Source organism: Condylostylus longicornis, unplaced genomic scaffold, assembly GCF_029603195.1.
Source record: "Condylostylus longicornis isolate FDR11 unplaced genomic scaffold, ASM2960319v2 ptg000027l, whole genome shotgun sequence".
NCBI lineage: Eukaryota > Metazoa > Arthropoda > Insecta > Diptera > Dolichopodidae > Condylostylus > Condylostylus longicornis.
In genome coordinates, this window is record NW_026577996.1 from 8,209,003 (window position 1) to 8,353,181 (window position 144,179).

At 25.0% G+C, this 144,179-nt stretch overlaps 4 protein-coding genes across 17 annotated transcripts in view; 2 read left to right on the top strand and 2 right to left on the bottom strand.

Annotated features, from left to right (window-relative positions):
* Positions 1-34,434: 34,434 nt before the first annotated feature.
* Positions 34,435-35,387, top strand: LOC129607545 (LHFPL tetraspan subfamily member 2a protein). The gene is made up of 3 exons (XM_055518593.1): positions 34,435-34,873; positions 34,950-35,063; positions 35,124-35,387. The coding sequence occupies exons 1-3, from the start codon at positions 34,456-34,458 to the stop codon at positions 35,264-35,266; spliced, it is 675 nt and encodes a 224-aa protein (XP_055374568.1). The 5' UTR covers positions 34,435-34,455; the 3' UTR covers positions 35,267-35,387.
* A 994-nt stretch (positions 35,388-36,381) lies between these two features.
* On the bottom strand, positions 36,382-38,462 carry LOC129607379 (dnaJ homolog subfamily C member 21). Its single transcript, XM_055518349.1, has 3 exons — positions 38,210-38,462; positions 37,602-38,107; positions 36,382-37,544 (listed from the first exon to the last, which is right to left on the bottom strand). Exons 1-3 carry the CDS (start codon positions 38,304-38,306, stop codon positions 36,444-36,446), a joined length of 1,704 nt encoding a protein of 567 aa, XP_055374324.1. The 5' UTR covers positions 38,307-38,462; the 3' UTR covers positions 36,382-36,443.
* Positions 38,463-39,555: 1,093 nt separating this feature from the next.
* LOC129607261 (FK506-binding protein 2) lies at positions 39,556-88,445 on the bottom strand. 2 transcript variants are annotated; one of them, XM_055518129.1, is made up of 5 exons: positions 88,289-88,445; positions 72,797-72,975; positions 43,056-43,144; positions 42,597-42,796; positions 39,556-40,253 (listed from the first exon to the last, which is right to left on the bottom strand). In XM_055518129.1, the coding sequence occupies exons 2-5, from the start codon at positions 72,973-72,975 to the stop codon at positions 40,080-40,082; spliced, it is 642 nt and encodes a 213-aa protein (XP_055374104.1). In that variant the 5' UTR covers positions 88,289-88,445; the 3' UTR covers positions 39,556-40,079. The 2 variants fall into 2 exon arrangements, with proteins under 2 accessions (XP_055374104.1, XP_055374105.1); XM_055518130.1 differs by lacking the exon at positions 88,289-88,445 and having other exon boundaries at positions 39,558-40,253; positions 42,609-42,796.
* Positions 88,446-131,463: 43,018 nt separating this feature from the next.
* The window catches only part of LOC129607239 (protein NDRG3), a 172,204-nt gene continuing 159,488 nt past the window's right edge, over positions 131,464-144,179 (top strand). For 3 of the 13 annotated variants that reach the window (XM_055518090.1, XM_055518093.1, XM_055518092.1), the window contains exons 1-2: positions 131,468-131,638; positions 132,077-132,808. The gene's annotated coding sequence lies outside the window, so the exon portion shown is untranslated. Of the gene's footprint in view, positions 131,639-132,076; positions 132,809-144,179 lie in introns of all 13 variants that reach the window. The other 10 variants (XM_055518089.1, XM_055518080.1, XM_055518081.1 and 7 more) reach the window with 10 other exon arrangements.

Genomic DNA, 144,179 nt, shown 5'->3' on the forward strand with positions numbered 1-144,179 from the left:
TTCTATAACAATACAACAATGTTGTTGAACTTGAATTTTCTATAATTAATATAAGAAAATGAGCAGTAACAGAAAATGCACAAAATTTATGTAATTAAATTAGTTACCAAATCAACATTATAATTTTTAAATGAGTACAAGTATGATTTCAAAAGTCTTTAGAACAAGTTTTTTGCGTAATTCCTAGATTTGAAGCTACAAATAAAAAACAATTTCAAATATCAATGTCAAAAAAAAAAAAATAAATAAAATTTGTCATGTAATTGTGATGATCGTATAATTAACTATCGTTAATTTGTTATTTTAAAAATTTATTGTGCTTATTTACAGTGAATTGTCCGTATTATTGTCAAATTATTGTCAACTAAAAATTGCTTTGTAATTCTGATATGTTTGATTATGTAATCAATTAATTTGGTAAATATTGAAATATAAAATTGAATTGTAATTTTAAATTTATATAAAATTGTAGCTATACGTCTATGGTAGTAGGTTATATTAGCCTTTGACTTAATAATATTGCAATGACATTTTATAAAGTTTGACAAATTTATCACATTTTAGTGATTTTCTTTAGAGGTCGTTTATGTTATGGTTTGACTGTCGTCACAATTTATCATAAAGTCTTGAGTTGTTTTTTAACAGTTTTAATGAGTTTTTTTTTTTATATTTTTGTTTCATTTGAATTCATTTTATGTTCATGTACACAATTTAAAATATGACATAAAATTAAGAGTTGTTTACACATTGGTTAAAATACACATTCAGAATTTTAATTTAAACCATACATGGATATTGTTTATTGTGGAATTTAGAACGAATACTATATAATATTGCATGTATATCATAAATAATAGAGATTTACAATATATTTGGTTAAGAAGATCATTATTATTATTTTGTTAACCACAATATTGCTTAAAGATTTTTTCATAACGAGAAAATTATTAAAATATCGAAATTTTTTTTAAATATAACAATTTGCATAGGTACATAAATGTACATACAATACTCAATTAAAAAAATACTAACTTTTAAATAATTTTGTAATGTATAAATTTCAGAAATCAATTAAATACTAATTTTTGATTCTCATTGAGTTAAGATAACGTTAATATTGCATATAATAGGATTGGATCATTTACTTTTGTAAATGTTGTATGTTTTAAAATCTTTGTACAAGTAAATCATAAAATCATTGAATTAAGCGTTTTTTTTAATATAGCTGTTTAGAATATTATAAATTTTAAAACATTTTAAGTTTTATTTTTAATATTAGTTTCTAAAAATTATGGAAATATGAAAGTAAATATTAGTAAAAAAATTAATTTAAATAAACAATATAGGGTGCTATCTGGTATGAAGTAGGTTTACTACTTTTATATTTAAAAAGAAAGAAAAATTTAGTTTTTTCTATTACTTCTAATTGTTACTAGATGGCAGTGTATTTATTAAAAATATTATTTTATTAAAAAAATAATAATGCAAAATTTTTGTTTATTCAGGGGATCGTAGCAGGTATTTAAGATTTAGGATTGAATATGAATGAAGATGGACACAATATTTAATTTATAATTTGGCATACTTTGATTTATAATTTGGCATACTTTAATGCATGCTTAACGCGAAATATTATACATATATACCTCAGTTATCTTACATAATAGATATATTTAATGATTCAGTTGTAAGTTTTAGTTCAGTTGTTAAGGATCTAATTTGCATAGAATAATATTTAATTATGTTAAATTCTAATCACCGATAGTTCCAAATCTATTTTGAGAATTTCGAAGGAGAGAAAAAAAACATTAAAAGAGGAATCTTAAAAATTGCAAATTGATTATTGAAAATGTTATTTTTTTTTTCGTAAACACTATATGCTTCTATAACTTTACTAGGCTTTAAATTGTTGATGTCCAATTACGTATAGCGATATTTATAGAACATTAGAGAATTTAAAAGTTTTGTGTTTCATGCATTTTACACGTGAATAATTATAACGGATAAACTAGTCGTATATTACACTTTATGATGAACTTCATGGATAACTTCAATATCAGAATTTTCATATCCTATTCAAAGGTGTAATTCAGTTCTTTAACTGGTTGGCCAATATCGCAACATTGTGGGTACACATTCCAAGAATCCTAATTTCAAAAAATTTTATTCTTATTTTCGTTTCTTAAGCATTTCTTAAATGTTTACCTTAAAAAGCCTTAAAGCACAGGAATACATATATGGAATATGCATGTATACATATATGTGTACATATATATATTTAGTTTTATATATGCTCGTATACAACTATAGTAAAAAATGTCTGTATAGAACAAAGAGCATCTCCCGTAAAACAATTGCCGATGATGTCATTCGCGCGTTTAGAATTTTTTCTTTTTAAATCTTTTTTTTTTTTATTCGGTATTCAATTTCAATACGAAATTCTGTCTTTCTGTCTGATTTTTTATTTTTTCAACTAAATAACTACCTAATCGCCGAGTATTCAATATTGAAAAAGGAATGTTAAAAATATTATTCATTCTATTGGAAACAAAATTTGTAAAGAAAAGAAACTCGTAAATAGAATTTTTTGATCGTATTGTCTTGAAAAAATGAAGAGTAAAAGAATAATAATTGTGGAGAAAAAAAATTTGAAAAATATTTGCCTCTTCAAGAGAATTAAGAGCAACAAGCTAATTTCTTGTAATTATATTTAAATTAGATAAAGGGATTAGATTAAACTCAGACATTTTTGACAACAAATTTTCATAGTTTAATGATTTTTCGAGAAAATTTATTTCCAGGCAGATATTTCCAGGTATTTTTGATTCCAGACGGATGTGCAATCAGCTCTCTTGTTGATATTTGGAGCAGTTTGCATTCCAGACAGACAAACTTTCAGTAATTATGTATATATTGCATTCCTGACAGGCAAATACTCTGGTCTTTTCGATTTTTTGAATATATGGCGTTCCAGACAGACATATTTTCAAATTTTGACGATTTTTTCGAATGAATTGCTTTCCAGACAGACATCTAGTTGGAAGTTTTGCGAATTTTAAAGGAAATTGATCAATAATTTATTAGTAAGTGCAAATGTTATTGTAAATTTTAGTTATAAAGCTTCTTTACAAAACAAATTTACAAACAAAGAAGAATTACAGACAAAAATTTATCAAAACAAAATCATTACTTTGCAATTACGTCCTTGAAATGAAGGAAAAAATACTCATCATTGCTATAGTCAAGCCAATCCCTCCCCCTATATAGTTTATAAACTCAGTATAATCTTAAAGAACTCGATTCATATTTTTCTTGAATAGCAAAATTTTTGGTTGGTTTCACAACATCTGTAATTTTTTTATTTAATTTCAATTTATTATTATTGTTATTGTTATTTTATTACATTTAATATTTGTTTTTGTTTTTCATAAAATTTTATTTTTATTTCTTGCATAATTTCTTAAATCTAATTTTCTATAGTCGTCATAAAATAAACTTCACCTATATTTTGTTATTAAATGCATTAAGCATAGCCGAGTTTTATAATTGCATATAACATGCATTGTATGCATTGTGACGAAACAATCTATAAGTACTATAGATATATTATAAAAGTATATAAAAATACCGTGACCCTATAATAGAATAAATGAGCCTCTGTACATTAAAATACCAATAATATCAAAAAAACACTAAAAAAAATCAGAATATATGTACTATAGTATAGCTGTTACTTGAGAACAAATCTGTTGAAGGAGCACAATACTATATAAGATCCAAAACTCAATAAATCCGGCTATTCAATACCTATAGATGTTCACCATTACCAGAAGAAAAAAATACCAAAGTATAAAAGCTATTGCATACCATAATTTTGGTTATTTGTTCTCTTCTACCAAATGTTTTTGTTCATTTAAAACAAATTCGAGGCCATCCAGATCATCAGCAATTTATACACCAACTATAAAGAAAAACAAAATGGGGAAAAAAGGAAGGAAAACGAATTGAAAATTTTTTTTTTCCATTCATTCAGATGTTTTTTATCTTACCAATTTTTAATGAAATATTTTTCTTATAACGCAATACCATGAATGTATGCGCTTTATTAAAAAACTGCATTTCTGCCAACAATCGAACATAAAGAACATAATCCATGGAAACATAGATTATAAAGCAAATAACATTTAACAGCCCAGTTCAGCACATTTTAAAATCATAGCTAAAAAACAAAATCTAGTTTTTGTTTTGGTATTTTTGTAAAGTTTTTTTGGTTTTATACACTGTTAATCAGCCATGCCAGCTACTTACAATAATTTTTTTTTATATTTTAGTTTCTTGTTGTTTTTGTGTTTCTGTAAATATTTTGGATAGTTGACGATTAGCTCCTTTTTTTTTTGAAATTATTTTTTAAAATAATGTTAGTGTAATATTATGTATAGAGGTTATACGCCTTTGCGGAGGCAATTTATAAAATAGCTATTTCTTCGACAGTGTATGTCTTTCAAAATTTTTTATTGCAAATATCTAACGATAAAATAATGATAACGATTTCTTATTCAAAAATGTAATGTATATCCTAATTAATTTAATTATAGCCCTCTAATTCGGCCATTTTTATAATAATTCTTTGAATTACCCTATAAGTATGTTTGTGTTACCCTATAAGTATGCAATCAGTAGATATACATAAGATTAGGAGAAGGGAAATACATTCATACATAAAATACAATGGGAAAAAAGAAAATATTTCAGTTTGTATATTCAATTTGTAGATAAGTGTCATTCGTCCGTCAGTCTGAAATTTTAGCAGCTTTTGGATACTAATAAGTAATTCATTTCGTTTGACGAAAATTTATTTCCAACTCCACCTCCAATAAAGTGATTACCTCTCGAAATTTTTAAAATTTGAATTTCCGGCTTCTTATGTTTTCGAAACTACAAATTTCTCCCCATTTCTATAAGCTACAAGAAGCTGACGGTAAATGTCATTCCATCAAAAAATATAATTACATTTCTTGATCACACAATTAATCGCTGAATATGAACATTATGCTTGTTTTTGTTGATGTTTCTGTTGTCTCTTCATGTTTCGTTCCACGAGCAGCTAGGAAAAAGGTATTCCCCTACGCCATGACATAGTAAGATCAAAATACTCTCTAAGGTGACTTGGTATTAGAGAAACTCCGTTCGCGGTAATCAGTATAATCACTCCCGCCTACTAACTAATCCGTATAGCACCAAATAGCGTTGGGTTACACACCAACCTGTTACTTAAAGTCCTTCTAAAATTCTCTTAGTTTCTGATTACCCTCTCGACCTCTTCGACATGGTTGGACCTTCTGCCAATACAGTTGCAGTGCCCGCCGATACAACTCTTGAGTTAATCGGCGAGACAGTAACATTATGTTAACTTCTTCTTAAATTTTTTTATTTGATTCATCCTAAGTATATGCAATTATTTAAAATATTTTGTTATATGAATGAAAGTAATTCATTCATAAAACAGTAGATTGTTTTTAAAAGGAGTATATTTTCACTTACAGCAGGAAAAAGTGCTATTTTACAAACCATTGGTTCGGCTCAACTTCTATTTTTTTTTTTTAAATTTATTTGTTTTAATTTTTTTTTTATATATTTTGAATTGTACATTTTTTTTTTCTTATTTTAATTTTTGACTTTATTTCAGCTATACAACATTTGTGCATAAGCTAGGAATTTTTTTCCATTCTGTTTTTTTTTTAGATATTAGCTATTATCGACATGAATTTTTTTATTGTTTTTTATTTTTTTTATATAATATGCATGTAAAATTTATATAAGCAAATAAAATATACATATATATATATATAGATACGTATATAACAATAATAAAGAAAGCATATGAAAAAGTAAGCAAAAAAAGCATTGTAAACTATGTATAGAGAGCGATAGCAGCAGCAGCAGCAGTAACAGCAGACCCTTAGACTTAAAAATTAATAAAAAAAAAGGAAAATAAAAAAGTCTTTTTTTATGTTTTTTTTCTCTTGATCAGTTGTTGGTTGTTATTCAGAAATGTTAATTCTGTTAGTCTTCAATTCCATTTCGATCGAAGCAGATGGGAGAGAAAAATGAATTTTAGTGCACAATAGTGTTGTTAGTGTTGCACATTTTTAATTTCGATTATTCGGTGAAAAAAAAATTATGTGAAATTTTTTTTTTTTGAATTTTAAAAAAATAAATTAAAATTTTTAATAAAACTGCATTTGCATGATTTTAATTAGTGAAAAAGAGAAAAAAACAGTGGCGGTGAAGGAAAAGTCCCGCGTTTGAATTTTTATTAAAAAAAATTTTTATTATAAAAAGTTGCATTTTTTTTTAATTTTTTATAATTCTAAAACTTAAATACATATACATACATATTTACACATGTTTTATAAATATATATAATACAGTTATATATAGTGTGGTCGTGCGTGAATTTTAAATAAAAATATTACGTCATTAAATAAACATTGTGTTGTGCGATTCGATACTATTGTGAACCTTTCAAATATTACACCTCTCTATCCTTCATTTTCCTTTTGTTCCGAACTTTTCCGAAAAATAAAATATTTAAAAAACAGAAAACTTAAATGTTTGCAATTCTAAAATAAAAACAATTCCAACGTTTTACAACTTTTCAATTAAAAAACATTTTTTTTTATTAAATCATTGCATTTCTGTTATACATAAGAAAGCAAGAGACAGAGAGAGATAGAGATAGAAAATATTAAAGTAGAAATAAATCAGAAGGAAAGAGATAGTGTAAAAGATAGTACAATAGCAGACGAGTAAGGAAAGCAAAGGCAAAGAAGGAGTCAATGTACATGGTATGGTATGGTTTGCTCATGTGTTCGATTGATCACATGCACGCTATTTTGTTTGTATATTTTTTTTTATGATTTCATATTATGTTGTTGTTATTATTTTGAATCAAAATAAATATACCTAAGAAGTAAGAAGAAGAGGAAGAAACAGAAGAATAAGAAAAAATAAGAAATGAATGTGTTCTTTCTTCTTCTTATTTTTTTGTTTTTTTTGAATAGCGAGTGTAAATGTGCGATTTGTTCAAAAGTTGATTCATTAATTTCAAATTAAAATGTATAAGTATGTATATATATTAACGTATATGTATATATTATCAAACTCACAAATTTTTGATTCCGGCAAAAAAAAATGTACTAAAATTTATTTACTTTTTTTTTTTTATTTATTTATTTACAATTTTTTATTTTGTTATTTTTGATTGTGTTTGTGTACATTAAATATTATGTTTATGTTCTGTGTTGATTGTGAATGTGATAACTATGATAGTTTAAGGATTTAATAATAATAAATAAATATTTAAAAGGGCAAGGAAATATTTGCTTATAATTTAATCCAGTAAGGAGAAGATTATATAATTTTGTATATATATAAGTATGTACATACATACATAAATAAATAAATTCATTTACAAATATTTTATTTAAATTAATATTATTGTACAAGGTGTAGACACTTATAATTCTAGGTATATATATGTACACCTATAGGTATTCGAGGTATAGGTATACGATATACTTCTATTAATACCGTATACACCTTAATAATTAATACTGATATTTCTGAAGGCACACATATGGTATTCTTATAAACACATGATTAAGTACGAATTCTTGATATGTTGTTATTATGATGGTTATACTTGAAGTATATGTCGTTTTCTACGTCATAATTGTATAAAAGAATAAAATATTCATAGTTTGCGAGGGTTTAAGGCAGTAATGAATGAAGGTAAAAGTTTTATAATTGACACTTTTAAAAATTTTTTTATTATTAATTATGCACATTACTTATATAGCATATAAATTTTATGTATATTCTACGTAGGCATATTTACATGAACACCTTGTACAGGTGCATAATGATAATACATGTAGAAGAAAACTGTTAAAGGCCATATGTGTATAGAGTTGGTTAAACGAGTTATATAATTCCATTTGATACATCCTATTATATACTACATGTAAGAGAGAATCATTTCATCAATTGCCTTCAGAAGAAAAACTTTTAGATATTGATTATTTCTCTGAGAATCTGATTTAAGCGAATCAGATAGTTAAATCTTAGTCATATGGATATCTTATTAATTGCCTCCTCAGAAAGCTAATAATTATTAATGGACCTCTACAGTTATTTAATTCTGATTAAAAATCTTTTGTTTTTGTTGTTATGCCTAGCATATAATATATAATGTCGTCCGAATTCTAATATTATTTTAAATATTATTTAATTATTTTTATCGGCTAGATCTTATTGATTAATTATTAAAAATTAAGTATGTTCATATGACATTAATTGTGTAGATTTCTTACTTCTAGGGACGTCGGAAGTAATTAAGGAATTTTTTTTATATAATTAAGGAAATTTTTTATATAATTCAATTTTCCAATTCGAAATTTAACTTTAAATATGTATATAAAAAAAAAATAGGAACCATAATAAATTTACCACGCCCTCTAATAAAATAAATTACATGCGTACATACCCTTTCGTATATATATAATAGAAAAATGAAATTTACCTTGTATTTAGGAATGAGAATCAAAGGTATAAGTATAAGAATTTAACGACAAAAATATAACAATTTGTTATTGTTGACATTATTTAGAAACTTTTTTTAATTCATAAATTAAACCTTGTAATCACTCTCGATATCAATCCAATCATCTTTTCAGTTATCAACTTCTAATTCTGCATTATTTTCTTCTTCACTTTTGTATAGCAATAACTTTCCTTTTTTTAGGAAATAAATAACAGCCTCTGCTAGAGTCAACATTAGAATTGACATCGCTTTCTGAACTATACCACTATTGAAATTTATAAAATTTTCTTTATTAATTTTTTGAATAAAAAATATAAATTAAAACAACAAAAATAGCACTGAAATTTCACTGTATAAGGTAAAAAATGCTCTATTGGTAATGATAAACTGAAAAAACAATCTCGTATGCACATTTAATAGGCGCAGTATGTTTTAACATGATCCAAATTATCACTTTACACATGCCATACGACTGCTGCAGAAAAGTACTATTCTCACGTCAGAGGTGACGTTCGACCGATAAGAGTTAAAATTTCAATTTAATTCTAACTAAAAATACAAATTATACTCTCTAGTTTCGGACAATATAAAAAATCAGAGCAAGAAATCCAATTTTTTTTTTTTAAATCAAAAATTTCAACTTATAAATTTCAATTACACTTCTAGAGTAATTAGAAAATGCAATTAAGAATAATATAAATAGTCTTAAATTTCAGAAAAAAAAAGAAAAATCTAAAATTGGCTTCCATATATTTAAAGAATATTAGTGTGTAATTGTGTAAACGCATTTCATCATCAATAATTAATGATTCTAAAAAATAAAAATAAAAACAAAACAAACGGAATGCGATGGCTACTAAAAATTTGAAATCCTTAATTATTTTTTAATGCATTTATTTTTCTAAAAATATTTTACGATATGGGAGTTCTAAACACACACGTACATTGTAAATATAATTACAATTTAAAATCTATTTAAAATAAAAGAAAAAAACATAGAGGAAGAAAATTTTAAATAATATTTACACATTAAGACACTAGCGAACTAGAAAAAAAATATACAATGGAAAACTTTCAACTGTAATGAAATTTGGAGCAAATTGTGGGTGAGTTTTCATTCACTTCACTTCATATTTTCCATTTCCTATTTATATTTTTTTAATATTTTTAAAAATTTTCCCTTATATGCTCTATAATATACGAGTATATAGATAAAAAGAATGAAGGTGCAAATGAAGAAATTTCTTAATGAAAAATTTCACTAAAATTTCCGATTACATAACAAATTTTCAGATTGTTTTTTTTTTCTAGATCGTATAATACTTATTACTCTATTGTATTTTAAGAATTGGTAATAAATTTCCGTTTTTTGTTTTTTTATTCACCGGAATAACTTAAAAAAGATTCTTAGGAAAAAAACTCTATATAGCGCCATTATTCAATTCATTTATCATACCGTTATATTTATTTCAAATGTTCCCGTTTATTTTTTTCTCCCTGTTTTTTTTCTTTGTTTTCTTTTCTTTTTATTTATTTATTTATTTCGGATATTAAATTACATATATGGGGCTCTTTCTATAAGAATTAAATTTCTCTCATTCTCTATGTTTATAGTTATGGGAATGTTTCCCCCTTTTTTTTTAGAATGCCTTACATATATACGCTTATATTAATGTTATACAGTTTTAAATATTATGTGTATATATATACAAATATGGTATATTTATTGATAATAAGGTAAATTTAAGGAATGCCATCTATATTGTATACAGTTTGTCAAAAAAGAACACCGTGAACATTATTCAACATTTTATACATATCTTATACATATATACGCACATTTACATGTACGTAATTATGGTATAACAAAAAAAAAATGTGTTATATTTATTTATCTCTTTAAAAATTTCAAATAATATTATCTATATATAAGTATGTTTGAGTTTGACAAACATGTGCATTCTAACATGCTTACGTAACATATGTATATCGTACATGTTCGATGCAGAAAGAAATTTTTTATACAAAAGAGAAAAAAAAAAGAAATTAGGGGGCGCATATAATTACTTCATATATAATTTAAAAAAAAAAAATAATATTAATTAAGTTTAATATTAGTATAATAGATATAAATTTGACAGCATAAATTGAAGTGACTTTTTAATAATGAATTTATATAATAATTGTGATTAGCTTGAACAAAATCAGAACAGAATAATTTATGGTAATTCGTTTACAGTCAAAGACCGGCAAAATAAATTCTTATGTTCTTATGTTCAATTTAGTACAAATTTTATTTTGTTATATAGAAGCTCCAATTACAAAATTTGGAAAATAAACATAATATTTCGATTTCTTTTCTTCTTGCAAATGTTGGCATGTCAATGAGCCTAAGTCTACATCCATAAGGGGGCTAAATTATGGCATTTTTCATGGAAGGTTAAATAGCGTCAATCTTAAAAAATTTTTTTTAGTAGCCTTCATTCGATTTTCCTGTGAATGTCATACATTGAAAACCAAACCTGCAATGCATATTTAAAAAGTGAGCGAACAAGACAAGAGAAAAAATGTCAATGTGTGTAGAGATCATTAAGTACAATAAATTTATTTACGTTATAATACACCAAGGGGAATTTACTTTATATCGACAAAACTACTCGATAATCTTTTTCAAACCGCTACCATTATCTCGCATTATTTTCCTTTCGCTTCTCGTCAGTGAATCAAGACCTTATAAAATTAAATAATTTGGCTTTATTCATAAACACAGAATTTTTAAGTATTGTTTAAAATTTTTTCTTATAACTTCACTATATTTATCCAATTATCGCATGAACACTCAATAACCGTTTTATTACACCATCATATATTGAAACCAACCTGTATTTTATGAACGCTTATACTAAACTCCTATAAAACGAAAGGAAGACAAAAGCAAACATCAATAAAAAAATGTGAAAAAAAAAAAATAAAAAAAAATTTTTTCCTTTTATAAAAAACTTCCTTTTTGTTTTTAGTTTATAACACGACTTCCAAGTGAAAAGTCTCAAGCAGCGAAAAAAGAAAATCTCAAATAATAACAAAATAAATAAATGTTTAGCAACATTGTTGCTCAATAGTTCAAGTATAATATAAAATATCCCCCCCCCCCCCACTCCTCGATTAAAAGAATTGCAAAATAACGAAAATAAAAGAGAAAAAATGTGAAAAACAAAACAAAAAAAAAAATTGCATTGTATTTTAATTTATAAAAATAAAAAATAATAAAATTAAAAAAATATTTAAATAATAAAAAAAAAAAATTAAAAAAAAAAATAAAAAAAAAAAACCATTGGAGTAAAAAATTTTTGTGAAAAAAATAAAGCCCAGAGGTGCTCCTAAATTTGCTACTATTTTTCATGATCAGCCAGTTTTCTTTCATTTTTTAATTTTGTTTTTTATTTTTTATTTCATTGCAAAAAAAAAAAAAAACAAGAATCCTGCTGCTGTAAAGTAGAACTTGCATAGCATTGTTGGTCGGAATAGTTTGAACTTTTTGTATAATATTATGAATAGCATATAAAAGGAGCATAAAGAAAAAAAGAAAATAATAATTTTTAATTTAGTTGTTCAAGTCAACATTAGGATGAAAATTTAATTGTATATAATGAGATTTTAATTGTAAGTACTTATGTATGTATTTATACACTTTATTATGAATTCCATTTTAATTCTGTGACTGCAATTTGAGGACTGCAACTTGAGAACTAGAATTTGAAGAAGGAATTTGATTTTGCCGAAATTGACGAATAGAAAATTTAATGAGTTAATTCGTATTGTGTCACCGATCCGCAAAAACTATATTATGTAATATTTGTTAGAACCCGTGCTTACTGGTTATATTTATATTTTGTATTCATTGGTACGTATAGGATCATTTAGAAATATTTTAGATGATACAATGGAGCTCAACTTAAATTTTATTTATATTCTTTTTTCTATATACTCGTATGATTTGATAAATATGAGGTTTAAAATGTTGAATAATGCGGTTTGAAATAATTTTAATCATATTAAAGTTATCTGTCTTGAAAAAATTTTTTAAATATCTACACTCTTCTCTTTTAACCTCATATAATTTTGGGTGTAAAAGAGAGTTTATACATGTAAAGAGATGACAGTAATCTTTTGAATTTAAAAACCACATCATTAGTACAATATATTGAAGAATTCCAGGTTATTATATATATACACGTTCTAATAACACTTACAGACTTTGAATTGTTGCATATTGGCGAACCATGCATTGTAACCGATGATATGGAGTTATTGTGCCTTATATCCATTAGTTTCACTTGGAGCGTCTCCTTATACTGATAAATTTTATAGGGGCTGAGCAACAATACGTTTAATTAAGCGTATTTCAATTGAAGTGTTTTATTGGGAAGAAACATTTTATAACATTTTTTATTCAAGAATTCCATTTGTTTCCAGTTTAAATCTTAACGATGGTGATTTTTATAGTATTTTGATGGTAAATTTTGTTGATTTTCCAAATTTATGAAATCCTTCCTCCTTATACATTATGAACGAATAGTCATATTTATATTCCTATATTAATAAATTAACAAAAAATATTACAAAATATAGTAATAAACCCAAGGTTAATAAAATATCTTCATAGGAAGCAAAAATGTAAACTTGAATAATCTTGATTTTAATAAGAGTTTTATATACTTATATAAGATTCTTACATCAGGAGGGAAAAAAATAAAGGAATAATATGTTAATATAAGTATAAAGATAAAAATCTGATTGTTTAGAGTTTTCTTTTTTATTTTTCCTGTTTTTTTTTTTAAAAATATATTTACTTATATTAAAATAAAATAAAAAAGAAAACTGGGGTATTAACAAATTTTTAATGATAATTTTTTTTGTATATTGTTATTAATATTATATAAAACTACTTTTTTTTAAAATTTCCCAAATACAGGGAAATTAAAAATTGAAGGAGTATGAAGAGAAGGTACTGTATATACATTTTGAAATAAATGTTCGTTCCTCAAATCAAACTTGTTTTATGTTTACACAATACAATATCATATTTGGAGGAAGAAATTGATTATTTGACTGGACCTTAGTTTAGAGTATCGATTGAATCACTTTTAAAAACTCTCTTTCCAAGTTTTATGTATATATATAATATATACACTGCTCATGAATTTATTTTGGTTTGTAATTAATTAGTTTGATATGTAACATGTTCGTTGGTTATGTTTGATGTTGAAAATTAAGTGACATCAATTACGATTTCGAATAAAATTTATGAACCATGTTCGATTTAAACTTTGCTAATATTATTAAGTGAACAAGGCAAGATATGAGTGTATTATCGAACTTACTCTTATTAATATTTCCAAACATTTTCTCTTAACGCTATCCAGTTAACATTTTACTGTTGGTTCGTCATATTTCGCCTCTATAATTATTGTCTTTGATCGATGACGTGCGTGTATACAATAATTAGTTAATCTATATAAATTTTATCGTATAGGATAATTGATGATATTTAAATGTACTATTAATCATAATATTACTGGTTTTAACATTATTCTAAAAGAAAATTCAGTATTTAACAGTTAATGAAAGATTTTTTTACGTGTTTATAGTAGTAAATAACATGTTTTCCATTAAATAACAGATATACAATATAAAGATAACCCTCTAATTTTTAACGAGAAAAGAACAAAAATCTGTATACATAAAACTTGAATTTTACTAAAAAAAAAAAATATGAACAAAATATGTAGAAATTTCTTAGAATATAACAGAAATTTTAGCATAAAAATTATTTTTCCTTCACTTAGAATTCTTTTTCGCCCGGAAATTCAAAATTGTTTATAATATTTTGATTACGTATATAAAAATTTTTCTATCACGATCAGTAAGTTTTTGATTTGCATAATTTTCTATATTATAGTGATTATACATTTAAAGTGTTATACTAAACTATATATATAACAGTTAATATAGAATAAATTGGTGTTGTAAAAACTATTTTTAATAATAATTGTGTTCCGGGTATATTGAAAATTTTTTTACATATAAAACAATATTCTTGGGCAAACATTTGTAAAACCTGTCAGATATAAGGTACCTTTGATTTGGTTGCATATATTAATAATAGACCCGGAACGTTTTAATATTTGATTTCTCTAGTATTTACTAGCAAACCATTCTAAAACATTTTATTGTAAACTCGTTCTTAACAAAAATCTCATGGAAGAAGACTCTTCTTAAATATATTCTTCAACTTTTTTTTTAAAATTGTCAATCCTATTTTTATTATTATTATTTTTATTTTTGTGATTGAAGATCGAATTTTGCAAGGACAAATTTACAGGATGATTAATTCGATCATTGTACTTTCCATTAATATTTACATGTACGTATATTTCTTAGTCATATTATACCTAAATGACCACAACGTATAATAAATATAAGCTGCCTTAATATATAATGTACATATATCTGCAATATAGAGGTGTGCTTATGTAACGTATATTCCGATGAACTCCCATTAAAAATCATAAGAATATAGAATGAATGTAATAATAAAAATATTGTTAAATAAATAAAATATATACAAAACTAAATATGGTATGAGTTAAAGGAAAAACAAAAAATAAAAAGAATTCAAAAAGAGAAACTTAGAATGTCGGTATTTTTGACCGAAAGGAAAACATGATCGGAATTTAAAATTATCATTATTATTGAGCAGCTTTAAAATTTATAATAATCGGGCTTATACTTATACCTATATATACATTATTGTTTGTCTGAATTCCTTTAAATTATGTTCCTCACAGTCCTCTCCGTATAAAAATTAGGTATACAATCATAATATAATCGTCTTTATATGTATACGAATATTTACTCAAATATAAGTTTACAATTAATATTTTGTAAATACAACAGTTTTATAAAAATAAACTTCAACACAAGATCAACACCGGATCACATTATTATTCTTTACACATGTTCTTTTATAATATCTTATAAATATAAAAGTTATATACAAATATTATAAAAACGCGTACCATACATAATTATTCTCATATCTTTAAATATACTTACATTATGTACATATCGGTCTTACATGGCGCAGACATAGTCCAGAGGGGTTGCACTAAAATTATATTATGATTTTTAAGTTTTGTTCTGTTTTTTTTTCATATTTTCTTTAAGAAAAATGTTAATGGATAATTTTAAATGCACATAAAATTGCTTTGGTTAAAATTCATAAAAAAAAAAAAAAAATTTTTTTGCGGTTTTTGTGATATAAAAGAATATTAGTATTGAGATATGCATTTTATTTACATGGTATCATGTATGTGTATGCAATATGCATTCTGTTATACACCGACATCATCTATGAGATGTTAACCATTGTTAAGTAGCATTTTAATTTATATATTTAATTATATGTATATCAAAGACACTCACATATTTTAAATATAGTTTCTTCGCGGATTATCAACATTAAAATACTGATAAGACTTACATACTTTATTTATATAACAGTTACGTATGTACATATGTGCATGTATATGGATAAAGTTTAATTAGATTCTAGTTATATATACGTAAGAAATACGAGTACTTATATAACATGAAAATCATAAAATTTTGTTTAATGGTTCATGCAAATTAAATATTTTTATTTGGAAATTTGGTAATAAAAATTTTATTTTTGTAAAATATTCTAGAGTGTTAGAATGTTCCAATTGGAAAACAAATAATTTTTTTTAAAAAAATAATTATTATTTAAATTGTACGAATTTTAAATCTACATGTTTATTCCAGTTATATATTAGTGTTTAGTAAGGGAAGAGGGCCATTCTCCCAAGAGGCTCCAAGAACCGCTCCATACTATTCTACATAGTTCATTCATAAACTTCGACCAATCCTCTGCCGTTCCCTTACCAACCGCAAGCAATTCTGCCACCCTATATGTATTGCAAGAATCTCCACATGGAAAAACTTCAGAGCTATTAATTGTGTTTATAATTTACAGAATTAAATGACAGGAATTTATTAATTTTATAGAATCGTTTAATGCAAACGGTTGATTTGAGTGACTTCCAAACAATTTCAAAATAATTCGGCTGCATTTCTCAAAGGCGTTAACGTTTCTTTAACCTCGCATTGACAAATATAAAATATTTACGATAAAAATTATTTTGGTCCATACAGTATTGGTGCTGTCATACAACTCAGAAAATATTTAAATTAAGAACAGACTTAAAGTTTCAACAGCAGAATTGATTTTTAGAATATAATCAAGTTTAACTTTTAGAATATAGAATATTTTTCGAAAAAATATTTTTAAAAAATTTCTTTGTAAATACTTATAAGAAGTTTTTATACAATATTGTAAGCAAATTTAGTATAACCCCGTGTATTAGAAAATTCATAAATGCAGCATATAGGTATATATAATATTTTGTAAGTATACTTGTATATATAATACACAATAAGTATATATGTATGTATTGAAAAGAATTGCATAAAAACCAGCTCAGTGCGGTTAAAAAACTCATTAAAATTATTTTAATTCTTTAAAAAAGTACGAAATGGTAATGTTATACGTTATAAGTGTGCGCCTATATATACAAACTACAAACTACACCAAGTGTACAATAGAAGTAGAGTGAATATTAAAAATGCGGAAAAGTGTAATAAAATCGTAATAGGTTTTTAAATAGGGAAAATAAATAGTGAAAAAAAAAATATTTTTTTACGATAATTTTGAAGAAAAATTAATGGCTTTTCTATACTTATATAGTTAATAAAGAAAAAAAATTTTTTTTTTTATTTAATAAATTTTTATTACCTATTATAATAGCTATAATATTTGAGTTCGTGACCAGAACAAGAAATTTATATTAAAATTAATTTATAGTATGTAAAATGTATAAGAAATCGAATTATTGATTGACGAAGAAAATATAGTTTATTCTAAGTATAAAATATTTTAATCAGATTTAATATACTGGTATATATAACGTAAGTATAACAAATTAAGCGTATTAATAAATTATATACAAATAATGTAGATTAAGAATTTTGACAAAAAAATTTTTTTTTAAAAATTAATTTTAATTTATTATATGATTTATGCAGTAAAAACTCGTGTACATTTGACTTAACGTGACATATGACATTTTTATTGAGATAATATTTATTATTTCACCAAAGCGACAAATATACCGCCATTTGTAAATTGACTATACTGCATTTAAATATTGAACGACTGGTAAAACTATCGCTCAACTATAATAAATTTCACTCGATCAAGGAAACAAACCTGATTGAAGCATATTTATCATTGATGCAAAATTACCAGCGATAAAATTACCCAGTCTCCTGTCGAAAGAAATTGATGATCGACGAACTGTCGAGATTGGAGGCGGTGGCCATAATTGCTGCAATTGATTGGTCGATATATTTACCCGTTGAGGAATTAAAGAACATTATATAGATAAGAACATTATATAGAAGAAAGAGGAATTTGCTTTAGAGCAAGTAACCTAAACCGAAAAGGAATGGTGTAAGGACGAAAAATCTGCTGGCATTGAGCAGGGCAGATCTCAGTTTTGCAGTTGGCTATTTGACGGGACATTGTTTATTGGAAAAGATGCGAAGGAGACTGTGTTTTGTCAACAGACTTGAATATATTTAGCAATTAGAAATATATTGTGGAGGAACGCCGATGAACCTTCTTGTTTTTCAATTATAAACATAGAATTGAGGCTTAGAAATCACTGCTCTTTGGAATAAAAATTATTACAAAAGACCGAAATTTAAAAATTTGATTCGAATGACATTTTTCATAAAATAATTAATTAGAATTATTAAATTTCATTTTTACACGGAAAAGTCTGATGAACAATGCAACTTTGTAGTAAAAATAAAATTTTAAATTTTCACCTTTATTTTTTATATTGTCACAATTTACATACACACATTTACATACACAACGAAAAATCAAATATTTTCAATATTCCAATATTTTTTTTTTCAAACTTCCAATAATCTCGATATTATTTATTACCTTTCGAGCACCCATATGAAATTTAAGATTAAAACAAAAAAAAAAAAAAGAGTTGAAATTTTTTCTTTCGACTCCACTGTTCCACTCGCACTTTTCCATCCATCTTATCTGAATATCGAAAATTTTTAACACCGTTTCTCAATTTCATTACGTAGCGGAATTTTGAAATTATTCTGAAATACAAAAAAAAAATATTTTTTTTTTTTGAATAAATTTTTTTTTTTAATCTACATTTTGTGTCATTTTAAAGAAAAAAAAAAATAATAATAAATTTATTCATGTCATCACCGATAACCCACTGTAGTTATTGACACATACACATTTTGTACAAACTTATACTGTTTTTTTTTTTTGGTTATGTAATAATAACTGATATAATAGATTTCGGAATATTTTTTGGTTGTAATAATATTTAAATTTTTTTTTTGTATTTTCGAGATCCCTCATAATTCAAATTTTTTCCATGTAAAATATTACAAGATAAGCATATTTCAAATAAATAAAATTAAGTATATGTGAAAGTACTTTGACACTTTAAAAGTATTTTGTTTAAGATTTTGAGATTAGGTACAACCTATATAAGAAAAAAAACGTAGTAAATATTCTAAGAATATAGCGCTGCAACAATATACAAGCATTTTTTTTTAAATTCAGTGGTAAAATTTCAATAAAAGGTATTCCATTAGGAAAACTCAATATGCATTATAATTTCTATGGTAATAAGGCTTATGTCTATAACCTGTCTATAAATCAAATTTAGTGATTTGGAGTGAATTATGCCTTAGTTGGTTTAACCACAGAGCTCTTAATTTTGTCTCTGACTGAGCCTCTAGCTGCGGATTGGGAATAAAGCCCCGTATAAGACGAAGCTGGTCATCTTCAGCAGAAAAACTGGTTGAAATAAGGCTTCCTTTTTCTGGAATTAATTTGGACTCTTTTACTTTGAGCTAAACTAGGGTTTCGACATCAGAGAGCCAGTGATAAAAGCAACTACTGCGCTTTACTTGTGTAAAAAAGTCATCGGAAAAGGTGAGCTACACATGGCACATGGTTCATTGGCTTTACACTGCACTTTGTGAGGCTCGTGTGGTGGCCTCCGCTAAACGAAATCCCATCAATCTAAAACTACCAAGCAAAATCCAAAAGGATGACATTCATGTACATTAGGGGAGCATTGCGTTCAACCTCTACACTACTTCAAATGCTTTTCCATCTTCTTCCATTTGTTATTCTGGGGATTTTAGATTGCGCAAAATCGGCTGGGCATCACAATGATCAGGCAAACCTGGGAAGATAAAGGTAACATATATAGAATGGTTCTATTCGCTTTTATACGGGGTTGAATCATTTATCCCTTTAGGTAGTTTTGTCTTATTGCCACAGACATATTGTGGTAGAATGATATAGTTAGAAATTGTGTGTGTTTTTGTTTTTAAAGAAATTTTGTTCAAAAAGAAATGATCGAAAAAGATAAATGATTCCAATAACCATAATTTTGAAATTCTTGTTATTTTACGGTGTTAAATTATTAAAATAATTTTAAAACCACATCAAATATATTGTGTATTTACAGAAAAATGATTATATCTCTATTTAAAATATAAAATATGTAGGTACTTTTGAAATAAACGTAGTCATGGATGTGTATCTGCTACATTCTGCTTTAAAATAATATTGTGAGTCATGAATGCCGCAAATACAATGAAAAATTTAGTTCTAAAAGAAAATTTTGGGAATCAAAAATATTTGGATACTTTTACTTATTAATTACAGAAATATTTTTTGATGTGATTTCTTGTTATGAATGAAGAATGATAATGAATTCTCGCGGTTTGATAATTAATTCTCCCGGTTTGTGAATTGTGAAAACATGTAGTTCTATAGAATTTTATAATTAAATTTTTAATTAATAAATATTTGAAGAAATCCCACAACAACGTCGTCAAAGAAATTTACTTTAATTCCACATATTGTAAAAAAATTGCATATATTCAGGCTTCAAAGAAAAAATTGCTACTTAATTGTGTGAATTCCAAATTAAAATTCTTACTTCTCGCAATTTAATTAGTCTTCAAATTGAGTCAAGCTTTTATTCACTTACTTATATTTAGAGGAATTTACTTGAAATTTTCAGTATAAGTACGAACGCATATATACGAGTACTTATTATCTAATACCGCACTGGATTGAAAAAGTGAGATACAGAATAGGAGTATGAGTTGAAATTTTTCAGTCAAAGACCTTTTTCAAACTATTTATTTTAATTATTTTATTATTTGCATACATAATTGAGCACATATCAAACAGATAGAATACGCGCATTTGTATAGCATTATAGAAATGTCATTGTAACTATACTTAGCCCAATTGTCCATTACATTTTCATAGTTGTGAACATTAGTACGCCACAAAACATTGAATATCAACTAAAATGGGAATGAAAGAAAAAAAATTGTAATAATGGTAATGGAAAAAATAATTTTTTCAATTTTCAATTTCGATTTGTATTGCTTTCTTCGGGAAACCAAAAATAAAAGGAAAAAATGAAAATAAAATTATTTTATCATTTTAATTGCAGTATCCTTAATTTAATGTTGTGCGGTAATGCATGTATGAGCACATACATTTGAAAAATATTCTTAGAATGAATAAAAATAAAGAAAGGCAATAAAAAATTAGTAACTCCGCAATCATAGTTATTTTCGTAGTTAGTTTCATTCTATTTTTATTATTATAATCTATGTGGGTGGGCACTTGATCCTTTTTGAAAAATTAAATACGTCACATATAGAATAATAATGCAGAATAATCAGGTCTTCAATTTATAAAAATAGAAATATAACAAAAAAATTAGAATTTATTTTCTATATTTAGAAAAACTTGAGTTGAAGAATTAATAATTACCTCATGTATTCACTGGACGTGCAATAAATCATCTTCCGGCTCCGGAATGTATTTAAAGAAATTCTGCAAAGAGTAAAATGCGGGTTCTTCAATATTGATGAAACTCTGTTCAAAATATTTGTAACTCTTGGCAATTAACGCCGGAAATTCATAAAGAATGCCCAATTCGTTGTACAGTGTGCAGTAAGACTCTGGATGAAAATTTTTGATAGTGTGATAGGAAATCGTCATCTGAAAAATTGCAAAATAGTTGGATAAATCTTATTAAAAACTTGTGTTCTCAAATGTGCAATAGATTTCCAAAAAAATTCACAATAATACTCAGAGAATTCTCAATGATACTCAGTTTTGAGCGTATTTTCTGTTGATTTTTAAGAGAATCAAATGTTAATCAAGAATAGTATCGTATGTTCCTATGGAAAATGTTTATGTTAGATGAAATACCTTGCTTAGATATACCCGGTTTTTTAAAAAAACATTAATTAAATTTTTAAATAATTAATTTTGATTGATTTCTACATAGAGCATATCTTTATCAAATTACGTACCTATTTTTTATAGCTATACATAAAGATGGCCAACATATTTTAATTTTTTCTTTTGTTTTTTTTTTTCTATAAAAAATTGACCGTCCAATAAATTTATGATCAGTCTAATTTTTCATAGGTATATAAAGAATGCATTAATGTCCGCTTAAAATATAAATAGAAGAATTAATAATGATTGTATACAGAGAGCAATGTAATAGGAAGAGCGAGAGAGTGGGGAAGAGGCGGAGGGTTATGATCAATAGGCACGTAATTTTATAATAAACAAAAATTAAAAAAAAAATATATGAGAAATGTAAAAGAAGAAAATTAAATTTGATGGCGCTGACGTCGTTTTGTAATTCCAATTTTGGTTAAAATTTAATTTCTTTTTTATTTTCTTCCCATTTCTTTCGGGTTGTTCCCTTTTTAATTTCTATTTTTTTTTTTTTTTTGGTTGATTTTCCCTTCATTCAAAATCTGTACATATACACACATTTTATATTTATATAAAAATATTTATACTATCATTTATTCGAGTATGATGTTGAAATTTATAACCTTAAGCGCTAGCATAGATCAAGATATACGAGAAGTATACACGTTTGTTTGTATGTATATACAATAAACATTAACAACAATGTGCATATTATAATATTTTGTATGTACGTATAATGATAATGCATATTATATTATATATATGATGTTATTCAATAGCGCAAATGGTTGATGTTGTGCTGCTCTCTATCAACTAGTGAGGCCAATCAGTTTAATTTTTTTTTTGTTTTTTTTTAGTTATTTAAATGTTGTTTTTGTTATTGTTCTTATTATTTTGTGAGAGTATATCGACTTGGGTAGGACATTAACCTTTATATAAAAAATAATAATGACTCAAGTCTCGCTTATTTTTATTATTATTATTATTGTACGTACTAAAATAATTAATATATTTATATTTATACATACATATATAAATTACATCGATAAATGTGTGTATGTATATATTGTAAAAAATTTTATATACGAGTAGCATAAAAATAAATGTGCGCTGATATAGATTTTATTAGATATAAACAAAAAGTGCATGGTACTTTTAAACTTACATACATTTATGTATAAATAAATATATTCGGTATTCATTTATGGGTTACCATTTTTTGGAAAATGCGGAATAGTGAATAGTTAACAGAGTTAATCATTTTTACTGAACGCTTTCCATACAATGAGGAAGATATTGTGATTGATAGCACAAAATTTCTTATGTTAAATTTTTACAAAATATCGGCCCAGAATTGATTTGCAGAATATAAGCACACAAAAAAACCGAGACGAGCCGAGGAAAGAAATTGAAAAAGGAAGGTGAGAACTATGAAGGAAATATTCTGAACAATGGCAGTGCAAAGAGCTTCTGGGTAAAAATTTGTTACGGAAAAGTTATGGAAATCGTCAAGCCCAAAGTAAGGATTCTGAAATGTCTCCGCTAAGTTGGCATTTTATACTAAGAGACACTTATGCGATTTGAAGTTGGATGTAAGGCCGGAACTATAAAGAAACTATCCAGGATTGTTGCAATACAAAGAGCTTTTGAGTGACTTTGACTAGAAGCATTAAAAGGCTCTCAAAGGACTCCTTAATGGGTATTCTTTTGGATTATCGGGCTTTGATTCACAAGAGAATTTGGTTTCTGAGGGGAGTTCTTCTTGGTAACAGTAGCATGCAACATTTTTTTTTAAATGTAACCGACTGGTAGCTCTGCATTACTCCTATATCCGATCCGAGTATACAAAATTATGCACATAATAAAAAAAATCATTTTGTTTTTGGTTTTTTTTTTCAGACAGGGTAAATTATAGAGATAGATAAAATAGTTATGTAGTTGATAGATAAACGTGGATAGGGAAAAATTGTTTTTTTCTTTAATTTTTCAATGTTTTTTTTTTTTTTTGCTTTTCCTTCAAACTTATTAATATTATGTCTGGTGTGTCTCCTACAAAAAGTCTCCTACACTATAATTGTTTAAAAATTATATTTTCTCATTGTATATTATATCTGCGTATATATATGTACATGTGTGTGTGTATATTGGAATTATTATAGTGGTTTGTAATTCATGCATTATTTTTGTTTATTGTTTCGATAATAGTTTAAATGTTGTACTTTTTTATGGGAATTTCTTAAAGTATAATAATAGAGAGAAAAAAAATACACTTTAGTTTTTTGCCATTGATTCTGTCGCCATATCGTTAAATCCAATTTTAACAGTTTTCAAATATACAATTACCTTCAAATACAATTTCTTTACCTAGGCATGTAGTTTTATATCTATTGGGTATACTTTAGTCTATAACTGTATATGCAGGTCCTATATAATAAAAAAGATTAAGATCAGATCAACGTGCCCATACATTTCAAAATCGAAATATAACAAAAGGCAAAAAATATTAAAGTAATTTCTGTGTTGTTGATCGTTGTTAACTTCATTTAATTTGGTGTACCCATAACAATTTACAATTTTGCCGTCATTATTCAACGAAAAATTTCGTGAACATTTCAATTTCAAAAAAAATTTTCTTATTAAGCGAAAATTTGTTGAAAGTTTTCAATATAGCCATTATTATTAAAAGACACTTAATGTTTGATAGTTTTACTAAAATTATTATTTTTTAGTCGAATTTATCCCAATATAATTAACTTGTATTACAGATGTGCTAAAATTGGGGATGTAAGAGCAATTTGTTTTTGAATAAATTTTTTTTTTTTGAAAATACAATTTTTACATATTGAATAGATTTCACTTAAAATGTGTAGGATTTTGGTTTGAAATAATTTCGAGAATAAAGTAGTTTTCTTAAATTTTTTTGCCTTATCATTCGTTATATAATATCTACGTCATACGCACTCCTATTGTTGTGTGATGAAATACTCTCTACTCCTGATATAAGGAAATTGTAAAAATGCGAATTGTTATTATTTAGCACGATAGAAGCTTATTTGTATAGAAGGGTTTGAATATAGTCGATTGATAATGATGTGATAATGCACAAATTTCATAGACATAGCCGAGTTCCGGGAAACTTTGAGGATTACCAGTCTGCGAAACATAGAACAACCCTTGGAATTCTTTCTGGTAAAGGCTGCTGGTGTAACCTCAGATTGGCAAATGAAACAACATGTACATTTCAGGAGAATGGGCCACCCCGCAAACGGGGCATCTCTGTAAGAGATGCTGTGACAAAGAAAAGTAAAAAACGGTGACACAGCGGCTGTGTTCATGTCCGACGTCGGCGAACTATAAACAAAGGTCTTGACATCTTGTTTCTTTCAGCGGACTATTCAACTTATCGAATGTAAATGATAGGTTCTTATAAGGGGAAAGGGAAAGATCTGCAACGGGCTTAAATAATATAAGTATACTATTCGGTGAGCCGCGTCAATCGAATCTAAACTATGGCTTTGATAATGTTGTAATCTTAAGGTTGTTTTAATAATGGTGCTATATCTTGCATGCTTCGGAAAAATTCTTTATTAGATTTTACTATCATACTTTAAAAATATTGACTAAACTCCATTAGTAAGATTATTCTACAAACAACACACATCATTTTTAAAAATTCGATATTATTTCTGAACATCGGAGTTGTATAATTAGACATCTTTTAACATGATCTTCTTTCTCTCAACGTTAAAGAATTTCTACAATTTACGTATAAGAATTGTTAGGAATTACTAGATACATAACATAGCTTTTAGAAAAATAAAATGATTAATTTCTAATGAAGCAATTAGTTGCAGATTCTCTTGATATTAAAGACTAAAAATAAATTTTGATTTTGAATATTGCAAACATTTGCCCTCTAATAAATCAAAAAGTGATCTACTCGATGACTAATTGAGTAGCGATGCCGAAACAGATGTACAAAAATAAACAATAATCCGCAATTCTAGGAAATAATTATGATTTAAATTTTTAGACAATTCTCTGGTACCAATTCAAATATAAAAAAAATAGATCAAAAGCCAATAATAATTAGGTGAGAAGAGAATATTTTGTTACTCTATCCTCGCTTACGTTCGCGTATCTTCTACACTAATTATATTCATTGAAAATCAAGTTTCACTAATTTTGCATATCTTAAATTAAAAAGATTACCATAAAAAGGGAAATATTCGGCTTACTTTCCTAAGTGTTGTAGTTACTATACTACTCTTACAATTCATTTTTAAGATTTTTTGTTCCCGAATCCTGTACGTACAACAATGATAATTAATGTTTTTTAATTTCTCTCTCATATATTATTTAACCGCCCCTCCCCCCCTATGTATATAAATTTCATAAATGGATTTTGATAAACAGTTGAAAGTTCATATAGAGAAAATTGTGAATTTATAACATTAACCGTATTTTTTTTATAATTAAAACATGGAAAATGACCACAAACTTAAATTATAAAACAAAAAAAACGAAAAATTGTTGATTGGGTGCCTTTCTTTTTATAGCATCCGCCGCATGCAACTCTTCTTAGTCGTACAGAAAACATAAACGAATATATGCGATACATAGGAATATGTGATGTTATTGTCACTTTATTATACCATCGATAAGTGCCTGCCTATACTTGCTTACATAATTTATAAAAGAAAAAAAATTCTTATACTTGGAAAATTTTTAATAAGCGCTACATGTGACTAACGAAACATGAAATTTAGAATTTTAATTAATCATTTTTTTTTTATTTTTTTCTTATATATACAAATTTAGATTTTAATCGAAAAGAATTCATTAAAAAAATCAGTAGGGGTGCATAATAAATATAAGATTATATACGAGAAGTTTTTGTGTCTGTTATACAACCATGCGAGAAATGAAAAATGGTTTTCTATGGAAAGTCAATTTTTCCATGTTAAGTTCATCATCAGCTCTGTTATTGTTGCTTGTTCCAATTTTATTTTTTTTTTATTATTTTTTAGAATTTTATTAATGTTTCGACTTTTTTTTTTAATATACTAACTATATAGAATACATGGTGCAACTGATTATAACTGAACATTAAACATGAGTTCGTATATAGTCGTATACAGAGCGCTGATTGCAACTGAGCTAATTCATTTGTCATTATGAACATATATGTACACATAGGTATATAAACTAAAACTAGTGCATTTAGATCAATTTTATATATACTAAATTATGTATGAATTTAGAGTAGTTTTATTATGGGTATACGAAATCTTCATATACTTGTATAATGAAAATTATTACTCAAATTTGGAATTTCCTTAATGTTCTAAATTTTATATCGTTGATAGTAATTTTATATATATATGTAGGTACTTCTGATTGTATTTTACAAATAATATAAAAAACACAGCATGTCTATAATTTTATATTACCAACTATAAAAATACGAAATTAAATTACAATAAAAAAAATTAGTACATAATGTATGTATGTATGTATGGCTTGTACTATCTTATACAAATTTCCGCATTTCAACAGTAAACTCTACTTAAATTTAACTTTTCCTATTTTTAAATAAAGAGAAATGAGTTTACAATCTCCTCTCTCTGTCAAGCTCCCTCTTCGATAAAAATGTGATTAATGCATACAGCTCTAAAAAAATCGAACAGTCAATATGTTAAAACTGAAGCAAGCGTTATGGTATATAGTTGGAATTCGGTTACCAGACTCATAACCAAATTTTAATTGGTTTAAAAATCTGGATTACAATTATCAAGACGAGACGATGACATGTAATTTCCACGCTATGTTCATAATATACATACTTTTGCAAAAATTTACCAAACTTGTTTAAAAATGGTGAATATGACGTGGAAGACTGATGCTGTGTATCTGGTGGGAACAGCTCGGCGTAGTGTACTATCAACTCTTGAAACCAGGCGAAACCATCACCGGAGCCCTCTTCCGGACGCAACTAATGCGTTTGAATCGAGTGTTGAAAGAAAAACGCCCGCAATACTCGGAAAGACGCGACAAGGTGATACTTCTACATGACAACGCTCGGCCACATGTTGCCAAGGTAGTGAAAACATACCTGGAAACTTTGAAATGGGACATCCTACCCCACCCGCCGTACTCTCCTGACATCGCCCCTTCCGATTTTTACTTATTCCAATCGATGACGCATGATCTGGCCGGATACCGCTTTTGTTCTTTCGAAGAAGCCAAATTATGGATAGATTCGCGGATCGCGTCAAAAGACGAAGAACTTTTCCGGCGAGGAATTCAGAACCTGCCAGAAAGATAGACAAAATTTGTAGCTAGCGATGGAAATTATTTTGAACAATGAGTATGTAACGATTTTTTTACAATAAAGCCTCAAATCATCAGAAAAAACGACGGTTTTCAATTTGTACGCCTGATATTTTTAACATAAATAAGTATAAAAGTTCTACATTGTAAATAAACTATAGGAAGTGCAGTTACATACATACCATAATATATAATTTTAATAGTAATAATTATATTTCATTACATATTTTCATTTAGTATAGACTCAAACCATGTTATCACAATATCGTCTTGTATACTCATAATATTCAAATATAACTTAACTAAAGTGAATATTTAGCAATTTTATATTCTACACTTGTTCTAGTTTCATTTTTTAAGTGTAATAAGCAAAATATGACAGATTTTTGACATTAATTGATGTATGCTAATGCTAAACTTTTTTTACTTTACTGTAAAAGCAATGTGTTCTTAACTATATAAAGATGTGTTCTATATACATCTCTGTATCTCAATATCCGAGAAAAGTTAAAAAAGAAAATATACAATCAGAATTCACAATAATAAATATTTAGTGACACAAAGAACACACATGTATGTACATACGAATTACGATTAAGGTTTTTGTTTTCCTCAATGTTTTCTTAATACGATATATTTTTCTCTTGCATTCTCATTTTAATGTTGTTGATATTGTTGCAGTTAACACCTACATACTCTATAAATGCGATGCAATATTTTCGGTTCTTTTTCTTCTTCTTATTTTTTATATACGGAACGGAAGGAGATTTTTGTTGGTTAGTTTATGATGCATTATAAAGTAGTGTGTTCCATATCCAAATTAAAGAAAAATACTAAAAAAAAAAAAAATTTGAAAAAGTTGATAATAAATTGCGATTTCGTAAAGGCGTTCTTTTAAATTATTAGAAGTATTTTTTATTTTTACTACTGAATATAATTAATGATAAATTGTAAAATTTTGTTAACAAATAAAGAAACGAAAGAGAAAAATATAATTTTCTCTTGTCGGACCTAATTTTTCTTTTGATTGTATATATACTCTTTTCGGCTAAATAATATATAAGAAATATACAATAATAATAAATTACAATTTAAATAGAATATTGTTGTCCATTAGGGGCACAATTCGTGTCACCTGTTATCGTAAAAAATATATACATATATATAAATTTAGAATTAATTTGCCTCGAATTTCGTTGTGATTTTCTTTATTAAAATTTTGACTTGATATTATCAAAATATTAAGAGATTTCTTGCTTTTCTGAATATTTCAACAAAATAAATTAAAATTTATTTAGAATTTTAAGTGATATATAAGTGATTATTATAGGTATACAATAAAAATATCAAGATATTAAAAAAAATCATTTAATTTGGCATAATATAAAAGATAAGGTTATGTACTCGTAATATAGTTAGTGTTGATTAGTTTTAAGATGCGACCACACAACGAGCTTAGAGTTTTTTTACTATTTTTTTAAATGTGAGTTTTATTTCTTAAAAATTTAATGGACTGAAAGTGTATTAGTCATGTTTAACAGTTATTATTTTTTATGTTGAAAACTTTTATGTGTAGTAAATGCGGCACAGCTTTGACTTCCCTAAATTTCAAGATGTATTACAAATTCGAACCTGAGAAGAATTGAAAATTGTTATATCGATTATTTCCATTATTGGACACTTTATTTGCATCACAGTTTAAATAAGTTGCACTGATGTTGTGAGAATTTTTTTAAAATATTTCGTGTTTTTGCATTATTTCGCGTATTAGCAATTATAATTGGGTTTTTTACTTAAATGTTACTCACATGTTATATTTTAATGGCGTGGTTTACAAAAGCAATACAAATTGCGTATATATACGAAAATATTAAAGCCATCTATCGGAATTTGGAATAAGTGCTTGAAATTACTTGTCAACTTTAATTTTTTATTGAAGATGGAAAAGAAATTTCTTTCAAAAACGGTTTAACGTCACAGAACGTCGTTATTACAGCTAAATTTTCCTTTTTACATATACACATTTAATATTTAATATTTTGAAATGATAATGATTAAGAACTATAAGTTATTGCATATTTTGTGGGATGCAAACTTTAAAATTTAGTAGAGTTTTTATTTATTTACATATTTATGGTTATTTGGTTTATTTCAAAATGAGTATATGAATATACAAAATTGACCTATTATTTTTTCCGAGTTATCAATTAAAATGTAAAAATTAGACAGCTGTAAGTGTAGTTTTCAGCTGTAAGGCTTCATATAACTCGAGTAATGGTGTCTAAAAGACAAAAAGTCACCTGATATTATTTTCTTATTTATTTAGAGGCATTGTATCAAGCTGCTTCGGAACTTCCATATAGTCTCGGATGGAGCTACCGGAGACGCGTAATAATAGTGACGTAATAATGCAATGGATTACGGCTATTGAAACGAATATGTGACAAGAATATGCTGCGGAATGTTAATTATTATTTATTATGTTCTTTAATAAGAACATTTCTGGTTATGGTGATCATGGTCATTACTTACGGCTAAATCTTATTCCTCTACTTGCTTTTATTCATTTAATGCTTAATACAAACAATCGCCGTCCAATAATTAATTCTTCATTCACATTTCAAATTGGAATTTGTTTTACAGAATAATATTAAAATTCCAAAATTTTACAAATGACTACATAAATATATACATACATATAATTAATAATATATACTTGTATGTACTCTTCCACTAACAACAATATTGAAATCAACAATTTTTCATTAATAAAATCAAATTAAATTAAGAGAAAACAAAAAACAATATCACGTGTAAAACTACACTAAATTCAAGTTACCAGCTATAAATCATTAAAAATATTTTCAAAAAAAAAAAAAAATTACAGCGTGGTGTAAATAAACATTAAGATTTTTATCATAAAACAAATAAATTTCTATAAAATTTCATTGTCAAACTATATGGCAACTTTTAAGCATAATTTTCTAAAATTTCTCGTAAGAAAAATAATAAATTTCATGAATTTCTCTTTTTTCTCTTTTTTTCTCATTCTCTTACCTTAGTACAAATTTTTCAACTAAAAAATTTGTTGTTTAATTCTAAAACATTCTAAAACGTCTGAATATTTTCTGTTATACATATTGTACACGTGTATATAATAATTAGCTTAATACGGGAAACCGTCATTATATTATTAAAATCACGACACCAAAAATTATTTAATATACAAATATGCTTTTCAACATACTAGACTGACATCATATCTTTTTTCGGGTTTCATGTCCTCATCAACTATCATCCATTTCATTCAATAATATCATTAAAAAAAAAAAACCTAAAGTGCGATTAAAGAACTTGCAAAAAAGAAAAAATAAAACTACATCATGTTATAACTATTATAACATTAACACTTACACAACAGTACTTTCCGGAAAAAAATTTTTCGATACAATAAATTTAAAATATAACTTTTAACAGACTGCTAGTTTCGTTTCCAAATGAGATTTTTTATTGAACAGGTTGCGCTCATTTTAATAGATGAACCAGTTGAATACATTTAGACAACTTAAACGAAATTTATAAGATAATGGAGTGATTTTCCGCGACGAAATGGCAGAACTTATATAGAGTACACATATTTAAATGGGACTGCCCAGAATCAAGGGAAATTACTGCCGGCAATAGCCTATCTGTTTAGATTTGTCACACACAATTTTATGCAAAATAGTGAACACTTGATCTTCCCCTAATCCCGTTCACCGTTTTGAGCATGAGTTTTAAAAAGCTATTGTCAATTTAAATATTCATAAGTACAACTTTTTTTGACACTTTGTTAGAATAGTAAACTATTTTCCAGCTGTCAGAAAAGTATGTTTGAAAATGCATTACTACTATTGTGTCAGTACGTTAATTAAATATGAGCTTACTGACAGCACGATCATAAATTCAATCGAAATGTTTGTCTTATTTTCTTTTTTGCAGTGTCGTCGAAATAAATTTCTGCCTTCTTAGATATCTTATTTCTAAATGAGAACTGCCGATTTCGTTCTGATTTTCCTAAAACATTCTATTTTGCTTACTTGATTGAACAATTTTTAATACAGTTAGATCAAGAAAATTTAAAAGATTAGTATGCACTTATGTTAGATCATTAAAAATTAAAATTGTTTATGACTCAAATAAATTTTTATTTAATCCAAATGCAATATGTATCTAGTGGTACCCCTATAAATGGCCAACAATTGTCATCACTTTGAATTTAACTTTTAGAGAGTACTGTGCGTTGTGTATTGTTATACAATAATATCAAATGTGTAATATGTATTTGTATGTTTGTATTTTTATAATAAACACTTTTTTTTTTTCTATTTACCTTGACTGAATTTAATTACACCTTAAAAAAAAATATTAATTACAAGCAAGTTAAGGTATGTATAATATCATATGGCTCATCGCAAACATCATACTGAAGGATAGTACGAGTATATTAGAAAAAAAGAAGAATGAAAAAAAGAAAAATCATAACTATATACTTATAAAAACTAACAACCTTTTTATCCTTTTTGATATCCTATTTAATTTTTCAAAATGTACACATTATTATTTTGGGGTTGCCATCTTGTATGAAATTTCTTTATTGTCATAACGTTTAAAATTCCTATAATTTAGCAATTTGGTCATTGTTTTAGATAAATAAATGGTAATATTTGGTACTTAAATAATAAAATATACAGGGTGATTTAGTAGTGAGTATTGTGTTATTGTAATCGTTTATAGGGTAATTCAAAAAATTTGAATTGGGTGCTAAATTAAACTGTTTCGAGAAGCGAGGACTTTAATGAGTTTTCATGAAATTTCTACATGACCTAGTTGTATATAACTTCCCTCCAGCAAAAAATAGAAGTTGCAAACTATTTAAACAAGCAATTTTTGAAAGGGCTAGTAAGAGGCTTGAAATAACGTTTCCTTAAAAATCTTAATTATTTTTTAGTATATGAATATTTGGATCAAAAATTAATAATACATAAATTGATAATTAAACAGCTCGTATTTTAATGATTTCAACCATATAAAATATAAAAGTAACCTGTCCAATTTATAACATTTGCATTTTAAATCGCTTATCATACTGTTTATTTATGCTCTGAGTCATTACTTACTTGATTTCAACCAAATGCTTTAGTTTCTTTATATTTTTTTTGCAAAAATTATCGGTACATTTTCAATTTCAAAATCAGTGCATTATTGTTAGCCTAGATCTCTTATTATAGAAGTATGGAAAATAATTATTTTAAAATAATAACTTCATATTAATTTTCAATTAAAATTAGAGTTTATAACAATTATATTTAATATTGCAACTAGATGGCAATCCCAATTCATATACTATATACAATTATTTATAATAGGTACATTTTCAAATTGGGTTTAATCGTATAAAATGTGCGAATTTTCATTAAGAAATATTATTATTAAATAGTATAAAAGTACTTGGGAGTAACCCAAGTAAGGTAATTTTTCTTAATTTTGTTTTTTGTTGGAAATATTATGACAAAGAAATTGAAATCCGTAAAAATAGTTCTCGAAAAGTTCAGTCTAGCGAAATTCAAAACAATTAATAAATAAATTAAATATACTTAATAGTGTAAAATAAAATTTAATTGAAAAATAAACAAAAATTTAAAAAAAAATTAATATTTAATTAAAATAATTAAATTTTAATTCATAAATTATAGAAAGAATAGAACCGATTTCAAATTTGAGTGCAATAGTACTTTTTACAATTTATGTACAATTTACCCTGTGATTCATTATTAAAATTCAGCAATAATTTTATATTAATTTAAATTTTATATTTAATTTATATTATTTTAATAAAAAAATTTAATAAAATCATTTCTTTTCTTTCTTATTCTTTTCAGAGTTCTAAATCTAGTCAACAATCTTTTAAAAATTTGAAACACGAAAAAAAAGAAAACACAAAACAAAAATCTGTAAAATTCTAAAAATAAATTTTTTTTATAAAATACAAGTTAAAAATAAAAAATCCAAAATGTGCTGCTATATTTTAATTACTGGTTGTAGTTTATTTTGGTTTGTACTTAGTTTAATAGCTGATTTATTAATTGTTTCATCAATTGTTACACCAAAATGGTTAATTGGACCAACATTAGAAGTTGAACATTCAAGTTCATCAAATGTAACAGCATATAGATATGCATCAGTTGGTATTTATACAAGATGTAAAACAATGGAACGTATTGGTTATCATTGTGGTCCATTTGATTTAGATGGTTTTGGTACAGATAGTCGTGTTTATCCACCAGAATGGAAAGCATGTATGTTTTTTATGTCAATGGGTTGTGTAATATTAGCTCTAACTGTATTATTAACAATGGTAACATGTTGTCGACAATCAATATTTGGAAAAAGTATACATAATTTAACTGCATGCGCTCAAGTAATATCAGGTTAAATATTAAAATCATCTTATTATTATTGTAATTGAAATTAATTTATAAAATTTTTTTTTAATATACATTTTAGGTATATGCGTAATGTTAGGTGTATTTTTACATCCATTAGGATGGGGTGCTAAAAGAGTTATAATATTATGTGGTTCAGATTCAGAAGCATTTAATCCTGGAATGTGTACAATAGGTAATATATTAAATATATTTTATTTTAATTATAAAATTTTTATATTATTTTAAATTTTAGGTTTTTCATTTTATAGTGCTATATTTGGTATTATATTATGTTTTATATGTGCTGGTATTAGTCTTAAAGCAGAAGCTTCTAATATGAGAGCACATGTTAAAAGACGTGTTGAAGAAGGTGATCGATTAGTTTGTGTACCATAAAAATTTAATATGAGATTATATAAACTTCAAAAACAAACTATTATATTAATATTTTATATATTATGCATTTATGAAATTAAGTAATTTAGAATTAAAAAGAGAAATTATTTTAAATTTGTATTTTTTTTTTTAAATTATTATATTATTATAATTAAATAATTTATTTATATAAATTCCATCCAATATGGACTTAAATTTCATTAGAATTAAAAACTGAGAAGATTAAGAAAAATAATTATATAATATTAATTTAAGAATGAATAATTATAAACTATTATTATTTGATATTGTGATCAGAATTTCATTTAAAACTAGTTATTTTGTATATTAAGAAAAGAAATATAATATTTATGTGTAATAAAATGTAATGTAATTAATTTAAAAGAAAAAAAAATATCATATTTTTTAAGAGGAAGAATTTTAATATCACAAAAAATACTTTTTATATCCAAAGATTATATAAATATTCTGTATACATTAAAAAAAATATATTAGCTCTGTAAAGATTTTAAATATTAAAATGAAAATTTAAATTGATTAAAATTTATATAATTATGTATGATTGTAATACATTATTAATTATGTACGTAAATATTAAGATTATCACATATAAGTTAAAATTTTGATAATTGCTTATTTTGAAAAGTTTCTACAATTAAATGAAGAATAAACCAGTGCTTATTATTTTTAGAATAAAATATACAAGAAAAATTTATTTGATTTTTTTTTTTTAATTTTCGGTCTATAATTATTGTTATCTACTAAAATTATAACATAGTCATATTATAATTTTTGAATTAACATTTGCAAGTATCACTTATGTGTCATGAACATCCATTAAATACAAGATAGGTTATTTTAAGCAATTAGCAAATATTTTGAAAATTTTAAAGATTTTGAATTTCTCACTTGTTAGCTTAACATTTTTAAATTAATTACTAACTTTATATTACTATTTGTTTTTCGTTTCTCATATAGGAAATCCTATTAATATATTCACATAGTTGTTTAATTTCTGCAAGTTTTTGTCTTCAATGAGCCTCCATAAATACAATGTATTCCATATTGTAATTGAAGTTAAATATTAAAACAAAATTTATTTTTTAATTTTCAATATTATATTTTACGATCAAAATTCTTTTTTTAAATCTTAAATATGTACAATGAATTTAAAATCCTATTTCCTTTTATTCTTTTTATTGCTAGACGATTTACTATTTGAATCTTTAGTAGAATCTTTTACTTTCGGTATATAGACACCATGATTAGTTTCCTTTAAATGATTAAATAATTTATTTTTAGATTGAAATACTGCTTTACATGTAACGCATACATGATTTGTATCAACATCACTATTTTTTGTTTGTTCCGATTTTATCTTTTTATCTTTTGTTTCAATATTTGTAATTGATTCAGTTGCTTTAGATGTTCCTTCAATATTTTCTAGATTTACATCACCATCTATATTAGAAGTTTCAATGTTTTTTCTCCCTTGTTGCTTATTCTTACCTTTTTTATTTGATTTTTTATTTTCAGTTTCGTTATTTTTTTCCATTTCTAATTCAGCTAGTAAATCTGGTAGAACTTCAGGTTCTATTGGCACATTTGAATTTTTTCCACTTTTCTTAGATTTTTTATTTTTCTTGCTTTTCTTTGTAGACTTTGTCATCTCTTCGACGTCTTCATTAGATTCATTATCACCATTTATAGAACCATCAACATTGACTGGTACTTCGTCGTTTACTTGATCTCTTTGTTCATTAAATCTTTTGTCATCTTCAATCATTTCGGCTTTAACCTTTTCAACATTGTTAATATGCTTTTGACTTGTCTGATGATTTTTTAAAGCTTTCTTATTTTTAAAAGATTTATCACATGCCACACAATATAAATCATCGACAAATATGTCTTCCATATCCTCTTCGGGATCATCTGTTTCTTCTCCATTGTCAATTTGATCCGTTATTTCGTCATTAATTCCAATTTCATTATCAAGATTTTCATTATATTCGTCTTCTTCCTCATCGGAATATTCTTCACTACTACCACCGTATTCCTGTTCAAGCATACGCAACTGTTCTTCATAATCATCAGGTTTAAGAGAATGTTTAGCATGAGATTTTTTCATTTCTTCCAATTCTTTATTACGCTTTCGGATTTGGTCTAATCGATTTTGTTCCTGTTTTTTTCTATTTAATTCAGCTTTTTCTTCTAATTGTCTTCGGTAGGCTTCAACACGTTTATCACGTTTCTTCACGAATGACACGAGATTTCGCACCTGAAATTAAATAAAAAATGTATGGGGTTTAATTTTATAGTTATTTTTAGTTTTTACCTCTTCATTTCGTTCTTTTCTTGCTTTTTGAGCTAATTTTTTGGTTTCCTTTTCAATTTCTCTCAGTATTCTTCTGTCTTTTATTTCACTGATATTATATTTACATAACCATGAATATGTTCTTTTTGTGCAATAACTTTGCCAGTGAGCATAAAATGGTCCAACAATTTGTTCATAATTACTTTGTGAATCCCCAAATTCTGGTATATCTTCTAATTCCTCATCATCCATGAATTCAGCATCTTCAGCTGCAATTTTCTTAAATATTTCTGAATAAACTGCATAAAATCCACCAGGATCATCACCATAACCTTTAAAACATGTCACAGTAAAATATTGGAAAACATCTAAACAATTATCTTCATAGTCTGAGTTTCTTCCTCTCAAAATTTGCTCTCGATGATTGTCATACCAAGCTCGTTCATGTGGATCAGAAAGAACTTCATATGCCTGTTGTATTAATTGAAACTGCTCTCTGGCTTTTTCCTCATTATCCAAATTTTTATCTGTAATTATAATTTAAACTTTTAATGTCACAATGAATTTTCTCTGGCAAAATCAGTTTTCTTTTACGGCTTTCAAATTCTATTTTAAAATTTTTACCATACCTGGATGCCATTGCAAAGCCAATTTTCTATAAGCTTTTTTAATTTCAGAATCTTCAGCTTCCCTCGCTATACCAAGAACTTCGTAATGACACTTCATTATTAAAATTTAATAAACAACTTGTAATATTTAAAAAAAGAATAATTTCAAATAAATTTAGTCAATAAACGTGCTTTATTTAGCTCAGATTAAAATTGGGTTAATCAAAATTTTGTTGTGTTGATGAACATTGTTTTGTTTTTCTTAATTCACACATGAAAATTTTTTTCGATGTTTCTATGTGACAGCTGAGTTGACGTTAAATGACAATTCTACGTTTTTCATTAAAGTCACAATTGCCCTATAAACTTGACAAAGGTAAATCCATATATTAAAAAATTGAGTTTTGAAACGTCAAAATTGAAATTTTATCTAAAATTTAAAAATATTTGAATCGTAAGTGTACAAAAATAATGTGTACGTTACGTACATTATACATAAGTATACAAAGTACATTTTGAGGGTATTCTACAATAATAACAAATTTTTTAAATACAGTTCAATATCTTTATAGATTCTTGGGAGTATTTTATAAATGGAATGCTGTCTTTGATTTTATATTATTATAACTACAATTTTTGTCAGTTCTCAAGAAACCAATTTGACACATAAATTTTCCGGAATGCCAAAAAAATTTGGGTTGAATTTTCGATTCTCTTTAAGTAAGTTTTCCATTCAAAACGTGTCGCCCATGCAACGGTACTACTTATAGGGTGGTCTGTTATAGGAAATGTTATACTACAGATTGGTATACGTTTAAAACGTTACCTTTAAATGGAACATATGAGATATTACACAGGCTTTTAAGGTTTTTTGTTGAGAGTGTTATTGAATCAAACAAAAATAATCATAGAAGTGCTACAACTTTTTTTATTGTTATCAGAATTGGCTTTTGTTTTTTAGCTAGAGAATTGTTTTAATTTTGTTAAAATGTTCAACTTTGCCCGAAATAATATTGTCGATATATTTGTTTGTTTTTGACACATTCATTTAATATTAAATCTATATTTAAAAATTTGTATTTTAAATCTGACCCAAATTTTATGATTCTGAGTAAAGAAATAATTATTAAAAAATAGACTAATGATGAATATAATCGTAAACGTGTAACTTTTTCGATCCTTTATTAAAAATTTCGATGATCAGAGAGCTCTTATTTTGTTGTAAAGAATTTAATATGTAATCCAAAATATATGTTAAAATAAATTTGGTTATTCCATGGGGGAAGGATATATGCCTACAAAAATAAGATTAATTATCAAAATAAATTTTATATTTTTTTTTACAAAAAAAAACTCCTTTTATTCTCACAAATATGGTTTCGTTATGCTCATGTAAAAATTTGTTATACGTTACATTAATTTATCATTATTTTTTTTTTTAATTAAATTATTTTAATTAATTTCTATATAATTATATTTTTTTATTTTTTATTTTCAATAAAGTTAATATACATTTTATATTCTCCTAACAAAACATGGGTTTTCTCTTTTTTCTTTAAACTACTCTATTTTATGTGTAATTAAATCTTGTTTTATTTTTTTTTAAATTGAATGTTATTTAATTTATTTTATTTTAAATTTTCGTTATTTAGCAAAAAATGAAAAATTAATTTTTAATTATTTTTCTTATTCGAATTTAAATAAGAAATCTTAATTTTTTATACAAATCAAAAGTATTCTAAATTAAATAAAAAAATTTATTTATATTGCAAAGAGAGAACAAAAAAATTAAAAGTTTTTTTATTTAAATTAAATAAAAATTAAAAAAAAATTTAAAAATTAAAACAAAAATTTTTAGAAATCTAATTAATTTTTTTTTCTTCTTATTTTTCTACAGTTCATCATGTTTTGGCCCAGAGAATTCATCATGTGATATAAAACCATTTTTATCTTTATCTTCATGTTGGAAAATTTCTTCAACAAGTTTATCATGTTCAGCTAACATTCCTTTTAATTCTTCTGAATCTTCGACAGCAGACATTTGTTTCTTTAAATATTCACTAACCTGTAAAATACAAAATTTACATAATAACGTTAATGTTTTTTTTGTATTTAATATATTATTGTTTACATAATGTTGTATATTCTAAATTTACATGAAGAAATTATTGTTAACACTTATTTGAAAAATGTATATTAGTAAATATGTATATATATTCATGTAATTTACTGTTAATGATAAAATTCACAAATATTTACGTAAATGCATTTTTGATAATATTGATAAAAAAAAAAAATTCTTATGACATTTCGAATTTGATATGACATTGGGCTTTTTCGTTATTTCAGTTCTCAGTTAGATTTGACATGCAGTATGTTATTCATTGTAGAACAACAGATTTGTAGTCCTCGATTTTGAAATATTGTTTTGCAGCAGTTTAAAAACGGACATTTCAGTCGGACATTAAAAATTTACTAAAGTAAAGTGTTTAGATTTTTAATTTAATCTGATTTTTTTTTTCTTTTAGGCCGTGAAATAATTGAATTTTCAACAAATTCGCGCTCAATTTATTTTTAATTCTTTATTTGAAATTGATTAATTAAACGAACAGTTTGTAATAACAGACTTTGATTTTGACATACTTCCGCATTACACAAAAAGTAGAAGCGTCAAACTTTGTACTACTTCTAAAATATTGTAAAAAAGCTTTTCTAGTTATCTGATTGCATAATGAAATACCGAAAAAAAACCCATTTACAAATTTTTCATGGTATCCTGATTTCAAAATTGCAATAATACAAAATTATTCACCAATTACAACTCATTAGCTGAGTAATAGGCTACTGTTAATAAATAATATATTTTGTAGCTAGACAATAGTACTGCATATCAACATGGTACTATGTATTATTGCAATTTTCGAAGTCACGAACAATATTATTAATGGAGAAAATTCTGATATATGAAATGGACAAAATTATGAATGTACTTAATAGCGGTAATTAAAAATTTACGGTAAATTTACAAATTAATTATTGTGAATGAAGTTAAGTTTGTTAATTCACTTAACTGAAACTGTTAATATGAATTTTGTGTAGGCGTTAAGTGGGTATTGCATTTGATTTGATTACAAGATTAAGGAGGATTCGAATGCGTATTAAATGGAAAAAAATTTGACCAACACCACATTTTTAATTTTTTTTTTGTAAATTAATTTTACCTTTGTTTTACATCTACATAATTTTTTTTTATTTTTGAAATAGTCCAATTATTTTGTTTTGTTTATTATACTAATTATAAAGAAATCTTAGATATACAAATTTATACAAATAATATAGAAATTTCAATAAAAAGAATGCAATGCAGGGATGCTACATTTTTTTATTCAAACATTATAAGAGTGGGTGTACGTTTAAGAACAATCATTTTATTAATTTATCTACTATATTTAATTTAATATATGTGTAAATTGTATTTTGCTGTTGAAAAAATTGATCTTATTAAAAGAAAATATCAATTGCCAGAGATGAATAGTGACTTCAAAATTGTAGTAATACTGTATTGCTACATTATTTGACAACTACAAGCTGAATTTTGTATTAATACCGTATTACTGCAATTTCGAAGTGAAGGCAATAAATATTAAAATATTGCAATTTTATTGAAATTCAATCATGTAGGTTTGCATGATTTTTAAATTGCAGAAACACTGAGAATGGGAACATAATATTTATTATAATTATAACCCTGTGTTTATTAATATATAAGTTTTCCGAATTATTTTTTGAATGCCAATACTTTGTTCAGGGGCCTTACTATGTAATTCTATTGTCATGTCTATTTAGAAAAATGATAAGATAGCGCCCATCAATTTTTATGGTACTACCTTTCAATTTCTGCAAATACGAAAATCTTTTGACGAAAAATCGAATTACGAGTACATAGAAAGTGACATGTCATTAACAGATTATAACACCTATAATTTTATAGTGAGTACATTTTTTCTCTTGAATTCAAATTTAATTCCAAAATAATTTTTAAAATCAAATTTACTGTATTTGCGTACCACTTAAATCATTATTACTAACAAATTCCGTAATTAAACCCCCGAAAATCTTAAAAAATACAATTTACATAATATTTTATCTGTTATATATGTATATCATAATTATTATACATAACTATTATACATATAAAATAAGAACATGCTTAAAGGATTATTAAAATATTTTCAACCAAAAAATAAAGGTATTTTTTTAAAGAAATAATTTTTAATATTAAAATATATAATATTATATTATATATGTATGTATATATGTATATAAGGAACTATAATAAATCAAAATAAACAAAAACACAAAATAAAAAATAAAAAAAAATAAAAAAATAAAAAGAAATGATCCATACATAGGCGTTTACCTCTTCGCGACTCAATTGATTGTCTTTATTATCATCAATTTCTTTAAATACATTTGTTGTAGGTGATGAGTCACCAATATTTATTAATTCAACATCAAATAATAATGTTGCTCCACCGGGGATTACATTACCAGCACCACGTTCACCATAACCTAATTCTGGTGGTATAACTAATTTACGTTTTTCACCTGCAAAGAGAAAAAAATAAAACAATTAGAAACAGAAGTGTTGAATGAAAAACAAAAAACTGTTATACAACTTTTTGAATACTGAAATTTTTATCTATGTACTTGAAAACGTGCTTAATTTGAGTTTATGAAAGGACAATAATTAAAGAGTTTTTAGTAGAATAGGAAAACGGAAAGCAAAAAATAAAGTGAAACATTATAAAATTTTAGAAAGTTGATTTTAATTATTTTTTTTTTTTTGAATACACTTGAAACTTACCAACGCACATATCCTTAAGTCCTTGATCCCATCCTTTAATAACTTGACCGGCTCCTAATTGAAAAGTAAATGGTTGGTCACGATCAAAACTGAAAATTAAAAAAAAAAAACAAACAAAAAAAAAATTAAATTTTTTGCTCGAAATTTTTTTTCAAAATTATTAAAAAATTAAAAAATTTGAAGAAAATTTTGCTTGAAAATTCGATATTTGAATTACTAATAGTTTTAAATTTTAATTCTCTTTTAGGATGACATTAATAAAGCTCTGTCTACATAATATAGGACAAAATCTAAGGCTAAATCTACGATAAAGTCTGATAACTCTTTACACAACCTAGAATTTACGCTTAAATTAAAATCAGCTATTCCCTGCTCAACACCTCCGCAAAAAATTTATTGCCGCCATATGACTTTTAAAACGTCTGACAGCAAATCTAATGAGAATAGAATCTGATGTCAAACAGGGTTTATATTATATATATGACTTTCATCAGACCCACATTAACAGCAAAAGTAGAACTAAAGCAGTGAACGGCAACGGCGGACGATTTTCGTTATTAACTCAGAACAACAGCGGACATTCGCCGCTGTAATTTCGCTTCGTTCTGGGCATTTATACATATGTGTTCTATATGAATTCTGAAATTTTGCCGCGGAAAATCGCTCTTGTTTTGTTTCATCTTAAATCATAGATTTTGTCGTATATGTAAATAGTGTACCAAATATTTTATAGGAGACCGGATGGAATGCTAAAATTTATACACTAAAAATATAGATGGCGCTAGTACTTTTTTATTTTTTATAATAGCGTTTGAATTCAAGAGTGCTCATGAAGTTTCATACAAAATTCTCTCCAAATTCGTAGATTTTAAAGCTTCTTAACAATTTAGTTAATTGAATTTAATTCAAGAAATTTCACATTTTTGAATAAATTTAATTTAAACTCCCTCTGAACAAACATTTTAAAACTAATTTAAAAATTAACAAAATTATCATTTTTATTTTCGTAATGATTATTTTAAAATGATTCGTTTAGCTCAAAATGCTTTTTATTCCAAATTTTAGTCACAATTTCTTATTTGTTCTACTCTCATTTACATCATTCTTAGAAGAAAAAAAAAAATTAGTTTTAGCATGAATTTTTACACTTCTTACTTTATTACTCTTGTTTGATTCCCAAATGATTTTTACAATAAATGCGTTCTCTTTGTATGTCTTTTTGAATATTCCGCAAATTCTCTAAATTTTTCATGAATAAAAGCTACTACAAAACTCCCTAAAAAACTTAGTACATTATTACACTTATCTTTATTCTTTCTTAATATTTTAACTACGCAAATAAAGTTTCTAACATAGTCATATTGGGGAATATTAAAGAATATTTGTTTATAAACTGAAGTTTATACAAAAAAAATAAAAAAATGGAAAAAGAAAATTTGAACAATTTTTAAAAAAATAAAATAAATAAATTCCCAAAACGAGTTTAAAAATACTAAAGTTAATATAAATAAAAGTTTAATGTATATAGGAAGAATTTTTGACATTGAAGTTATATCTAATACCGCCATAAAAGAATTAACACTACATGACGTTTGCTTGCTTAAGTATAGGTAAATTAATGTACTGTGACGGTTATTCTCTATATTTTTAACTCTTATTTTATCGGAAATTGCAAGTGCCTTGTTTGTATAATTTTTACTTGTATATAGAGAATTATTCATACAATATTTTATATTTTTTTATATTTTTTACGCCTCGTTATATGCAATTTTTCAAAATTGATATAAGCAAAAGATTTTTAAATTGAGATAACATTCAGCTGGTAGGTTGCCTCACATAATTATATTTTTAATTGGGAATATGAGGATCACTTCATTAAACATAAACCCTTAGAGGTTTTATCACACAGAAAGAACTTCTTTATTGTGCAAAAACATGTATGATTAAATATTTCTGTGGAAGTATGCATGTATATAATTCAGGTAAGAGATGAAAAATTGTCTTTTTTTTTCTTAATGTCATTTCTAAATGTCATTAGAGTAAAAAATTTAAATTTCGCAATATATGAATAATATTTAAAGTATTGCCAAGCATTTTGCAGTTTCAAACATAGTTATTTTTTTCAGATTTGTGCTTATATTTTAAATAAATATTAGAAATAAGTTCATTGAGCTTCATCTGTCTGTCCTTCGCATTGATAACTCCAAAATGCAAATTGAATTAGAGTAACTAAATATTAACGAATAATTTACAGTATTTTTATTACGAACCCAATTGAGCGAGAAGCTGCAATACAACTCAGCAAAAAGCTGCAATACAACTGTATTAATTATTTTGGTAATTTTTATGAAATTAAAAAGTTAATTGTATTCAAAATTTTGTGTGAGAAGTAGAGGTAGTAGGATAACTATTTTAATTAAATTTCGTTATGGCGGTGTACAATGACTTATTTTAAAGTTAGTTTGGATGTCTAGGTATTAGAAGATGATATCAGAAAATATCAAATGAGGAACAAAACAAAAAAATCCATAACCTAGTAATAAATTATAAAATTGTTAAAAAATTTAGTTTAAAAATCCTGCATTTTAATGTTTAACTTTCAAAAAGAAAAAAAAAGTGTCTCACGTTTTTCTTTATTCTTTTTTAAACATAAAACCAATTTAAATAATTCATGAACATTTTTGAACAAAAATTCTAAATAAAAGCAAAAAAAAATAAAAAAAATAGTAACATCTCGAAATAAAGTCGCGGTTGTTTACAAGGATCAAAATGATGTCCTGGGAGATAACAACAATAAAACAATATCATAAATATATAAAGAGAAAAAAAAAATGAAGCACAAGTACGACATAACAATCATTATTTTAATTTTTTCCTCCTGTTTACATTTGTTTTGTTTGCTTATTTTTGGTCTCATTGCCACTACACACCAACAAACAAAATTGAAAGTTCAACAATAAGAAAAACAAAAAAAAATTGAGAACAAATTTACTCCATGCTGAAACAAAAATAACAATGATAACATTTTACAGTTATGTTAAGTTTAAAGTTTATTCTTATTGTTTCTCTTTCACTTCTCCTTCTTCTTCTTAAATTTTAAAACATGATTCTCATTTTTTTTTTTACTTTTCTCTAAAAAAAAAAATTTCTCAACTCTCATGATAATTGTTTAATTCTTTCTTACTTTTGTGTGAGAGAGTGTGTGTGTGTGAGCTGTTAATAATTTAAGACAAAATTACAACGGTATTTTTCTTAAAGGACAGAAAATTTGTCGGAAAATTGAATATTTTATATTTGAATTTTAAAAACTCAAATAAAATTTATTTGTAATTGTGTGTGTTTTTTTTGTTTGTTCTCAAAAAGCCATAATGTTAAAAAAAAAGTGAACTCTTGTTAACTTGTACATATACATTAAAACATGGTGCAATAAAATTAAGTTGAATAAAGGTGTAAAAGTTTATAATTTGTTACGTAAAAGTTTTGGCAGAAACGTTCTGTAAATTAATAATTTTCTTTTATGCTACAACTGTGTTTGTTGAATTTATGTTTTTCCGCATCATTTTTATTGCAGCAACGAAACTATTTTCAAATTATGGATTCTCTTTAAGATTTCAGATTCCGTCGGACATAGTATATATTTCCTGTTTGGCCGACAGAATTAACAAAAACTCTGAATTCCAGACGTAGCTTCGTCAACTACCCCATAAAGCGACAAAGTTCCATTGAACATAAGAGCTAGTTTTTATGACAGGGACGGAACTATCCTGAGATTATGGTTTTTTTCAAGATTTCAAATTCTGTCCTATAGTGCATTTTCTGTTTGATCCACAGAATTACTATAAATTTTTCTTCTCCAGACGTATAACTTTGTCAAATACTCCGTAAATCGACATCGTTCGATTAAGAGCTCCATTTAACTGCAGGGGCGAAATTATACTGAGATTATGGCTTTTCTTTCTATATTTCAAATTCTGTTATATGGTAGACTTTTTTTGATATACAGAATTACCAAAAACTATTCTTCTTCAGATATAACTTTCTCAAATACCCCATAAAATCCACATAAGGTGTTATGTAATATTTTTGATTTTAATCACTAAAATGTCCTAAATTTCTCTAAATCTGGGACGATTCCCAATAATTTCGAAAAAAATACACAGCTAGTCAAGGAGATTCTTCAGCAAAATTCAATTAAAATTTCAAAATTTTTGCCATCTATATGCATTTTTCATTTTGCCAAATTCATTTACAATATTTTTTCAAATATAAATTCTATACAAAATTTTTATTCTCCTCGGAAATATTAAAATTCCTTTGAAAATAATGAATACAAAATTAAAAACCAAAAAGCAAGGCAACCTCATACAAAATGATTGCATTAAAAACCAATCGAATCCACCAATTTACATCGTAATGTCCTCATATACATCTTTTATAAGTCAATTTTTTCCTTATATATTTTACGTTCTTAGATTCAAATTATTCATAAAATAACGTATATATTTCATGTCCATCATATATAGAAAAAAAAGGATAAATAAAATTAAATATTTAAGGAAACACGAAAGAAAACTTTATCAGACTTTAATATACTTGAAATGCACATAAAAAATTTATAGCGACCCCTTTTGGAATATATCAAAAGTTATATATACCAAAAAATTATTGAACATACCCATGTACATTATTTATATACATGTATACATGTTTAAATCTATCTATCGATATTAAAATCAAATATTTGGAAAAAAAATTTTGTTTTCCCAAAACCCTTTGTGGCTAAGATATGAGGGACGGGGTTACCTCAAACCACATGTGGCTTATTTTAATAGTACAGATGTGCCAGATTTTTTTTTTCTGATTTCGATCTTTTATATGCATTTATATATATGTAGTATATATTGAGTCCTTGATTTTCAATTTGAAAGAAAAAAGGACCTATAAGGATACTCATAGTTGGAAAGAAGATAAGTGTTGATAGATCAAGTGGAACCAGTGGGAAATATATTTGAAATCGGAAGTTGATTTTTTGTAAAGTTTATGAATACATACAGTGGAAACTTACGTATGGACCATTATTTAAAAAAAAAAAATTTGAATTATCGAATTTCTGAAATCGGATATAGCAAGTTTTTCGAAAATTAAAAATATAGTTTTTAGAATTTTAACTTTAAGATGACCATATTAGAAATGTCCGAATTGAATCAAATTTTATTGGATTTTATTGAAAACCAATCTCGAGAACATACACGGAAAAATCGAAAATTTTTTAATTTGGAATAAGTAAATGTTGCCACAGATTTTATATAATTAATAATCTAAACGATATAAGGTACTTAATTTGAGTGCGTAAAATTTTTATATTGAACAACCTTATGTCAAATCTCTCTTAAAATTTGAATAGAAGCTAGTAATTCGGTTCCAAGTTCGATTTTTTTACAAATGAGTAAGAGAGATCTACTATAGTGTAATAGAGATTTACGAATATTGAAAATGAAATTTTTGAATCTAATATTCTGAATGTTGAATAAAAAGAGGTTCTACTGTATATTATCATAAACGTATCTAATGTATTTAAATTACAACAGCTTTTCATAGTTTATAAAATGTGTTAACAAAAACTAGAGACAGTTTATATAGATGCGACAGCAATACGAGTACTTGTATAAAATGTATAAAATAATTCAGAAAAGAAAAACATATTTAAGTCCCAAGTCCATAATTTAATGGACAAGATTTTTACCACAATTTTTCAAATTCTATTCTTTAATAAAATTTTCAACTATTTCCAAAATATCCTGAATCCTTTTACACTGCATGCAAATGAATTTTATTATCGAAAAATATTTTATTTGAAAAAAATCAAAAAGGAAAACCTACAGGTATATGAAATGTTTACATAACCTTTAATTTCATTGTTATTTTTGGAATGTTATACATGTTATACATATATATATATTTAACGAACATTAAATTTCACACACACATAGATGCCTACAAACATTAGTTGAATATCTTGTTAATACCACAGATGTTTGTCAGATCGACGAACTTTTATAGTCCAACGGCCAGACTTTTGTAAATTGTGGTTTTTTTTTTTTCTGTGTATTGTTTGAAATAATAGAGCATAAAAAAAAATCATTCGTTTCAATTTGATTGAAAATTTATTGATGATTGTTCGATGACAATGAAATGAGAAAAAAAAAATAATTTTTTTAACATAAATTTTTAATGTTATACTCAAACGTGTATACGAGTATTAAAAATGAGGAACGTGTATATGGAATACAATGTTTGTATGCCGGCATATACTTTGGCATGTGTTTTGTTTTTTCTAAGTTTAAATCACGGCAAGAAAAAAATTTGTAAAATAATTATTTTGTATTGTTATACGTATAACATAATGTATTTTTATATGTATAACATTATATAACAGTTTAATAAGTACATAATTCGATATGAATCGATTTGAAATTAAGTAAAGAGTTGAAAAAATTGCATATTTATAGGCATAAAATATGATACATGCTCGTAATGTGAAATGTTTTTGTTTTGTTAAAGAGAGATTTAATTCCTTTCAAAAACCCTGACACGTCGTAATTTCATACAAATAGTATTATCTACATCATATACATATCGCAAGAAGTGACAACGCAAAAATGACATTTAAAGTGACATTTAATGTTACTGCAGCCAAGCATTTACCTTATTTATATTCTTCAACTTTTAACAGGCAATTAAACCTAAAAATAAAAAGCCATCAAACGGAATAAATTTTAAACTGTTATATGCATGGAGTTTTAGACGTTTGGAGTTATATTTTCTTTTTATAGAAACGTTTATTCTATCTTTACTTTTCAATTGCATTTTGCCCAGTATATTATATACTTATTGGATTTTAAAAGTATTAATTGTGCATTATGAGTTTCAATATCACAGCAACACAATTTTACTGTAATTTTGAACTTACGGTGTCTACAAAATAATATTTAATTATTTGTCATTGATAAACTAATTAATAAAAAAATCGTATATAATTTAAAATATAATTCTTTTTTTTTTTAATAAATTAAAAAATAAATAAATAAAAATGAATGTTATAAAAAGAAATAATAATTAACAAATTAAATATTCAACAATTGTCATAATTGTGTACAATATAAATTGACAAATGACACTTAATAAAATTTGTTTTGTTTATTATTTATTGTCAGAGATAAATTATGAGAGACAGCGAGAATAGAAGAGTAAGAGTAAATGATTTGGCAGATAATAAATTTTATTTGTATTCAAAATAAATGAATTTTTACAAAAACACAATGTGATTTTACATACATAGTGTGATATTAATAATAAATAAATAATTACCACAAATAAATATTTTAATAAATTAAACGCTTCTTTATTTTTTTAAATGAAATAATATTTTATTACCGTGTAAAAAAGGTGGCGGTATACAATAAAATAAATTGACATTTTTCTTATTTGCCTCTACTTATAGACTTTTGTATATATAGTATACAACTGTATATATAAATTATGTCTATAATATGGAATACGAACATTAATAATACAAACACGTTTAAAGCCATCATAAACATCTAATCTAATAAATTATTTTTTTATTTTGTTGTTGCCGTCGACGTTTGCTCTCCTTATTATTTTTTTATTTATTCACTTTTTTTTTATTATTGTAAAACTTGTAGATTCTTTATAAAAAAAAATGTAAGTGTAAACAAAATAAGGACATTATTTTAGATCTACCGTTATAAAAGGATCATAAAAATAACAATTAATAATTTTTGTTTTGTTTTTAAAGATTTTCATTTTTTTGCTTTTACCATTATTTCTGGTCTTTTTGCTTCTTAAGAATATTTTAAAAATTTAAATATGAAATTTAGCCGGAAATACAATAATAAAGTTTGCGAAATTGCTAGTGAATGCGACTTTTTTTTAATATAGTTTGAAACTTTGCTATATTTGGAAAAATTTGACAACTTTCTTTGTTTTTTGTCGATTTTTGATTAAAGTGGAATTTTTTATTATTTTAGAAGATAGAGTAGTAATATAGAGTCTTTAATTATATCACGCCATTTTCTGAAATTCTGAACATTAGAAATTTGATAGATAGTTACATGCCAAACTAATTGATAGTGTAAGTGATAAAAATAAATTTTTGAGAAATTAAACAAAATTTTTTAAAATAGCAAAAATTCGTTAGTTCTCGATTTTTTTACCTTATAAGCAAGAAAAAATTTTTTGACTGAAAATCCGTTGTCGTATAAGCTTCCGAAAAAAATTTTGTCCTTTCCAAGAGATAAATGTATTTATTTAATTTGAGAGAAGTGTCAAAATTTCAAATTTAAGAGAAATGTCCTTAATGCATTTAATGTTGCTAATCTTTCCTTTTTGAATACAATGAAAATTATTTTAACACCGGATTTCTATTCCAAATACGATTAAATTCGCACTATCAGATATTGTGTTCGCGTTTAACGCTCTCATAATCGTTTCGACTGTGTTTTAATCTTTAAAATTTCTAAAATATTAAATATTTTTGTTTTTTTGCAAAAAAATTTTTTTTTTAACCCCATATACCTTTTTTTTACGGTATACAAAAGTACACATACATTTTTTAGCATCTTATTTTGGGTGTCATGTTTTTTTTTTCTTTCTCGCCGTTTTGTATTTCTTATTCACCAAAAAGAACATAAAAAATGATGAGTTTATTTTGTAAGTATAATTTGATATTATATAATAAGGGTAAGCATAAGAAGAACGTGTCGTGTGTATATTTGTGTAAGTAAAGGATTTTTTTTATTAAGTATATTGTTTTTTTTTTGTTGTTAAATGTGAAATTGAATGTGTTTTTATGATAGTATATATTTTGAATATTTTTATTTTATTTTTAAAATATAAAGACACCAAAAGAAAAAAGAGAAGAATTTTCCACATATTTATTGCTTCTATATGTTTGAATATTTATTAGAAAATTTTCATACAAAATAAACACTTATAAAATGTGTAATAAAGCCAGAATAAATTCAAAATTTGAAAAAAGAAAATGTATAAGAATATTGTACAGAATTATGCGTGTAAATTTGTGTGTGTTCAATATATTTTCTATATTGGATGCATTTGCATACAAACTCGTATTTAAAATGTCAGAGTAAATTTGATTTTTTCATTTTGATTGGTTTGAAGTCAATCGGTTAAGAATTACAAAGAGAAATTAAAGATTTTTGATGGTTGTATTTGATTTTTATTTAAAAATATTCTTTAAAATATTAAGGCTAATAAGATATTTAAAATTTATTGAAAAATTTTTTTAATGAATCGGAAATTAGATTTGAATTTTAATTTAACAAGAGTTGAATCAGGAGGATTCACTATTAATTAATTGCACTAAAAAAAATTCTAAAGTCATTTTAGAATCTAGTTCTTGTTAAGAATTGTGGAGAGAATGCAGATTTTGTGGAGAGGAGGTCTTAGTGCACCTTCTGTGAGAAGGGAAATAATACTGAGGAGGTACATCTGGGCCGAGCTGCCGGATTTTTCAAATTACTCCAATTCATCAGGGAGGTAGGTCTAAAGGAGATGTTGTAGGGGCGTGTCACATACCTAGTGGGGAGGTATAATAAATACTTATGAGCTGGTCGCAGTGCACTGTTACCCTATCTGTGCAATTTACAATACCCACATATTATATTGTGTACATAAAAACTTGTACTGTACAGTCTTTAAACGGATCTCTTAAACGGATTATCATAAAGTAGAATAAGAAATTCACAAGAAAATTATTTAAGAATTTCCTACTTTTAGTAGCTAAATTATCTATTCTCTCCCCCCCTACTCCCCCCTCCCCCTTCCATTCTACTTGTTTATGAGATTATGAATAAAATATTTCAAGTACTTTGTTTTTAAAAATAACCCAAGACAAAAAAAATTGGAAAAAAAAAATATTTTTCGATTTGGGTAAATAGTTTAGAAGCAAAACAAAAACAAAAAAAAAAAATTAAAAAATTCCAATACTTGTACATTTTTAAAAAGAGAAAATAAGAAAAGCACAAAAAGAACACAAATCGCATATGAAAATGTTAAAAAAAAAAAAAAAAAGAAAAAATTAAGAGAAAAATATAGGAAATGGGAGAATTGAAGATGGAGGGAGATTTTTCTCATTTCTCACTAAGCAAAAATTTTAAGGTGAAAAATTCATGTTTAAAACTCCTCGCCCCTCTCTCTCTCTAACTTTCCCGATCTCTTACTCTATATTATTCTTTAAAGAGTACTTGTTTATATGCAATTTTTTTATTTGTGTTTATTTTTAAATCCCCGATGTGTCATATATATTCGCGGTGTTAAAAAAAGAAAAACCGAAGAGAAAAACCAAATATCCTTTAAATATTTTATTTGATTCCTGGTTTTTATATTTTTTTTCCTTTGTGTTACATTTTCTATTGTTTTTATTTACTTGTTTTTTCTATTTTGTTTTCTTTAACTGACATTTCTTCTGGTATATGCAAAAATGTATGCAAAATTTAACAACAAACATGTGTCCTAGATGATCCTTTTTAATGTTTCTTATGTATGCTTTTATGTATGGTGGGTTTCTCATTTGAATTTTTTGTTTCTCTTTTTTAAGGATAATGTACTTTTATAAAAAGCCATAAATAAAATTAAAAAATGATGAATCGTGTGAAACAATTTTTGATGTTTTCGTTTTTTTTTTGTTTCTTTATTTCTTTTTTGTTTTTCTAAGTGTATAACAAAGGATATTTGAATTTTTTTTACTGGCTCGTCGTTGTTTTTTCTTCAGGATTACAAAATATTTTTGAGCATAATTTGTAAGAGTGTAATAGAATTTAGAATTCTTAATTTTTTTTTAAAGGTAATTTTTATGATAAATTAGATTTAATGTATCATATTGTCAAATAAAAGATGCTACATTAGACTTTTTTTTAAATAAAAAATAAAGTTTATATCAAGAGTTGATCTTATTCTTCATATAAATTATGTGTTAAATTTAACAATGTCAATCATATTTATTGTGTATGGTTCTAGGAATGAAGTGAAATAAATTTCAATAAATTAAAAATTTGAAATAATGTAAGGTGTTTTTAAATAAGTGTTTTTTTGAATATTGGATTAAAGTATCTTGGAAAAAATTGTTGTGGGAGAGTGAAACATTGTGTTAATATTGAAAAATCTCTCATATTTAATAAAAATTGCATTAGAAAGTGAGTTTATTTTAAATAAATTCGAATGAGTTGTAGAATGATAAGAATTGTGTTATATGGAAATGAATAGTCAGCATTTTCTTAAAATCCTACAGACTGAAATTTAAATTAAAATTAGACTCTATAAAATATTAATTCATATTATATAATATATGACAACAATTATGAAAAATTTATTAATTTAATTCGGCTTAAATTTAAATTTAATTTAAGTGCAAATTTTTGAGTGGAATTTAAAAACTATGTTACAGCTAGAGCTTAGAAACTCAGGGCAATTCTATGTTAAAAATATATTTGGCTATATTAATGTTTTACAGGTTTTGAGGGAATAATATCCCACTAAATCATTTTTTTCTTCCTTTAATTGCTATTCATATTTTTAACTTTTCAATTTAATTCTAATTGCAATATGTAGGTTATAAAAAAAAATACTGGGGAACTACATGTTCAATCCGGTGTAGTTATGAGCTTTTCGAATTCATCAGCGAGATAGCTGTCGTGGAGTTCTTGTAGGGGTATATCCAACACTAAGAAGGGGAACATAATAGATATTTATATGTTTGTCGCGGTACACTTTCACCTCATCACTTCAATTTATAATCTATACAAACTACTAGTAGTATTAAGATCGAACAATGGACAAAAGAAATATCATTTTATTTTGTACTCAGTGTATAATATAGTGAAATCACACATTAGTGATTAATTCCATAGCTGTGAGGTCTTAGTCCACAAAGAGAAATTTTATAAGAAGAACAACAATTACTGCCTTATAATAGGCGCTTTTTGTTTAACAAAAATCTGTTATTAGGGAGAACTTTCCACATGGAAGCCAATATTTGAGTCCTTAATATAGTTTATTTATAGCACAACATATATAAATATATGACAAAAATCTTCTTTTTCCCATTTGAAATATAAAAAATGTAAGGAACTTTAATTGATTAAAATTTATATGAAGCTCAATTTAACAAAATTGTAAGTGAGAAGAAAAAGAGGAATTTTTTTTTTAAATAAAATATTATCCGAACCCACAAGCATTTCTTAAGAATTTTAATAAAGTTATTTACTAAAAAATTTAATAAATAACCGAACTTTTTCCGAAAATATTCGATTAACTAAAAATTTATTAATATTTAATAAGTTTGTATTTGTGTGTAAAATCACAATCTCATAATTTTTAAATCAATCTTCAAATTTCAATCGTGTTTGTAAGAAGATTTCCAATGCGAAAATTTGTGAGGAATGATAAGAGACAAAAAAATTTAATCTTCTTAAAATGTTCCCGTAGAAGTTTTCTTACTCGTATTTTATAAAAAAATCGTAAATTAGTTAAAAATTTTTAGTAAATTTAAAAAAAAAAAATTTCTTACTCATGTAGAATTTTCAATTTTTTTAACATTCAAAGTGCGTCTTTTATTTTTTTCTCAAAATCCTTTCAATTTATCATTATGACCTCATTTCATATGTAGAGGAACCTCAGCAAATATTGACTACTTACTTATACCTTAAAAAAAGATTTATACTATTATTTTTCATACCGATTGGTAAAAATTGCCAAATTTTTAATGGATAAAAGGATAAAAAATCAAACACAAGTAATAAGGATTTGAAGATGAAGACGAAATCATGAAATAATCATAGATTTCCAAAAATTTTTATTTTATACTTGTAGGTAATGGGGGATAGAAGAAGTTTTTTCTTTTATATGAGATTTTTAAGTCAATATTAAAGCAATTTCTTTTTCTAATAGACTAAAAGTATCGGAATATATAAGACCAATTCATTGTTATGTGTTCGTGTGTACAAATGAGAATTATATATATTTTATAATATTTGAAAGTATCACGTATTTGTTTTATTTCAAAATAATAAAATATTATTTTTATTTCATGTAAGTACGTTGATGTAGTAGAGACTGAAGGTTCGAATTATATTGTAACTACATTTATTTGAATGATTTGCAGATATAACGAAGATTATATTATGTGTATGAGGAGAAGAAGTTATTTAGCGTTATACAGTTGAAGATGATGAGTGTTCGAGTTTTGATATCTTATATAAAATCGTATTTATTTGTTAAATTTAAAGGAGCAAGATGTTCAACAAATTTTAGCTCCAAATGAGTTATTTTCAGTTCGTGTTAAGCATATTGCTCTAATTATTAATTTTTTCTCATATTACTCTAATGATTAATATTATTCGATTTACCCAAACGGGTACTTTGCCCCGGAATATTGTGATACTATTTCGAATTTTAATGCAAAAAAAAAAAAACTGTGGTAATAAACTTTTTCTATTCCTATCCTTTGTTAAACTGAAAATTTTCTCGTAAAATCTTGAATTTTTTAAAATATTCATCCTATAATTATGCAAATATAATTATATCGTAATATTTTAGTTCGTAGATCGTAATTAGAATAATATTCACATAATAGTTATACTGTACTTCACTACTACTACCCTATGACGTTAAATTTCTTCTATTAAAATTACTAATTGACAATATTGGGGTATGAATATCGAATAATCTTAATTATAGTGATATTTATCGTAAAAAATTCGATATAGCTATTGTAAACACAAATCTATTCATAGAAATGATTCGTGTCTATAATAAAATTTTAATTAAAGGCATATTTGTCTAATCTAAGTGATAGTGATATTTATCGAAATTAAAACTTTTACGATATAACTATCACTTATTCATTCGATACAAGAAACACCTTCCAATATATTGAAAATTAAATTTAAGTAGAAATTTATTTACGAATTATGAATGGTATCTGGATTTGATTCTGTTTCCCGATTTATTCCCATTGTTGGTTTTACTTAATAAAGACGTAGGTTGTTGGCTTCGCTTAATTTTATAACGTAAATTAGCTTTTGCACTGTATATTTTTTTGCACATACACACTAAACCAAATTTTATGAAATTCTCATTTTTATTTTAGGATCTATATTTAAAGAATCTCTACACCTTAATCTAAAAATACATATATGCACTTACATATATAAAAATGTCTAAATATAAAGAAAAATAATATAAACGTCACAAGTCATGTCGAAAAACGATTCAAATTTACATGCACTCATCCCCAACAAAAAAAATATAAAAATAAAAAAATAAGAAGAACAACAACAACAAAATCAAAAATCATGAAAATATGTTATATTCGTTCCATACAAATTATTCATTATTTATTCATTAATCCTTTCAAATACATGCACACAAACACACGGATAAAAATTCACATTTAAAGTGTACATATACCCGCTCTCTTATATTTAATTTTTTTTCTCTTTCTTTTTTATTTTATGTTTCGTTCACAATTTCATCAGGATATTTTTAAAACTAAGTCAAACAGAAAAACACCAAAAAAAAAAAAAAAAATAGAAGAACGAAATCAGAAATGCAGAAAAGAAAAAATTTAAAAAGGATAAAATGGAATGTGCAAGTACCAGAAGTGCTTCTCTTGAAATAAACCATCTTTAATGTGAAGAAATCTTATATCTAGTTGCTGCTTTTTTTGCAAAAATAGCATAAAGAAATCTTACCGTTTCTCCTATATAATTTCGGATATATGTGTACTACGGGATAGGCAATCATTTTTAATCGTAATTTTTTCCCGATTGTTTTAGTATTACTGGAGGCATTTGGGGTTTACAATTAATTATTAATTTCATACCAATTTGGTGAGAACCAATATAGTACGGGTAACAACTCATAAATTATGAGTTGTTACCCGTACTCATAAAAAAGAAATTATGCGCGCTTTAATAGTAAAAACTCAAAATGAAACTAAAGTTCTTGATTCATCTTAGGGTTAAGAGGAAGTGGTCTAAGTGAAGGGTAAAAAAAAATATGCAAATTTCGTATTCAACCTGCATGCCTTGTAAAATAAATTTTAATACCTTGTTTCCCGTTGTATTAGCGGTAAGCAAATCTAAAATTTTTCTAAAAAAACCAGTGGTACAATTGAACTCAATCAGTTTATTTTAAAAATTTTAATGTTCTGGTTTAATGTGAATATGGTTTGATAAATACTATGTACAACCGATATGCTGTTGAGATATAATAGGGCTGATCTCAGCACACTGGTGGAGGTCCTTACGGGGCATTGCCTTTTGGGGAAAATGGCCAGAAATTGGCGTGTCTTGAGGGCTTATTTCTACGATAGGCTGGGGAACCTTTCCGGGTGGTCTCTTGCGCGGCTTTTGGACTTCGCCAGGGAGGTTGGCTGGTTTGAATAGGGGGTCTTGTGTGTCGAACTGCATGGGGGTTATTGGGTGTTTTTAGGGTTGATGATGATCCTTTTTCTGTTGGCCTAGTGTATGGGCTTTGCACAGGTGTACGGGTGGAGCCCTCCTCTCTTACTTACTTTTTTACTTATGTACAACAAAGGAAATACAGATATGAATTTATATAACGGGAACATACAATTCAAAGGAATATTGTATTCTAGTTAAGGCACATATAAGAGGTATTAAAGGATGGCAAAAATAACACGATTATAACGCGAAAATTTTACAATTTTCTGTTCTTTTATATTTTTGGTTTTCTTATTTCTGTACTTTGTTATAACATTATAAAGCTCATATTTTTAAAGACATAATACAGACATCAGAAATGGATCCCCATATTCAGAATCCTTAAAATCACATTCAAATTAACATTAACGTTTTTTTTTTCAAAGTCTAAAAAATATATTGTTTCTCTTTTTATTTCTAGGTACAATATTTGCACTGAAACATTCCGTATAACATATGGAATTCAATGTATGAGGGGTTAATGTATCCATTTTTATAAAATAAAAGGTATTCGTATAACAAAAACAAGAAAAAACCAAAAACAAAAATTGCATATATGAAGGGAATAAATTTTTTAACAAATTTTATCGCTTCTACTTGAGCCGATTTCTTAAATTTCTTTTTATATCAAACCCCCCCATCCCGTATTGGTGTTGGTTTTTAATATACAATCCACCACAATTGGGTGTATTTCAAATTTTTAAAGTTTAGGAGGACCATTTTAGTTGTATAACAGATATATTTTATTTCAGTTTCATTTACTTTTTTATGAACTTAAAACTTTTTTTTTAATACATGTTGTTGCTGTTTTTATTGTGAAAAAAAAATAAAATTTAAATTCTTAAGAAAGTAATGAACTTAAAATAAACCTGAATTTGAAAACATGAAAAAAAAAATATTTCACTAAATTTAGAACAGAAGGGAGAAAAAATAAAATTGTAATTTAAAGAAATTTCAAGGATATGGTGTATATATGAGAATGAAGATGATTACTGCACATTTACAATATCAAGACATTCTGTATTTGGTAATAAAATGGGGAACGATCGAATATAAAAAATTTATACAAATTGCATTTTATAAATTGCATTGTGTCGATTCATATGGTTTCTGACTGAGATGTGCTTCTTTTTTTTAAAGTATTTATATTCATAAAATTTAATTTCTGTTTTGTGTTTCACCATATTAAGATGAGACCTATTCGCAGGTCTCAAAGTGAAAATTTTTTGAAATTGCTGAAAATATATTAAGTTGATGGTGTATTTGAAAAATTTTTCTTATATATTTCATTAATTAAAATTTCAAAAGAATACTTGCTATATCACAGCAAGTGATAGTGTGATTGTGTTAAAAAATAGTATTTGTACAGCCGAAGTTATTAATAATACTCTGGTAATATTAAAATTTTGTATAATTGTTTTGTGTATAATAATTTGTATTTTGTATAACAGTTTGTAGTTTTGTATAACAGTTTGTAGTTTTGTATAACAGTTTGTATTTTTGTATAACAGTTTTTTATATAACAATTTTATAATTTTTATAAAAATTTTATTATATCTTTTTATGTTCTTATTTTTCAAACAGAGGTGTTCCTCTCAAAGGGCCAAAGGAAATTGTTGTCTAAGCTGGTCAATTAAAATTTTTACATTTTGAAAGATGTTAATAAAATTAATGAGCATTTCTAGTTAAGAGCGGAAAAGAGGGGAATTCAAATAAGTTTTAGTGTCACTTAGTAACAAAATTGAGAACAGAATATTGCTACATCGTATGGTGAGTTGGTATGAATATGCAATTTATAAAAAAATTTTTAATAAAAATAAATATACACCTAAAAGTATGCAATTTTTTTTTTTTTAAATATAAATAAGTTGTGTTTGTATACGCAATTATGTATTAATACACCTGATTCGAAAATAAAATTGAAGTGCAGAGTTTCATTTAATATTAAAGCCCTAGCTATATAAAAATAAAATTTAATTTTTATTAAAATTAGAATCAATTTGTCTCTTCAAACATTGAGAAACATATTCATTGAACTTGAAAACCATTGTCGTCTATATATCTTGTGAAAATTTGATAAAAGCAAGAAAATCATTTCTATTATTTTGATAATCTCTTTTATAATTAATAAATCACGTTTTCAATATTTCAATAATTTTATTAAAATTCTTCGGGTTTTGTTCTTGTACTTGTTTTTTTGTTTCTTATATAATTAATTGAATATTTTTATATGGGTATTTTTTCGCTGTAACTGACATATTAAAAAAGAACAAACCAAACAATGAACTACAATCATATAGATTTCATGATATACACCAGAGTATCATGAAATCTATATGATTGTAGTTCATTGATGGGTTTCTTCATTCATGTTGAATAATTCTTAAATTTAATAATTATAGAGAAAGATTTTAAAGGATATTGAAATTCCTTTAAGGTAATTATGTAAATTACAATTTTTTGAAAAATTTTCTTGTGGAAAATTTTCTGAGTTTCTCAGTACACTAATGTTTTGTTTTGAAAAATGTATAAGAATTTGTTGTAAATTTCTTTAAATTTTCATAAACCGGCCTACATATACTACATAATTCATTATTTAATATAAAAAATTGGAAGATTTAAATTATTAATTTTATAAATAAAACAAAAATTTTGATTTTTAATTAAAATAATTGAATTATTCTTAAAATTAAACCAAATATGGTTGGCAACTAAAGTTTTTGGCACAGAATTAAAGTTTTAAACGATTTACTTTACTCTATACTTTCTATCTCACTTTAATCCACATTACAAATGTGATAACATATACAAATGTACTCATTCATTATTTAACAAAACGCATTTACTCATGTCTTCCATAAATGTTATATATAGAATAAAGGTAAATTTGCTACTTTCTCACTTAACTGTTTTGTTACTTAAACGTGACATAAATTTTGAAAATTTATTATTCAAATAAAGTTGAGAATTTTTTTTTTGTTAAATTTAATAAAATGCAAAAAAAACAGGACAAAAAAATTGGGTATAAAGACAGTCTATATAACAGTAACAAGTAAAGTACAGCATAAAATTTGTTTACTTTTTATTATTTTCTGACTGTACTACACGCGTATATGTAGTGGAATATCGTACTTGTATTTACTCATACTATTATAAACTGCACAAAATTCTTACTTCAATTGTTTGAGACTGTTGTTCCTACTGTTACTTTATTGTTTCTTCAATTTCACGTATAAAGGACACATTGCCTTTTGTAATATAATTTTTTTAGGTTATTTTCTTATATTGAATCACGTTAAATTAAAGGTTAAATTAATTTCCCTATCCTTTTTCCTGTATACAAGTTCTATTTAAATAGAAAATAATATAACAGTATTATCTAACTTATCTAAGGCAGGAAAATGAAAAAATATAACAAATTTGAGAGGAAAAAACATATTTTTGTTAAAGGGTATAATAAGATTTTTATGCGAATGCGGATATCCTTTTTTTTTTGTCCTTTATGTGCAATCTCATTTAAATATTTAATTTTAAGTGTTAAAAGTATTTGTTATAAAAGTAGATAAATTTATATTCTAATGTAATATAGTAACCTATATATTATTAATGAAAATTATAATGCGTCCTTGGACAAACTTTTCCAAACAAAAAAAAAAAAAACAGAGCAAAAATAGATGGAAATAGAAATCGTGATTTTAAAAATAAAGTTTGACTTTTCAAGACCGTGGAAAGTGAAATTTTTTGGGAATTTATTAAAAGACAAAATTAATTCTTCTTCTACAATTAAGGGCAAACGTTTGATCTAAAAATTATTTATTAATAAAATTCTTCAAGATTTCTTCAATTAATTAAGATAAATACAATTGTTATAATATTCTGCGGGATTTCCGAAAAAAAATAAGGTTACGGACCAAGGGTAAATTTAATACGTGTCTGAGAGTACAAACAAGAGCAGTTATTTTAAAAATTTATTTAATTTTTTTTTTTTTGGAAAAGAAATTAAAGAAAATTTTCATTTTCATACCATAGAAAAAAAAATTTTATATTAGAAAACCTTTAGCGTGATTTCAAATTAGTAAATTAATTGACTTGGTCTACCTATACACAATATGTTAAGCACATGAATTATAATTTTCGTTAAATTCCCGATAATTAATCTTTTAGATCAATTAGCAATAACTATAAAATAACAAATTTTTTTCAAGAAAAATTTATTATATTGTGTAAATGCGCACTTAGAAAAGAGAATATTTTCATTTAAAATGAGAATTTGAATATTAATTGAGAATTAATTCGAATGAATATGATTTGCGAGAGATCCCCGAAATTTACATAGCTTCTTTCAAATAAGTTCTTTCAGTAACTACATTAAAATCGTGTTCCCTTTTCACTCAAGAGAAATTTATTCTGTTGCACATTTGAAAATGGAATATTATTCTCTTTTTTTGTTCAGAGAAAAGAGAGTATACCAAATACGTTCTCTTTTTAAAATATCGGGAAATCCCCTTAATATTTTCATTCAATATTGTGTGATAGTTGAAGTTTTTAACTATTAGTATTCCGGGTTTTTTTAATTTGCATTTTTAAAATAGCAAAATTTTTTGGGTTTATTTCAATTAACTTTAATTATTGAGATATCGGCTATATCGTATACATATACATACATACATATTATCCCTTAAAAATTTAGAATATAGACATTAAACAAATATTAAAGAAATTTTAAGCGAACACTACAAAAATATATTTATATTTTTATATTGAATAAAAAAAAAAAAAAACAATAGCGAAAACAAAAATTCCAACGAGACGGTAAAAATATGACCTGTTATTTTTACTTTAATTTAGTTTCTCTCAAGACCAATAATAATTTTCTTGCATGAATTACAAAATCTTTTGTAATTTAAAAACCTTAGTAGTTATATATATATAAAAATAGAAAAAATATTGCATATGCGATGCATGTTATGCCTGCAAAAATTTTCCCCATGCACACAAGTTACACTGTACTTTGTTCAAGAAAGGAAACTTTAATTTTGTTTCATGTTAGAAAATTGTGATTTTATTTTTGTTGTAAGAAACAAGGAGCAAAAAAAATAAATGTTTTTCACTGAAAAAGAAAAGCTATTAGTTGCTAATTTCCGGAAAATAGTGTCCTTAAGGTAAACACTTAAGAGCTCTTCAAAAAAAAAAAATCTTTCAAGCGTTATTATTGTTATGGTTTTTTTTTTCTTTTACTGCGTATGCCAAGCGTTCTTTCGTTTGCAAGACTGCTTTGATCTATATATTGTAAAAAAGACAAGAAAAACATTTAAGAGAGCAAAATTGTTATTAAAAATCCACAAAGTTTTTATTTTTCTCTCTCTTTTTGTTCTCTTTCTGTTGTTTTTTTTTTGCTCTTTTAGTTTATCCCTTTTTGAATGTTTTCTTCTATACTGACATTTTATGTAAGTTGCAAATTATTTTCTTTCTCTTTTTTTGCTATTCTATTTTTGATTTTTATTTTTCTCTAGAGTGAAATTTTTGTATCTTACGCAAATCATGGCAATTTCTTAATCTTAATTTTTTCTTATGACTTTATGATGGGAGCAACAGAAATAGTTATGTAATGTTGACTAATGTCATATAAGACGGGAATTTTTTTTCTATCGCTGAGATTATCTTTAAGAATTTTTTTAAAATTTATAAATGCAAGTAAAGTGGAAATGTTTAAATTATTTGACAATTTTATTTAAATGTCACCATAAAATGAAAATATTTTAAAATGTGATTAATTTTTTTTACTTTTAAATGAATTTAGAATTCAGTTAGAATGATTGACTTATTTTAAATAGTTCACTTGAGTCTAAAGTGCGTTCTCGACAGTACGTGATTTTACGATTTGTATTAAGGGTCATTTTATAACTGGGACGTTGTATATCGTCCTGCACACTCTTTTTCTAATTTATTTGCAATATAAATAAGAATCATAAGAAATGTACCTATTCAGTTAATTTTTCCAGTGTTCATTCGCCCGTTTCATTTTGTCAGTCCTCGTTTGCCCATTTAATTTTGCCAGCCCCGTAAAATAATGTGTTGTAATATTTAACGTACTAATTTGGAAATATAAGAAACCAATTTTTCTACCAAAACATTTTAGCCAATCCGTCGCCCTTTATCATCAAGATATCACCTTTAAGATATCGCCTTTAATAGACTCTAATATTTGGATGCCGTAAATGTATAAGGTCAGCGCTACTTTACCACGGCTAGCATAAAAAAGTAATTGTCATTATGTCAAAGTAAGTGTTTAAAATCAACTGTCATCCTAAAATCATTTTAATGATATTAGATTTATATTTCAAATAATTTATGTAGAAATGTGTATTAGAAAAATCCTGTACCGGTAAACACAAATTAAATTTTATTAAGTTTTATAGTGTGCATTATGTTTATCTTATTAGGGTGAGATTCACCTGTATTTCCATACAAACTCAAAAATTATTAATAAAATTACTAAAAATAAATTTGAAAGTTTATTCTGATGATGACCTAATATAAATTGTAAAGTTCTTTTCGCAGGAACACTTTAAATTTTGTGATCATAATTCAATTATACAAAAAACTTTTCATACACTTATATTTTGTAATATTTTTTGTGAAGTCAAAATTTTCTAATAAAACTTTTATTCTATACTAACTTATTCATATCCTTATTAAGGTCCTTGCTTAAAAAAAATTTCAATTTTAGTTTAACAAAAAAAAAAAGAAATGTAGTTTAACACATCATAAATTTTCAAAATGACAAAAAAAAACAGAAATTAAAAATTAAAATTACGAGTATCCTTGTAGATTTACAAAAATTATGGGAGATGGTATGTTATTCCATCACAATCTACAAGTCTATTGTGCACTTACAGTTGCATTTAGTTAAGCTAAAAAAATACTCTTTTCAATTATTATTAAAAATCTAACTTTATTCTAACTGGTTTAGTATCTCTAAAATATGTTCTCGAACTGTAATTTTGCTATGCACTTATGAAAATAAATTATATGAAGAAAAGCACTTTCGTACTAGCCCATAATAAGTTAATCGTTCCTGCTGGCATCTTTTTGTATTTGGGTTTTTTTTTTGCTTCAAAAAAAAGAAAAGAAAAAAATATAACAGTTTCATGTTTTACTTAAATGATTCCCATACCATAATTTTTGTTATATGAAAAATGTCTACAAATTTAAGTTTATGCCGGTAGCATACACATAGTCTTTCTCTTTTATAAGGATAAGACTGAATAAAAGTTGCTTCATTTATGTATGAAAGAATCAGCGTGAAAATAAAAAATAAATAATGAACTGATATTAAGGTTAAAGGTGAAAATATAATACTCTTCTCTCTAAATTTAGCATATATACACCTTACTCCTACACCTGCATAAGTCTATAGTGCAGAATTAAAGTTAAGTTGAGTTTTTTTTCTATACTTTTTTGATGTACGAATAAATTTTTTGGAATAAATAAATTATAAAACAATTTCCGATAAAAGCTTTATATAAAGGATTAAAATGTAATACACATGAATATTATTCTGAGACCAAGTCTCTTAAAAAGAGCGAAAGAGATGAAAAATATGAAAATTAGAGAAAATTGAAAAATATTTTGGAAAAATTTAGTTATACAAGTTAATTTAGCATGACGTGTCCAGTTTGTTCATAGTGAATATTTTCAACAAAATTTTTAGTAAAAAACAAAAAGGCAAATGTTTAGACTCAACAAATTGTTGAATTTTTAATATTTGAATATTACAATTAAGGTGAAAATTTTTCGAGTACTTACTCATACTCGCACACGCTTTTCATGAGTTTATATTATTTTTTGTGTTCATATATCGATGCAACTAAATATAGGAAAATTATGTTATACAAGTGCTTGAATGGCTTTTATAACTAATATAATTGAATTGGTTGACTACAAATTGGGAAAAATTTTTATATGAGAGTTATCATTTAAATTATTTAATTTTTTAAATAGAAAATAATTCAAAATTTTCTTGAAATTTATAAAGTTTAATTTAATAATTTTAAATTAATTTTTTAAATCAAATTCTTTATAAAATAACATAAAATATTATTATATATAAGCATTGTATACAGAAATGTATAAAATATTCTACAAAATACAAGACTAGTGTTTCTGCAATGAAGACTGCATTTTATAATAAAAATAAATTGCACATAGTTACTAAGTATTTTGATAACAAAAAAAAATGTTCATGGCATTCACTAGCCATATTAAATAACATATACAATTACAATAATTTACCCTTGAAATTTATGTGAATGATGACTAGACTTTTATAAATTTTTAAAAATAAAAATATTTAACATGCAAATATGTATATGTAATTATATAATAATACATAAAGGAAAACTGTGTGTGTTTTGTCAAAATTAAACATAATACTCGTACACAACTAAAATGTTACTAAAATGCATGCTGTGCTAAGTTGTAAAATAATTACGTGAAAATTTAGCATGTAACACCGAACTCTAACGTATCACGATAAATTTTAGCATATTATAACTAATGCTAACCTATTATGTCAAATTTTAACTTATTATGCCAAATTTTAGCAAATTATGGCAAATTTGGCATATTATGCTAAAATCTAGCGTATTATGCCAAAATTTAGCTTATTATGAAAAATTCTAACTTATTACGCAAAATTTTAACGTATTTCGTCAAGTTTTAGCATATTGCGCCAGATTCTAACTCGTTATGCCAAGTTATAGCATATCACACCAAATTTTAACATATTACGACAAATTTGGGATATTCTGCTAAAATCTAGCATATTATGCCAAATTCTAGCATAATTCGCCAAATCATAGCCTATTCTGCAAAACTATAGCATATCGCACCGAATTCTAGAATAATATGTGAAATTTTAGAATATAATGCTACCGTATTATGCCCAAATTTTATAATACTACGCCAAATTTGGAGTATTCTGGTCAAATCTAACGTATTAATCAAAATTTTAGTTTATTACACCAATTTTTAACTGATTACACCAAATATATGTGACAAATTTGTAACATGCTAATGCCAAATCGTAGCATAATTGAGGCTTATATTATCAATAGTATTACCATAGTTATACAGTAAGACAATAGTGTTTTAAAAACAAATCAAGAGAATGCGTTATTCTCTATTGGGAAATTCTTTTGATTCTCTTTCATCGTATACACGTGCACATCTCCACATTCATTAATAAAGCACATTTTATGTCTGTATAAAATTTACAATATATTTTGATGACAATGAACCAATTTTAAAGTATTGCAATGATAAATGTTATGGTCAATATTTATTTTTTTATGAATACAATTTTTATTTTATTATTTTTTTGTATATTGTTGCTTTAATATTCGATGATATGATAATAATTTACATAAATCACGTTTTTCTCTATTGTGTTAAAAGAAGTTTTTTTTTTTGTTTCCTACATACATACAAAAAATTGTACAATTTTTTGAACTCTATTAGCGTTTAAATATAAAATATGTTGCCGGACATTTATGAGTAGTATTAACATTCCTATGAAAATTTTAAAATAATCAAATCAAATGAAAATCAAAGATTGAAGCTCAATATTCTAGACACAATATTAGAGCGGGAGGAATTGGCCTAAATGAAAACGAGGCGTAGTTCTATAGAATTGCAGTATTGGATGTATATTTACCCAGTCAGATGAAGACTATTTAAAGCTCATGTCAGTGACAAACTTGAAAGCCACTCAGATACGTCCTCATTGGCTGGAAGTACCTGTTTCTGAACCGTAATATACGTCCGTTCATCCACATCAGTTCTCAATAGAGTCATCGACCCATCAACATTCTATTTAATGGTGTGTGATTACAGACTTTAACTAAGTGAACTCAACTTTTTCTCGAAGCAATATTTTTTAACCACATCATTCCAGGAGAGGCGCAGTAGAAGAATATTTCCGAAAGATCCCTCGAGCCAATGATGAAGTTCCATCGAGAACTGGTGATATACATGAAGTAGGCAAATTGGCGGTAATGCAATATTTACATTTTATAACACATACCAACGTATATTTATGATAACAAATATTTAACAAGCATAATTTACATATTTATTATATTTGCCTATATAATAAATTTTATATTTTTATAATCATTCTAAAATTATGACATTGTTTATTTAATATAATAAAAATCAGAAAAATAAAAAAAGAAGGAAATTTTCATTGTGTTTAAAGAAGAGAAAAGAAAACTCTTTTTTATTAAATAAATAAAAAGAAAATAAAAAATTTGAAACCAAAAAAAAAATAATAATGAAAAGCTTTTCATACCGGAAGCATTTGGGGAAATGGGAGAAGTTCAACATTAAAAAAAATATAAATTTTCGCAGGTGATTTATTTTTCCCCAAAGAATTTTTCAACGTAATTAAATTCAAACAAATTAACGCATTTTGTTTACATCTCTTAAAATTATACTGGGAAACCATATGATGATATCACGTGATATTGAACTCTCATTGTTTGTGTTGTGTTGTTCTCTTTAAAAATATTTTAAGTTTTACAGTTATGAAAGTTGGTAAATTAGAAATAAGAATTCGTTTTACCTTTTTACATTGTATAACAATATTCTCATATACACATTTATTAATCAAATTGTGTTATACATAAATAACGATTTATTGTTATAATGAAAATGATAGGTTAAAAGAACATTATTCTTGTGTTTTCTTTAAGTGAAAAATTAAAATTATTTTTAATCTTTAAAGAAAATTAATAATATGAAGAAAAGAATAATATGAAGTAAAGAATGGTATAGAAAATTAATTGAAAATGTAATGTTTTTAGTTTTAAAAGTCTTTTGTTGCACAAATGTTATAATTTTCGTGATATGACCTATTTATAAAGAGAAGTATAATATTAGTAAGAATGGCTCAAAATGGAAATATTTGGAATATATATTTATTATATCAAGACCATGATTTTATGAATTTTATGGCAAATAACTGTTATACAGTATTTACTCACAACAGCTCTTCAAAAGATAGTCTCCAATGAATTTATTTGAATTTTTAGTAAAACAGACAAACTGAACTGTCAGAATTCAGCAGTTTTTTCAGCAAAAAATTTTTAAACCTTAAATTATTTGACATTAATTGAAACGCTTATATCAAGAAACTAATGGATTAAACCATTATAATTTAAAATTTTATTTTTTTTTTCGCAAATATACCGTAAAAATATTAAATGTGTTCACATATAAATTATCTGTGGTTTAATATTTTCCAACATTATACAATAAAAATATTTGTGAGCTTGATAATGTGAAATTTGAATAACGGTATTAGAACAATAAATTTCATACATACAAAATTTCTATATATTTCATTTCCTTATAAATTGACGTTGGATTTTTTGTTGTTGTCGACGAAAAATAATTAAAATTAACATTCTTATGTGGTTAAAAGAGATTAAACCTGAGACAATATCCTTTTTCGTATTTATGTATAAATTGTTATTATACAGGTATAAAGTTCATTTATGTACGTGCACAATATGTATATACCATACATACGTATGCTCCTTTAAACATTTTCTTATTAATATATCACATTATTTATTATAAAGAATCCTTGTATAATTTCCAACCTCTTAAAGAATCAAGTAGCTCATTAATTTAATTTTTTTTGTTTTAGTTCTGATTTTCATCGTTTTTATAAAGAGTTAAAAATTTGGTTTAAACATTAACGGTAAGAGAACAGAAGTTTTAAAGACTTTATGTTGAAATTTTCACATGTTAAAAGTCTTATGAAAGAAATTATTGTTTTTAATTTGAGCTGTTGTATATTTTGTAGGAAAAATTTTATGAATTAACTAATGATAGCTGCTAAAACAATAAAAATTTGCGAATTAGTTCAAATAATTGCTCATTTTCATTTTTAAATTCGATTTAAATTAAATTTCTAATGAAATAATTAGTTTTCTCTTATAGTCAGTAGTACATTTGTAAGAAAGCGAGAATCGGCTCGACTATAGCTATAGAATAATTTTTCTAGTAAATATGTGGACATGATCTGAGTGAGTTAAAACATAATGTTAAACATAAACTGTATAGCAGTCACTTTAATATCAAAAATGAATTAAAATAGTACAGTGTTAGACTCGGTGTTGCAATAAGCATTTGGATGAAATTAATTTACTAGAATTGAAACCAAATGCTGAAATATGGCGAAATATACAGCTCAGAATTTATTAAAATTCTCAGCTGTAGAATAATACGTCAAATAGCATATTATGCTAAATTCTAACTTATTACACTGAATTTTAGTATATTTCGCCATATTTCAGCTTATTAGTCCATTTTGGCATATTTTTCTAATTTATGATACTTCTAGCACATTATAAGAAATATTACCTTATTACGACAAATTCTAACCGATTACGTTAAATTTTAGCATATTATGCCAAATTTGGCATTTTCTGCTAAAATCTACCGTATTATGCCAAATTCTAACTACTACCCTAAAATTTTTCGTATAACGGCAATTTTTAGCATAATACGCTAAATTTGCCATATTCTGCCAAAATCTGGCATATTATGCCAAATATAAGCTTATTATGCCAAATTTTAACATATTACGCCAAATTTGGAATATTTTGCTTAAATCTAGCATATTCGTTTAATATTTTGTTAAGTTCCATATTAAAATTATGTTCCATATTAAAATTGTCTAAAATTTAACATAAAAAAGTAGGAAAAAAAAGTAAGCATAAAATTTTGAAAAATAGTTTCATCTATCTTTCATGTTAGTGCCGAGACGAAAATTCATAAATTATTTTCCAAAAACGAAAAAAAAAACAGAAAACTATTAAAAATTATATTTTATTTCGCGAATAGAAGCGAAAAACATTGAAAAATTATGAAAACTACCGTTTATACACAATTTTATTCTATGTGCTAAGAAAAAAAAAAGTTGCAGAGGTGACTAGGTAGAGATAGGGAATGGAAATGTTTAATGTGAAAACAACGTTATATGCACCTGTAAAATTAAACAATGTATCATTTGGATAGTAACTTAGACGGGTGCTCATTATTGTTATACAATAGTATGTACGTATATAGGCTCATAATGCTTTTAGTATATAAAAAATTTACTTAATTATGTTACATGCAGAAGATGTACAACATAGACCTAAACGTATTACCTACTGGCCTTCTTCATTTAAAATATTTTACAAAAAATAATGGTTTTTTCCATGCACTCGCATTAACAACTAAGAAGTTGTATGCAAATTATTGTTTTGTTATATGTTTTAGTAAATGTGAAAAATATTTTCTATAAAATGAGAAAAATATTTTAAATTTTCATTTATGGTACATGATGATAGTGTAGTATTCGCATGCATGTAATGGAAGTGATATATAAAAAAATCATTTAAAACAAATACTTTTTTCATTTAAGGAAATAAATGACAATCATTTATCAGTCAGTCAGGAAGGGAAAGAAAAATTTTAAAGTTTATATGAAGATTTAAAGCTATAAGGCAAATTACAATTGAGAAACTTAAGAGCTTCCTTATTTTTGTATTAATTACATCTGAGCGAACTGAAATTTAAAGAACATTTTTTCGGGTCTTGCATTATTACTTCTCTTGTAAATCTAAATCCTAATTTCAAAATTATTTTTTTAACAGTGTGATTTTAATTATAATTTAAATTACACTACTGAATTTTATATTGTGTATGCTCAGAGATTATAATGATTATAATTATATTTTCATAGTAATTATAAGTAAAAAATTGTAATTATTACGAGCAGAAAATGAAAATTACGTAGTTTTTCACTTTCTTTTAAAAAACTAATTTGAAGATTTTAAGCTCATGCAGCGTATAACAATATGATTGAACAATATTATTACAACTTTCTCTCGTATACATTCAAACGCGATTAATCTTAAGCAGATTATAGTTGACTGATAACTTATCTTGAAGCTAATTTAAATCCTCAATATTATTTTAATCTTAAGCTTACATAAAATTTACTAGATTTAAAAACTTAAGTGTATTTAAAAGTAATTTCAAAAATTTTTCATAATTATTATGGTAGTAATCTAAAGGCGGAATACCTTGTATATTATTTTTTTTTAAATACTGATTAAACAATAAACTTACCTTGAATCAAATTTTTTTCCATCTGTTAATGTACCAGTATAATGCATTGTTAACATGTCACCATTTTTTGATTTTTGTTCACATATTTCTGGTACACTAACTACTTCTACTTTAAAATCTTCGGCAGCACAATAAACGGTGGCCATAAGGCACGATAATATAAGTACAGATTTGAACATCTATAAAAAGAAAAATATTAAATTAAAAATTAAATTATTAATTTTAATATAATATTAAAATTAATTTATAATTTAATCAAATTTCACTAAATTATTTATAAATAAATTTGAGCATATTTTGACCGGGCTAATTAAGAACCAGTTTATTAATTCACTTAAATTGCACATAAGTAATCGAATGTGATTCAAATATTTGGAAGACCAGTTTTTTTCCCCCATTAACTGGTTTTCATTTTTGTATATCAATTATTTTTGAAAGATATTATAAATTTATCATCTGATTTTCAATGTCATTGTGGCGTTAATTAAAGGTGTGCTTTATTATTATGCATATTTAGCAGATGAAGGGAATTGTCTGCCAATACTGGAATTTTCTCGTTTTTAACAATGAACTGATTCGTTGAATAATTTTTAACAATTGATGTTGGTAAATTTTCTTTGAAATTCTGTTCTTATTCTAATTTTTTATGTTATTGAAATGTTCTCGAACTTTTACTATTCATTTCGAAAATAAAAATATTAAAATTTAACAAAAATATTTTTGACTTCTGTAAACAAAAAATCCAAATAGTCCTTAGAATATCAAAAAATTTGTATGATCTATTTAGTTTTAAAAATTTATAATAAAACTGTTAAAGCTTAATGTTAACGTTCAGCTTTAACAGCAAAAAGTTGAATTCGCGTTTGCAGTCGTAACAAAAATTCCTTTCAAAATGGCAGCACGTTTTTGTATAGTTTGCTGTAAAAAGAATTCCGTTTTTGTTGGTAGAACTGCAAAAGATCTTCTTTCAAATCGGCAGCATTAAATTTTTTTCTGCTTTTATATTCATAACCTCAATTAGTAGAGAACTCATTATTTAAGTATAATATAGGATCAAACTTATTGACAGAGACTTAGAACAGAGTTCTTGTTCGTAGCGCTACTTTAGTAGCTATATTGCAGTGCAATTTTATTTAATTCTCAAACGCGAATTCAACCAAACATCAATTTGAAATGGAATATGAATTCATAATTGAATACCTTCATTTAATAAAACAAATAACTATTGTAGCAACGGATTCGTTCAACACAAATATTATTTTGCCTGCTTGCATTTGTAAACAACAAAACATGCTGTGATCTTAAAAAGCTCTTCTATATTAAAATATTAATAATTATGAAAGAGTTTGTCACCCCCCTGTGCAATTTTTTTTCACTTCTATAAGATTCACTTTGCAAGATGCACTTTTGTCCACCACTTACACAATCATTGATTTCTTTTTACATATTTTGTATTGTACGTACATTCTGCTGAAATATTTCATTTGTAGGAGTAGATTTTATGGAATTTTAGTTGGAACAAATTTTTTTTATTGTTTAAATCACTTTAAACCATGGAATTTCCGTATTCGCTTGCCATTTACTTATTGCTTAAAACTATAATTTTTTTTTCTACATACAAGGAAATCAAAAAATAGTCAACCGCATATGAGTAAAAGATTTTTTGTAATTTTGTCAAATTACGTAACTTTATTTACTTATTGTAACCAATAAGTAACGATGGAGTATTATCGGCATGAAACATGTTTTACCTTTCATTTTTCCATGATTTTTATTGACATTAATGACATAAAATAAATTTTACACATATTTACAATTAGGAATCTCTTTTTTTTTTTGTTATGCAAGTAAGTAGATAAAATTTAATTTTGAAAAATGTATGTACGTGTAAACATATCTTGACATTTAATTGCATAATGAAATGTGCCAAGGTATATTTTAATAACTTTTACGCTTAAAAAATTCCTTAAAAATTTTTTATATCTTTTTACATTACTGTACGCTAAAAATATTTTTTAAGCGACATTTTTCATCAATTAATACTCGTAATATTGCAGAAAAGTGTATATTATTCCCCAGTGCTACATATTTTAGAAACAGTACGAAAATTATAGAGAACTTCCTAAGAATAACAGTGAAAAACAAATAAATGGAATAGGATAGAGAAATGTGCTATTCAGAGGAGAGGAGAAGACCGACTTAAGACGCCTCTACGATCTAACACAATTTAAGAAAAAATTAATCCAGGCACATAACAAAGGGAGGTGAATTCTATGACGAAAAGGAGGAGTATGGTCCTGCCTGAAGTAACGAACGAACGATACTGGAATTCATCGTAGAATAGTTAGTGATTTGGCAGGAGAAAGCATCGTAACAAAGAGTTTTCTAAAACTCTCGATATATTGAAGTTCGCAGTTATAATTTCATATTCGCAAAATTATAATAGTTTCATAAATACCAAGAAATAACTTCTGTTAAAAATAAATTCAATGAAGTGTGTATAAGAATTTAAACACATAGCATAAAAAAAAATTGTAAGTTTAACTTTGCTGAATAATTTGTCTCTACTTATACTCATTAAACATGAGTACTCTTAACAGTCTCAACCTCATAAACTCTCATAAACTCATCAAAATGACCTTATTTCCAACCTTTAAAAGCATATCATAAATAAAAGTAATTAATTAATTTAAAATTATAATAATTTAATTTTTTTCCATAAAATTTATCATTGAAAATATTTAGTTTCTAATTATATTTTATTTTATAATTATTACAGCCATTACACGCGCAACATTGTTAAATTCGTCATTATGATAAAAACAGTGTTACCTACACTTATAATTTAAATTATCTAAAAAATGATCATGAATGTTGTACACTCGGTTAATCACAGTAGTCGCATGTTAATATGACCCAGGCAAAGACTATTAATAAGTTTCATTAAGTGAGAGTAAACCAAAAACGTTATTTTTAAGCTAATCAAATATATCATTTATTCTCAAATAATAAAAAAATCATGATTCATAATTAAGAACAAACGATACAAAACCTTTTCCATAACCGGCAACTTCGACTTTCTAAGAATTTTTTTTATTAATGTTACATACACAGGGTCGATTTCGCCAAATTAGTTACAATTGCACCTTTTTTTAAATTCCTTCATCATTTACTTTCTGTCATTCAGACAACTTTTCATATATTACGAACCATAGCGAAAATAATACTGACCAACAACCATTTTGTTTAGTTTAAACCAAAAATTGAGCTTATTTATGCACACATAACACAAAAAAAAAAAAGCGTTTAAGAATCAAATTGCATCTTCACTGATTCCTAGAATTCGGAGTTTTTACCAAAGCATAAAGTGGAATATATATGACTCATTCAAGGATTTTCATTCTATATTAGAGTATCAAGTTCTTATTCTTCATATTTTTAATACTGTAGTCTTCATATAACAGAGAGTAGTTAATGTTAAACAATTGCTGTTCATATAAACGTGTGACTACTGTATATGTAATAAAATTTAATTAATAAAAAAATTATATAAGGGTCAACACCTTTAAATTGTCAAATGTGTATTAAATGTTTTGCGGTTCGTTGATTTTATTATAAAATTATAACCGTAAAATATTTGTAAAATAATATAATGACTAAAATATCTTTGAGATATTTTATTTAATATACGTATATACACAATTAGCCTCTACAAATATTTATATATTGTGTGCGTGTGTTTGTAGTTCATATGAGTTATAGTTAAACAAAAAAAATTTTAAATTTCAATGAACTTGAATTTTCTTTTTCATATTATACATAAGTCTATAATAAACTTGATTTATTTTTTTTAAAATGGTTTATTTCAAGATTTTATCAAAATGATTTTCTTTTCGTTCACGTTTTTCTTAGCCACGCAACACAAAAAAGTGGAAAAAATGAGGAATAAATTTTGTCTTTTAAATTACAATTCAAATGTATTGTGTTGCTTACAAATAAATTCATATAAGAAATTTTATAATTTAATAGAAAAATCGAATAGTAAATAAGTTGAGTTTCGAACATAATTATTAAATTGCCTGGCATTCATTCAACTTTCTTCATTATTATTTTGAATTTGGCCCAATTACACTCAACAATACCATGTTATTGTTTTAAATTACATTTATTTGCGATCGAGTTCAAATTTGAAATTCCTGATTAGTGATTCTATTCATTATTTGACATTAATATTGTGTTTGGCATTGTTCAACTTAAATTTTGTTAAAAAAAATTTAATAACATTTAGGCCTAAATTAAAATTTATTATTTATGCCTAAAATATACTTTGAATATGTTTAAAAATTTCTACAATAAACACAAAAAAAATAAGTTTGTATTTATTTTCAATATATAATTAGAAGTTATAGTGTAAAATATTAGTGATTTGAAACGAAAGCAAATATATACAAACTCGGATTTAAAATGTTGGTGCACAATGGAACAAGGACAGTGGAACTAGTTCTATGCTACGGCAAGTAGAAAGTTAGTAGTTAAAAATAGAAGTCACAGAGAAATTTATGTGAAAAATTTTTAATTTAAAATTGAAAAAATTTTTCAAATTTAATAATTTTATTAAAAATACGATAATGTAGCTTTTATTTTATGAATTTGGTATCCCCGTCCTACCCATTTTTTACTTTTTGAAGTTGAATTTTGAATATTTACAACAAATTGTTCCCATTTTCCAGTTTCAAATGCTTTAATTATTTTAAGGCCATAATTCCAAAGCCCGATTATAAATTTTGAAAAAATCAACTACTTATGTACGTAATTATTTTATACTTCATCTTACTTCATTAAATTTATAAATTAAATATTAAACACAAATATCAACACATTTGTATTATAAAAAACTGAACTCAAAATTATTTGATTTTTTTTTTCATATTTCTTAATAAAAATTAATTAAAAATTTTTTGTAACAAATTTTCTTAAAAATACGGCAAAAAATATTTAAAATTTAAATATTATTTAATTATAATTAAAAACATACTTTTATTTTCTCTTATAAATAGCTACAATATTTCTTAAAAAATAAAAACAATCTTTAACATTCACGCTTAAAAATTCAACTGATGAAAAATCTTTTCCACTATTTTCAATGAAGACAACATAACTGAGGAACATACACAAAAAAAAAAAAACAAAATGAAGAAAAACAGTCAAATATAGCCAAGTATGTAGGTATATAAAATGAAAATATAACTGTTTTTCTCTTTTTATTGTTATACTTTTTGCCAGTATGTTAAAGAAAACAAGAAAAATCGCGAATTTCATACACAAACATACATGTATACATAATTATAAATACAGGTATATTGTTAAAGAAGGTAGAAAATCCACTTTCGCTTAATAAATAAAAGAAAAACAACATGAATTAAAAATTAATATTATGTACATACATACAAACATACAAAAAGTACTCACTTACATATATTTACATGTGTAATTGATAAGTATGTATAATTGAAAATTTAGCAATTTTGCATGATAAGTATATAATATGCATAAGTATAACAGTATGTGTATGACAATAATAAGAGAGACAAAATAATGATCACAATTTGTTATAAAGCCAAAAAGCTTGTTTTAAAACAAAAGTTTAAAAAAAAATTTTTTTTTTTTCAAATTACAAAATATTTAGTTAACTATGCCGCCGCCAAAATAATTCGAAACAATTGTTTAAATACAGTACTTTCCAAGTAAAATAATATCTATTTCTCTATCATCTTAAGAGATGGGGTGTTACCGTTTATATGTATACGTGTGTTCAGATTTTAATATTCATAAAAGTAATTATTAAAATTTACTGTACTTTTAATAATTTATTAAAATTATAAAAATCATGTGACCAATTCGGCAAGTTTTGCTACCCTTCAAATTAAACGTAATCATGAACCAGTTTTCTGAAAATTTTTAAAATAAATATACTATTCCTCTTATACGATATCCTAGATAAGTCAAATTTTAACTCTTTACGATACAAACAAATATATGTACATAATTTCAGTGGAAAAAAATATTTATTTTATTAATTCTTATCAAAATATCGGAATAAACTCCTCCAAATATCGGAATTAGCAAAGATGTGTAATATACAATTAAAATTAAGATTTTTATTAAAAATCATGTAGATGTTTTCGGTTTGATTCGCGTTTACTTTCCAAATTTCCTTTATATTTTTCAAAATTCTAGCAAATTCTTCAAATTGGTTTATTATCCACTGCATTGCTTTGAGAAGCACGTTCTATTACTAAATAAAAGAAATTGTAAAATAATTACACGAGTTTATTTGTAAATTTTTTTAACCAACTTCATTTATCCAAGTTTTCATTAAAAAAAAATTTCTCAATTAAATTTATTGTTAATTTTAAAAGGCATATAATCCATGGCTTACTGTGTTATGCAAAAATTAAAAGATGCATTATTACAATGTGATTATTACAAATCGAATCGACAAAATTACGCATATATATAAATAAATACAACAATTCAAAAGTTTTTAACATAATAACCACTATATTCTTTATAGTATTCATAAATATAATAACTAAATTTTATTCATTTAACATAATTTTGTAGTAACCGGAATCCATAACATAATATTAAAAACGTGATCTTAACAATAAAATACAGAAATATACATATATATATTGAAATAATTTAAGAAAAGAAAAAATTACAATATGCGTTGAATATTGAATAATATTAAACTTACAAGTCAGGAAATTATGTATATATACACATAGTTACATACGTATATTATGTATACACGCATATTTTATTTTATTAAGTGAAAATAAAATAAATGGAAAGAAAGAAAGCGTTTTGAATAAATAAATTATAATTAAAGAATTTAATAAATAATTAATGTATTTCTTATATTAATCGTTTTTTATATTATTTTTAATTTAATGAAATTAAATTAAATATAATTATTGGCTCGCTTCATTTTAATATGTCATAAATTTTTGACATAATGGCGCCATTTTTATTATACATAATTATTATTGTTTAGTTAATTATTGATAGCACATGTCTTATTTATTTTAACACAATTATGAAAATTAACTGTATATATTGAGTCAATCAAAATAAGGTCTAAGAATGGTTAATGATAATAATTATAAATTAATAATAAATTAATAATAATAATTATTATAAAATGAAAAATTTAGTAAATATATGACTTGGATTGCAAAACTAATTAAGTAATTCGATTAAAATAATTATTATAATAAAGAAAGAGCATGAAATAATTAACATACCACGAAAATTAATCAACATAATAAGAGCGGTATATGAAGATGCAGAGCTAAGAGTGCTTCACCAGGGCCAGCTAAGCAATACGATAAAACTGAGAGCCGGAGTCAAGCAGGGATGCTCCCTATCCCCACTCCTGTTCAACGTAGTGCTTGACGAGGTTATAAGAAGAGTAACAGTTACTGCCAGAGGTATAACGTGGACACTCATAAGTAGACTCGAAAGCCTAGATTACGCAGATGACATAGCCCTACTTGCCCACACGCACCATGATATGCAAGAAAAGATATCAGAACTAAATCAAAGTGCCTCAAGAGTCGGTCTCCGAATAAACACACACAAAACAAAAAGCATGAGAATTAACGCCAGAAGCAATGCCCCTCTAAAAGTAAGAAACACAGAAATAGAGGAAGTCTCGGAATTCTGCTACCTTGGTAGTATAATTACTACAAATGGAGGTGCTGAAAGGGACATGGAGAATCGAATTACACTTGCAAGAACGGCATTTGGGAGACTATGGCCTGTCTGGAAACAACGCCACTTAGCTAGGGGCACAAAAATCAGAATATTCAACTCATGCGTAAAATCCGTGCTCCTATATGGAAGTGAGACATGGTTAATAAAGAAAAACTGGACAAACAAAATACAGATCTTCATAAATAAGTGCCTTAGATCAATCTGCAGAATATTCTGGCCGAGAAAAATCAAGAACTCGGACCTTTGGGAATTGACGGGGCAAGAACCCATAGATAAATTGATAAGATCATTTTGTAATAAAAACCGAAATTGTCGTATTCTGTCGTATATATTCGAAAGTACAACTTATAATATAATTGAGTAAGAGAATAATTCCCATTTAATCTAGCTTAACTTACAAAATTTGATAATCACCGCTTGTATATTAAAAGAGAAACGATTGAGAGATTAATTTAAAGGTTATCTTTAAAGTTCATAATTAATTGAGATCTACAATTATGAATACATAAAATATTATAGAACTGAACATTTATATTAGAGAATTATATCGGATGTAATATTATTATGTAGTTAAAAAACTAGGTTTTGCAAATACACTCAAAGAAAAATTCTAGTTTATATTGTACACTCACAAAAATAACAATTCGTATTAAGTACTCATGTTGAAAATTTGAATGATAATGTGTTATAGCTTTCTATTAAATTATTGATAAAATTTTTTTCCTTTTTCAAAAATCAGGTTCCGATCAAATTATTAATAGTCGAGAATCTAAATAATAAATTGAGTGAAATATATTCATATAACATAAAATTAGTGAAATTCAATGTTATCTGCTTTAAAATCGCATTAATTGTAAAAATTTTTAGAAATTTTAAATTAAATATAGTTAATTTATTAATCAATTTACAAAAGACCACGCATAACATTAAAAATAATATATAAATAGAAATAAATCAAATTGTTGCCAATTTTGAATGTTAATTAATTTTGGTTAAAACCTATATGTATAATAATATTAATTAACCATTTTAATAATTAATTACTTATATACCTTACGCGAATTGTGATTAAGATACTTTTTTTTTTATTAATTTTCACACCCACACTCCCACATTAAAGCAACAAAAAAATTAACAAATAAAAAACACAAGTTCATTGAACCCCTAACGATCACCATTAAAATTTTATTTGCATAAGGAGAATTTTTCCAAAAAGAAAAAAAAAACTATATGACTTCATTTTAATTTCCTATATACTTAATAAAAACTAAAACTTTCTTTTTATAACAAAAATTTTAATAAATTTTCATGGATTTGGAGCATAATCTTTTAAACTGTTGTTAAATACTTAATGAGTAATCGTCATATTTAAAGTTTTCACCCAAAAATTTTCAGACAAATTTTGTATTATTAAAATTAACGTTCCAATTAACAAAACCGTTCTCATTTAAAACCAAATTAGTTAATATTTTTGTGAAATTAGTTTTTAAATTTCAGGTTAGAAAATTTACTAAAATGCTATTTAAATTATTAATTTTCAGAAGAAAATTTCTCTTTATAGAAAAACTACACGCTATTGTTGAAAAAACTAAAAAAAAAATTAAGTAAATCCTACGTGATTCGTTAAAAAGTCATTAAAACTTCCATATTCTTCTGGTCAGTTTTACGTCCCAATGACTAAAAATGAATTTGAACAAAATTTCTTTTTTGACTTAAATTATTTTTTTGTTATACTTTTTTTTACCTTTTATAGGTTAAAATTTATTATTAATGTACTACACTTGTGTATAACAATTTCCATAATAACAAACAAGAAAATCTCTTAAATAAAAAACAAAACTCCAATTTACTCTTTAAACATTTTCATTTAAAAAAAACACACACACACACGAGTAAAAAATATGAAACATTTTAGTATTCTGTGCAAAAATTGAAGTGAAATTTTCATAATTTATTAAATTTTAAAATTCAAATGAAACAAATAGTAACGATGTTATAATTATAAGTGGTATACAATGATGATCAAACCTCTTCTAAATAATTATTTGTATATTTTTTTTTTTGAAGTATACCTATATACAGGTGACAACTTAAAGAGTTAAAGAAACACAAATATTTAATTGAATTAAATATATTTAAGGTATATAGAGGGAAAGAAGTGAATTAAAAAGAAAGTTTTATTGACAAAAATTTCAATTAATGCTCTTAAAGGCACTCCTAAAATAAGTTTTTTTTTTCTTTTAACTTATGTGTTAAAATCACTCAAATGAAAATGATGAACTCAATAATTACACTCAAAAAATTGCATTATAAAATTTTGAATGTCTGTTTATATAAAATTATATCAAAGTAAGTTCCCTGAACACAACAATATTTTGTCTATAACTAATACAAAATTAATGATCTTATATGGCTCTGCTTCTTTCTAGTCACAGCATGTATCTGACAACTGCAAGAACTCATGAAGAGCTCAGTATCCTCTTGTCATTTAGTTTGTAAATTCGTGTTAAAGTTGATGAGTTTGCAGTAAGCATCACGTCCCTCCCATTATGTTCTCTCCGATGAAAGGCAGGAGAAAATCTTATTGCACAGAAAATCATTGCTGATTCTGTATAACTGTGCAGAATTTATATTTTCTGCAAAAATCAGAGAAAAATGTTCTCAAATGAAAAAAGCAAATGCTAATGCTTCTTTACATGAAAAATTTTTCATCGTAATGAAAATGTTAACGAAATTTTCTAAGTGTTTTTTGTTTTACTTAGTTTGTACATTTAGTTTTAGTTACGACATATTTCATTTGTTATAAAAAATTCAATTTACAGAGAAGTAAACCAAAAAAATAAATTAGAGTGAAGAAGTTATTAACATTATTATTGATCCAAGATCAATAATGGTAAACTTAAGTTGTCCAGAGTAGTATTAAATATTAAAATCTTCATTTTTAATAAAATTATTTTTTTTTCTGTTTTTAAGACAATTTCAAGAAACGTATATTTTTCGGCAATCAGCAATACCATGTTATATCTACCATTGCAAATTAGTTCGAAACAAAGCCCAACTATCGACTAGTTGGCGATACCAAAACGCCTTGGAATGTACTATAGAACTTACAATCATCATCCTGTCGATCATGAAGAGGCTTTGCAAAAACAAGTTTTTTGAGAGGAGACTAATTCCGTAGGAGTAATCCATTCACAAACCCCCAATGTACTTGGACATTTTATTGGTTTTATTACAGGAAGATTTTCGAAATTTCATTGAAACAAAAATTTGAAAGTAGTTGGGAACTTAGATGGTTTCATTTCAAGCTACACAATGTTAGCCGAATTATTTCATTTTCTGTAACTTATTCCTATGAATACAATAACAACTCAATAAGTTGAAATATGCAATTAATCTTAAGTGTAGGAATGAAAAACACGTTAATAAAATCTCCCCACATAGCAAAGAAGTACATACAGGTGCGTATACCATAGGTATACCGTTAAACTAACATTGACTAATGCTATTTTAAACCGTAAGCATTTTTTTATCACAATTTCATTCTATTATTAGATTCGTTCTCCCATGTTTTGCTATAGTATGGCGTTTAACCATGCATGATGCTTACAAAATAAAATTTAATTATTTTACCTTTTGTGTTTTTTTGTTTTGTTCGCGATAATTTTTCATTATAGAAACTATTTGTATATAATATTTATTTAGTATAATATGAAAAATTGCCTTGACTATAGTTTTATTTGCATTTTATAAAATTAACAACCATTCTTTAGCACAAAGCAATTAAATATTATCGAATGCAAAATTAACACTAGATAAAAAAAAAAGACGAACAATAAAAGTTTGAAACACTTGAAAATAACAAAAAAAAAATTATAAAATTCTAAAAACATGAAAATTTCGTCATTGAGAGCTTAAAAAAAATAATAATTGCAACAAAAAGCGAGTCTAACTTCAATCTTAATTGTTGCTCTCAATTTTGTTTTTCCTGTAATTGATGTGCTGTTAATGGTGGTAGTGACTATGGTGTGTACAGCGTGTAGTTGAACTTTACATATGAAAAGTTTTGCGTTTCACAAAACAAAAAGCAGTAAAAATAAACTTGTTAAATTTGTTGTCGAAGATTTCATTGTCTGCTCTTACCTGACTTGTTTTTTTTTCTTAATTCTTTTTTTGGTTTATTTAATAGTAGACCAGTTATTTTTGAAAAATTTTTATACTTAGGTAAAAAATGTAAATTAAAAAAATAAGCAAAGTAAAAGTTCAATAAACTAAGAAAAAAAAAATTCAAATTTATAAAGAATTTGCGACGAGATTTTGGTTATCTTTTGTTATTTCTTGTTTTTTTTGACATTTAAAGTGAGAAAAAATTTCTTTTTTTAAAAATGGGGAGACGTCATTGTTGTAGGAATGTTTATTTTAATATTAATTTTATGTTGATTTTTGTTTTTAAGACGATTATTTGAGGAAGTATTTGGATTTAATAATTTTCAAGAATATTGCGGCAAAGTTATACTTGATAATTAATTTGTCATCAGACGTATATAATGTGAAAACGCTTCAAACACAAATGACGAATTAATTATCGTTTAACTGGTTATTACTTTGCAATTTAGGAGAATTTCACCAATAGTTTTATAAATTCTGTGCTATTAAGTAAATCTGTTTCTATCTAATATCTCTCTTTATCTCTCTGAGCTTAAGTATTCAAAGGAGCCGAAAATTTTATTAAAGATCTTATAATTTATTAATTTTTATTTTTGCAAAACTTATTAACTGTCGATCAAATTTAATTTATTTATTTTGATTGAATAACTTCAACAAGATGAATTAAAAATTGATAAAATTTGATCGTAACTTTAAATATTTGAAAACCGAATTACGATAAGATAACGAAATGTTTAATCTACTTTACAAATAAGTATAAAATTGCTTAAAATTGATTAGTTGGATCAATAATTATAAATTGTTAAATGCATATAAAAAATGTATGAGTACTTATTGCTCAATTTTTTATTGTTCTGTATTAAGAACGAGTTCGTATTAAGTTCTTAATACTGTCAACATTGCATTTTCAATGTAAATTAATATTCTAACCCAGTGACCTAAAAATTTTTTATTATTAAACATAATGTGTAATTGAAATTTAATTCTATTCTAAATAATTACTGTTATATTGTTACTTGAAAAATTACAATGTCAGCGGGATCAAATTTATTAATCAAACTTTCTCAACCACCTTTTAAACTTTATCAAAAATAATTGATTACTACTTATAGCAAATATTATGATAGTTAATATTAAAAAAATTTTTTATGAAAGTGCATTTAATGCAATTTTTTTATTTGTTCTCATATAATTTAATGGTACAGAGAATATTGTTAATTTACGTTATTATGTCAATACTAGTTGAGAATCATTGTAGTCATTGAAAGCAAAAAATGATCGTAAAATAATTCATAATATCAATTGAATTGCCTGTCACCTCATAATTTACTTAAAACGTTAAAACTGTTTGAGCCACGTTTGTTATTTTATCTCTCGTTTTAATACAGCTAATACCAATATATATGTGTGTAGATAATATTATGTTTGCTTAGTATTAATAAAACAAACATATTTGAATTTGAATTTTAAAAATGAAAATTTTATATTTGTTTACTCTGTTTAATTTTTTTTTAAGTTGGTAACAGTATCTTTTTTCTATTTATTTAATCTTTATTTATTTAGATCACATACCAGAATTAAAAAGACTATAGGTACACGTATATTTTATGAGCAAAAACATGAGTACATACATACTTTACTTTATACATAGGTACATAACTAAATATACTGCTTAAATACGGTATTTAGTCATGTTTTACTTTACTTTTTACACTATCATTAGCAATTCTACTCAAATAACCGTAATCCTCTTTACTCTTGTCAATAACACTATTGTAATGAGCTAATGAAAAATATAAGCAAAACGAGTGAAATTCAAAATTGAATCGAAACAAAACTTAAATTAAAATTCACTCAAATATAATTATATCTTTAGGTTATTATACATGGAAACACACTTTCCATACATAAAAACTTAAGAAATGTCAATAACTTCTTCTCAAACATAACCTAGATCTGTTGTGAAAAAAAAAATTAAAAAAAAAAATCGTGTTGCATTCATTTTTAGTCAAATTTTTACCAAAAAATAAATATACATATGTATATTGTATGTATAATTATTTAATTTACACCTGAACTACGATAATATTAAAAAAATTAATTTCGATATAAAATGAAAATGATCATATCACGAAAATTAAATAGAACTCATTTAAATTTACTAGAGCGTTAGAGCATAAAAAATTAATATTCTCAAAATATGTTTAAAAAAAACTCTCTCTACTCGACTCAACTCTTTTCTTTTTTTATTTACTGTAATTTTGTATATTTGTATTTTGTAGCTCTTCTCAAATCTGTTAATCATGTATCATGTGTTTATTTTGTTGAAGCTAAGAGAAAAAAAGCAATGTAATTTTATTAATTATTATTTTCTCTCTAAAAATAGAACAATCGTATCGTATATTCGTAATTCGTATGCGTATCGTATCGTACGTTTTCTTTTTAATGTAGCAGAGAAAATATTATAAAAGATAACATTGACTTTGACTGATTAAAAATAACATTCTCATTATATTGAATATTAATCAAAATAATATTCTTGACATTTGGAAGCATTTAAGTTCAAATTAATATTTATAACATTTAACATTGCAATAATTTTTTTTAAATAAAACTAATATTATACATTGTGTTTATTTATATTTTAATGAAATGACAATTAATAAATAAATAATTTCATTGTTAGATATCATAATATCTTTTCTTATACCGAATATGTATATTTTCTAATAATATTTGAATTTCGATGGTGAAGCGGAAAGATATCGTAAATAGCAAATTTAAAATTTTACAGGGCATTTTGAAAGTTTTCCAAATTTTCGAAAAGAAGCCAATTAATTAGAATAACACTATATAATTTAATTATTATCCTTTGTTAGTTTAAACTACTTAAATTAGCTTTTGATTAGCATAAAATGTCAAATAGTGTTAATGATCGGTAATAGACAACTGATGTAATTATAGCACATTTATGTTTCGTCACTATTCCAGCTTTTGTAATAGGAATATTCAAAAAAACTACTTCGCCTTTCGACTTTGCACTTAACCTATTTCAGTCACATTGATCTCGCAAACTAATACACCTATGTCACTAAAATCTATGTTCTAAAGAGGGTACCTTTCGAAATGAGATGTGGCATAAAAAAAAACGCATTTTAAAAATTTTATTACTTAGCATATTTTTGCACTTCACCATCGATTAATTCTCAAATATTTTTACTAATCATTTTTATATACAAAATGTTAAAAGCCTCATACATTCTACCACATAATCAAATCCACCACATAAACTAAACATTTTTTTTTCTTGACATTAATATTAATGACGTCATCACATTATATTTTCATTAGAATAATGAACTAGATATCTATGTACTTATATAGTTGACCCGGCACTAGGCGGGCATTATTTTTTTTTAGCAAATTTATTAAAAAAAAAATATTAATAAAATTTTAGAAACTTGTAATTTCATAAATATTTCCTCGTCTCTCACATTTCAAGATAAATTTCACTTTACAGGTAATTTAAAAGTAGACAATTACCTTTGTATTTTTTTTTACTAAAATGCTTAAATTATTTTTTAATATTAAATAATAATTTTTCAACAAAAACTTGTACTTTTTTTTTAATATTTTATAAATTCCACGTTTTTTGTTTTCTTTCTACATTAATTTTTTTTTTTCGCCGTTCGCTGTCAAATTCTCTTATCTGCGTGGTCTTAATTATACCGTCAAAATTTTTTTATATTATTATTATTGTTATATACACTATGTTAGATATTTATATATTATATATATGTATATATATTTAATTTTAAAAGTAAACTTTGACACTACCTTTTTTATTCTTGAGATTTTGCTACTATCTTTTTCTAATATTATTAAAATAATAAAATAAGATTTGTCCACGTCGCGATTTTTTATTGGAGAAAAAAAAAGAAACTTTTCTTATTTTATTCTATTTTAATTATTTTTCTTTTTTTTTTATATAATTTACACTTATTTTTTTATATATTCCGTTTGCTCTCTAAGAGCTTCAATGTTTATTTTATGAACAAGAAATTCCAATAACAATTTTTATTTTTTTTTTTCTTTATACTTGTTTGTAAATGCGATCTAATAAAAAAAAAAACGTCCAATTGTATTGGAATGTTCAATTAAAATGATCGAAAAAATTAAAGTAAATTGAGAATTTCTCAAAAAAATTTTACTTAACAGGAAAAAAAATAAGAAAATAATAAGAAAATTAGAGTATTTCTAATTTTTCTTATTATATAAAAATTATTTTTCTACTCTTTTTTAATATTTTTCTCACTCAAATGATTTTATTGGAGTAGGTACTCACTACACTACTCATATATGGCTATAATGCATTTAATATTGGCAACTTTGAGTAATTTTTTTAAGATTTTTATGTTACACGATCTTCACGTTCTGTTATTTTATCTGTAATAATATTTACTGTTAAATACTAAATAAACTGTTAGCTTATTTATTCACCACAATTATTTATGAAATTTTCACCAAAAATTATGTTATTTTTTAATTATTGTGCTCATTAAATTTCTTTTATCACTAGAAATTATTTATTTTGATAAATTTTTTGAAATATAAACAAAATTTTATTTTTTTATTTATTCAAGAATTTTATTTAGATTTTTTTCTTTTTAGCACTTTTCCAAAAAAATTTTTGAAAAAAGTGCTTATTAGTTTCACTCAGTCCGTCCGTCCGTCCGTCCGTCCGTCCGTCCGTCCGTGTGTCTGTTTACAAAACTTCTACAGCTTTGAAGATAGAAAGCTGAAATTTAATGCGTACATAGATCTTCACTAGAAACTTATTTCCGTAGAACAAAATTTTTACCTATCTCCCCCCATCTAGAAGTTATACCCCCCCAAAACCCTAAAAATGGCCTTTTTTAAATATTTGTTGCAATGAAACCATAAGCATCTTTGAAATTTTACAAACGCAGAAAGGCAGTGGCTTGCTTCCTCTTGCGCGGTATACCATAGTTCAACTTTAGAAAAACAAAATGGCCGCTCAAATTTACCGTTATTTAAAGTCCTTTTTTTCCAAATTTTTGATGTCGTTTTTCTTCTAGACCCCAGACTGTAGAAGCTTGAAATTTTAGGAGCTTTTAGATATTAATAAGTAGTTCATTTCATTAGAAGAAAATTTTTTTCCATCTCCACCCCCTCTCAAGTTATGGCCTCTTGAAATTTGTAAAATTTGAATTTTTGACACCTTATATTTCCGAAACCGCAAGCTTTTCCAAATTTTTAATAACGCAAAAAGCTAACGGTAAATTCCGTGAAATTAAAAAATATAATTATTTTTCTTAACTCACACAATTAACCCTTAAAATCGAGCATTATGTTAACCCCTTTTTATATTAATTTTTGCTTTATTTCAAAGACTGCATATATGCGTCATCCTAAATATATGCAATCCTATAAATAGTTTCGTTTATGAATGGAAATAATTTTAATAGTGTGGTAGATATGCATAGACTGTATTTAAAAGCAGAATTTTCACTTGTTGAAGGGAAAAGTGCTACAATACAAACCATTGGTTTGACCCAACTTTATTTATATTTATAGAGTAAAATGATTGCATCGGAAGCTGAAGCATAAATGATGCTTTCTTGTATCTGTTCAAAAGTTTACCTAATATAGAGGAAATGAATGATTTTAAGTTTTGTTGCTTTTTTTTTTTTGTTTTTCTTTTTCTTAAACACTAATGTATGATGATGTGGTTGATATAATAATGACTATGAATTGATAATGATTGTTATGATAATGATGATGATGATGATAGAAAATTATATCTTTGTAATTATGTACAGAATTTTTTAAAGCACCTAATGTCAATGTAAAAGTGGCTCTTAATGTAAATATATGAAAAAGATCTTCTCTGCATCATGATTTCGTGATGGAAAATATGAAAAATGTAACTACATTTTTACTTACTACTTATGTAACGCGGCAATAACGGCAGATTTATTCTAGTAGTAGTATAAACACAAGAATAACAAAAAGAAAATAAAAAAAAGAATCTTTTTATTGTTATGAATGATGATGTTGTTGCGCAAATAAAAACTACAAAACCACAAAATTGTAATATAACGGTTAAAATTATTATTCTTAATACTACATTTTGCAGAAATGGAAAGCTTTTCTTTTCTTATATTTTATAAACATTTTATACAGCTTTAATATTATTTATGTACCCATGTTAGTATTATATCAGTTCATATACCAGTTATAATTTCATATGTATTGTAATGTGATTATAAAAAGGATAGTTTTAGTCACGTGCTCTTAAATAATTTATGAAAAATTTATAAAAAAATTCATTGTATGACAGCTATTTGTGGGTGTGGTTTATAAGATATTTGTATATACTATGTATTCAAAATGTTTTTGACGTGTTGGAATGTATGTATGTATATTGAAAACATGAAAGTCAAGATATTCATATGTAATAGACGTGACTTATTATATGAATTTAAAATGTATTACATATTATATAAATGAAAGGAATGTGGGTATTTAAATTATTAAATAATTAAAAATTAAATAAAAATTAGCTATACATAAAAAATTTTAAAATTCATTTTTCTAATTTTTCGCAATAATGATTGAAACTTTAATAATTACATTAATATTATTCTGATAACAAAAGCCTTTGTAAAACTACTTATGGCCGAATTAGCACTTTGTCATATTATATCAATTGAGTCACCTAAAAATTTATGTTAAAGATTTAATTATGCTAATTGCAGTATTTATTGTTATATCCAAAATATTTGCCATTAAAATGAAGCAAGTTGTTATCCAATGGAAAAATTTTTATTAAATTATAATTTTAAATTAAATTTGATAATATTGTATGCAATGCAGTCTTAATTTAAAATAACTTCCATATATCACGGTATAAAATAAAAAAGTAGGTACTTTAATTTCATAAATTTAATAATAAAATATATTTTAAATTAATTATATTAAATATAATGTAATATAATAATTATTGTACATAGATATATAATGTTTTATAGTTATGTACATATTATAATATTATAACTCATTAATACCGGGTCGCCCGGGTCATAATCGAAATAAAATTATTATTGATGATGAAGATCTAATAAAATTATAATTAAATTACCACGTTCATGGGCGAAAATCCAATTTCACATTAATTCCGATACTAATTACAGCCGAAGATTATTACGTATATCTTTACAGAAATTTTATTAAATTTCATTAAAAATTTTAATTTTATATTAAGCATTAATTACATATTTTATATTATACACTTAAATTTTATAGTAAATAATCAATCTTATTGTTATATGTTTATACTATATAATATTAAAATAATTTATTAATTTTATAAACACTATAATTATAATTTTAATAGAATGAGAAATACGTGCATGTTTATCACATAAATTGACAAAAAAAAAAAATTTTAAAATTATAATTTTAATTTAAAATATTGTGTTCTGCATATTTTATTTATAATTAATTATTTTATTAGTTTTATAATTAAAATTGTAATATTTTTTTTCAAAATTTAATACGTTTTTTTAATATAATAATTTTCTTTTATTCTTAAATAATATTCCAAATTTAGGAATGCGATTTTTTAGTTTCACCATATTATTTCTCATTTATATTATCACATATAAGTTGAAAAAAATCATCTTAAAAAAATTGAAATATTAAAAATTTTAAAGGACATGTGTAAATAAAAGACGACCCCCAAAATCGCTCTGAATTATTATTGCACTGCAAAAGCATGCGCAATAATAAATAATCAAAGTAAATAACAAATTTAAAAGCAAGTGCAGAAAAATAAAAATTTTTATTGTTCTTTTTATTGTTTTTTTTTTAATGCACAACATTTAATACAAAAAAATAATTAGTAATTAATTAAAATTTAAAATTGATAATTGAGTAACGGTGTAAACCAGTTCTTTTAAAACTGTTAAAAAAAATTACAATAAAAGCTCAATAAAATATTTGTTTTAAAATAAAATTTTGCATACTTTCAGGAGAAGCTAAATTTAAAATTTAGCTAAATAATACGTGAAATTTTTCACAAAATGGATTTAAAATTTTTTTCATTGATTTTTTTTTTTTGATATTGAATAATTTTATGTTACACTATGCACATTTATTTATGTAGACATATTGTGTGTGGCTAATAATACTCTTCCATTCTATACCAAAATGATAAACGTGCAATATTAGAGTTTTGAGATAAATTAAGTTATTAAGAATGTTATTTTTGAATATGGCAGATTAGTATTAATTTGTGCAAATTTAAGATAATTCTCAAATGTAAAATTAGGATCTTGCTTACGAAATCAACTGAATATATGAGAGGTCATGAAAAAAAATTCAAATTCGTTTTTGAATCAAAATTATTAAAAAAAAAAAATGATTGCAACAAGAATTTTCAATTAAATTCTAATATGACTAAAGCTGCTTTTAACACAATCTCATAAAAAGTAGGGTACTACTCTGGAGTTATTGATAGTTAAGATTGTATTAGGGTTGCCACTCTTTATATGAGGTATATTAAGGTTGCCAAATTATATGAGACAAATGGAAAATATTATAAAATTAATGAAAATGAAGTCAAAAAATAAGCTGTAATCGAAATTTTCAAAATTAAAAAGTGGCAACATCGAATTACATTGTGTACAGCTTGTGTTATATAACACAACTATTGTTTATAATAAGAATTATAATTTCTTCATTTTTTTACAAATTTTTAGCATTTCTTGCCTCATATTTGAAAATACTTGTAATTCATTTTACTTTTGATTTTATTACCATACTTTGTTTTATAATTGAATAATTTAAAAATTTTGTTGAAAATTTTATTAAAAAAATTATTATTCTAATCAAGTTATGTGTATAATTTAATTTATATTACTTTTATGACAATAATAATAAGTCAAAACTATATACATAACCTATGTATAGTGATTAAACTATAATACTTTTCAATATATTCCTTCGAAAATTGTTTTCAAATCAGCAAAGAAAAAAGAAATATTTATGAAAAGTCCCAACTGAAACATGATTGGTTTTTATAATTTTTGTTATACAATTTCTTTTTAATTATATTCTTGATTTTATATAAATTTTAATTTGAATTCAAATTAATATGGCAAAAATGTGTTTTATATTTTGCAAAATTCGCAATTCTTCCTTAAAATTCTAAGGTCTATTTAATAATCTGAGGCAGATATCGCATTAAATTGTAAAATAACTATATTGTTCTATGAAATTAATTTCTATATACAAATTTTATTTCTAATTAATTTTTTTTTTTAAACAAAAAATATTCAACATAATTTGAGTTTTTTTTTGTCTTTATAATTTGTAAATAAATAATTAAAAACAGTCTCGTATCGTGAACAACCATAATTAATTATAATTAGGTACATATATAAAAAAAATTGCCATATATTATTCTATTTTATATAAAATAAAATAATGGAACTAAAAAGTGTTAATAATATTTAATAGAAATTTGATTAACAGACAGATTTTTTCGCGATTTAAGTCCGTATCTTCATCAGGTGATAATTAAATTATGAGAGAAAAAAAAGTTTTTTCAATAAATCTTTTTGAATAAAAATTCTTGCGACTTATTTTTATCGTAGAACAGTAACAATTTTTGATTATATCGATATTACAAAGTATATAGCTTTTAAAATGTCATCATTTTAGAAAAGATTTATAGTATATGACAGCGTTCAAATAACACAGTGATATGCGGTGAGAAAGATGTCTTGCAGGAGAAGAAGAATATAGAAAACAGGAGTAAAATACCGTATCAATATTCAATAAAATCAAAAAAAATCTTTTACTCTCTTTGTAAATGAGCAAAATATCACAAACTACTCCGGAATAATTGATATTTTTTTTTGTAAAGTAGAAGGGCCGTAGGTCTTGCATGGATATCTTATCCGATATTATATAAGAACTAAAAACGATCCAATCATTTGAATGTTGAATATTTCACACGGCACATTACAATATAAAGCCATCTGGTCACAGAAGAAATGTGCGTATTACTACACCTATATAAATATCTCAACAATTAAATTTGCTGTAGTGTTAATAGTTCCGTATACAATTATCTAACTGTCAAAGAGTGTTATACATTGACACAAAATAAATGGAAAATGCAATTTTTCTGTTTGCTGAGAAAGAGAGAAATGCTACTTAAAGTAGTGAATTGGGTGTACCGTTAAATAACAAAATAGTTCTCATATTTATTTTTTCGCTAAATTACGCTGAGTTTTTGTGTCATTATACTGGGTGTACTATTTTATCGCATTTAGTATATTAAAAATATTATTTGCCAATACGAAATGCAATAAGACAATTGAACGTGAACGCAAAACTTCACCAGAAAGCGTCTGATAATTTTAAAGCTAATCCTTAATCAAAAAATTGAGCGATCCGAACAAATCGTGATTATGTAATTAAAAGACGGCTGCCCTGACATAATATACGTTAAGGAACAAAAGTTTAAATTCTAAATTATTTCAAATAATCATAAGTTTCACACAAGTACCAAATTCACTTCCTTATTTGTAATTCATTTAAGTGCGCTCATGTAAGAGATCACGGAATACTGTTAAGCTACATTATATTTCGATTTATTAAATTAATTTTTCTTTTTTAATTTTTTCTATTTCTTTAAATTTTAAACTTGTTATCCTTCAATTTTTAAAATATTATTTTTAAGTAATACATTACTGTTTTAGAATACATTACTGGTTGACATTATTTATAATGTTTGTATATTATGGTATATATGTGCGCAACCAAGTGTGTCTCTGTCACTATTTCGAATTTTTATGCAAATAAATTTTGAAATTACATTATGATTATTAATTAGGTTGTTAATTTCATTTAAAATATGTATGTAGCTCGAATTAAAAGCAATTTTAATAATTAATTTCAAAATAATTTTTTATATTTTTTTAATTTTTATTTATTCTATATTGATTTTAAGTTTTAATAACCCCATGACCTCATTTTTAGTCAATTTTATAATTAAAATAATGGAAATTTACGGCTAACTATCAACTGCCAGTTATTGTATTGAAATCCGGCAAGGCTAAAATTTTCAAATCTGCAAGATTTTTGGGAGATTAGTTGCCAACTTAATCTACCAACTGGCTAATAAAACTGAGGAATGACTCTAATATCATGCACACGGCCCAATAATAAGAATAATATCATGCAATAGCCCAATAACCCTCCTAGGTATGAAGAAGTATTGTAAGGTGATTCACGACAAGACGACAAGTTTTAAGTATGAAAACAATCGAATATTTTGATACCGAACCGATGAGTCTTCAGAACAATTCTCAAATATCATACAAAAAAACTCATACTGCCAATAAAGGGAATAATACCTTGTAAAATATTACCAATAATACCTCTTATATTATTCTTTTGCATAATACAGTAGAAAAGAAATATCCCGATAATAGGTGTTTGAAAATTTTATTTTTTACTTTTAATATTTCTTGATATAATTTCCATGTTTATTCATCAAATGCTGAGTAAAAATGGGAAAACTTCAAGGTTAACACAAAGTGTTGAATATTTTTAAAATTTGAAAACTTCACACAAATTCAAAGGAGAATGGTAAGTTTTTGAAAATAAAGAACTATTAATTTATGCAATTTTAAAATATTTCTAATATACACGCACATATGATTCACACATATATAATTTTGTATGTTGTATAAAAATGAGGTATGCAGACGTTTATAATTATCACAATTTTTATTATGTATGTATATGAGAAAAAATATAAATTGTACACCGCAAGTTCATTGTCTTACTAATTAATATGGAATTACTAAATATTATTTAATTTTTGCTCAAATAAAAAAAAAATCGCGAATTTTTTATACTCGTATTGTAGTCATATAAGGAATTCTCGATCACATTCATACAAAATTCAAATAAAATATATACTCGTAGCAAGCATTTAATCACAATGTTTACAAACATTTTGGAGTAAAAATAAATATAAATTTGGATTAAAGGAATGGTTTGTGTGGTAGCACATTTTCCTTAATTAATTTATTGCATACTTTCAGCTACTCAGGGGACTATGTTAAGAAATAAAAGTAAATTTTGTCAAAATTTTTGTTAATTCTTAATTTTTACTTAATTCTGGGACAGCCCTCGTACTTTCAGCTATTCATTCAGAAATTCCACAATTAATTCATGTAAGTTAAGAAAAATAATTAAATTTTTTGCCACTAGGGCATTTATTATTTTGTGCATTTAGTAAATATGAGCAACCTGGAATAGCGGAATCATCATAAGAATATTCAACATGTATGCTAAGTCACTGCTGTTTTATGGAAGTGAAATATTGTTGGTGTCCGGAGTGGGCATGTAAAACATACAAACATACATATGCAAAATATTCTAACAATGAAGAATTATAAATCAAGAGCCAATATGAAAATGAAGATGGATTGATCACATCTTAAGATGTCCATTAACATCAGTAGCACGTTAAACCATGGAATAGAATTTCCAAGGATGCACAAGTTTTGTAAACTGACTTACAGACGGACTAATAGACAGACTGGAACAAATAAGAAAATGTTTTCTCAATTTTTCTTTGGAAATGTACTAATGAAAGAAGTTATACCTATACACAGCATATTATGATTAAAAAAAAATCATACAAACATAAAATTAATGTTAATGCAATGAAAATCTGAAACTAGTTTAAAATCAACATGAAAAACAAAACTAAGAGAGAAAAATTGCAATATGCGGCATAAAATCCAGAAAAAATAAAAGAGAAAACAACAAAATCAGAATAAAATGAGATTGTATATCATTGAAATTGTTCATTGCCCCTATATATAATTTATGTTTTTACATAATAATATATGTGCACATTTATCTAAGAGATGAGATTTTGTCCTTTCCTTGTACACATACGTATGTATGTATATATGTGAATATTATACTTGTACAATTTTATATAAATACTTTGCACATTTTCATTTAAAATGATCTTCAAATCAAAAGAAAAAGGGAATTAATTGAATTCTGTATAATACATATATGTATATATAAAAAGGCAATCCCATATGAAGGTTATAAGAAATAAAAGCTTAAGACTCCCTCTTCAATTAAATTCGTGTTATGCTCATTTTAGTCCAGTTTCGTCTTATTCCATAATTATAGTCAGTCCGTTCACTTTACTTTATCAAAAATTGAATATTATATAATTACAAATCAAAAAACAACGTCAAATTATAATGAATTCAAGCCTTGACTCTTTCACTTACGAGCAATATCTCCAGTATATGTATTACTATCAGATCAGAAAAATTGATTTTGTTTACCGTGTCCATTTTTCGCCATACTTACACGTTTCGTGCAGTTTGTTTATATTTTCGTGCAGTTTGTTCCATCAATTTCAATTATAATTTTTTTCAGTCAGCTATAGAATCATAAAATATAGTGTTAAATATTTTCTTCAGACTTTGAGCTGGAAATAATCAAATTCTACAATAATTTATTAATTTTAATAAATTTTAGGCAATTGAATACAAATGAATAAAAGTTTACCTTTTAAATTGTTTTCACGCGCCACATTCTCCATTTATTATGCTTTTCTTAATTTAGGTTTTTTGAAGGGTTTTGAATTGGAATTGGTACTATAATCATATGCATTCTTGTTGCATACCTTCAACAGGTATTAAGTAAGAATTTTTTTTTGTTTTGTTATTTTTTTTTTTCTTATGCGGTTTTGTTTTTATGAGCAAAATATTTCGATTTTTTGTTGAATTTTGTATTTTTTTTATTAGCATAAAACACAAATAGAGTAAAGTAAAAAAAAATGAATAAGAGTAAAATCTTTCAAGGCTATTTTATACAATTCTTAGGCGGATTAATAGGTGCGTCAAAATAAATAAAAATTTCGTAAATAATTTTACTAGGCATGCTGTTATTCTTATTTAGTTCTGAAAGATGATTAAAAATATTTCAATCGGAACAATGAGTTCAAAAGTAGTCTTTCCTTTGAACTCTCTCTCTCTCTCAACGAGTTTGATGAAGAGAGATTGTGAGATATAGTGCAAAAATCTCACAACTCAAAACATTGTTGTTTAATATCGAATGTGAAAAAAAACGAGTTCAAAAATAAAAGAAAGTATAAAATAAATTTGTAGACTGAAGAGAAAATATGACGTATGAATATAAAATGCAAACACAAGAGGGCGTTAAGATTTTAGTATTAAACAGTGTTGCCATTATTGAACATTTCCTGTAATTAGCTTAATTATTTGGCAGAAAACAAATTCAAATTCCGATCGTATATTGAATTTTAAATGCTTTAATACGAAAAAAATCTCCTTCCATAATTTTGTGGATCAACTCATTTTATTGTATTTTACTTTTATAATATTTGATTTGTATTGATTATAGTATAAATTACTCATTTCTCTGTTCTCTTCTCAGATAATATCAACAATATTTCATACTATCGTTTTACCTTATAAAGGCATATGATTTTTTTTTTGTCATATACGTAAACGTATAGACTTTTTTTCAATTACAACTAAATAGTATAGTGGTTTTTAGGCAATAACATTGAGTACATAGTAAAAATAATAAACTTTTATACTTTTTTATTTATATAATATGTAATATATATACTTAACGTATGTATGTGTTCAGTAGTATACTGATCACCTTTAAATTGGAATTGTCGAAATTAGTGTAGTAAAAAAATGAAATTGGTTTGAATACTAAGCAATTTTTAATTAAATTTTTAAAGGGCTTGATTTTTTTTCAGCATTAATTGACGAAAAAATATTAATTGAATTTCATAAAATTTTAGAGCCAAGTTTCAAAAGAAAGACAAGTTAATTTGGGAGTACAAGTACGGAAATAATTTAAATCGACGCAAGCAATTTGTTGATCTATTTTTTGGCCCTCTATAGTTTCCAAATTAAATTAATCATAGCAATATCTAAATTATTAATCAACATAATGATTTTTTTCTGTATTAACCATCACATAATTTCAAAAGTGACCGTGCGGATTTTTATATCACATTGTAGATTATTCTCATTCCAAAAATTGCTCTTTATATTTTAAAATATATACTATATGACATGTAGAACGTAATGCATGTCATATAGTGTGCTTATGTCAAAAAAAATCAAAAATAAAACAAAAATTATGTAACTAAAGTACATACAATCATGTGCATTATTATGTATTTAAAGTTTAAATTGAAAAAACAGGTTTTGGTTTATGATATATGGGTATACATACATACTAACATAAATATAATATATATCGGGAATGATCATTTATCATTTACGATATATGAAATAGTATATACTGTGCATGTTGTATATTGTGTATACTGTGTATAGTTCCAATACACCATCCATACGAGTAAGTAGTAAAAATATATGTATGTAGGTATTACAAGAATATTTTCGTAATCAAAAATGCAATAATTGCAAAATGCATCAATCTTAATCTGTAAAGAAACGAAAAAAAAAAATTATATCAAATATTTTTTATCTATTTTATTTTTATAATCATTATTTTTGAGATCATATAGAGTTCAGTAATATTTTATTTTTGGAAAAGTTGTTAATATCAAAAATATGTGGTGAATTTTAGTAAGAATATAGAAAAAAAATAGATACACTTTGCATTGCTTCAATATTATCATTTTGAAAATAGCATCCAAGTCATAAATTCATAAATTTCAGTCTTATTTGTGGAGAGCCTTAACTTTGTCTGTACATTTAAGTATCACTAACTTATTTCAATTCCTATTTTTAACCCAAAAGGCATACTCGTAACTCATAATATACATAGATATTGTTATACATTCCGTTTAGGCTTATTAATTACCAAAAGGAGAGTGTATCATAATATTATTTATTCTAAGCTAGATGATTTTGTCTCTCACCCAGTTAATGGCAGAAACAATTTCGAAGGGGGTACTTTATTGCTGAATAAGTCAAGTTGAAGTTGAATTGTTTACCATTCTATTGAAATTAAATTTAATTGCACATAACCTTTAAATTGACGTAAATTTCTTTATTTTTTATGACTTATAATTCTATAGAAATTTTAATTATATATTTATTATAATATTTATAACTATGTAGCTACAATTTTTAATTTTTTCTTAGAAACACATAGTACTAGAAATAGTATTGTCCAATGTATTATAACTACATAATCTCATCGTATATAGGTATATCGTATAGTAAAAATCGAATTTTACGATCATATCTGTGTATGTAATTATTGAATTCTTTTCTTTAATACTAATGACGTTGAAGTTTAAAATTATAATGTTATACATAAGTGTGAAGCAGAGGAGCGAAGTCATTCCCTCCTTTCGTATATGTTATATATACGGCGTTTTTTCTTGAGACACAAAACAAATTTAAAATTTTTCTTTAACTATAATATTGAAATGTTTTGTTTTTTGGTAAACAAACCGAAGTACTGAGATCCCTGATGCTTTATGTCAGCAAACCTAATTTTGTTCAACAAATTTATAATGTTTTGCTCTCGAATCGTAAAAATACCAAACAGTGTATCACTGTGTTGTGGTGATATCGCTGCGCATTCTGCGGGTCTAACCGCTAAAAGTAGTACAGTTTGGAATACGCTATCGGAATCTAGCGTCCAGTAATTATTTTTAAAACACATTTCCTCATAGAATCCGTCTGCACGAGTCCTACTGCATGTTTTAAAACCACTAGTGTAAATGTAAAAATCTCTATGAGTATAACTCCAGGTTTTTAAAAAGCTCAAGGCATTACATTTCCAAGCACTCTTTAGTCTTTGCCGCCATATTTTTCAGTGACTCAATTATCGTGTCCGAGTCAAGTAATACCCATGAATAGTTTAGTTGCAAGAACACACTAAGAAAATTTAAAATTTATTCTCTATTTTGAGGCAACATATACCAAGACTTGTAGCTGAGAATAGGTTTTACCACACCTTTGTACAACCTGTACGATACCTGTCGGCTAATACAAAGTAAATAGAGCAAATACTGTTTTTGATTGGTTACCCGCAGACTTCACTTCCTGGCAGAATCATCCGAATGTTTCAAATCCTTCTTTGTAAATTCAAAAATTTTCCTAGTTCGCGTACAAATTGATTCTGCAGTTACCATCTTCCATTATACTGAAGAATCCTTACAGACCTTACATAAAGAGACGACGAAAAATTTTCGTTCGGTGGGGAAGCTTTCTATAAGTTTGCGGCATACATTATTTACTTTCAGAAATAGTTCGAATATACGAGGGACAATAACTTCATATTATAACCATAGTTTTTTTAATGATTGATATGAATTATTTATTTTCTGTTATAATTTAATAATTTAACAAATAAACATGAAATATTATAATAAATATTCATATATATAATAACTAATCTATTATAAAAAAAAAAGAAACTTGAAAATTTCTCAAATAATTTCATGCCTCTAACACATAATTCAACATTTATGTGTGAAAATTCAATATTGGCGCCTTTGTTTATTGTTATACTCATATCTTAAACAAATAACACTGTATACAAGTTATTAAGAACATAAAAAAATTAACTATAATAATTATTTGTGAGATTTTCATATGAAGAATGCATTTTTATAATAATTTTCCAACATTTTTTATATATAGATGAGTGCATACTAAAAGAAAATTCTTCTTCTCTATTTCAGCTCATTGTTTTAAAGAACAGGATTCCAATAACAATGTATAACGTATTATTATATATGTATATACTGTAATAAGGTAATGATAGTGAAACGTGACCAGATTCACCTTTAATAAAAGCTGTATACGTTCATATCTTACACCATAACTTCAATTTTGAATGTTTTCTACTGTACAACTATAATAAATATTTTATCATTTAATCAATGGCCTTTCCTAAGATAGAAAAAAAAACAAGAAACAAGTTTAATATTTTATTTAGCTACTACTTCTTATATTGAAGCAAAAAAGAAAAAATTATCACGCAAAACCTTAGGCGCTACTAGTATTTTAACGTTGTATATATCAAAAGTATTTTAAGTATATAATTAGTGTAATTTTAAATTTATTTTTTCGTTTGTAACACTATAACAAAGAAAAAATTTAAAATGAATAAATTAATTAAATTTATCGGTTTCAGTTTCAGGCGTATATTTATATGCGTTCAGCATTATTAGTCAAGTATAACATAGAACGTTTCCTACGTATTCCGTAAATCTGTTTGAAGTTGGGCCAACGAGAGAACCCTACATCTAGAATTCACCTTATTAGCCCGTAATACCGATGTTCAAACGTAATCTCCAAGAGAGTATATTAAATTTTCAAAAAATTTTAATAATATTTCGAACGTTCTGCTGAATTACAGAATAATTCAGAATTTTTCTTGATTTAGGTTCGTGCACTGGGAATATTTTCGGTATCTCATTGAATTTTTTAGAGTGGTTTCAGATATTTGGAATATTTTCAGTAATTTCGGTATCTGTCTGTCAATTTTATCACGATAGTATCCCAAAGTTGCTTTAGTGAGTCAAAAATATTTTGCTTCTTTTATATACAATTCTCAGTTTTAAAAACTATGACCTAGAATAAATGGAATTGTTGCATAGTAGCAACATTCTTTTATATTGAGAAAAAAATTACTTAGAATGTAGTCTGTCGGAAAATTTGTTTTTCTTATCAAATTCGACATACTTGTGTACAATTACAATTTTTATATAAGATACAGTATAAGTATCTATTTTTGTTTTTATTCTATTAATAGTAATATTAATTTTTTTAAAATATTTAAATTAATTTTATTATATTCAAAAAATAAAAAAATAAAAATCCCCGGAGGTGGCGTGTTCTGTTTTTTTTTTCAATGTGATAAATATGATAATAAAAAAACATTGAATAATTATTAAATTATAATATTAATTTCGAGGACATGAAATGATACAGTTGCCTTTAAGTGCACTGAACTTGTTATACTTTTAAATATATTTAAGAAAGGAAACAAATTTATGATATGAAATTCTAATTTGGAGATTAATTCCAGTAGAATTTTTGGTTTTTTAGATAATTTGGTTTTTATATTGTGCATACATTGAAATGGTCATTTTCTTAAGTTCAGACAGTCCAACTGGCCTTTCTATAATATTTAACATAGAAGGGTAGAACAGCTTGCAAACGCTAACAAATTTTGCTACTTAGATTTTACCCCATTTTACCCACAACCTGCCGAAATTAAAGATTAATTTCAGAAAACTTTCAAAATTAATTTTGGTCGATTTTGAAAAAAGTTATACTTTTTCATTGTAAAACAAACAGAGTGTTCTCTTTAAAATTTACTCCTAATTACTCTCATTTACTCTTATGAAAATGAACTCAGAAATAATTATAAAATGAGCTTTAAGAAGATGTACAAGAAATTGAAAAATAATTGAGGTTATAGTCTTCTATAATTACGTTAAAAAATTTTACTTAAAAAAGTTACTTTTACAACTTTTAAAATTTTTTAATAATATGCAAAACTTGAAATGCAAATTTAAAAATCTTTTATTTTAAAAATTCTTTGTTTGTTATACTTAAAAAATTTCCACAATTTTTTTGATTTAGTAACGCAATGCGCATAGTCCCGCGATATAAAAAAAGCCTGAAATTAAATATGTAGTGTGCTAAAGGGGGTTAATCGAATGGACTCAAACGAATAACAAAATAATGGAATAGATGTTCTCTCTTTTTTTAAAAAAAACATCCTCTTTTAACATTTTCTCTTTTATACGAGTATTTCGAGAAATGTAACATTTGTAGTGCAAACTTAATAAAATCATTTATTAAAGCCCATTGAATTTTCTCTCAAAATTGAATATCCTCCCAAAATAATAAGGCAAAGTTTAACGGAATGATATTTTTAAGAGAGGCTTTATATTTTAGAATCAATAATTCGAGAAAGAGAGGGTGAAAATGAGCAATGTTTCCCATAATGTCTTATATTTCGTACGTTTGATTCATTCTAACTCTCTGCTCAGAAATACCATTTAGTCTCAGATGTATAAATTTGAGACTATGTATAAATTTGCACATACTTAATAATTATAGCAATAAATCTAAGGTTGCAAATATATTCCTAGAATTCTATTATTAATCTTTAATAACACACGAGTATTTTATGTGATACACACACACATAGATAGATATAAATTTTAAATACAAAGACCGGATTTGAAGTGATTACTTGTTTCAAGTGTTCATCATCAATAATATGAAATATTAATAATAAAATAAAATAAATAAAAAAAAAGTAAATAATAAAAAAAAATAGGAAATAAATTTTTTAAAATTAAAGAATATGTAAATAAAAACAACAACAAAATATGAATTTTTTAATTTAGTCAAGTTGGTGTACTGTAATGGAGGAAGGTCACACGGGCTTTTAATTTTTTGATATGCAAAAATTTCAATTTCTCATTATCTTTAAATTTTTTTGTTTTTTTTTAAACTCTACTTAAAGAATACCGGCAAAAGAATTTTTTTGGTTGTGCTTTTTCCCTTTTTATTTTAAGTTTGCCTTGTAAACTTTCAATTACGATTTCATGTTAACTTTTTAGATTCTCCATCTTAAGGTAATCAATAATAGTTTAATTATAATCAACTAAATTATTAATTATAATTATAATATTTATTTCTTCTGCTTTCACTCCCTTTGGGAGCAGAGGGCATCCATATAACATCCAGATCGAACTTTGTTATTCGTCAACACCTTCATTTGTTTGCGTATTTTTCTTCAGCTTCGGGAGCTGTATTGTCATTCTCCATTCTTATTCATCATGTTGTTCGATGTCTTGCTACCCTACGCTTTCTGTGTGGTTTTCATTCGAGTTTTGGCTTAGTCGTACAATATTATTATCGCGCAATGGCTTGGCTGGTCTTAAAGTATAGCCCAAAGCACTCTACTTTTTCTTCTTTACTTATTTTTGTATTTACTGGTTTTTCGTTGGTTAGTGCCTACTGGTCATTACTGATAATTCTTCTACGCCAGGAGATCTTGATAAAAACCACAATTTTAAAAATACTTTTCAGACTTGTGTGCCAAGTTTCTCTATTATATGCTAATAGTAACTAAATACAAAAATTGAATATTCTAATTTTTAGCGCCTCTGTTCAAGTCGTGTGACCTCCAAGTTCCTCAATTTATTCTAAACGCTGTTCTAGTCTTCTATGTACTGCCGAGGTAGTTGGATTTTGCGACATTCCCGATTGGGGTTCCGCTAATCGTTCATCGTAAATTTCTCATAATTCGAGAAGTCGAAATCTTACATATATACCAATTCATTTATTTATATAATGATTACATAATTGAAAATTGAATCTTCTTTAGAAGAGTGTCAAAATTTATAGTGATGTTTTGGTTTTCTTATTTATTTCTTCACTTCTACATATGAAGGTACTTAAAGTAATCGCAAATATTTCTGCAAGAAACACAAAACAATTTTTCATTTGAATTTCAACAATAAATGAAACTATACGTTATATTATATAAAGCGTATATAATTATATAACAATATGTAAGTATACAAAGATTATAGCAATTATTTACTATTATATTACAATGTATAATCAAAATTGAAAATGATTGTTTTTAGGCTTTCAATCCGTAGAATAAAATTTTTTGCTATAAATTATTCAACACCTAAGACGACAAGGTAAATAGATACATGGGTACATTCTTGTGGGTTTGATAAATCATCGGATATCAATAAGAAATTTTGTTGATTAATGTGTTTTTATTGTTAATTAAAGATAACATTGTTCAATCTAAAATTTCAGAAGAAATTTAGAAACCTAAAAGATCAATTCAAACTACAATTAAGTGCCACTATAGTGACGAATTTATTATAATTAATGATCTATCATATGAAATTAATAAACAAACATGGCTTTGAAAATACAGTATGAGAAAAAATTTATAATGTGTATGTAGAAACTAGAAAAGAAATTTTTGGATTTATATTACTATATACATATGTACATACAAGAATGAAAATAATAGGAGTACTTCAAATTTTAGATTTAAAACTATACAAAAAATTCACAGCATGTTGGTTGTATATAAATTTGAACCTTAACAGTAAGCTATAACATTGTAGACGTACTGTACGTCCTAGACTAATTCCAGTTAATTTTGTTGTTTATTGCAAATGTATATTCTATATACTCTGCCGTGAGGCTACAAGTTTCTCTGTTTACACTAATAGTTCTGAGACATTCAGTAGACAGGAGTATGCTGTGAGGAAGTGGAACTGTTTGTTGTGGCTAAGACCACTGAATTGGCAGTGGCGGATGGTGCGTCGGCTGAGGTCGTCAATATACATATATGTGGATAGTAAGGCGGCTCTTAGGAGACTGGGTTCCTCCACTATTAAATCTGGATTAGTGGAGCGGTGCTGGGCCTTTGGCGGTATATGTACAGCAACCTTGCTCTTGGTTCCGGAACACGGAAATATCGACGAACTGGCGAGTTTAGAGGCATGCGCCGGTATTGCATCTATGGATTAGTCTATACTTCCGCTCTTGCGGAAGTTGTAAACCATTACAAATGAGGGAACTATATGGAGAAAGATAGTGCTATAGGGAATAGCGCTAGAACGGGAGTTTGCTGGTATTGAGCACGAAGGGTCTCAGTATTGCGGTTGACATTTTCAGGCTGGGTTTTTCGTCATCGGATGTTTATCGGGAATTGGAGGTGATGTTTATCGGGTATTGGAGGAGATTTCGGGGGCAACCGTTAGTAATCTGCTGAAATTTTCCTCCTCTTTTATGTTAATAATAATTTATTACGCTTTTATTCGTTCGTCACAAAGAACTGGGTTGAAACCGCCGAATTATACTTCATTATTTCACCAAAATTATAAACTTTTATTTATTCATAAAATTTCCGAAAATTCTAAATTGCGTTGTAAACAGGATAACCGCTTTTTAAAGCGTAATAATCATTTAATATTTGTTTTTATTTTTCATTTTTTTTTTTTGCCTGTTTTTGTAAATTTTACCCGCGAATTTTGTTTTAAATACCACGCGATACGTTCAAAAATAAAATTTATAATAATTTTTATTTGTTAAAATTTTATTCAAAATCAAGTTTTTTTTCAGAAATTTCTTTTAAAATTTTTATTAATATTTATGAAAAAAATAATTTTATTATCAATACGATATAAATAGAATTAATCAGTCATTAATTTTTTTTAATAATTCAAAACAAAAACAAAATGTTAAACTTTCCACTATTGAAATCCCAAAATATTATTTGCAAAAGAATTCTTTCGCAATTCAAGTGTTACTCTAAAACTCAAAAAATTGTCAATAAAGTGTAAACATTTTTTTTATTCTTAAAATTTAAATAAAATCTTAATTGATATGACAATTCATAAAAATTTTGAATATATTAAAATTCGAATTTAGTATTGATGTTCTCGACTGTTGAGCTAGAATAAACTTATAGAATATAAATGGCATTATAAAATGTTTGAAATATTTAGTTTTCAATATTCGACTTAAAAGTTACAAAGACGACTTAAAAATTACACTCTTAACGGCAGATAATGGGCGAAGCTTGATTTTCGGAGAAAATTCACCAAATATACTTTCTGTAATACGTTCGGATCATGAATACGAAACATACGGTTACGGATTTCCGAATACGAAACGTAAGTTGGTGTTTACGTTAGTACCTAACTTTTCGAACACAAAATTTATACATATAAAGCGGATACGTTTCGTAAACTGCATATAATTTAATTGTGTGTGTGTGAAATTCATTATACTTCAAGTTTAATCGACTATTCAATCAATAAATATCAAAAATTTTATATTAAAATTCTTGTGGAGACTAACAGACTCCACTTATTTTTATATATTTAATATTAAAGTTATTGATGGCAGCCAATTAATATTTATAATTAATGCCTAGAAATTATTATAGAATTTATGTTAATTTTAAATCAAAATATTCTTATTTATAAATAAATTATTTACATATTAAAAATTATGCGAAAATATAAATAATTTATTCTGCTAAAATTGGAATAATTTCTGTGCTTTTAATATGCTGAGTATGTTTGTATGTATTGAAATATGAAAATCTATTGTGATCAAAATTTATTAACTATTTTTAAAAATAATTTTTAAAAGAAGCCGGCCGGTTTTCTCCTAAAATAATATGTGATTTATAAAAGAGAAGATTGAAAATATTTTCACCTTCCTTCCCTTAAATTTATAATATCAAGTTTTATTTTTAAATATTTTGTATGTATATATGTGTATATAGTTCGAAAAGTGTGTCAACAAAAAATAAATTTTGCTTTTTAAATTATTATTAGAATTATAATTAACTATTTTTATTAACTATATTATAAAGAGTGTCTCAGTTTGATTTAAATTTTTGAATATTAATTTGGCGACTTAATTTCTGACATTATTCTATTTAAAGTTCAAGTAAGCGGGAGCATTTGTCACTAATTTTTTGTAACGAATACGGCCCTGTCTCCTTTATAAATAATATGTACGAAAATAAAATTTTGATTCACGTATTTGGAATATTTACGATTTTGTAATATAAAACGGATTTTATATTCGTTACGTCTAAATAAATTTTATCACTTACCATCTGATGTCTCGTGATATTTGAAATAATTAATTTTTTATTAATATAAATTAACACATAATGAAAATGTAGCATAAAATATTTTTACACTATTGTTTTCTTTTCAAATATACGATATACACATGATTCTAAATTACATTCAAGGGTATAATTATTGTCTATTCAAAAATACGCTATTAATTAATAAAAATTTTAAAATTAAATTTTTTTTTGCTATAAAATGACAAAAATAAATGCTTAGTAACACCTTATAAACATAAAATTATTGAAAATTTTAAAGTGATAACAAAAGACATGAAATATTCTTTTTTACGATATTAATTAGAATAAAAATTTAATTTATACTCAATGGATTAAAAGGATAAAATATGAGACAACTGGTTTTATTAAAATTTGGTTGCAAAAAAAAAATTAATTTTTTAATAGCGTTAAATATTGGAAATTTGTAAACCCATTTGATATTTGCATAAAACATTGAATGGCTATAGGTATTTTGTGTATTTCTCGTATAACAATTGCTAAATAAGGCAACAACCATTTGAGAAAACAAATGAGACATCAATTTTTTGGGTTGTTTAATTTTATATTGTTGAATCCCAGAAGGAGTACAGAATACATCAGTATTATTGTCCTAAAGCTACATAATAAGGTTCTTGCAATTTAATTTAGAACTTGTTTTGTTGTAAAATTAAGACAAAAAAATGCAGAAATAAAAATCTCTGTTGGAATTAAAGAAGACTGAAGTCCAATTGTTCTCATTCCTAAAAAATACATTCATATTATTTATTTTAAAAATAAAATTACAATTCAATTTATAAATATTTTTAAGTTATTGAAAAAAACAGCAAAATATATTCAATGAATCAATTAAAAAGTGAAAACAATTCACATAAAATCAAATAATATTGCGTATATAAAATTAAATACATTATAAATTATTTACCTAAATACACACATTATGGTCATTAAATTATTTATGCCGAGATACCGCTTTAACCGCTTGGTAATGAATTTGAATTGAATAACGCAAGGCAAGCAAATTTTATTTTGCTGCTGAAGCAATAAAACAACTGCTTGCTTACAACACTCTTATTAAATAAAAAGAGATACAAGTAGAAGAGAAGCAGTTATTTTATCTCATTTATTTTTTCGAAAATATTTTTTCTCTTATATTCTCCTTGTTCTCTGCACTCTCGTGGAAAATTTGATACAATTGGAAAACTCAAAGAATTTTTGACTTATAAATAATTGATTGTGTTTATTGCTTGTATATTCTATAAAGAAAAATAAAACAATAGTGAGTAATGACTTTGTTCACTAAAAACAAAAAATAAACGCTTTATTGATATTGAATATTTTAGTAAATGCCTAACCTACCTTAACCAATAACCGTTAAATGTATCAAATGTTTGATACAAATCAGTACAAATTAACATCTTTCTTATAATGGTTATAAAAGTTAAATATCAGGATTTTAATGGGTTTTCCTTGCAATGAATTTTCTTCCCAATGTATTATATTCCATCCAAGTTTGTTGATTGTTAAAACAGAACCAAAGCGGCGGACAATTTCTGTTGTTATCGGAAAACAACAGCTGAATGACAAAGTCAACTGTTCAGTATTTTGCATATAACGTCATACACACATATTGAGACAGACGAAGACTCCAGCGGTTATACAGAAATTTAGGCTATTTTATCGCCGGCAGTTAAATTCGTAGTGGTAATTTTACTTTAAAGTCCCATTTAAATAAATGTATTGACATATCACCGGAACATATCACCTTTTGTGCTGTTCTCAATTTCAATTGGAAATAACACCAATCTATAAAACTTTTTTTTTCTTATATTTTAAGCATAATTTAAAAGTTAATAGTGTTGCTCTACTATTGTTTTTACCCGCTCTCCAATTATTCTTATTATAACTCTCCGTTATCGCATTAAAGGCTTAATGTTGATGTTGCTGTCGAAAAAGAGCGACTTAAAAATTTCAAATTTTTCCTAGCAAAAATTTATTTCTTAAGCTGAATTACAAAAAAAATAAAAAAAAAAAAACAAAATTAAATTAAAGAGCGAAAAAAATTTTCAACATTAAGTTTAATGTTTATGAGTTCGTGAGTATAAGCCGTAAGGTAAGAAAAAATAAAACCTGTTGAATTAAAACAAAACAATGAGAAAATTTTTGTTTTTGTTTGCTTTTTCTTTTTTATTTTATATACTAAGTTCGTTTAAATTTGCAATTATTTATTTCAGTTCTAAATCAAAACTCGAAGCATTCGCACTTAATTTTGTTTTGGTAAGAAGAAGAAAAAAATAACAATCGGTCACGTCGAATTTTATAATCGGTGATATAAAGCGTGTGCACAGGATTTTGTTATTTTGATTTCATATGCCTATACTATTCAGCTGTTATATACATACATATATTTAAATTGTTTTTTAAGAATTTCTTGTAATTAATTCGGAATAGCATTTAAAATTTGTTTATTCATTTTGTTCCAAATATTTGGATTTAAAGTGTTTTTGGTTTCTTTGATAATTTTCTGGTAAAATTTTTTGCAAAGAAAATTATTTTTTTGTTGATTATTACATTTTTTACGAAAATATTAAATAATAATTATATTTGATATAAAATAAATTTATTTCGAAGATATCAAAATATTCAAAAAAAAAAAAAATATTATTAAATGAAATTTAAATTTGTGATTTAATAATTAATTTAAAAATAAAAAATTTAATAATATAAAAATAAAGTGTTAATTATTAAATTAAAAGAAATTTTTATTTTGCGAAAAAAATAATTAATTAATAATTTATTTTAAAATATATTTTGAGTGTTTTGAATAAGAAACTTAATTTTTTTTTGTTGAAATTTTAAAAAGAGTGTCTGTTTTATTAAAATTTTTGCATAAATTTTAAAATAAACAAGTTTTGGAAAAATAAAAGAAATAAATTGAATAATTTTTGGAATACATTATAGCATTATCAAATTCTTTATAACAAAGGTAATAATTAAATATAAAAGAGAAATTTATTTTAATAAAAATCACACCATCCATATATTATTAATAAATTCATAAAAATTTTAATCCTGGATTTGAACAAAAACAGAATATTATATAAAAGAATTTTATCTTAAATAAATTAATAAAAAAATTATAATTTTTAAAACTGGTGCTTATTAAAAGTGGCATTACGGTCAGGATTTCATTTCATCTCAGCTCAAACTAAATTTTCATTAATAGTTTCATTATAGAACCCTTACATTAATTACAATATTTGATCAAACTTCAATGGTGTAGTTTAAAATAAAGGATTTATGACATGTTGTATAAATTATTTACTATACGTTATTGACTATGACTCTACTAAAGTGATGAATTTAAAATTCTTAATAAGTAGTATGCTAATAGTGAATATCATAAATCATGATTTTTTTCTATACACGTTTTGAATTTTTTTTTTATACATACATATATAATTTAATTAATCGTCTCATAATAAATAAATTAATAATAAAATAAAATGTTGTTGATATTTTGGAATTCCCAATTTGTTATGGTGTTCATAAAGTGTTTTGTTTGGAATTTAAATTTCTAAGTTATTATGTTGTTTTTAAAATGTAGTATAAAACGTTCTTATAACTAGCCATGTAAGCGCCTGGAATTATAATTTGAACTCGTAACTTCAGGCTTTCAACATGATAAACAAAATCTCAATTTATATTTAAGTTTTAAGCTCAGTACAGCTGTTGTGATTACTTGATTTGCAGGCTTATCTGTTAGAGTAAAATGAAATTATGCAACTTAATCGATGAAAATCTATTAAAATGGTTAATGAGCATTTATTAAGCAATCCAGACACTATTGTGAATTGTGCTCTTTTGTGAATTTTAGCTAATTTGATCAAGAAAAAGAATGCCGAATACGATGTGGAAATCAGTGAGAGGGGTGTTTTGTAATAGGTGTAGCTCCCACAATGATCTATGTATGTTTCACATTTTAGTGAATAAGAACATTAGAAGAGTATAAACCTTAAGTAACTTATTAAAATTATTTTACGTTGTTAATTTGATTGCAGTTCGGGCTAATGAACTTTTAGGATAAAACCGCACAAACTGAACCTTTTTAAATTGTTTTACTTATTATTCTATAGAATGGAAATCTTATTATTGCAACAATGCCCTGCGATTTTTTAACATAAATTTAAAGCCTCTAATCCTAAAATTTTAATACGGAAATTTTAGAATAAATTTTGATTATTTTGCAAATTTACTCGTATTAAAAATTTAAAAACTGCTGCTTTAAAATTTCCGGTTTTTTTTAATGCTCAAATATTTTTCCATTTTATTTTCTCATAAAATTATAAAAAAAAGTTTATTACAAAATCAATAGGTTGATAACTTTTTAAAAGTTTGCAATGTCATTTATTATTAAATAATTGAAATTTATGTAATTAAATAAATTTTTAAATTTGGATTAGTTTTTATGACATACATGCATTTATGAGCAAAAATATTGAATTTTTGAATTTGAAATAATGAATTTGGAAAGGAATTTACTAATAGTAGGAGGAATGAGTACAGTTTTTATTAAGGAGTTATGAACATATAATGTCTGCCTTGGGTTATTGCAGCAATGACTATATAAAACATCAATTGGATAGTGAAATCAAGTCGGCTATAGATGGACTAAAGAACAACAAAACCAAAGACTCAGATAGTGTGACAGCAAAGTTGTTAAAATGTCATAACAATAAAATAGCCGAAATATTGAGGCATGATTTGGAGCAAATTTAGAAAATTGAAATAACGTCATACTGCTAGGTATAGCCATGCAGAACACAATAAATACAGTATCGGCTCTTATAATCTTTTCAAAAATTGAAGACAAAGTAAATAGCAATCTTCGCCAGAAGAGGCTGGCAAACAGAGTGGATGCATAGACCACTTGAATATATTAAGATTAATTGTGGAGCTATTGGTTAAAAGTAACTTGACATTATACATTAGATTTGTCGACTTTGAAACGACCCTTGGAGACCATCACACCTGGCCACAAGAACCAGAAAAAACCTGGCACACAAACCAGAAAATGGTCAATGAAATCCAGGTATTCATCAATAGATGTCTACCAATTATATTGAAGATTAAAGCACACTTTAAGAGCTATCAGAACCAACTGTCCGAGAGGCTCTGGAATGGAATCCAAAGGGAAGATCTCGAGCAGCGTGGCGAAGAACAATAGTAAACGAGATCAAGGTTAGTGACAAAACATGGACATAAGTAATACTACTAGCAAACAACAGAGCACGGTGGAGATGAGGAGAGAGGAGAGCCCCATACTAACAAAGGGAGTGAAAGAGAGATGAAAAAATACGAAAATTATTACTGTATGTACTCATGACTTGCTATAAACAGCAACAAGTAGAATAAATATCGTTCTCTTACATTGTTATCCCCTTATTTACATTTAATTTCAATTAATAATTTGAATGAGTTTTGCGTCTTCATCTAACAATTTATTTGCACTTACACTTTACTTAATAGTTACAATAATAGAACGCATACTTGAAGATTTAAGATTTTTCAATTCTAAAAATAGCAATTATAGCTCGCTTTTAAATGCCGCTTCTATTAAATTTAAATGTGATGATAAACTCTTATAAAATATAATAATTAATTTAAACTATATATTTAATTATTTAAGCACTTGCGAACTGATTGTCATTAGAATTGTAATGCACACTTTTGATCAAAACAATTTATTTTTACAAAATATTATCAAAAATAAAAAACAGAATTCTTTTATATGTACATGCTTAAATACACAACCGTGCCACACAAATATTAAATATAAAATATTTTATCAAATAAATGAAAGTGACTAAACAATTATACAAATATTTTCTTAATTGACACCTCTATGTGACAATATTTATATTAAATTCTATCAAAATTTCAACAACAGAAAAAAAAACTTGTAATATGTACTTTTATAATTAGAACTATATAGTGAAATACAATCTATTTAATTAAATTATAACAGCAGTTTCATGCAGATTGAAATATTTTGTTATTCTTTATATAAATTAAGTATAAGTGTGTGTATGGTTACTAGTTGTTAAAAGAACGCGGAAGGTTTATAAACTATAAAGCTACCTTGGGTTTTATTATGAGAATTTCGCAAAAAAATTTAATTCAATTTCTATTAATTACAATAAATTTAATTTTGTCACTTATTTTAATACAAAACTTGTAATATTAAACTTAAAATTCATTATAGAACGTATATCATATTAAAGAAGCCATTTTAAAATGGTGATGACCGGGCTGATATATCTTCAAAAAAGTAGCCGAGAGTATGTCATTATACGCTAGAGTATGTCAATACCCTAGAGTTTGTGTAGATTATTTACCTAAATCGATAGAAAATCAACTTATAAGTATACATTTCCTATATTATAAGGAGCCTCAAAAATTTCTCTGCTTAAGTTGAGAGCCAATGTTTCACACTCATAAAGCTGCTAATTTCCCATCTCATTCATACTAATTAAAGACTGAACCTCGCTATAATATTCTTAAAAGAGGCTGCGGAGAATTAATATCTAATAGTTCTCCCCATTAATATACTCAAGTCTGCAGCAATAAAAATGAGAACAATTACTTCTTACCTCCAAAAGTTCGGAGTAAATTATTAAATTATTATAATGATAGGCCACTACCAGGCCTATCTTCTATTATACTATTTGACGTATTGTAAACCCTGTGTTTCATATTGCGGTGATGTCATTCTTTAAATATTCGTCTAATATCAATTGTGCATCCTTGTTTGTTTAGAATATTTGTGGAGAGAATTTGAACATTAATTATTGACAATATTTAAATTTTCAACATACGCTTTTCAATAACATTAGTTATCGTTTTTGAAACAATCAATCCATACTGATCTTTTCCATCCTCTAGGTTCACAGTGGAAGAATACTTTTTCCTTCGTCCTTCTAGGTCGGTACCACTTAACAAATTAATTTTAAACCTATAAGAGAGCATTTTTTCTTATTTTAGCCAACGTCAGCCTAAATTAATTTCACGCCTGTCTTCATTAGTTTATTATGTAATTCAATTAATCTTTTTATTTTTTTTTCTACAAAAATTAATACATTTATGTTGCGTGTATGAACGTCATTCAGGCAATTAAAAATTTTTCCGAAGAACTTGCAGCAATTTGGAATTTTTTATTTTGAAAAACTTTGGTGAAAAAATATCAATTTTAACATTTTAAATAATTAAAATATTTGTGTCAAGAAATTTAATTATAATTTTCGTTTTTTGAATTCTGATTTTATTGCACGAATGAAGTAAAAAACAAAATAAAAAAAAAAGCCGCGAAAACAAACCAAACGTAAAAGTCTTGGCAACTTCTGATGTTACCTGATGGCTTTTTATACCCTGCACTTCGTGAAGGGTATATTAACTTTGGTATGGAGTTTGTAACTACTTGAAGGAGTCATCTGGGGTATGGACATATATATATATTCTTGCTCAGCGTAAAATTCTGCGTTGATTTAGACATGTCCGTCCGTCCGTCCGTCCGTCCGTCCGTCCGTCCGTCCGTCCGTCCGTCCGTCCGATCGCACGATAACTCAAAAACGAATAATGCAATCGACACCAAACTTTCACAAGTTGCTTCTTTTGTGCCAAGGACGAACCCTATTGTTATTGGACCAATTCGGACAACGGGTTCTGGTAGCTGCCATACAACTCAAAGAGTTTATTTTAATTATTTCAAAAACTAATAAAGGTATAAATATAAAATTTTGTATACATGTGTCCAATTATATTCTACATATGCTCTAAAAATTTTAATGAGATAGCTGTACCGGTTCGGGTGGCTGCCATACAACTCCAAAAGCAAATTTTTTATATTCGGCAAAATAATAAATTCAGATTCATGAAACTTGGCAGTTGTGTGTCCAATTATAGGTCAAAGATATTTCTGAAGTTTTGGTGGAATTGCTTGACAGGTTCGAGTGGCTCCCATACAAGTCCAAAAGCTTATTTTAAATATTTGGAAAAGTAATAAAGACAGATTCATGAAACTTGGCAGTTGTGTGTCCAATTATAGGTCAAAGATATTTCTGAAGTTTTGGTGGAATTGCTTGACAGGTTCGAGTGGCTCCCATACAAGTCCAAAAGCTTATTTTAAATATTTGGAAAAGTAATAAAGACAGATTCATGAAACTTGGCAGTTGTGTGTCCAATTATAGGTCAAAGATATTTCTGAAGTTTTGGTGGAATTGCTTGACAGGTTCGAGTGGCTCCCATACAAGTCCAAAAGCTTATTTTAAATATTTGGAAAAGTAATAAAGACAGATTCATGAAACTTGGCAGTTGTGTGTCCAATTATAGGTCAAAAATATTTCTGAAGTTTTGGTGGAATTGCTTGACAGGTTCGAGTGGCTCCCATACAAATTCAAAAGCTTATTTTAAATATTTGGAAAAGTAATAAAGACAGATTCATGAAACTTGGCAGTTGTGTGTCCAATTATAGGTCAAAGATATTTCTGAAGTTTTGGTGGAATTGCTTGACAGGTTCGAGTGGCTCCCATACAAGTCCAAAAGCTTATTTTAAATATTTGGAAAAGTAATAAAGTTAGATTCATGAAACTTGGCAGTTGTGTGTCCAATTATAGATCAGATATATTAGCGAAGTTTTAGTGGAATTGCTTGGCTGGTTCGGGTACCTGCCATACAACTCCAAAAGCTAATTTTAAATATTTGGAAAAATAATAAAGTCAGATTCACGAAACTTGGTAGTTGTGTGTTCAGTTATAGATCAGACATATCCGTGAAGTTTCTATAGAATGGTTTCACAGGTTTGAGTAATTGCTATACAACAATGAAAGGTGCAGGGTATAATTCAATCGGTTCATACCGACTGAAACGTTTTTACTTGTTTCTATTTCATTTTTTACTATTTACATAATCAAAGTATTTAACCGTACGGGTAATTAATTTATATTGCAGTTAAAATTGGAAGTGTCATTTATTTTTCAGACTGTGCGTTTTTTTTATAAACCGCAGATTCCAATTCGCGTGAAAGTTTTTTTTTTCGATTTTAAAATTTATTTCTTAAGTATTTTCCTTGTCATTTTTCATTTTTAAAGACTTGCTTAAAGAAAACAATTTTTTAAATATAATTTTAGTAAATTTATGTTCAAGACACGTTCTTCTAATAATTTATTTTAATGTACCTACATACTTACACTTAGTTATTCCAATACGAAATTGAACTCTCATTAACACGGTTTGTTTTAAGAAAAACAAAAACAATGACACAAAAGATTTTAAGTATTTTACGAAAAAATTCATCTATCTACAGGGTGTGAAAGTTAATGGGTAAGTATATTAAGGCAGTTGCATATAAAGATGAGGTTGCTATCCTGATTTTGGGAGTTCAATGATTAGTAGTGTCTTGTCAGAAAAAAAGAAGCTAGTACTTTTTATGACAATAACCAAAATTCCAGAGTACCATAACCCAGTGGGCGAAAAGAAGCGGAGGACCTGCATGGCTCTGCAAAAAAAACGGCTGGGGGGCGGTGGGTATTGAAACCTAGCATGATTATATGTTGTACACAGCGGTGTGACCGGCAATGGAGAAGGCATATAACCGTACTAAGATAGGTAGGGTTTAAAGGACCGCGTGTATTGGTATTTCTAAGGCATTCGTCATTTACCAATGCTTTGAATACGCTTCTGACTTCTGAATTTTTTAGTACTTGCTCATTGTTTTCAAAGTTAGATGTTGTCAAAAACATGTTTTATTTAACATGTATCAACGTCTTATTTATAAAAACGAGGGCATTTGAATTTCAATGTAATGTTAAATTTTTACAATTATAAAGCATAGATAAAATTTAAAAATGCTTTAATCATTAGTTTCAACATTTAAAAATTTTTAATTATAATTCAAGTAGTCAATTATTTTTCATTAACAACATTAGTATGATTGATGTCTCAATTCAAATGTCAACAATTGCAAACTTCATTTGCCAAAAAATCAATTTTTTACTAAATTAATTAAATAGCTACTTATATTTTGCGCTGAATTTTGTGCAGTATAAAAACAGAAAAAATTTGTTATTTCTTCCTTTTTATGACTTACAAACGTTTATACATATACGCTTATATTTATATGCCGTAAAAGTCAATAATTTGCATCTGATCATTTTTTAATGACAGGGAAATTAGTGTCATACGTCCTAAATAGCAAATTTTAAACTATAAATAATTTACATTAGGTAGACTAAAATTTTAACTCATTAATTTAAACTTAAATTTTTTACTTGTCATAATTATTTCAGTGATCCATAAAATTAATATATTTAGTGTATTCACAGTATATAAACATAAATTGTAATTTTTATGTCATACTTAACTACCGAAAAATTTACATAATACTTATAAAAAAACTGCTGTGGTCGGTACATGGCCGGCTGTATACGTAGTATATTTCGCAAATGAAATTCACATACTCTTCTGATAAATCTACGGCATAAGAAACACGGCATAAGAAATTATAGTGCGATACAATACCTCCCTTGCGTTCTCAAACAAGAGACTATTTATATCAAAAGTGTTAGTCAATTAACAGACAAAACACTAAACTAACTAAATCACAAATCGCCGAAAGTAGCCTGATGTTCACCTCTTTTGTTCATTAAATGTTTTCATTATTATAATGGTAGTCACCACGTGGAATATTTTTTAAATAAAAAAAATCTCAAAATAACAAAAAATTCACAACCATTTGATGTTGTGTGTGTTAAAAGTAACAAAGTAAACAGAACGGTATTTTACCTATGCTTTAAACATATTCGAAATAACATTAAAGAGTGCGGTAAAAATCAAGAAGCATTTTATGTTACCAGAGAAGAAAAAAATTAAAATGAAAATTAATTAGATAATTAAATTGTTTACCTACTTTTTATTTTAAATAAATAACAAAAATTATAAATTTATAAATAGATTTTCGATTATTAGCTTTAATGTCAATATTTCTACTTAAATACATAAATGTATTTAATGTGTGTAACGTAAAAACGTGAAGGTGTACAATAATATTAATGAAACGCCTTCAATTTGCATATTATTATTAATTCTATTGATTATAGAAATCAATTTTAAAGATTCACTTAATTTCAATTTCATTTTATCTATTCATATATATTATGTACATACATATATATGTACGTTCAGCGTACGTAGACATAACCTAACCTAACCTAATTATTATTGCATATATTTTATTCGTATACAATAATATTTGCTTACATATTTATGTTCGAAGATGCATAAATGCACATACATATACATAAAATAAATATGTCATTGTGCAAGGTCAAATATAACTGATTCATAACACGTTACTCTTAAGTATTATTTGTATATAGCTGGGTATATCTTAACTTAATAATTATATACAGGTATGTGTTCATATTATTTAAGAATTTATGTAAAAACATAACTGCAGGCGTAATACTGTACAGTAGAACCTTTTAAATTCACCATAATTCTAAATTAATCATTAGCATATTTCATTTTAAGAGAGGCTGAAGCAGCTTTCATATTCAATTTAGAAAAATGCACCCGCGAAACAAAAGTGGAAGAGTTTTTTAAGATATTTTTAACACTATATCGTAAAACATATTTAGTGCCCTTCGATTCAAAAGGATTCAAGAAAATATTTTAAATTTGGAAAATACTACAATCAAATTTTCTCGAACAAGAGCCACTCTAATCTCCAGATCTCCAATAATCAAGGCTTATATATTTTTAGTCAAAAGTTAATACGTTTTTAAACCGGTATTACTATAATTTAAACCTCCAGGTCTAATTTATTTTGATATACCAAAAGAATTATGAAACATTTTGCCGTTTTAGTAAGTTATACCAATATAAAAGGATTTTACTGTGCTAACGCTATAAATATGTATATAATATGAAGGCGCCGCACCGGTACAAAACTCAATGGTTAAACAAGTAATTTTATTTACATATTAATGAAAGTATAAATAGTTAAATTTATTATGAATGTACGAGTGTGATACAAGATTTTATGCGGTTTAGATTTGTTATTTATAACATACACTTATTATGTAAAAATATAGAAAAAAAAGTTGTTAATGTAAATATAAAAACAACAGTCATTGAACCTTTTCTGGCTATAAGATTATTAAAATTAATGATATATGTTATTAATTAGTAACAGCTAATCGAGCATAAGATCAGATTTTTCATAAGAATAAATTAGTAATGCTGGCTCAGCTTTGCGTAGTTAATTTACCTTCACAAAAGCCTACATACATACATACTTCCACATATTTAATTATATATATACAAGTTTTGACATACTTATACTTATGTAAAAATGTAAGCATCTGTGGTTGATGATGATTTATATACAATAATATAACTAATGTAAAAAGCCCATCAGAAAGAAGAGGGGCTTCAGAACAAACAAAGTTTATTGGCTATAGACGAAGGTTGTGAGACTGATCCTGATGTACGGTGCTCTGGTATGGTTGTCAGCGCGGACGCACAGTTGTGAACTTTAGATTGATAAGCAAAATTCAAAGAATAGCAATAGTGTATATTAGTGCGATTTTACGCTCCACTCCTACGGAGATTCTCTTCCAAGTGCCACCATTAAATATACTGCCAAAATCCGCAGTATGGTTGAAAGCCGCGTCTTAATAATCATGTGACCCTAGCGGACATTTTTCGGACTGGGGACAACTGGTTCTGTTCATACTGTGCTCTCATTCACGAAGAAATTTGGAACTTCGATTACTCTTCATTTCCGCCAAAGCAAACCGCCTGAACGAAGAGGCGGATTCGATTATTTTTACACGGACAAATATAAGCTTGATAACAGAGTAGGTTTGGAAGTCTATTCCGACCAATTGGATGTTGAGTTTTCCTTTTGCTTACCGGATCACTGTGGTTTTTTTTTCAGGTAGAGGTGGTCGAGATTGGGGAGGCTCTGCGCTGGTTTGACAGCAAAGTTATATCTGCCAGTAACATCAATATTCTCACTGATAGCCAGACCGCGATAAGGGTAAGAAAATCTAAGGCCTCTTCATCCACAACGGTCCTAGATTACAAGTCGTATCTTAACGAGACAGCCAAACAGTTCTAAATAAGCTTGGTTTGGGTTCCTGGACGCACTGGAGCTCCGCGGCACTGTAAGAAGGACGAGCTCTTGCAACATGGAAAAACCCTCGGGAATCTAGAATCTGGACATGTCTCTAAGAACATATTGTTGAAAATAGTCAATAGCTTACTTTATTTACTTAATGGGCTATTACAACCGGCATGTAAACGACAAAGCTCTAGTATGTATGAAATATTAGTTTGTGCATTTAATGTTTGTACGTACTCTAAAACCATAACTATTCTAAGCTTTATACAATTATCGAGTTATATCATAAACAAAAAACTATTTTCAGGATTTATAAGAGAATTGAAGAGGAAGAGTTATTCGTGATGCATATTATAGGAATATTTATATGATTTATAATTTTTAAAATTAAATTTAATTTACAAATTTAATGAGGAGTTTATTAAAGAAAACAGGAAAATATTTAAAACCTTGTTGACCTTCCTTTCTACTTGAAACGCAATAACAATATGAGCGATTATTTAAAATCATTCATAGAGCACGACAACAATTCGTTACCATAAAGTATACAAAAACTTATGCATATATATACATATGTATATATGATATGTGAGTACACAATATCAAATAGCAGTAAAATATAATCAATAATACAAAAATTGGATATGTTTGTAAGTACGTACATATATAGTTAAAATTCTATTGAATTAAAAATTTCTATTAATTTTCTTATTTTTTAATTAATTTTATTTTTTACAATTTAACGAAAACGTCAATTTAAATAATACTCTGTGCATATTATGTGTACTAACCATTAAAATGTCAAATAAATAAAAGAATGTGCCATTCATAGAAACTACAATCTCAACTATAGGACATTATATATTTTTTTTCTTCTTTTGCTTTCTTACCAACTTCTTTAGTTTTTTACTTGGCATTCTTTAATTTTGGTTTGAAGCAGTGCTTTTGCATTTCTTTGCTGTGGCCAAACGCATAATATGATAAAAACAACCTACACTATACGTTCTACAGTTGCCAGTCCCTTATAAACATCTTTTTCACATATATATTCACATATATTTCCTGCATTTTGGAATTGTCTGCACCTAATTCTAAAATCAATATCAATGAAGTTGCCGTCGACTCCTGATATTTTACTCTTTTTATGGAAGATCAACAGGATTATATTTTAAATATGTCACAAGCGGCGCCTACGTCTCTGTAATAAAATGCAAAAAATTCCAATGAAACATATTAGGTCACTTCTCCGTTCTGCTCATTTATTTTTCAAGGTTCATTTTTTTCCTTTCTCACTGCTCACTTTTCAAGGCTCAATTATTTTGAAACAATGAATTTGAATAATAGAGTTGGAATTATAAAACTTGCTTGAGATAGGGAAACTTTTAAGGCTTAATGTCGATACAAAGTCAAACAACTTAAGTGTCAACTTCAGGAGTCAAAGAATTCAACGTCAAATAGTGTTAGAGGTCTTTGTTTGCTTGACAGTTTCGAATATCCGTGCACACAAGTTAATGTCAACACAATTTTTGCATGACGTAAGGCTATTTCATTAATTACGACATTATATTAATTACGTTGTAGATGGACAAACGAGTTCATAATATAGTTTCGGGTTTTCTCCGGAATGATATTGTTCTGATTATATAAAGAGAAATACATAGTTAACTATTTACTTACATGTATTTTTTAACAAATAGCAAAGCAAATAAGCTTTTTCCATTCATCTTTTTAACAATATCACATTTTAGAATATTGTTTCAAATGAAATTCCGTAAATTATCAACAAAATTTTTATTGTTTCCATCTTACAATTGTTTTTTTTTTTAGTTTTAAATAATATTGTAAAAATCACGTTCAATGGAACCATCATTCAATTCAATTGAAACTTCGCATTATTTTTTGTTTTTCTAATCACAAATCAAATTAAGTAAACAAAAATTATGGTTGATCACCCAAACATTTTGTTTAAAATTTTTTGTGCTTCTTGTATACGCCATATTAGGCCAATTGTATAGCACACGATATGTTAAATTTCAAAATTAGACTTCCAAATATAGACTCATGTTTTTACGATAAAGAATTCCACTACATGCATTATGTAGTATATTTGGAAATGTTATAATTTTTCAAATAAATTGAAAAATAAGAAACAGAAAAATAAATGTGAACATGTGATTGATTCAAAGTGTAAACGTAAAACTACACACGTGCTGTCAAAAATTATGAAATTTTTTTTTAATTCTATATGCGTTTTTGATTATTTTTATAAGTTTTTGCGTAATTTCTTCGATGCCATAATATTGCCAAGGTGAGAAATTATGTGAGGCGCACCACGAACAAAATTCAAAATATCAAGTACATTTCATAATTAATTTAATTTTGCTTTTGTTTACTGTTGTTTCCACCGAACTATTTTATTTTTTATTTGTTTTCATTGTTCATTATTAAAAATAACAAATTAATTTAATTTAATGCAATTTTTTTTTTAATTTATTTTATAATTTTAATAACGTTTGATATAAAGAATTTTATATTTTTTTTTTAGAAATTATTATCGTAGCAATCAAACCATAGAGGAAATTAAAATTTGTTATTGGTTTTGTGTATGATGTTTGTAGGTTGTACATGTTTAGGTTTCTTGGGAATTTTTCATAAACTCGTATTTTAATAAGTTATACTTATTAATAATAAAAAAAAATTGTACTTGACATTCAAACGAAATATGTAAATTTTTATTATCAATTTGTATAAATAATTAATTTTTTTATTTATATTTTGTCGGCTGAGAATTGATTTCACGTATATGCACAAATTTTTGAATGTGAGAAAATCTTCAAAGGTTTTTGCATTATTCACTGAGAAGAGGAACACCATTAAAAAGTAAACGTGAGGCCGGAGTGGAAGGTGATAATTTCTGCCGGATCACAGGCTTAGGAAAATTATAGTACTAGAAATAAGGCGGACCACTCAGAATGTCGTCTCCTCAAATGTTTGCTGAGATAATCAGAACGTTTAGGTGATTCTGTGAGTGGTCAAATCTGATGCTGGGGACAAAACAATTTGTAGGAACTTTTGAATGCTTGTTAGAAAATTAATGATCAATTGTAATTTGGAAATATTGCAAATAGAATTTTTGTTATACGTACAATCACTGATCTACATCTTATCCTAAGACTAACCACTTCAATTATATCAATAAATGTCACTTTTATTGCATTGAACTCAAAGTTTCATGTGGTATTCCTCACAAAGCTGTTGAATAAATTTGCAATTCATTATACAAGTTTCGTCAAATAATAAAGCTGTTAAATAAACTTACAAGATAATTTCATTTAACCTTTATATTAATTCCATTATTAGAATATTGTGCTTATATATTTTGATAGTAACATCGTAATATAGTCAGAAAGGTTACAATACAAAGTTTAATTGCACATTTCAAATAAATAATAATGTTAAATAACAAGTTTATTTTTAGGGTTTTTTTTTATTTTACAATATTTGTAAAAACACTTATATACTGATCTATGTAAGATTAGTAAGAATGTACAGAAGAAACGTAAGGGTTTGTAAACTTATTTGAAGGACGAAATATAAAAGTTTTTCAATCAATGTCAGCTAGCCGGTGAATAAAATTCGATAGCAGGCAAAAGGAATCATGAATTTTATTATTTATTTTATAGTTCCACATAGTGCCCTTTATAGTTGGAAATCTTCTAAACCAGATTAATAACTTTGATCATAAAATTCAATCACCTTCTATTTATAACAAAATTATAACTTGGTTTTGGGACACTGTTCTTAATTACATATTTGAATTCCATTCAAATTTAATATATGCAATGAAAAAAAAATTTAGATTGACCGGAAACTGATTAAAATAATTCCTTCAAACAATATTACTAATTAACAATAATTATTACAAGATTCGGAACAATAAAAATATTATTTGTTCGTTACACTTACTTTCACTATAGCCTCGCTGTTTTTAAGTCAATTTCAATTATTGAAGAATACACTCAATTACAAGTTCGTTTTCTTAAATAAATTGGGTATTGTATTTAAATTATTTACTTAAATTCATTAAATTTTAATTCATATTTCAAGTAGAATCTCGTGGCATAATTAAAAATGTATTTTAAGGAATTATTACGATATCCGTTTGAAATTTAAATAATTATTTTCTAAAGTAGTTAATTTACATTTTGGAACAATATGATTAAATTCATGTTTATTTATTTATTATGAGAGGAACCTCTAAGAATCACAAAATATCCAATAATTACAAGTTCCTAATGCATGTACTGCTGTAAACAAACATTTTTTCCTCTTATTCCTTTATGCTCCCTTAAAAGAGATTACTTGATTTGACTCCATAAAAAGTTCGAGTAGTTTAGCACCAACTTTACGGATCTATACAAGTATTTTGGGGCCTTCAGGTCTTCTTAACCTTGTAGATTCCACTCTTAACTTATTCTGGATATGTTGTTTACGGCTTTTTTTTAGGGTGTGTCCAATTCATCTCCAATTTCTCCTTCGGATTTGCTTCTCGATAGACTCCTCGCCTGTTATTACTCAGAACTCCTGATTACTTATAGTTAGCGGCCAAAATATTTGGCATATTATTCTGAGGCATTTATTGGTGAAAACTTACAGATTCTGCTAAGCTAGATTTCTTCTGTCGTACATCAGAATCGACTTCACGTATGACCGGAATATTCTGAGTTTGGGTGCTCTGTATATCTGAGTGTTCGTCGATATCGATTGCAGCTTATCAAATGCGGCCTTGATTTCCATTGCCTATTTGGCAGCTTTTCTTGATATATTTATTTCGAGACTCACATTCTGGCAAATTTTCGGGAAGCTCGAGTTCGCGCTGCATGTCTCTGATCTTGTTGGAATGAAGATAGATGCCATCTACATAATCTAGGTGTTCCAGTTGATGAATGATATTCCTTGACATGAATTATGTTCCTTTACTGTGTAAACACAATTTGTAATTGTTGTACAGCACGAAAGTGAAAAAAAGCGGAGAAAGAGGGCAACCATGTTTGACCCCCGAAGTGGTAGCGAAAGGCTCACTAATTTCCCCAATACATAAGTACTACCGTGTATTTCTGCTTACAGCAGAATACAAACATTATAATAACTAAACAGTCGTAATGCTTATAGAACGTCCCTTTGACAAAACAAAAAAGTTCTATGTAATTAATTTTTCCATAAATTTGTAGCAGGTAATGTTTGACCTTTGAAAATTGTTTTATTTTATTTCCATTAATTTTATTTTTATATTCAATTTCTTTCTAATATCTGTTTTATAACGAATTTCATAACAATTATAAATCGTGAACTTGAAAACTTGTTAAAGTTATAGTTTAAGTATTAAGATTAAAATTTCTAAGAAAAATTTGCTAAAATTATTGTGATTTAAATATTACGTAAAACAAATATGCAAAACAAAATACTTCTAGTGTCTGATATGCGTTTATTAAAAAATTCCAGTCATCCTATGTGTTAAATTTATAATATCTTAATTCAGACTCCAAAGATTATCACATAAATCACGAAAATTTAGATTTCCAAGCTTTTGTTCTTCCGCAATATTTCTTGTATATTTCTTTAAATTTTTTGTAATAGTATAATGGATTTGTTTGTAAGTCATTTCACAAAATTCGAAAAAAAACGCAGCACTCTCCAATTTGTACTAAAAAAATAGGTCGCCTTTTTTCACACAATATTTGTATTATTGTATTACCAGGCGCCAATGAGATTTTTTTAAGGAATTTCCGATTAATATGAATTTATCATTCAAGACAATAAAAAATAAATAAAATTTAAATGTGAATGATCTTGCTAATTGAAAATTTCTTAGAATTTTTGTATTCATGTCTTTAAAAAATGATAAAAACAATAAATATATGTACGTGAATTTTGAAATTGGTAAATGTTGAAAGAAGCTAAAATCATCGTCATCAAAAAAAAATATGCCATCATCAATATGTAAATATCCAGTTAATATTTTGTTAATTGCAAAATCAAGTTTAATTTGAGACTGAAATATTGTACAGATGTTAAATATAACTAGATAAAGCTAACACTATTAATGTTATTAAACTTGTGTTTCTCATATGGCAACATCGAATACACATATGTAATTAAAAACTGTATGCGTCAATACCCTAAGAACAGTACCCAATGTAATTAATATACTTAAAATTTATACAATATTTCTGTAGTCCACATAATTGAAATTGCTAATTTTCTAATATGAGTCATGTTTCTTACCCTTTTTGTTATGCCACCCCAGAATATATTTGTAGGTACTTCTCATTCAATATTTAATAACATACTAAATCATTACGCTTTAAATATCATTCTATTTTTAAAACAAATTAATTATTTTTTAGAATTGATTGTACTTAACACGTCCTTAACGCCCATTCATAAATAACAAACTTTGTTTTGAAAATACATAATATGATAAATATTTTTATGTATATGAATTGCCAGCATATTATTACTTTGAGCGCAAAGTGGTAATTACTTTTGAAACAAATTTTGAATTTTGTTATAAATTTTGCCCAAATTGCAAAATAATTTTCAAAATAATGCCGTTTCATTAATAATTTGATCAACAGGTCGCCTGCCCCCCCCCGTCCAGGCTTTTTACACATTATTTAAGTTTGCATATAATATTTCTAAATTTGTTCCTACATTAGTGAGGAAACCTGGTAACTTTAACAGAGAAAAGCTATTTTGAAAAATTGATTGTTTTGTTAATTTTTTAAATTGCAATGTTGCAAATTGGACTGACGAACAACACGTTTCTCACTTAAAAAATTTTATATTAAATTTATATTGCGGGTTGTTGTTGTAATTTTGTAAAATAAATTATAAAAATTATAAGCTTCTTGATAAATTTTTCTATTTTTTAAACCGGTTTATCTATTAAATAATTAATTTTTATTTTATGAGAAAAACACATTTTCTTAAATAATAATTTATTTAGAATTTATTATTAATTTGCCGGCTTACAAAGCATAAATAGGGAATAGAGTGATATGTAACATTAAAAAAAGCTTAAAATTTCACCTCAGGCTGTTAAAAGTGCGTGTGACTTTTATTGGAATTCATTTTTTTTTCAAATTAAAATGAAAAAAACAAAAATTTCTCTTAATTTAAAAATATAAATATTTTTAATTTTATACCTGACATCTAGTGATATTCAATTGATCTAGTGATATACAATAGTGCTTTGTAGAACTTAGAAATTTTGATTCAAAATATTTTTTATCCGAGACAATTTTTGGTTCAGTTCTATGATAAAATTATCGTATTTAATAATTTATTATACCGCCGAAACTTATGCTATTTTATGTGATTTTTGACATTGACATTATAATTTCATATTCTTTAAAAAACACTTTGAGAACTTCATAATATATTTTTAAGTCATTCTCCTAAATATATGCAAAATAAGTTTAAAATAATTTATACATTAAAATTTCAGAAAAAAAAATTCAACACAATTTCCATTACGTAATAAAAACGATAAATATTTTTGGAGATGACGGTTACCAGTGAATTTAATAAACCATTATCAAAAGATGATCATACTGCAGCAGCAGTTGAAGGACTACATAATGAAAATCCTATTGCAGCCGAAGGTATTGAAAATAAAGCATTTCAATTAGATCCAATTGATCATATTATTGTCAATAATGGAGAAGTGCCAAAAGATATTGTAACAATTAAACAAAATAATGACACAAATGGGTAAGTAATTAATGAAGGCAGGTTTGTTTACAGAAATTTTATTTTATTCTTTTTTTAATTCCAATGGACGAATATAAATAATTTTTTTTTTGTATAAATTTAAATTAAATTTTAGGAAATTTTTTTTAATATATCACAGATTTTTTTGAAGGTAAATTTTAATATTTTTAAAATTTTATTGTAATACTTAATTTATTTTTCTTTGAAGTGATTTTAATGGAATGAAAGGAATATAAAAAATTAGAAAATAATAAACTTAATTAAAAATTAATCCTAATCTGCTAAACTTTGTGTCATGTAGAATAAATAAAGAAAATTTATTACAAGCTGTTAATTCTAAAAAAATATAATTTTAGGCTTTAATTTTCTCTAAATAAGAATTAAAATAATAAAATGACAATAATATTTTATTTTATTCATAACTAAAATTATTAAAATTTTGTAATTGTGAATGACTCACATGACATATTATTCTGATTTCAAAACGATATTGTGAATAGAATAATATTTTAATATTTATTCCACACACAAATCACGAATTAGAATTTCGAAATTATTATTATCAAAAATTTAACAAAAATCAATAAAAATACATTTTTGATAATAAAAACAATTCCAAAAAATGTTTAGCAACATTTAAAATCATGTTTGCCAAAATATTTTATAAACAAATTAAATTAAATTATCGCTACAGTAAGACATAAAAAATATTGTTGTTGTTATTTTTGACATTTTGATAATAAAAAGAATTTGCGTCTGCGGCGAGAATTTCTTTTTTTTTTTTCTTTCTATTTCACCTGCATGGTTTTTTGATTTTTTTCATTAATTTTTTTTTTATTGTTGTTGTTTCTAATGTAATTTTTCTGCCTTTCTGTCTGACTGACGGATCTTTCATGGTATTTTTTGTTATTTTTTTTTTGTTTTGTTCTGTTTTTGTTTTTTTTTTTTTTTTTTACAAAAACTGCTGTTGTCATATGTCAAGTTTTTTCCTACTGTCAGTCAAGTCTAGAGTTTCTTGATGTTTAGAAGTGTTCGCTTGGAAAATTGAAGACAAAAAAGAAAAATTTATAAAATTTTTTTTATTTTAATTAAATTGTCCTCCCTATATAAGTAATTACTTAGCAAAGGAAAAGTAAAGTAAAAAAAGAGAAAAAATAAGAAAAGTAAAAATTTTTTTTTGATTGAAAAATTTTCCAAATAAAGTAGAAGAATTTAAGAAAAATAGCAAGAGAATTGAAAAAGCAAGAGCAAGAAAAGGAATAAAGTTAACAAAGTTAACAAGCAAAAAAAAAGGAATTATATAAGTCTAAAAAAGAAGTTTTTTTTTGGAAAAAATTCCAACAAATGTCAATTTTGTTTTCAATAAAAATTAAAAGAAAATTAAAAAATAATAAAAAATTTTTAAATTAAAAATCAAAATTTTATTGTTAAAGAAATTTTTTTTTTTGTAATTAAAAATTGTAGAAAAAGAGAAAAAAAAAAGAATTTCTAGAGTTTGAGGAATTTTTTTTTTCTCTCTCTTCTCCATATAAAGTTTCTAATGTGTTCTATTCTAATATAGAAAAAAAAAAATAAAAAAAAAATTTTTTTTTTACATATAGAAAATTTGTGAAAAACTTTCATTGATTTTTCCCCCTATCTATATATATATAGCATATATACACACACTTGTTATATTTCTGTATATACAACATACATACATAAATAAAATAGATATATAAAAAAAAATATATAAGAAAAAACAACAACAATAACAACAAAAAAAAAATAATAATAAAAATAACAACAATAAAACGAAAAAAAAAAAATTATTTTTTGTATATAGAAGAAAGCAAAAAATAATAAGAATTATAAAAAAAAAAATAATAATAAAAAAAAGTCTATTTTTGGGATTAAATTATTGATTTTCCATTTATACTCCACTTAGATACAAGGAAAACTCCTTATTGTACCTTTTACTTACAAAGCATAATAAACCAAAAAAAAAAAAAACAAAAGTATAATAAAAACAACACAGAAATAAAAAAAGGACATTTAATTTAAGCAAAGTAGGAAAAAAGAAAAATAACAAAATAAAAAATAATAAAACAAAAAATTTTTTCGGTTATAAAAGAAAAATCAAATTAAAAGCGAAAAAAAAATTATAAAAAAAAAAAACAAATAACAACAACGAATATTTTAAATAATTTTTTCAAAATAATCAAAAATTAAAGGAATCAAAAGTACCTACTTACAAAATAAATAAGTACTTTTTGATTTTCTTCGAAAACTCAAAAAAAAAAAAGGAAATTTAATTAGCCGAGAAAAGCCCGAACTCTTTTAAATTCAATCAGGTAAGTTTTTAATTTAAAATTTCATTTGTTTTTTTATTAATAGAAAAAAAAAATTTTTAATTAATTTTTCGACATAACTTCGCCTTATATATATTAATTACCTATTATTATAGTACCTATATATTGTATAGTACATTTTTTTTTTTTAACCTATATACCTAAGTACTTACATGAATAATTTTTTATATGTGTACATTTTTTGTTTTTTTTTTTAATCATTTCAATAAAGGTGATAGAATATTTTAAATTTATTAGATTTTAAAATTCATTTAATTTTCTTATAATCAATTATATATATTGATATATATAATCTATATATGTAATTTAATAGTATATAATATATAAATGTTCATTATATAAGTATATAAGTATTGCTATATTTTGTATTCTTGTAATCAATGTTTTTTAATTTTCTTGTTTAATAATATTATTAAATATAATAATAATTAATTAAAAAAAAAATAAAAAATTTTTAAAATATAAATTAATAAAACTAATATTAATTCGGCACTAATCCTATTTCACAAATCAATGTTTTCTTAAATTTTTTTTATTATATTTGCTAAATAATAGCTATATATACTTAATAAAATTACTAACATAAAATATATAATTAGGTATATATATAATTAATAATGAAATGAAGATAACTATAAATTAAAAATAAAAAATAAATATAAGAATTTATAAATTAATTAAATTATTTGTAAAAAAATAATATAGAAGATTTTTTTTTTATTATTTTACTTATTTATTGTCGCTATATATTTTTGTTATATATTATACGATATATATACCCTATGATATACTCTTTGATTTTTACACAAAATTATAGTTGGTTTTTTTGAGTGTAAATTTTAAGTACTTATGCAAATTATTAGTACTATTGCTTTATTTTGCACATACTTAACATACTAATTTCTGTTCTTAATAATTGTTCTTATTTATTTTTATTTCATACAAACGTATATATATATGTACTTTACAAAATGTAGAATGCATTTCTTAAAAGAAAATTTAACAAAATATTTGGAAAATTGCAAATTTGAACTCGCACCACGACATTCAAAAATAATATGGTCAAGTACCTAGTTACTTTTTTTCCAATTCGAAACCACTTTATTATGAATTTTGGAATATTTCATTTAAATTACATAAGTATTATTATTTCTTGAAATTATTTGTTTAATAATTTTATTTATTTTTAAAGAATTCTATATGGTGTTAAAATATTATGGAGTATATAAAATAAAAATTCAATCAATCATTAATTGTAATCAATAAAAATTAATAAATTAGAAATTTATATATGTAGATCAATGGAATACGAAATTTTTTATATATATGTATATAAGTATAGGACATAAATTAAAAAAAAAATCAAATATAGTACCTTATATACATTTGCCAATACACAAGTAATTTGCAAAACCTTCTTATACATTATGTGTACCTACCTAAATTACAAAACCCACTTACCGAATAATACCAATTAATTCTGGTTTAAATTTGCATCTAGCTAGTTAAAATATTTAATAAAAAAAAAATTTTTTGCAAATATATTCAATTAAATCATAAAAAATCTTTGAAACAAGCGGAAAAAAGAAGAAGAAAAGAGTAAAAATAGAAGCGCAAGAGATGGAAAAGGAAAAAAAAAACCATTTCACATGTAACTTACTTATTTAACAAGTGTGCAGAAGTTAAAACTGGAAATTGTAAATTTTTTTAAATTAAAAGTCTGGTTATATCTAGATTTTACTTTTGAATTTTGAAAAGAAAAAATTTGAATACCTACTATACTTGATAAAAAAATACACAGAGAAAAAAAAATCAATAATCAGATGAAAAATTCAAATAATATTTTTAATGAAATCTTTTTTTGGAATATTTTTTTTCGGATTTTTTGAATTACATTGAGAAATTATTATTGAAATATTTTTATTATTTACAAAAAATAAAAATAATTTCTATTTTTTCTTCTTATAAGGGTTTTTTTTTCAATGTTAAATTTTTTTTTGTTATTTCGGAATTAAGAATTCACGAAAAGGAAATTAACAAAGGAAAAAAATCACATAAATAAAATTTTATTCCAAAAAAAAAAAAAAAAAAATAAAAAACAAAAGTGAGGAAAAGAGGAAAATTCCATTCTATATAACAAAAAAATATGAATAGTGATTGCGTAATATTAAGAAATTAAAATACTTGCGACTTCTTGTCTCTTAACAATATTTGATTTTCTTATTTTTTTATATTTTTTATTATTAAATTAAAAATAAATGTATTCATTAATAAAAAACAAAATCCTTAATTATTCCATTTTGTTAATTATTTTTATATTCAATTATTATTATTCTTGTTATATCATTTCAATGTATAACAATATAATGTTATACTATATATATTAATTAATAGTAATAATAATTACTTTATTTACAATTTTTAAATATTATATTAAAAATAATTAAAGTAATATAACAAAAATACCTAAGGTAAAAAAAAATTTGTAGATTAATTTGTAGAAAAAAAAAATTATTAGAAAATATTTGCATATTATATAAATTTAATGTATATTAAACAATTAGTATATTAGTTTGTATAACAGGTATAATTATTAATATACTTACTTAGGTATAGGGAATCAAATTTTTTAATTTAAATATAACAAATATGTGTGCTTACTTCCCGTGATATATCATATAGTTGAAAATTTCTTATAAAAAAAAAACTGTTATACAAAAATTTATTATTTAAAAAAAAATTAAATTTCAAACTACTTTTTTACATATTTTTTTTGAAATTTCAATAATTTTTCTATTAGAATTCGCATAACTTTGTTTTACTCATTTATATTTCATAAAAAACTGTTATACAAAAATTTATTTTAAAAAAAATTAAATTTCAAACTACTTTTTTACATATTTTTTTTGAAATATCAATAATTTTTCTATTAGAATTCTTATACCGCTCATCGCATAACATTGTTATACTCAATTATAATTTAAACACATATGCAAAATGATATTTGAAAGAAATCACTTAATCCCTTTATTTATTAAAACTTTAAACAATTGTAAAATCAACGTATGCCTAAGAACTTTATATACTTGATTTGAAAAACTTATATTGCCTCTCGTTTTAAATTTAATTTTCCTCAATAGGCGTATTTAAATCTGTCCTACCATGGGTTTCAAAACATATTTTTATAATTAATTAAAATTTTTAACAGTATATAAGTACCTATACTTTTATATAATGCATAATTTGTATTATTCCTTAAAAAAAGTCTATAAATACTCAAATATATTAATTATTCCAATTAAAAATTTGTTGTTTTCCATTCTTAAATCAAAAAATTATACAAGAATTTTAAAAATCTTAATTTTGTTTTTGTTCAAAATAATTCTATTTTTATTCCATATATATTTCATATAATTATTTGTCATTGTATTGCATATATTTAAGTGTTTATGCATGATATTATATAATATTCACGTATCCTCAGTAACCACAACCATAATAAAATGAAATGAAAAAAAAATCAATTGAAAATAAAATGAAATACTTACCATAACAATTCTTTCTTAATTTTATATGCACATTTAATCAAAAATATACATATATATATATCAATATATACCGATATATATACTCAAATATATTATGGTTAGAGCTCCAATATATACTGAAAAACGTGTATATATATACATGCATAATATTTGTGTAGGTACTTTAATACTCAAAAGGTGAATAAATTTTTATTAGGCCAGTTTTTTTTTTCAAGAAAAAAACAAAGAAAAAACAAAGAAATTAATAAAATATATAATATACATATACCTACGTATACATGCACAGGTACCGGAGTATATATATATATGGAAATAAAAATGAAATGATTATTATTCAAAATAAAAATAATGGCTAAGTGTATATAATGGTAATAAAAATGTGAGAAATGGAGTAGGAGGCGAGGGAAATAAGAAAAAAAGGAAGAACAATTTATATATTTATAAAGGATATATATATATATTTATATATATAGAAGGAAGAATAAGAAAAATAAAAAAGAAAACAAAAAAAAATACAATTATTCATAACAATTTAAAAAGTACTTACCTATACAATAAAATAGTTTAACAATTACTAGTTACTTCTGTAATGAAATCAGTTTTAAGTTTAAGGAAATCTTAAGTACTTCTCCGGACATACTCAATAATTAATACTTTATTTCTCATTTTTAAACAAATGTAGTACAAAGTATTTGACATAATTTTTATATTTTTCTTATATATATTTAAAATTCGAATTCAATTCTATACGAACCAAAGATATAATTATGCGTTGTAAGTAATCAAATGTTTCTCATTTCAATAGAATAACTATAATTCAGTTAATTGCAACATGATATGTTATCTAAAAGCTTTAATAGCAACATGTTATCCGAAATGAAATTAATATTTTCTACAATCTGCTTTAAAATAAAATTATACAGGTAACGAAACGTAAACGAAGAACTGTTATACAGAAATAGTTTTTTTCAAAAAATTTCACTGAACTGAAAAAGGACACTGAATTAAAAATGTTCTATAAAACAAATATTTTAAAGCCATAAATTAAAAAAATATTTGTTGTATTAGTATGTACTAAAAGGACCCTCCATATTTATGTATAATAGTTTTATGCTGCACTTATATACTAGCCCTGGCTTATATATAACCTAAATTTATTAATTAATAAAATTTTCTAAAATAATTTCGTATTCCAATTGATTTAAATTTTTTTTGGATAAGTACTCATGTACTTGTATTATTTTTCAACAAAAAAAAAAAATTGTTATTTTAACAATTTTTGTTTTTATAATTTTTTATTTAACACCTAAAATAAGTTTTTTTCTTTATATTCAATTCAATTCAGTACAATTTAATAAAACAAGTGATAAACAAGTATAGTCACTTTATTATATTGTGTTATACAGATATACATATGTTATATTGTATAACAATTACATTTTGTATAAGAATATATGCACAATATAATTTTCTTCAATATTCTATACATAATATCAGATAGGTTGGTATATTGTGCTAAGTAGAAGTAATTATAAAAAAAATTTTCTGTAATTATGTCACAATAATTATTTGTTTTATGTACATTTTAATGTATATATATACACATTTATATAAATAATTATGTATATAGATAATATTCAGTATATTTTGTACTTATTTAAAAGAAAAAGTATTTATTACAGAAAATTGTATTCATTACAAATTTAAAGTACTTATTTATTTATTTTTTTTCACAAGCAATTTTCCACTTAATACACTTATGTTACCTCAATAAATAAAACGAATAATAAAAACAAAAACAAACAAAAAATGCATATTGCGCTTTTTTCATTCTGCTTTTCTTTTTTTTCAATTTTTTTTTGCCCGTGTTTTATGTACTTATTTACTGTTTTTTGTTTTCTTTTGTATTTTGTTTATCATTTTCTTATTTTGACTTATTTTAAACTGTTATACTTATAAATATATGACGTCTGTGTATGTGTTTTACATTTTTTTTTCATACAAATTTTTTTATTATTTTTTTTTGTTATTTAAATTTATTATTTGTCGGTTTTTGGTTTTACTTTTCTTTATGATTTCATTTCCAAACGTATTTTAAAATTTTTTACTTTAAGTACCTGTTTTTTTTACTAGTTTATCTTTATAAAGTTCCATTTATATTCTTATATCTATACTTATTGTTAATATAACAAAATGGTTTAAGTTGTACATAGACTAAAAATTAAAATTACGAGTGCTTTTTACAAAAATATAACAATATGAAAATTCTGTTATATTAAAGTCAAAATTAACCTATAAAGGCATCTATATTATTTGGAAGCACATATCGAAATAAAAGTTTTCGGAATAACTCATCTTATAATTATTCCTTTGTATATGCTGGTGTATAGTTGGCTGTGTTATACAGTTAGAATGTTTTATTCTTAATGTGTTATATGCTATTCAATTCTAAAAATATAACACTTCAAATTAGATCAATCTAAACAGCGATGTATATTGTATTGGGAGAAGTAATTACACATGTTTATTCCGATAGAGGGCTTACAATTTATATAACAAAAAAAAAATTATTACTATGTAAATTTTTTATATTATTTTTTAATTTCTATACGAGAGTATTTTTACGGAAAGTACCGCTCTATTTACAAATTAAGTACTCCTAACTACTTCAGAGTATATATAATTTAGAGTGTTATACATAACTTTAAAAAGAACGTAAACAACGTATAAAACTATTTAGGTTTATTTACTGTATATTTGTATTCTTATTTATTTTATGACATTAAAATTTAAATAATAATCATACTAATGGATCACTTACTTATTTAAAATAATAAAAAATGGGAAAAATTGTATAAGTATTTTATACTGTTATACTTTTATACTTATATATATATATATTATATACAGAATTTATCACTATAGAAATAGAATTTATTTTTATTAATGACATTGAAACTTATCTTAAACTAAAGTGTATTTTCTTCTACATACATATTTGTTTATTTTAATAGATTTTAATATTACATATATATTAAAAGTATTATACGCTGTCCCACATCTAAATACAGTATGAGATCTGTTAAAATGCAATAATGAAAAATTGTATTTTAACAAGTAATTTCTAGAATTTATTTGAATTTATTCTGATATTAATGTGACCCTGGCTTTTAGAAACACTTGCTAAGAAATCATAATTCATGTAAAAAAATTTATAAACTATTTATAAATATTGAACTACCTATATATTAATATCATTTGTCATACTCATATATAACATATGTTAAATATTTTATTTATGTATACTTTTGCACATGTGCACTTAAAACGATCATACTATCTTGGTGTGTATCAATAGAATTGTATAACTTAAAAGCTTATGTATGGTTTTATGCCATATAAAATTTCGTTGTTTAACATGCAATAATATAGATTATTTGTAATTTTTTGAATAATTTTAATTTAATAAATTAATTATTAAACTTACAGATATTGTAACATCATTATTAATATTTATTTTTCTTAAGCTTCAATTAATCTTTTATACTACTTCTTCTGATATTTTACGGCAACAATATAATTATAGATAGACCATGATATTATAATCAATTGTTCATACTTCAAAATATTTTCTAATTTTTATATAATATTATGAAATTTTCATTTAATACTTACGTATAACAGTTTGAGTAACACAGAAATATACATATATATATATAAAACTTTCAGCTATTAAATTATTACGTTTATGAGAAGGCAACAAAAGAATTGAGCAGAGAGTAGAAAAATTGAGTGAAATGGAAAAATGACAATTACTTAAAATTTAGATTTTTTGACAGCAGGAACAATTAAGTGTTTTCTCTCACTATTCATTTCTCTTATTATTACACCAATGAGACAATTACATTAAAAATTTGTTAGACAATTATGATTGAAATGGTGCCGACTGCCTACTATACTTATCTTATAAAATTTAATAAAATGTAATTCTAGTAATTGTATATTAGATTAAATATTTATTTATGGTAAATATACTTTTAAAATAATTAAGAAAAATGTGCTTGTCTAATTAGATACTTTAATGGAATTGATATTTCTATACCTATTGTGTATAGCTCGGTATTTATTTAGTTGTATAGCGATAAAAACATTTTGCTTCTTAATCATTTATAAATAAGGTATTATTGTTGATTATTAGTTTACGGATATGTAAATAAAATTATAATGCTTATAAAATAATAATTATATAATTAAGAATAATTCATTTGACTTAATGAAATATTTGCTTTATTTCACTAGAGTTGTTTAGAAATTGAGAAATGATTTGCTTTATTAATTAATAACTCTCTGAATATTAAAATTTAAGAAAGAGACACTCTTCTATTAATATATAAGAAATTTTACTTTAAAACGTAAAGTACAAACATAAGATAATGTTAACGTAACGGAGTAAAGTACTTAATAACATTTATAATTTAATGTTCTCTCAATTTTCTATTTCCATTCTCTGTACTCTTTAATCACGTAACATATTCATTTGTGTATACTTCGTTTTAAAAAAACCTTGTATGCAGCTATAATTGTATTTCATGTCATATTTACAAAACCTTTAAGAGAAAATCTAATTTCTGACATAACATATAAATTTGATGTATATACTTACGTATTTGACGTGTAGACTTGTTTTTGTATTAATTTTTAATTTAAAAAAAAACCTTACGCTTTAAGGCGAATGTTTTTAGATTTTTTTCAAAAATAAAAAATTTATTCCAAATGTTGAATTTTTCTCTTTTTGTTATTTCAATTTTGTAGGTTCTTATGTTTACACAATCTGGTTTTATTTTAACGTTATTTCTTAAGTATATATACAATATTATGTTAAGTATTTATTTAATTATTTTATTTGTTAAATTTGTTAAATCTGAAATCTGATGTACATAATACAAAAACCTAAAAATAAAATGATTTTATTGAAAAAATTTTGATGTGTCATCGATTTTTTTTTAAAAGTGTACAATTTCATTATTTAAATACGTAATTAATTAGGTTAACTGTATGAATGAGTTGAAATTTAAACCTGTAAAGATTATTTTACTCATACCTAATGTTTTATGTACGTTTATGCCGTATATGCCTGTAGGCATAGAGAAGTGTCAAATATAAACAGAGGCTTAAATTAATTGATTTGGTATGAGATTATTAAATTATTGGAATTTACCTCAAATTATTGTTTTTATTCATGATCAAATTCGGTTTTTGATTAACCTATTCCAAATATTTTCTGTATTTGTCATTTTGATAAATGTATACATATAATTCTTATTTAAATTTATTGTACAATTAGCCCATATGTGCAAATAATAATTTAATTTTTAGAATTTGAAAGCCATCATTTAATAGTTCGATATACATATAACAATAATTTTCTAAATTCGACCAGTTTCATACACTCTAAATACAAAGAAATAAGCAGTGCATATTAGTTGCGATCTAGTCCACGTCAGTTTTTCTAAAAATTCTATTACTTATTCTAAAACGTCCGAATTCGATCGGTAGAGATGATAAATATGAGAAAGTGTTATAAATTTGAATGAATTTTAAATTTAGATCACAAAAAAAAAAATTTTCCATTTTAATTTTTTATATTTACTTGATAATTTTTCAAATTCTCCAATATTATCGAGAAAATACATACATTTATATATGTATATATATGTATTTTCTCGATACATATGTAAATATATATATATATGTATATAATATTTAACAAATGGTTTCAAATTATAATTATTATTAAAAGGTTATTTATTTCAAAATTTTTCAATCCAATACCAGAAAAAAATCAAATAGTTTCAATTAACACTCAATGAATTTTGTTTTTTGTTTGTAAATATTTAAATATTGTTTGTTATTATACAAAATATACATATATATATTTATATATACAAAATTTACTTGTAGTTTTTATGCATTTAAATTAATGTTAATTAAAAAACTCACGATATTTTGGTGTTCAATTTATTAAGTGAACTGAATCATTGCGACTAAAATGAGGTAAAATATTTATTTAAATATATTTTAATAAATACTTTCAATTCGAATGACACGAATTAAGTAAAATATAACAAAAATTGTAAATTTTAAAAGTATATTCAAAAATCTCTTTGTCAATAAATCGTAAATAAAAAAAAAATATTTAGAATATTCGAAAATTCGCCGAATCGAATAAATCTTATTCGATAAATTAATTTGATGATAAGGCAATTTTGCAATTATAACACTTTAATAAATTTAATAGTTCCGTCTTAATTAATCTGTTTAATTTATAGAATTCATGAATATTTAAAGGTTATTAATTAACTACAATTGGAAAACAATTTAATTACTTTAAAATATAATATAATTACAAGTATATATTTTAAATATAAATAGGAAAACTTATATAATATAAATATATTTTATAAAATTTAATAGAAAATTCTCGGGGGATAATTAAATTCAGAAAATAGTGAAATTCTTAAATATCATCATCAATCAACAAAAAAAAAAGGCAAAATTTCTCAAAATCCCCAGTATTATTTACTAAAATTTTAAATATTATTAATTAAAATTTATTAAATTAAAAATTTAATTATTCTTACTTGATTTCATTCATTCTGTTCTTTTATAAATAGTCTATATATATAATAAGGGCCTATCGTCATTAATTATAAATTAATTTAAAATTTTATTCTAAAAATAATTTTAGTCTATTCTAATTAAATAAGATTTTTAATTAATTTTTAGATTAAGAAATGTATTTAACCTCGAACCTGTTCGCAATATGGTCACGTCAGGTTTGAATATGTTCGATATAATACAAAATAAAAAAATTGTTTGCAACATAACAATTTGTATTGCACAGAATTGTTGCATTACACTTTTTGTATTACTCGTATAAGCAAATTTTATGTTATTAGTTCAATAAAATTTTTAATATGCCTTGAATTACTTGCTTGAATACTAATAAATATGTTCTTCTTAAATTTATAAGAGAAATTTTAAAAATATTTTAATTCCCAGTTTCATATACAATGAGTTCATACTTAATGGAGCAAGCACAATGATATAACATTGTTTTGTATTGTATTAGATTAAAAAGTGTGCAATTTATGTCCATTAAGTTCAAGGTTAATAAATTATAAAATTTAAATAGTATAACAAAAAAAAATATTTAATTTTCTTTTATTTTCTTCTTATTTATTTTTGTATTGTCTTAATAATAATTTATGGTCAGTCTTAATATATACATACATATATAAATAAAACTTCATATCATACACAAGCAAATGTGCATATGATTATGGTATAACATGTCGTATTATACTTAATGTATTATTAAAATATTTATAAATACAACGAATGTATGGAAGAAATAGTCATACGCCTCTAACAACTACAAGTATTTATAATACGTAGAAAAGATATTGCGTCTAAGTATTTTATTATATTTTTTTTATAAAGAGTTTTGTATTAAATAAAAATAGAATGAAAATAAAAACGGAAAAAACAATTTCCCGTACTAAAATATTTTTAAAGCAAGTACTTATCCCGCCTATACATATAATATTATGAGCAATATTTAAATATAAAATTGAAATGATGCGTTTCAAGTTTATGTAAGTGCTTACTAAACAATGGACTTAAATTAAATTGTATACAAATGTTTATGAATTGTTATTTGGATAGAGTTTTGAATTACTTATGCAGTTGAGCTTCTTTATTTAAATTTTTGTATGATATATACATATTATTTATATTGTATA

Excerpts from the sequence above, each read along its gene's own strand:
- LOC129607261 (XM_055518129.1), bottom strand. The coding sequence starts at position 72,975 with ATGTTCAAATCTGTACTTATATTATCGTGCCTTATGGCCACCGTTTAT. Across the intron at positions 43,145-72,796 it reads GGAAAAAAATTTGATTCAAG|TTTTGATCGTGACCAACCAT; the intron begins GTAAGTTTATTG and ends TTTAATTTTCAG. Across the intron at positions 42,797-43,055 it reads ACTTAAGGATATGTGCGTTG|GTGAAAAACGTAAATTAGTT; the intron begins GTAAGTTTCAAG and ends TTCTCTTTGCAG.
- LOC129607379 (XM_055518349.1), bottom strand. The coding sequence starts at position 38,306 with ATGAAGTGTCATTACGAAGTTCTTGGTATAGCGAGGGAAGCTGAAGAT. Across the intron at positions 38,108-38,209 it reads GGCTTTGCAATGGCATCCAG|ATAAAAATTTGGATAATGAG; the intron begins GTATGGTAAAAA and ends TTATAATTACAG. Across the intron at positions 37,545-37,601 it reads GAAAAGAACGAAATGAAGAG|GTGCGAAATCTCGTGTCATT; the intron begins GTAAAAACTAAA and ends ATTTAATTTCAG.
- LOC129607545 (XM_055518593.1), top strand. The coding sequence starts at position 34,456 with ATGTGCTGCTATATTTTAATTACTGGTTGTAGTTTATTTTGGTTTGTA. Across the intron at positions 34,874-34,949 it reads ATGCGCTCAAGTAATATCAG|GTATATGCGTAATGTTAGGT; the intron begins GTTAAATATTAA and ends TATACATTTTAG. Across the intron at positions 35,064-35,123 it reads TCCTGGAATGTGTACAATAG|GTTTTTCATTTTATAGTGCT; the intron begins GTAATATATTAA and ends TTTAAATTTTAG.